This window comes from Drosophila willistoni, assembly GCF_018902025.1.
Source record: "Drosophila willistoni isolate 14030-0811.24 chromosome 2R unlocalized genomic scaffold, UCI_dwil_1.1 Seg167, whole genome shotgun sequence".
NCBI classification, from domain to species: Eukaryota; Metazoa; Arthropoda; class Insecta; order Diptera; family Drosophilidae; genus Drosophila; species Drosophila willistoni.
The window spans coordinates 18,577,822-18,679,784 of NW_025814050.1; the positions used below are offsets into that span (position 1 = coordinate 18,577,822).

At 34.8% G+C, this 101,963-nt stretch overlaps 2 protein-coding genes and 1 long non-coding RNA gene across 7 annotated transcripts; 2 read left to right on the forward strand and 1 right to left on the reverse strand.

Annotated features, from left to right (window-relative positions):
* The first annotated feature begins 23,628 nt into the window (after nt 1-23,628).
* Nucleotides 23,629-101,248, forward strand: LOC6642361 (beta-1,4-glucuronyltransferase 1). Of its 4 annotated transcripts, none has more exons than XM_047010532.1 (8): nt 23,629-23,766; nt 37,025-37,089; nt 64,674-64,697; nt 97,264-97,519; nt 97,579-98,477; nt 99,282-99,478; nt 99,546-99,658; nt 99,721-101,248. In XM_047010532.1, exons 4-8 carry the CDS (start codon nt 97,271-97,273, stop codon nt 99,916-99,918), a joined length of 1,656 nt encoding a protein of 551 aa, XP_046866488.1. In that variant the 5' UTR covers nt 23,629-23,766; nt 37,025-37,089; nt 64,674-64,697; nt 97,264-97,270; the 3' UTR covers nt 99,919-101,248. The 4 variants fall into 4 exon arrangements, with proteins under 4 accessions (XP_046866488.1, XP_002065384.1, XP_046866489.1 ...); XM_002065348.4 differs by lacking the exon at nt 23,629-23,766 and adding an exon at nt 24,468-24,547; XM_047010533.1 differs by lacking the exons at nt 23,629-23,766; nt 64,674-64,697 and adding an exon at nt 24,468-24,547.
* Nucleotides 53,423-54,233, reverse strand: LOC111518589. 2 transcript variants are annotated; one of them, XR_002724006.2, is made up of 2 exons: nt 54,179-54,233; nt 53,423-53,658 (listed from the first exon to the last, which is right to left on the reverse strand). It is a non-coding gene; the product is annotated as an uncharacterized LOC111518589 (long non-coding RNA). The 2 variants fall into 2 exon arrangements; XR_006954115.1 differs by having other exon boundaries at nt 54,079-54,196.
* LOC6642360 (mastermind-like protein 2) lies at nt 70,729-71,743 on the forward strand. Its single transcript, XM_002065347.4, has one exon. It carries the CDS (start codon nt 70,871-70,873, stop codon nt 71,636-71,638), a length of 768 nt encoding a protein of 255 aa, XP_002065383.1. The 5' UTR covers nt 70,729-70,870; the 3' UTR covers nt 71,639-71,743.
* Nucleotides 101,249-101,963: the final 715 nt, after the last annotated feature.

Sequence of the window (101,963 nt, forward strand, 5' to 3'; positions counted from 1 at the left end):
TGACAGCCGATTAATATAATTAACGCATTTTCACTTAATCCCAGTTATAAATGGGTAATGAAAGTGAGGAATAGCTAACAAAACGCTGTCGGTGTTGATGATGCCGTTTCTGCATCATGAGCAAGCGGCATTGCTGCTGATGTTGCTGCTGCTGCTGATGTTGATGGTAATTCTGGTGGTGGCAGTGCTGCTGCTGCTGATGTTGCTGCTACTGCTGCTGGTGCTGCTGCTGCTACTGGCAGTGCTGCTGCTGCTGCTGCTGGTGCTGGCAGTGCTGATGTTGCTGCTGGCAGTGCTGATGTTGCTGCTGATGTTGCTGCTGCTGCTGCTGGCAGTGCTGATGTTGCTGCTACTGCTGCTGATGTTGCTCCTACTGCTGCTGGTGCTGCTGCTGCTACTGCTGCTGGTCCTGCTGCTGCTACTGGCAGTGCTGATGTTGCTGCTACTGCTGCTGGTGCTGCTGATGTTGATGGTAGTGCTGCTGCTGCTGCTGGTGGCAGGGCTCTTGCCGCCAATGCCCACTGACCCTCATACATCTTCTGCTGGGCCTCCAGTTGCGAGTTAATGATGTCAGCCTAATGTTTTTGGGTAAATGAAAACAAAAGTAAAAAATTAGTAACATTTTTTAAATTGAACTAAAAACAAAAAAAAAATCCAAAAATATATCAAATATTTATCTACTTTAATCTAGCTTAATTTTATTTAAACGTTTAATATTTTAAATTTTTAAATAATAAAACAAAAAAAATCCCAAAAATGTAATCCGAGAAAATTATTGAAGAAGAAAGTACTCAAATATTGTGTAAAGAATGAATAGAAATATATCAAAGAAGCTAATTTCCGAAGTTTATATACCCTTGCTGTCCTTTTTAATAATAATTTTACATGTTAAAAATTTGTTTTCTGCAACTCAATTCATCAATATACAAACAATTCCCTAAGCAAAGCACGGCACGCATACACATACAGTTGTATGTATGTAGTAGTAAGCAGAATGCAGCGCTGCCGGCAGCGCTCCAAACACGCACAAAAATGGGTTGGCAACAACGGCCAACACGCACATATACACGCACATAAATGGGTTGGCAACAACGGCCAACACGCACACACACGCACAAAAATGGCACGTGTTCGCCGTACCATCTTTTTTATTTGCAAATATTAATAATAATAGAAATAATTAGTATTTCTATTATTATTAATTATTATAATCAATATATAATTAATAATTATTCATATTAATTACAATTTTATTTGGATCCATTTTGATTTTGATTTTATTTATTTTTCAAATTAGTAAAGCACGAAGGGTCGACCGATTCTGTTGCCTGCACAAATAGAAAGAGATTTTCCATTTTTAAAACTTCAGTTTGTTAAGCGTTGCTCTACAGTTTATGAAGCATTGCTTTACAGGAAGAAATTATATAATAGCATTTATAGACTTTGAGAAATTTTACTGATTTTCAAAATAGCAAACACGCCAAAAATTTCACGTCTTGGCCGAAGTGCAATTTTTATTTTGAATTAAAAAAAAAAGTTCATAAAATAATTCAAAATATTTTTTAATTACTAATAATAATTAAATAATTGAACTTACCATATTATTTTGGAGAGAGTACGTTGAGTTGTACGTTTGGAAGAGCGTGAAAACGAATCAGGATGTTAAAGTGAAAGGATGTATACGGACAATCGGACAAAAAAAAAGGAAAGGGAGTGAAATGGGTTGGCTTTTGACTATTTAAAAACAGGGTGACTTTTAAATATAATAAAAGCCATCTGTTTAAGCCCCTGTCTCCTTTGTTTAATAGTTAGTGCTTTGGGTCTTATTACATTTAAGTATTGTTCGCCCGCGAATCGGACAAACTGACCAATAATTTCTAACATATTACTATTACAATCTTTTATTGACAAGTCCTGATTGATTCCGTTTTCTTCATACAATTTTCAAGTAGCTTCTTTATGTTGTCCACTCTCAATTGATACCTTTTTTGACTTTCCACTGGCAACCTATCCTTCACGAACATCCCATCTACTGCAGCCATGTAGTAGGATTGCATGCAGAGTGTCGTCGATGTGATGGTGAGTTCTTATGCACACGTTTGCAAAGTGTGCATAGTCCCAAACAATGGGGACATCGCCCTTGTAGTCATCGCGAAACTTCATATTTACGCTGCATCCATCGCAAACGTAAGCTATCAAATTTCCAAACATTTTCGCGTCCCTGAGGTAACGCTCCAAATGCCCAGTAATTGTGTCGATCGCTGCGCTGTTGTAGGTGTCGTCCTCCCACAGCATCTTGACGTATGCGGTTTTCCTCTTCCTCCCATCTATGGATTGGAGCATCACAAAGAGGACAGACGTCCTCAATGCCGCCCCATCCGACTTAGCCCGTTTTGATGACGAGGGTTTGTCGTCATTGCCACCATCATTGCAATCCTATAGAATTGTAATAAATAATACATAAAATATGGGAACTTCTTTTACGTCAGGTCAAAATTGTAAGGCTAATGACAAAATTCATTTAACAAAAATAAGCAATCAGAGATACTCCCACAAAATTTATTCTCAAAGGATAACATCTCAAGAATAGTGTATTAAAATGTTACGAAGTTGTGGGCAATAAGTAAGTGTGACAAAGATTTATCTCAGTTATTTGTTTCGTTTGAAAATATTTAGTTGGATTTTTTTCTAATTTTGCATTAAGCCTTTTTCCATTTTAATGGGTTGAAATATATTTATAGATTTGAAAAGTTTAATAATAAATATATTTCATTTCAATATTTTTATCGGTTTATTTGATATTGAGATGTAGTGTCCCAATTACTTAATTCGCGCACCTTTTTAGATTGTGGGTTGCAATCACACGATCATTCAAAATATGCAGGACGAATCCGAAAATCACAGTACCTACTTTTTCACTAAATTCCCCAAGTAACACTGTCTTTTTATTTAAATTATTACTTTTACAAAAACAAATAACTCGGTTTTTTGGGAGAAAATCGGGTTTTCGACTTTCAACAACCACATATTTTTCGATATTGCCTATATCTCACTAAATTTTCAATATTTTTGAATGAATTTCACACATATTGTTTTAATGTTGTTTATCACACGCGCAAACAAAAACTGAACTGAGATTAGTTGCATCGACAATAGAAATTTTTAAAATAAAACCCTCACCCCCACCAACCTTAACACATTACATTTCACAAACATTATATAATGTCTACAATTTTTTTATAATAATAAATTTTGTTCATTTACTTACATATGGGAAGAACAGTTCATCGATGCATACCACAAAAGGAATGTCTTTGAAATGCTTCAAATTTTTGAAAAGCACCATCGCATTGGCCTGCCTGGTGGTACCCGTAATTTCGTCAATGTACTTGACAGCCTCCTTAAGATCGGCGATGGGGACCCTCCGCAAGTTGGCGATCTCGTTACAATCCACGTTGTACATTAATTTAACCGACATGTTCACCGAAATAAAGTTTAAATTAATTTTCTCCAAAAATTTGTTTGACAAACTCTGTGTTAATTCGCAAACGCACTTTGAGTAAGCGAACGAAAGTAAAAGTTGAAAGGAAGCAACAAGTGTTTGCCGAAAAGAGAAACCAACAAATAAGTAGATTTCGATCGTCGAAGCTTGCATACCCTTAAATTGTCTTTTTGATCGAAATTAAAAAATGGTTTGGTATAAAAATATAGACATCATCGTATGTTTATATAGCAGCTGATGAATTCTTCTTTAATCGTTAGTTACAAATGGATACAGAGTGAAAACATGAATTATTAAAATGATGAATAACTTACAAAAGACATGGGTCGAATATTCCTTCTCATTTGTACAGGGTATAAGAATAAGAAAGGCTAAAGCAAAGTGAACGAATTGTAAGAAACAGAAAGTATCATAGTCCCAAATAATGGGGACTTTGCACTTGTATTCCCTCCTGAATTTCATGTTTACGCTGCATCCATCGCAAACGTAAGCAATTAGATTGTCCGAAGTGCCATTCTTTCTGAGGAATTCCTCCAACTTCCCTGTAATGCCATCGATCGTTGCGCTGTCGTATCTATCATCGTCCCACAACATCTTGACGTAGGCCGTTTGCCTTTTCTTCCCATCAATCGATTGGAGCATGACAAAAAAGACACACGTCCTCAATGCCGCCCCATCCGATCTAGCCCGCTTCGATGACGATGGTTCATCGTCATTACCACCACCAATGCAATCCTTTTTTATTAACTTTAACAAACTAAAAAAAAAAATTAATAATAATTTTTTCGATTTCCTCACATATGGGCATTTCCAGAAAAAGGTCCACCACGACGAAAAAATTAAAAGTTGTTAAACAAATGATTTTTATACCATACACCCATAGGGTGAAATGGTATATTAAAGTCGCCAAAATGTATGTAACAGGCAGAAGGAAGCATCTCCGACCCCACAAAGTATATATATTGTTGATCAGGATCAACAACCGAGTCGATCTAGCCATGTCCGTCCGTCCGTCCGTCCGTCTGTCCGTATGAACACCTAGATCTCGGAGACTGTAAGAGCTAGAGCCACCAAATTTGGTATGTAGACTCGTGTAGTATGTACAGTGATCAAGTTTATTTCAAATTTTTGGCACGCCCCTTTCCGCCCCCGCAATTTAAAAAAAGCGTTTATCTCAAAAACTATTCCAGCTAGAGACACCATATTTGGTATGTATATTCGCTTAGTAAATGCACACATTTTGTTTATATAAAGATTTTGCCACGCCCTTTTCCGCCCTCGTATTTTGAAAAACTTGATTATCTGCCGTATTTTTTTACCTTCGGCACACTTAAATTTAATACTAATATCTAGCAAAATACCAAATTTGATCAAAATCGGACAAAAAACAGTCGAGTTATGCATATAAACGTTTTTCCATAAGGCCGGAGTTGGCCGTTGGCTGGTGGGGGCGCTAGGGTGCTCGTATGAATGAGTGAGCGAGATACTAAGATATGCTTGTAAAAAGCATGTGAAAATGCATTGCACTGGTGTATGGTATACCTAAGTCGGCGAGACGACTTACTTACTTCATTTCTTTTAAAATGCTTAAGAAATATTTGAATTGAAAGAATTTAATAAGTTTTCAGCATATTTTTGATGTTGTTGTAAAATATTGGCACAGAAAGTTACAAACATGATTTTTTCCATTTTGGGCTACTTTTGGTGCAGGTTTTGCTTTTTGTTTTTATTTATTATACATTCGTTTTATGGTTGCAATCTTCTTACGAGATTTTAAAAACAACAACAAACTATTGCAAAAATAGAAATATAGATGAGGCAAGCATCGATGAACGGTAAATTTTGGACTTTCTTTCACCTGCTATTCCATTGTCACGTTCGCGAGCAAAAAAAATGTATTTTTCGTCAGTACTGCATTTCTAATCGAAGGAAGTTGATGAAAATTAATGTGCAAAAAAAGTTATTCGTACTTAAGTCAAAGAAAAAAAAAAAGTGTTTTCGCTTGTGAAATTTTTTTTATTTAATTTAAAAGTTTGTCACGTTCGCCATTGTAAGTTTGACTTATTAGAAAAATATTATTGTTTTTCGTTCATATAAGCTTAATCTTATGTAGATGAGTAATCTTTGCATCTTCGCATGGCAAGGGAGCCGTCGATGGGGTTGGAGCTGTACTAAGGAGAAAAGTGTGGCAAATAACGAAAACAAAAAATGTCATACTTCATAATGCATTTGATTTTTATGAATGCGCGAAAAATAATGTTTTCGGGATTCGCATTTTGTATGTTGAAGCAGGTGAAATTATAATAACATCAAACATAAAAGAAAAATGGAAACAATCGGCAAATATTCCAGGGATCAGAAAAATTCAATTCAAACAGCATATTCCAAAAAAAATATATATTTCCTAATATTCTCATTTAAAACCAGTTTCCTTATTATTATTATTGATATATTTTAAGTTTTGAAGTTATATTTTTGGCTTTTCTAAATAAAATTTTATGAAAAATTTTTTTCACCACTTCAATGGAATTTTGTCACGTTCGCCATGTCACGTTACAAATTTTTGAAAAAAATTGTAAAAAAACAAAAATGTAAGTAACGTATTAAAATTATTTCTAAAATGGCAAACTGCAATATTTAGTTACCGTTTAAAATAATTTTCAATCAAATAACTTGCCAAAATTCGCAGACTTTCGCATTTATCAAGACAAAGTCAAACAAGACTTCCATTTTTTGTCACGTTCGCGATGCATTGTTTTCTGTTTATAACTCGAAAACGGCAAGGCTTTAAGGGTTATCTTTTACTATTCGCGTTCTTTAGAATTTCTTTAGAAATTGTGTTAATAATATGTTATAAACACGTGAAAAAAGTTTTTTAAAAATGACAACTTTTGGCTTTTTTTTAACATGTAAAGGGGTACAAATGTCGCGTTCGCGATCCTGGAAATACCCATATGGGAAGAAAAGTTCATTAATGCACACCAAAAAGAAAACGCTTTTGAAATTTTTCAAATTTCTGAACAAAATCATCGCAATGCCCCCATAGGCCAAAAATAAAAAAAAAAAAGGTTAAAATTATTGCTTAAAATGTGGCAACGCTGTTTTATAATAGATAAACTTTTTAAATCAGCTGTTTTTATACCCTTGCAAAAAGGGTATATTAATTTTGGTCAAAAGTGTGCAACGCATAGAAGGAAGCGTTTCCGACCATATAAAGTATATATATTCTTGATCAGCACGACGAGACGAGTTCAAATAGCCATGTCCGTCCGTCCGTCCGTCCGTCCGTCCGTCTGGATCAACGCAAACTCCTCCTAGACCGTAAGAGCTACAGAGCTGAAATTTTGCATGTAGGCTTGTATATACTGCAGGCGTTGTATATCTCGGATTCAGCCGGATCGGATCACTATATCATATAGCTCCCATACAAATGGCAAAGTCACGAATAGTGACTTTTCTTAATAACTTCGTTATTTTCTGAGCTATGATCATGAAATTTAATATTGTTGAGTTAATTACACATATAAACGACTGTGCCAAATTTGATCAAGATCGGGTGACTATATCATATAGCTCCCATAGGAACGATCTTTCGAAAACAGTGACTTTTGTCAATAACTTCACTACTTTTGACGCGATTGCTTTCAAATTAAACATTTTGTAAACACCTATTTATTAAGTAAAAATGATAAAGATTAGTTTGTATTGGTCGGATTCAATCTTTGGGTATTGCGCAGATGCAACTTGCTCGTTGCATCGCCGGAAGAGAAGAGAAGCCGTCTCTCAACCTATCGAGGACTTATCGCCAACAATCGATACTTATTACTAACAATCGATACTTATTTCTAACAATCGATACTTATTACTAACAATCGATACTTATTACTAACAATCGATATATGCATGAGTATTTAACAGACTTTAAATAATTGGAATCTTACAACTCGGCCGTCCTGACGAGGAATCGACCTCGATTCCAATTGGTAACAACGGAGGGGGTAAATAAGAATCTTAAGTGGCTGGTGTCGCCTTTGTTTGGCTATCAGAAGTGCAATCTTGATCAGGGGCAACCCATAGCTTTAATTTGGAGGCTTCTAGGACACCATCATATGGTAGTTGGGTGATTTGGGAGCCCTCTACATCCCGGATAACATATCGGTCGTTCGGAAGTTTTTTATGAACCACATACGGACCACGATACCGCCTGATAAGCTTTTTGTTCGTGCCTGCCGAAGTATCCACATTCTTAATAACTACGAAATCCCCCTCCTCAAAACTAACGGCAGGGAGGTGATGCTTCGAATAATATTCCGAATTATATTCTTGGGACTTAACAATGTTACGGAAGGCTAATCTCCGGACGTCTACCTCTGAGGCATCGACCTCCTCCGTTCTCTCACCCAACCGTTCGGTTAGTTCATCTACTACCACACCTCGTTGTTCAACACCGAATAGAAGTACGGAAGCGGCAAATTTGGTTGTGGAGTGGACGGAGTTATTCAATGCAAACTCTATGTTCGGCAGTTGTTGGACCCAATCTGCGTGGTCCACAGGTTCCGTCAGTTTCCCCAACATGGGGCCCAACACACGGTTAACCCGCTCGACTTGGCCGTTGGCCCGGGGTGAGGCAGTGGCATTCAGCACATGAATTATATTATTGGCCTTCAGAAATTCTTCAAACTCGGAGGAAGTAAAGCAGGTACCTCGATCACTGATGATTCGGCGGGGTCTACTGTAATTTGCGAAATACTGAGATTCTAATGTCTGGCATACTTCACGTGAATTAGTCGTGGCGGCAGGGTACAGCTTCACAAATTTGGTGAAAGCGTCAATGACAACCAGAAGATACTTTTTCTTAGAACGTATGGACGGAAGGGGGCCCAAATGGTCAATATGGACGGTATCAAACGGAAGGGGCACTTTCGGAATACTATGTAGCGTGACACGGTGGTCCGAAGCGGACGCGGAGTAGTAGATACACTTGAGGCAATTTTTAATGTAATTGTTAACGTAAGACTTCATACACGGGAACCAGTAATGCTTCTTGATCTGTGCACAACATTTCTCCGTGGCCATATGGCCAAGCTTCTCGTGCACTACTCGTATGACATGATTTACCATTTCGGAAGGGACATAAAGTTGGGGTATACTCGTCGAGGACAGGCGGTACACTACTCCATCTCGCAGTTCGAAATTCGCTATCTCATATTTCTCTAACTCGTCTCGGAGTTTGACAATCTCAGGGTCCCGGTTCTGGGTTAACTGCAGTTGGAAGTCAAGGTTTATATCGTCAACGTATGCGGCAGTTTCTATTCTACTTAGAGCATCAGCATGGGGCATACCCAACCCCGAGCGGTGTACAATCGTGTAGTTCTAGTTTTCCAACAGCAGGGCCCAGCGAGCAATCTTGGCGGAATGTCCACCATTTCTCAGTGTCAGCGCAACGGAATTACAATCGGTCACGATTTTGAACGGGATGAACTTAAGGTACGTCTCAAAACGTTTTAAGGAATACACTATAGCTAACGTCTCTAGCTCATAACTGTGTAGTTTCGATTCAGCGGCGGAGGCCATCTTAGAGAAGTAGGACACTGGGTGTAATTTACCGTCTGTTTGTTTCTGGAGGAGCACTGCTCCGAAACCAATTGAACTAGCATCGCAGTGTAACTCTGTTTCAGACTTCGGGTTGTAAATAGATAACACGGGGGATTCGATCAATTTCAACTTCAGTGTTCGGAAGGCTTCAAGGCATTCATCGGAGAAGACATAAGGGGTATCTTTTCTTAACAATCGGGACAGCGGACACGCAATCTTAGCGAAACCTGATACAAATCGGCGGAAGTATGAGAATAGGCCTAGGCAACGCTCTAATTCCTTGCTATCCCTTGGAATGGGCAAATCCCGTATCGCCTGAATATGAGCTGGTTTAGGCGTGATACCGGCGGAATTGGCTAAGTAGCCCAAGTACTCTAGTTCCCTATACGCAAAACGGCATTTCGTCAGCTTCAGGCATAGCCCGTTCACTCTTAACACATACAATATTTCCTTCAGAATCTCAAGGTGGGTTTCAAAGTCATGCGACGCGACTAGAATGTCGTCCATATATATCACCAGTTGACCTCGGTTTATAAATTCCTTAAGGACAAAATAAACGAATCTAGCGAACACGGAAGGGCCATTACAAAGTCCGAAGGGCATGCGTACATATTCAAACTGGCCATCAGGGGTTACAAAGGCAGTATATTTGATTGAGTCTGGGTGCATTTTCACATGGTGGAAACCGTTCTTCAAGTCCAAGATAGTGAAGAATGATTTGCCACCCAGATGTTCAATGCAATCATCTAACAGAGGAATCGGAAAATGATCTCGAACTGTAATTTTGTTCAACGGTCGGTAATCTACACACTTTCTTAGGGTGTTGTCCTTTTTGCGTACAGGGACAATCGCGGCAGCGTAAGGGGAACTACTGTGGCGAATAATGCCAGCTTTCAAGAGATCGTCACAAATCTCACGCACCTCGATGCGTTCGTGGTGCGACAGACGGCGGGGGCGGCAGAAAATCGGAGTTTGGCTAGTCAATTCTATTTTCATCTCATAGTTCATGGGCTTAATTAAATCTGGATCAACTTGAACATACGAAGTGGAAATAATAGACTTAAGGGCTGCGGTTTGCTCTTCCCGTAACGCGGGCTCTATATCAAAGTCTAATTCACTGACAGCAGGGAGCTCAATGGAATTTATCGCCATAAGTGCATCGTTCAATGTTTCCGAAGGTACAGCAGAAGTTTTCGGAAGGGGAGAATCAGACAACAATTCGGCAGGCACAATCTCATTCCTATCACACTCTATATCAAAGTCTAATTCACTGACAGCAGGGAGCTCAATGGAATTTATCGCCATAAGTGCATCGTTCAATGTTTCCGAAGGTACAGCAGAAGTTTTCGGAAGGGGAGAATCAGACAACAATTCGGCAGGCACAATTTCATTCCTATCACACGGCAGTATCACTCTCTTTTCCATAAATATGTCAAAGGACTTCAGAACAGCAGTAAGTTTTGGATTTATACATTCAGTCGGTTTATTCATGAGTATCAACGATTCTTTTTCATATTCTCGTTCCTTCAGTTTACAGAGTCTAATATTAATTTTATACAGAAGATCTCTACCTATAATCATCGGCAGTTCGGTTGCTTGGTTCGTCAGGACTTCAAACGTATGTATTGTCTGTGTGTTGCGGAGGCGAACACTACACTGGACTTGGCCTAAGGACAGAAGTTGGCTATTTCCTAAACCACGGCAGTTCAATGTACGGGGGCTAAGACGGCAGTTGGAGGGGACTTCAGATTGACGGATAAAACTCTTTGGACTGCCCGAATCCAGGAGGGAAAACATATCTATAAATTTCCTATCCTGCACTTCATCACAAACAAAAGCAACACTCACCAGTTGTAAATGGTCTAGTCGATCTCCCGCTTCATCAGCGGCGGCGGCAGTGATATTGGTGGCATTCCCAATTCGAGACGGGCAGTTTTTGTAGCTGTGGCCCACTATGCCACACTTGAAACATGAATTCGGAGGTCTCATTGGTTTCGGGCATTGACTCTTGTAATGCCCCCATCCTGAGCAGTTGAAGCATCTGGTCTCACTCGTGACGGTGCCTGACGATTTGTTTCCAGGCGCCACGGCAGTTGTTGTTGGCTGCGCCTTCACACTATTGCTTTGTCTGGAGGCAGCGGCCAGCATACGGAGGCGCTCGTAGCGTTCCAGTAGGGGCTTCAGTTCAGCCATTGTCCGAGCTGAGTACAGCATGCCGACTCGAGTAGAGTTGTCCCGCAGTCCATCAATGATCAGGTCGACCAGCTCGTTCTCCGGAATCGGAGCATTCATGGCAATCTCCTGCATCTCGATTGCGAATCTTAAACATCCCTCGCCTGCCTTGATGCGCCGGCCACGCAGAGCGTGGTACACTTCCTCGATGCTACACGAGCGTCCAAATTCTCGCAAGAGGATTGCCTTCAATTCTTCGTAGCTGTGCACCGATACCGTGCGCAGCAGCACCGCCGCCGTACCTTCCAGCATACGACGGCATGCGACCAACCGTAGGCGGTCGTTCAACTGCAGAATTTCAAATGCGTCTTCCAGATCGTTCAGCCATTTCTTCACATCGTATGCGGTATCCGCTGAAAATCGAGCCACCATGCTCTCAATAACACTCACGTCACAGACTTGCTGCCTCGGTGCTTGGGATTCGTCAATCCCCTGCTGCAGTTTGCGGATTTGATGCTGTAGCTGTAGCAACTCATGTTGTTTCTGTAGCGTCACCAGTTGCTCATCCAGGCTGGGGAAGGCGGAAGTGGCCGGTGTGATGGCGGCCGCGGCAGTCGATACGGAGGGCACTAAAGCGGGCATCTCTTCCCATGGGTCCGCGTCGGGACCAGTGGCGGGGGCGGCGAGAGAGGCCGCAGCCCGCATGGCAGACATATAGTCGGCGGGTACAGCAGTGGCAGCGGGTGCAACGGCGGCAGCGGTGGTGGCAGCGGGTACAGAAGTGGCAGCGGGTACAGCAGTGGCAGCGGGTGCAGCGGCGGTGGGTACAGCAGTGGCAGCGGGTGCAGCGGCGGTGGTTACAGCAGTGGCAGCGGGTGCAGCGGCGGTGGGTACAGCAGTGGCAGCGGCGGCAGGTACCGTAATGGATGCGACAGCAGCGGCGGCGGGTACAGCGGTGGCAGCGGCGGTGGGTACAGCAGTGGCAGCGGGTGCAGCAGTGGCAGCGGCGGCAGGTACCGTAATGGATGCGACAGCAGCGGCGGCGGGTACAGCGGTGGCAGCGGCGGTGGGTCCAGCAGTGGCAGCGGGTGCAGCAGAGGCAGCGGGTACAGCAGTGGCAGCGGCGGCGGGTACAGCAGTGGCAGCGGTGATGGGTACAGCAGTGGCAGCGGGTACAGCAGTGGCAGCGGCGGCAGGTACCGTAATGGATGCGACGGCAGCGGCGGCGGGTACAGCAGTGGCAGTGGCGGCGGGTCCAGCAGTGGCAGCGGGTACAGCAGTGGCAGCGGGTGCAGAGGCGGCAGTCTGCAGAGGTGGCCTGTAAGCGGCGGACACCGCAGCGGAGGGTACAGCAGGGGCGGGTGCGGCGGCAGCGGTTACAGCAGGGGCGAATATAGCCGCAGCGGGGCCGGCAGGGGCGAGTATGGCAGCAGTTGGCCCAGCAGGGGTAAGCATGTCAGCAGTTGGCCCAGCATGGGCGAGTATGGCAGCAGTTGGCCCGGCAGGGGCGAATATGTCAGCAGTTGGCCCAGCGGGGGCGAATATGTCAGCAGTTGGCACAGCAGGAGCGAGTATGGCAGCAGTTGGCCCAGCAGGGGCAAGCATGTCAGCAGTTGGCCCAACATGGGCGAGTATGGCAGCAGTTGGCCCAGCGGCGGCGGGCCCGGCAGGGACGAATGTGGCATCAGTTAGCCCAGCAGGTGCTCGTATGGCGGCAGTTGGCCCAGCGTCGGCGGGCCCGGCAGGGGCGAGCATGTCAGCAGTTGGCCCAGCATGGTCGAGTATGGCAGCAGTTGGCCCACCAGCGGCGGGCCCGGCAGGGGCGAATGTGGCATCAGTTAGCCCGGCAGGGGCTCGTATGGCGGCAGTTGGCCCAGCAGCGGCGGGCCCGGCAGAGGCGAGTATATCAGCAGTTGGCCCAGCAGCGGCGGGCCCGGCAGAGGCGAGTATATCAGCAGTTGGCCCAGCAGCGGCGGGCCCGGCAGGGGCGAGTGTGGCGGCAGTTGGCCCGGCAGGGGCGAATGTGGCATCAGTTAGCCCAGCAGGGGCTCGTATGGCGGCAGTTGGCCCAGCGTCGGCGGGCCCGGCAGGGGCGAGCATATCAGCAGTTCGCCCAGCAGCGGCGGGCCCGGCAGAGGCGAGTATATCAGCAGTTGGCCCAGCAGCGGCGGGCCCGGCAGGGGCGAGTATATCAGCAGTTGGCCCAGCAGCGGCGGGCCCGGCAGGGGCGAGTGTGGCGGCAGTTGGCCCGGCAGGGGCGAATGTGGCATCAGTTAGCCCAGCAGGGGCTCGTATGTCGGCAGTTGGCCCAGCAGCGGCGGGCCCGGCAGGGGCGAGTATATCAGCAGTTGGCCCAGCAGCGGCGGGCCCGGCAGGGGCGCGTGTGTCAGCAGTCGGCACAGCGGTTCTCGGTACTGCAGCGGTAGTCACCGCAGTGGGTGCACTAACAGCGGTGGGCGTGGAGGCGGCCGTCCTAGATTTGGAACGTGTGGCGTGCCGTGTCCCGAAATATGTATCCTTTCGGGTGGTCATCCCACTTCTGAGTTGTAAACACCTATTTATTAAGTAAAAATGATAAAGATTAGTTTGTATTGGTCGGATTCAATCTTTGGGTTTTGCGCAGATGCAACTTGCTCGTTGCATCGCCGGAAGAGAAGAGAAGCCGTCTCTCAACCTATCGAGGACTTATCGCCAACAATCGATACTTATTACTAACAATCGATACTTATTTCTAACAATCGATACTTATTACTAACAATCGATACTTATTACTAACAATCGATATATGCATGAGTATTTAACAGACTTTAAATAATTGGAATCTTACAATTTGTTAGTTTAATATATCTGTTAATGACTGTGCCGAATTTGATAAAGATCGGGTTACTATATCATATAGCTCCCATAGGAACGATCGGTGGAAAACAGTGACTTTGATCAATATCTTCGTTATTTCCTATGCTAAGATTGTAGGCCGCTCTTTCGGATACATTAGCCCTTTTAGCTTAAACGCTTTTCCACTTTGATGGCTATAGGTAAGGAATAAGTTACCAAAAAAGTTGCAAGGGTATACAAACTTTGACGCGGTCGAAGTTAGCCCCGGCCCTCTGGTTTTTTTCTTGTTTTGTCGCTGTCTTCTTCGCTGAGTCGAGAAATAAGGACATTAAGAAATTTCGTCTAAATCATAGGAGAAAAATTTCTCGGGTGATAATTAAGATCTGTTCAATCGATTACTTCTCTCTTCGGATCCATTCATAACGGGACAACGAAAGTTACCCCCTAAAAATAAGTCTGTTTTTAATAAAAATGTTTTTCATCTTTTAGAATAATATATTAAATAATAGGATCAGACGAAACCTGACCTGAAACTATTGCTGTAACGTACCTTGACTTAATGAAAATTCTGACATATTACAAGAGGCTTGACTTTCGGCGCCGCCACAAAGATTTTAAGGGCCACGGCTATTGCACCATATGTGCAAAAATTTAAAAAAAAAATAATTATTTTTTATTTTTAAAGTGTATTACTTTAGTAGGGGGCTGAATATGAATGATTTTTTTTTTGGGGGTTTTTGTTTATTAAATTTTGGAAAAAGTTTTAGATTTTTAACACCACTAGAAGTATTTTTGTGCAATGGCCCGCTTGGTGGTACTACCAATTTCCTTGAATTTCATTTCTGCTAAAAAGTAAAAAAAGGTTTGTTATAAAAATACAGCTTATCGTATGTTTATATGACAGCCGATTAATATAATTAACGCATTTTCACTTAATCCCAGTTATAAATGGGTAATGAAAGTGAGGAATAGCTAACAAAATATATGGTCGAATATTCCTTTTTTCAGGGTATAACTTTTTGAAGTAGCAAAAAAAGCCTCCTAGGAAAAGTAACTTTAACGACAAGAGGTCTTTACAGTGTAAAATTGGAGAAGGCTTCAACTGAATTTGTTCAAAATATATTTGATTGTGGTTTTTTGTGCAAAACAGATTTTGGAAGCTCCCTTAAATTGTTTTAACCTATTCAACAAAATTTAAAACATTACAATAAATATTCCACAATTAATTTTTATACCATACACCCATAGGGTGAAATGGTATATTAAAGTCGCCAAAATGTATGTAACAGGCAGAAGGAAGCATCTCCGACCCCACAAAGTATATATATTCTTGATCAGGTTCAAAAACCGAGTCGATCTAGCCATGTCCGTCTGTCCGTCCGTCCGTCCGTCCGTCCGTATGAACACCTAGATCTCGGAGACTATAAGAGCTAGAGCCACTAAATTTGGTATGCAGTCTCGTGTAGTATGTACGCTTATCGAGTTTGTTTCAAATTTTTGCCACGCCCCCTTCCGCCCCCGGAATTTACATAAAACTGTTTTTCTTAAAAACTATGAAAGCTACCGACATTAAATTTGGTATGTAAGCTAGCTTAATAGACGCGCAGATATTGACTATTTAAAAATTTTGCCACGCCCATTTCCGCCCCCGAAAATTAAACAAAACTGATTTTCTCGAAAACTAACAAAGCTAAACTCACCAAATTTAGTATGTATATTGGCTTAGTATGCGCGCAGAATACATATATTTTAATATGTTGCCACGCCCACTTCCGCCTCCATAATTTAGAAAAAACCGATTGGCTCTTGCAATTTTTTGACCATCGCGAACAAATTTGGCAGACTAATAAATCTTATCTATTTCTATTAAACTACCAAATTGATTGAAATCGGACTAGAAACATGCAAAATATACGTATGAACGTATTTTGCTACGCGATCCATAAGGGCAGAATTGGCCGTTGGCTAGTGGCGGCGCTAGAGTGCTCGTGTGTTTGTAGAGCGAGCGAGATAGCATATGGTATGAGGCATGTTAAAACAATTTAATAGACATACATTTGGTTTTCGAAATTTTAAATATTTGTTTCACCTGGTGTATGGTATACCCAAGTCGGCGAGACGACTTACTTACTTCATTAACTTATAATACAATTGAAACTAAGCTGTATATATTTGGAATGAAATAAAAATGTGATTTTTTACAATAATATAAAATCCTAGGCACAGAAATTAATACCAATGAAGTAGGTAAGTCGGCTCGCCGACTTGGGTATACCATACACCAGGTGAAACAAATATTTAAAATTTCGAAAACCAAATGTATGTCTGTTTAAGAATAAACATCGTGTCCATCTGAAGCGGCTTCACCAAATCAGATGCACGAAAGAAAATATAATACAACTGTACTTTGGCACAAACAACTAACCTAGCATATGACTAGAATTACAATCAGCCACACGCGTTGTGGGAAAAACACTTGTAATTGTAAACTAACCCAAAACGATCACGACGGCAGGATGTCAAGTGGCCGACACCGTGCCCAAAATAATAATAATTTTTCAACCCCCGAATGCGTGGGTGTGAGTTGTACCAGAATAAGATCTCCTTAAGAACAATTGTTACCTCCTAGAGCCTAAGATTTCCTATATAAACTCCGTACTTTAGTAAATAAAATCAGTTCATATTTTGAATTCAACGAATGAAGATTGGGTTATTTTCCTTCTCCCGGAATCCCTATTCATTTTGGTCCTTCGAGCCGGATGGATCATGTTTGGTCCTTCGATAAAAAAGAACTCTGTAGTTTTCCCCCACCAGTGGTAAGAGACTCAGAGGTTCAATCAGCTCCTTAAAGTCTGAATTCTTATGATAAGATCAGCTAAAGGTAGCAAAATAAATAACTCTTGTTTTCCCCCACCAGTGGTAAGAGACAGAGTATAAAATTAAAGCAAAATATTATTGCTTAATAAATAAAAAATGCGTGCGTCTGAATTTAAAGGCAGTTTGGCTAGTGGAGCAACTGTAGTATCTTCAGCGGCGGGAGAGTTTTTTAACCGATCTTAAAGGCAGTTTGGCTAGTGGAGCAACTGTAGTAATTTCGGCAGTGTGTATGTACACTAATATCGTTGCAAACGCTGTATGTAGTTGCAAGTAGGCAACAAAGATCAGCAGCAGAGCAATGAAACAGTTGCAATTAGCCAACAAAGGACAGCACAAGAGCAATGAAATATTTGCAAAGAGGCAACACGTTAGCAGAAGAGCAACAACATAGTTTCAGAGACGAAAAGGATGGTGCCAGGTTGACGCAGGAGCAGATCGGAGAGGCGAGCGGAGTTCGAACGAGTTTAAGGAGAAGCGAGCGGAGGCAAAGCATGGTTTTCTAACAATTTAAAGGTCGCTTAAATAAAAAACTAATTACATACTACACAGATAAATTCCAAAACGCTCCATTTGGCTGCCCTTCGCAGAATGTTTAAGAATAAACATCGTGTCCATCTGAAGCGGCTTCACCAAATCAGATGCACGAAAGAAAATATAATACAACTGTACTTTGGCACAAACAACTAACCTAGCATATGACTAGAATTACAATCAGCCACACGCGTTGTGGGAAAAACACTTGTAATTGTAAACTAACCCAAAACGATCACGACGGCAGGATGTCAAGTGGCCGACACCGTGCCCAAAATAATAATAATTTTTCAACCCCCGAATGCGTGGGTGTGAGTTGTACCAGAATAAGATCTCCTTAAGAACAATTGTTACCTCCTAGAGCCTAAGATTTCCTATATAAACTCCGTACTTTAGTAAATAAAATCAGTTCATATTTTGAATTCAACGAATGAAGATTGGGTTATTTTCCTTCTCCCGGAATCCCTATTCAATGTCTATTAAATTGTTTTAACATGCCTCATACCATATGCTATCTCGCTCGCTCTACAAACACACGAGCACTCTAGCGCCGCCACTAGCCAACGGCCAATTCTGCCCTTATGGATCGCGTAGCAAAATACGTTCATACGTATATTTTGCATGTTTCTAGTCCGATTTCAATCAATTTGGTAGTTTAATAGAAATAGATAAGATTTATTAGTCTGCCAAATTTGTTCGCGATGGTCAAAAAATTGCAAGAGCCAATCGGTTTTTTCTAAATTATGAAAGCGTAAGTGGGCGTGGGAACAAATTAAAATATATGTATTCTGCGCGCATACTAAGCCAATATACATACTAAATTTGGTGAGTTTAGCTTTGTTAGTTTTCGAGAAAATCAGTTTTGTTTAATTTTCGGGGGCGGAAATGGGCGTGGCAAAATTTTTAAATAGTCAATATCTGCGCGTCTATTAAGCTAGCTTACATACCAAATTTAATGTCGGTAGCTTACATAGTTTTTAAGAAAATCAGTTTTTTGGAAATTCCGGGGGCGAAAGGGGGCGTGGCAAAAATTTGAAACAAACTCGATAACTGTACATACTACACGAGACTCATACCAAATTTGGTGGCTCTAGCTCTTACAGTCTCCGAGATCTAGGTGTTCATACGGACAGACGGACGGACGGACATGGCTAGATCGACTCTGATGAAGAATATATATACTTTGTACTTAGGGTCGGAGAAGCTTCCTTCTGCCTGTTACATACATTTTGGCGACTTTAATATACCATTTCACCCTATGGGTGTATGGTATAAAAAGAAAAATATTTTTGACAAGTAGTAGCAGTAGTATATAAACTTCGGCATAGCCCAAGTAAGCTTCTTTGATTTCCGTATACAGTGAAACCTCGATATAACGAATCTGAGGGGGATCGCAAAATTATTCGTTATATCTATTGATTCGCTATAGGTACTGAAATGTAAAACCTTAGTCCTTTCAAGGGACTTAACAAAAAATTCGTTATATTGGGTTTTTCGTTATATCGAGGTTTCACTGTATATGTATGTAACTATATGATATAGTGGTCCGATGTTAAAGATTTTCATACCTGATGTGCCCCAGGCAATAACATGCACAGTCCGATAGCTATTAAAATGGCTGAGTAAAATGCATTCGCACCGACGCACATGGATAAATCGACTCAGCTTCTCATGCTGATCAGGAATATATATATATGTATTCTGTGCATTACAAACATCTGACCAATTTTATAATAAGGGGTATAGAAAAGAAAGTTATAAAAGAATTTACCTCACGAATATGTTTTGATTTCTTGCTTTTCTCTTTCTGGAATCTTTTTTGCCATCGCTAAAAACTGGCTAAAAGAACAGTAAAAGTTTTCGGTCGGATAGAGTCCATCTCTTTCAATATCGCTGTACCCGGCGTATGCATCCCCATTGGATGTGTATACGCACACATATACAGTTTATGTAGCGAGCGTCTATATGTGTGTATGTTCTTTTCGTTTCGAGCAATCATATAGTTGGCTCATTATGAAATAACTTGCAATAAGAATAAGTGAGTGCGAGTGAGACGGTGATGTGATTGTTCTTGTCAGCAAGCAAACGTGCATCGATGTACACTTCGGAAAGCTTCGGATTTCGACGAGACCACTTAATGTTATGTTATGTTATGAGGCAGAGCCGATTTACAATGACAAACATCGTTGGTAAAAATGCAAACCGCACGCGCCCGCAATACGACTTAAAACACTGATCAGGATGGTACACATTGGGGAGAAAAATTCTCTTTAAATTTAAAAACATCTAGTCGGCCGTTTGCTTTGCGCGCGTTTTAGAACTTAAAGCGATTCCGATCCTTTTCAATGTTATGTTTTTTTTACATGATGAAATCGGATTTTTCGCACGTTTTGCACGAGGAAAATCATTGTTGGTCTATAAAAATTAAATTGGCTTCTCGCAATGGCGCCAGGATAGCTGTAAAGTCCGGACGGCCCGAAAGTGGCAACATACGTCGCATTGGGCATTGAGTAAGGACCCAGCAGATGAAGCACCACACATCTAAAACGATGGTCAAACCGGGTTTTTGTTTTTTCTCCACCAACAAGTACTCTTTGAAGAGCTCCTGACTGATGGTGATGGTGACAATATGGCGAATATTGTTGATGTTGCAAACGTTGTCACCGCCTCTGGTGTTGTTTTTGTTTTGCCATCACGGGAGTTGTAGTCACGTATCACTCTCTCGGCCCACTCAAACTGCCCAAATCAAATGAAAAGTTAGAAAATTTTTCCTCATTTTCTCACCATCTTATTCAACTTATTTTGTGTCATTTTTAAATTTTAAATGTGAAAATTCGGGAAATTTATGAAGAAGGGAACTCGTGCGTGCGATTAATTCAACATTTTTTTCAATTATTTATATTATTAATAATATTTATATATAATAAATATATAATAATTATTCATATGACTTTTTATGAGGCGAAGGCGAATCGAAAGTCTTAGGACTGCAAAGCGAAGGGAGAGTGTGTCCGACCTTGTTGGCTGTAGGATTGGAAAGAGCGTGAAAAACGAATCAGGATGTTAAAGTGAAAATGAAACATTTTTGTTTTCGGACAAAAGGAAAACAAAGGGGGAGAAATGGTTTGGCTGAAAACAGGGTGACTTTTAAATATAATAAAAGCCAACTGTGTAAGCCCCTGTCTCCTTTGTTTAACAGTTAGTGTTTTGTTCCTTATTACATTTAAATATTGTACGCCCGCGAATCGGACAAACTGACCAATTATTTCTAACATATTACTATTACATTCCTTAATTGACAAGTCCTGATTGATTCCGTTTTCTTCATACAATTTTCAAGTAGCTTCTTTATGTTGTCCACTCTCAATTGATACCTTTTTTGACTTTCCACTGGCAACCTATCCTTCACGAACATCCCATCTACTGCAGCCATGTAGTAGGATTGCATGCAGAGTGTCGTCGATGTGATGGTGAGTTCTTATGCACACGTTTGCAAAGTGTGCATAGTCCCAAACAATGGGGACATCGCCCTTGTAGTCATCGCGAAACTTCATATTTACGCTGCATCCATCGCAAACGTAAGCTATCAAATTTCCAAACATTTTCGCGTCCCTGAGGTAACGCTCCAAATGCCCAGTAATTGTGTCGATCGCTGCGCTGTTGTAGGTGTCGTCCTCCCACAGCATCTTGACGTATGCGCTTTTCCTCTTCTTCCCATCAATGGATTGAAGCATCACAAAGAGGACAGACGTCCTCAATGCCGCCCCATCCGACTTAGCCCGTTTTGATGACGATGGTTCATCGTCATTACCACCACCAATGCAATCCTATAAAATCGTACGAAATACTAGATAAAATATGCGAACTGTGTAATCCCGTAAGCAATTAGATTGTCCGAAGTGCCATCCTTTCTGAGGAATTCCTCCAACTTCCCTGTAATCCCATCGATCGTTGCGCTGTCGTATCTATCATCGTCCCACAACATCTTGACGTAGGCTGTTTGCCTTTTCTTCCCATCAATCGATTGGAGCATGACAAAAAAGACACACGTAGATGGTAATTCTGCATCTACTGCTGCTGCTGCTGCTGCTGCTGCTAGTGGTATTGCTTCTACTGCTGCTGCTGCTGCTGCTGGTGGTAGTGCTCTTGCCGCCAATGCCCACTGACCCCCATACATCTTCAGCTGGGCCTCCAGTTGCAAATTTATGATGTCAGCCTAATTTTTTTGGGTAAATGAAAACAAAAGTAAAAAATTAGTAACATTTTTTAAATTGTTTTTAGTTAAATAATTAGTATTTCTATTATTATTAATTATTATAATCAATATATAATTAATAATTATTCATATTACTTACAATTTTATTTGGATCCATTTTGATTTTGATTTTATTTATTTTTCAAATTAGTAAAGCACGAAGGGTCGACCGATTCTGTTGCCTGCACAAATAGAAAGAGATTTTCCATTTTTAAAACTTCAGTTTGTTAAGCGTTGCTCTACAGTTTATGAAGCATTGCTTTACAGGAAGAAATTATATAATAGCATTTATAGACTTTGAGAAATTTTACTGATTTTCAAAATAGCAAACACGCCAAAAATTTCACGTCTTGGCCGAAGTGCAATTTTTATTTTGAATTAAAAAAAAAAGTTCATAAAATAATTCAAAATATTTTTTAATTACTAATAATAATTAAATAATTGAACTTACCATATTATTTTGGAGAGAGTGCGTTGAGTTGTACGATTGGAAGAGCATGAAAACGAGTCAGGATGTTAAAGTGAAAATGATATTTTTGTTTACGGACAAACGGACAAAAAAAAAAGAAAGGGAGAGAAATGAAAATTCTGACATATTACAAGAAGATTTACTTTCGGCGCCGCCACAAAGATTTTCGGGGCCACGGCCATTGCACCATATGTGCAAAAATTTAAGAAAAAAAATTATTTTTTATTTTTAAAGTGCATAACTTTGTGTATAACTAAATATGAATGATTTTTTTTTTTTTTGAGTTTTTCTTTATTAAATTTTGGAAAAAGTTTCAGATTTTTAACACCACTAGAAGTATTTTTGTGGAATGGCCCGCTTGGTGGTACTACCAATTTTCTTGAATTTCATGTCTGCTAAAAAGTGAAAAAATGTTTGTTATAAAAATACAGCTTATCGTATGTTTATATGACAATTCAATTTCAAACAAATTCAAAAATATTTAATTTCACGACAATAGCTCAGAAAATAAGGGAGTTATTAAGAAAAGTCTCTGTTCGTGACTTTGACGTTTGTATGGGAGCTAGATGATGTAGTGGTCCGATCCGGCTGAATCCGAGATATACAACCCTTGCAGTATATACAAGCCTACATGCAAAATTAGCTCTGTAGCTTTAACGGTCTAGGAGGAGTTTGCGTTGATCCAGACGGACGGACAGTCGGACGGATGAACGGACATGGCTATTTGAACTCGTCTCGTCGTGCTGATCAAGAATATATATACTTTATATGGTCGGAGATGCTTCCTTCTATGCGTTGCACACTTTTGACCAAAATTAATATACCCTTTTTGCAAGGGTATAATTAAGTTATTAACACGATGTTCCTGTTAAATTCAATTTGTCAGTTGATGTATATTCAGTATTTTGTATGTTCCGGTATCCTATCCTAAGGTGTTATAATCGCAATACTTAGTAGACTCCCTCTTATTAAATTTTTCTTTATTAATAAATTAGGTTAAATTTTTTGGATGGTCTATTTAGTTCCTATAAAATGACAACAAATGTAATACTTATTCATAAGAGATAGAAAATATCTCAGTCCTTAAATTGTAAAACTTAAAGCTAATTTATAAATCCATTAATAAAGTGGAGTATTCAAAAACCGGATCCGGAATTCCCGCCGAAGTCGCCCCTAATTTGAAAATACAGGTTAGACAGATTTCAGTATTGCAAAACACACCAGCCCACGCAAGATAAAATAGGGGGAGCCAGACTATATAGTGGGGAGCTGGCATAAAATACAGGTTTGATGTTCGTTGTTGCAGCAAAATAGTGGTTCGCTGCGAATTGTTTTTGTTTTTCGTCTTGTTGTTGTTTCCCAATAAGAATGTTTTTTTTTTGTTGGAGTGTTGTTTTTAATTTCGACGTGAGCGGACGTGTCGTCGCGTATTTTCAATTTTGAATAAGAAGAAGCAAAGTTAAACAAATTGTAATATTGCTAATGAAACAAAAATTGCATTAGTAAACAGAAATCGATTGCGTACAAAAGGTGTGTCTCTGTTTGTGTGTATTAACAAAAACGAAACAATCAATTCAATAAAGAAATAGTTTAACAAATTCTGCAAAGCGACAGCACAAAATAACAACAAAACAAGTGTAAAAGCGTGGACATGTGCATGTGCTTGTAAATTGTGTCGGTGTCGGTGTATGTGTGTGTGTGTGTGCTTGTGTTTATTTGTTTGTTTGCATTTTCGTTTCTTTTTTTGTTTTTGCATTCCGTCTGTGTGTGTGTGTGTGCGTTTGTATGCGTGTGTCTTTAATCCCATTCAATTAGCCAAAAAATTCCAATTAGACATTGTTGTTATTGCCGCATGGCCAAAAAATCAGCTGGCTTGCCTTCCATCTCGCTCTCACTCCTTTCCGGCCCTTACTTTGTTGCTTCTACTTGGTTTTTTTTTGTAAGGTTTTCTGTTGCTGTTTTTGCTGTTTTTTTACGAAGTCAAACCAAAAATAGAAAAAAACCCGTTTCTAATACATTTCTTCTCCATCTTCATTTCATCAACATATTCTTCTCCCCTTTCTCATCATCTTTCTACTTCTTTCTCATTTATAGAAAACGCAAAGCAAAAAAAAAAAAAATTTATATCAAATAACATAAAATCAAAGTAAATTTAAACCACAAATACAAATCAAATTAAACAACAACAACAACAAACAAACGAAAGCAAATATCAAAGAAAGAAAAAAAAGAGAAAAAATACAAATTTGTAACCCCCCCCAAACGGCCTTTTTGGTCTTTCAACGAAAATTGTTGCATCGTGTTTTGTGATGTAAGTTTTTATTAAAATTTTACAATTTATACAACAAACATATCTATACCTATATTTATTGATATACTTTTATTGGGAGGGTATATTGTTGTGATTATTAAGTAGAGAAAATCGGGGTTACAATAGCACTATGGAATGTGTTTTTTTTTTTTTTTTTTTATTTCAAAAACCTGGTATAACTATTATTTTTTTGTTGTATTAGACCATGTGGTTTGGTAGAAAAGTTAATTAAACATGATTGTTTTATATATTGGACAAGAATTTCTTGAAGAATTGGTTACAAAACGTCTTTTGGTTGCTTTATTATTATTTATTTTTTTTTAACACCTGTATTAAAGTTAGTGTAAAAGCTTACAATTGTATATTGTACATGCTATATACAATGTACATACATATTTTAGTATATGTACAAAAATTTTCTTTAAACTTGTATTTCGTCAACATTCTTTGAATATTATGAAACCTTTAATGACAATAATTAACCTTTAATCTATAATTAAAAAAAAACAAAATTATTTAATTTTATAAAAAATTGTTTTTACACTATAATAATTGTTAAATATTTGTTTGTTTTCTATAAGAATTTTTTTCATAATGTTTTATAGTGTCTGTCACAAATTTTTTTGAAATTGATACCTTTTTTAAATTTATCTCCTGATTCTCTTTTAGTTCCCCAAATTTTTAGTTTTTTTTATAAAATATTTAATTTTTTAATTTCAGAAAGATTTAAAAATCGAAACATTTCAGATTTGAAAATATAAAATTATATTATTTATATTTTGCTTGTCATGATCAAAAAATGTCAACATTTTCCATTGTACTTAATCTACCATGAGTCCGATTGATATCATTTTACCAATTGAACCAAATTCCAAAGAATTCCAAATCGAATTCTTCATCAGAGACATCGATTCGCCTATCTCGTGACGTTTCCAAAATCTATAAAGATAAACAAACTGATTAACAAACATAACTTGATTTGTTGTAGATAATGTTTAAAGTATTCAGCATATTTTCACGTTGCAAACAGATCAGATTATTCAACTTTTGCGATATTGTTTATAGAATGAAATCTTATTACTGCTTATTTCTTAAAAAATTTTTAATGATTGTTATTTATGATTATCAGAAGTATAAAATTTCCCTAAGGCCCTCGTCTCATATTGAATTTGCTGATATTGATATTAAAATCTTTTTAATATGAAAATTTTTCGTTACTATGTAATAGATGTAATTAAATATTAGTCGGCGCGTTTGCTACAAAATTTACTTTACTTTTGAAGCGAAAATCTCGTTCTTTTTTTTAAAACTTGATACTTATTTCTACTTTTCAAGTTACCTAATTGGGATTAATATACATTGCAGTTAGAGCAATGTAAAATCTTCAAAATTAGTAAACTCAAAAAAATTATCTTGGTGTCTTGAATTCTTTCTTATAGTGTGGCAAGAAAAATTGATAAATATCTTTTGATATTAAGGAAATCTGCAAAAATTTTAACGTTCATATCAGACAATGATAAAAAGGGCAAATCCATCAAACACTTCCCACCTCAAGTTATTTAAATCAATTTAAGATTCTTGATTCAAAATAATAGTATTCCATTCGACAAGGTCAATTCGGAAAGAGTGTACACAGTGCGACTAGGCCCAAGTGAGATGAATTCTCTCGTTTTATATATTTTTTTTGTTCAATTTATTCATTATTGTTACTCTTAATGTTGGTTTCTTTCACTATTTCCGCTTCGTGAATAGCTCTTTATCGCTTAATTTTTTTCCTTTCTTTCGCCTTTTTTTCCCCCTCAACGAATAACATTTTTATTTTGTATTATGATAAGTGTTTGGATTTCGATTTCAATTTGAGTTGGGACCGCCGCTTTACACTCTTGTTAAAAAAATAAAATAATAATAATTGTAATAATTGAAGCAGGATAACAATAGGTCAAATTATGTAAAAAAAAAATTTACAATTAATCCAGTGAAATGCGAAATAAAAATAACAGATGAATAAAATTAATTTTGGTAAATAGTGAGAAATATTGTTGAATGATTTTGTGTTTAATTTGGCGAATTGAAAAGTGATTGTTATCGAATTTAAATATTTTAAATGCTTGAAAAAACTTGAATTTGCAGTAAACTTTAGGGAAACAAGAAGTTTAGAAAGAAAATAATCATCAAATGTCTTTATGCTGGAAATTCTGTATTTAGATTATTCATTCTCTTTGGTGGTAAGAAAGGAATATCCATAAATATATCTATTATCCATCTATAGTTTTACCTAGTGATCGGCTCAGAGTCGTTCTTTCTTTCATCAATAGCAATCTTGTCTTTTGTTTCGCTTTGCTTGCACTAACTAGAATAAACTATCAAACATTTTTATACCCTTGCAAAAAGGGTATATTAATTTTGGTCAGAAGTGTGCAACGCATAGAAGGAAGCATCTCCGACCATATAAAGTATATATATTCTTGATCAGCATGACGAGACGAGTTCATATAGCCATGTCCGTCCGTCCGTCCGTCCGTCTGTCCGTCCGTCTGGATCAACGCAAACTCCTCCTAGACCGTTAGAGCTACAGAGTTGAAATTTTGCATGTAGGCTTGTATATACTGCAGGCGTTGTATATCTCGGATTCAGCCGGATCGGATCACTATATCATATAGCTCCCATACAAATGACAAAGTCACGAACAGTGACTTTGCTTAATAACTTCGTTATTTTCTGAGCTATTCTCGTGAAATTTAATATTGGTGAGTTAATTACACATATAAACGACTATGCCAAATTTGATCAAGATGGGGTGACTATATCATATAGCTCCCATAGGAACGACCGGTCGAAAACAGTGACTTTTGTCAATAACTTCGTTACTTTTAACGCCATTGCTCTCAAATTAAATATTTGTTAGTTTAATATATCTGTTAATGACTGTGCCATACTTTATAAAGATCGGGTAACTATATCATATAGCTCCCATAGGAACGATCGGTGGAAAACAGTGACTTTGATCAATATCGTCGTTATTTGCTATGCTAAGATTGTAGGCCGTTCTTTCGGAAACAGCTTTTTTAGATAAAACGTTTTTCCATTTTGATGGCTACAGGTAAGGAAAGAGGTACCAAAAAAGTTGCAAGGGTATACAAACTTTGACGCGGTCGAAGTTAGCCCCGGCCCTCTGGTTTTTTTTACATTTATAACATGACACTTTTAAAGACAAGACGAGTTGCAAATTGCCACAACAGTTAGCTCTAATAAAAGTTGCAATATCAGCTCAACATAATTGTAGTTATTACTTATATTGGTTATTCACAGTAATTGAATATAGCAAGCGTTGCTCCCAATTATAGCAAGCGCCATATAGTATATAGATAGATAAAAAGTGGGGTATGTTTGAGTCTTTGAAGACAATTTGCTCTCATCGTTTTTTAACTAAAACTGGTTGGGAATTACAACTTACTAAAGTGAGCAGCTTGTTTTCCAATATTTTTTCTATCTAAGCTTTATAGCTTATGTCTGAATACAAAGTCCATTAAGTCGTTTTTAAATTCTTAATTTATCATTTTTAAGGTATTAATTATAGTTGAAGAACTTGAACCAATTAAATAAAAATTGATTTCAGCGACTCTTACATGAAATTTAATAAATAGTATAATAAAAGTTTCATTCTACTAATAATTTCAACGCTTGGTTTTACTTCAAACCTTTAAAAAAGATCTAAATTGAGTTAAATTTTAAAAAAGTTTTGTTTCTTTTTTCCAAGGTAACTTTTAGTCGAATCCCTGATCAATTTTTTCATTTTTCTAGAGTGCGTAGTAGTTGATAATCGATATTCGTTTATGAGCGTCACATAACGCCAACGATAACTGAAGAGTTGATAACCAAAGTAAAAGTGAAAATTGGATCAACGTTGCGTTTCTTGACCTCGGACAAATATCCAACAGAAATCCCTAACAAGTGAGTTATCAGTAAATTCCCCATTAAATGATTAAACCATTTATTATGTGGCATGGCTAAGTCGACCATTTGATAATGGGTATTAAAAATATCAGTTGTTTCATTTTTAATTAGAATATAAGACATTCCCATCATCTTATGACTCAATTAAGAGCAAAGAGTATATCAAAGATCAACAGGTTTCGCCATTAGTTATGCAATTTTTCTAAAATTAATAAAAAGATCAACAAAAAAAATTAAATGATCTTTGTGTTATTTTTTCTCGCCAAGGTCATTTAAATTATGCTAAATCATTTGTGATTTGCTTATATTCTTCTTTTCTGTTTTATCAATTGCCTAACTAATTCCCACATTAGTCTTTTTTTTTGTCAAGCAAAAACATTTGTTAACACATCAAAAATGTGTTTTAAATAATTTTTTAATAAGCTCATTAATACGTCTCGCAAATGCCACATAAATCTTCTACATAAATATTGTCAAACCACAAAACATCATATATATGTATATAGATATGTTTCTATATAGACAAGTTGGTACTTTCATTCGGGGTCTACCTAAATATTAATTTATGCCATGCGTCACTTAAAAATAGACGCTGACATGCGGTGGGCGGAGAGAATAAGAAAAATTAAGTGAAGAAATTCCATTGGGAATTTGTTGATGATGATGATGGCATAATAACCCATCATTCATATCATTTAAGTGAGAATGTGTATATAATAGATACCTTTCCCTGTCTGCTATCTAAACAGCCAATTTAAGTGTGCTGCTTGATTAAGCGGCCAATGAGTCAAATTTTTTAGCGTTCTAAAATGTTAGAAATAATAAAATTATAAAATTAATCGAATTAAGCGGAATTGTTCAAGCAAAAAAATTGACAACACGACTGAATTTCACATAATTTGTTTGTTATACTATTCCAATTCGTCAATTATTTAATTAAACACTTTTTGATATTTTAAAAAATGGAAAGTTGGTAAAGGGATTCCATTGGATATCTATGTATCTATCAAATTTATTGTACATTTAAAAATGTTTTCGGTGCTACTTAACATTATTTTTATTCAGATTATTTTTAAATTATACCATTAGAGTACTTGAAAAGTTTAAATACTTTATAATTTATGAGTCCTTAAAAATATTTTCCACCCACCTATGGAAATTCATATAAGTAGCTACCAAATAATTAGCACTAGAGAAGAAATTTTAAGAAGCCATGGCATTGGAAGCTTCTGAAGGATAATTAATCTTAATAAGAATCTTATTTTTTGCTTACAATTAGAAAGACTGAGAGATCAGAATAATATATGGATTCCATAACTTTCTTTTTATTTGCGATCTATCCTAAATAGACAAGAAGCTAATATTGTCTAATGTAATCATGAAATGGTGGTGGAATCACCAGTTCGGTTCTGATCTAAATGGCAGGTCAAGTGGGTGACTTCTTTTCTTTTTTTAAGTCGTTTGAGTGCCAGTGCATTATCATCGGTTTTTATCCTGGAGAAGTACCGAATGCCATACCTCCCGATCTCGCATTTAATTGGCGGGATGTTATGGTTTCTGTGGAAGCTTGTTCTAGAATCGCTGTAGGTTTTCACAACAAAAGATCAGAAAAAATAATCGTTTCTATAATAAAAATGCATAAACAATATTAGACAAATTGACAAAAATGTTATCCCCTGGAAATAGAGTAATCTCTCTAACATATTCTGTAAATACAGTGTAACACCTTTTTCAATCTGTTTGAATTTTGAGTTGTAAACAATTAAATTTAATCAGCATGTGCAACAGTTGATGTATAATTAGTATAAAAAAACGCTTAAATGTTAATTCCCAAGTTAAATACAAGTAATTGAAAAATATAATTATAGCAACACGGTTTATTTTAAGAATCAGCAAAATTAAATTATTCATTCGAATATACATCATATTGAGATGACAATGTCAAATATTTGTCTAGCACGTGAGTAAACCCAAACAAAAACAGATGGGATAGACAGACAGACAGGCGGTCGGGAGTCAGTTGTATGTCGTTTTGAGATAAGAGCAACAGCGACCACAGAAGCCAACAATGAAACTCATACGAAAAACGTCATGAATGGAGCGAAATGAAATGGATGGCAACGCAGTGCGTGAAAAGATTATGAGGGGAGGCTGCGGCGATAAGCCTGACATAATTCTTAGTTTTAGCAAGATAAATTTAAACAACGCCTAAGAGCGGAAGTACACATTGTGACCATGTTGCTGTTGATTCCATAACTGTATAGCGAGTCTATGGGATTCCAATCTTTTGTGGTGGCCTTGCTCCTGTGAGAGAAAGAGAGAGAGAGAGAAAGAAGTGTGTAAGCATTCGATAAGACTTGATGGAGAGAAACTTGAATTCAAAATTCTTACTCATGCCATAATTGGCAAATTAATTATTTATACGGAAAAATGACTTTTGAGTAGGCAATAGCAATTAATTAATATTATACAGTCAAGTTATTTTCTATGTACATATCTCTCTCTCACCTCACGCCCCTTGACCCATTTTGGTATTTCATAAAAAAAAAGTTGCCTGGTTACTTTTGAAGTTGAAACTGACATAACATATTTACATCGCATTTACATTCATCTACACATAATTTGTTTGTATAAATGCAAACGCAGCAACTACCAACAACAACAACAACTGGTAGCGTCATGGCAACAACAACAACAACAAAAGATAAAGAACATTTATCATAAAACAAACGCGTGACGTAGAGCAACTTGCCAGTTAAAGTTTCTGGGGTTGTTCGGGTTCAGGTCAAAGAGGGGGTCAAACGAAACAAGGAGCAAGTTTTGCTTTTGCAGCATTAATTTGAATTATGTCTCTTGTCTCTATATAAGTTAGTAGTTGTAAAAAATTAATTGTAAACCAAGTGGAAAGTATCTAAATCGAATGCATTATCAAATCCATAAACAAATACTTTATATTATAGAATTTAGATAAGCCACAAAAAAAAAAAAATAAGTTAACGCTTAATTTGAGCAATGTTTTAGTCAATAGATAAGAGGTAGTTTATAATTAAAAAAAAAAACTAGGTGAAACAATTAAAATAAACAACACTTTGTCGGTTCCCGAAAGTTGACTTTGCTAGTAGATAAAAAGAAATCGATAAGTAAATCTCATAAGCCCCGAAGAAATAATGAGTTTGACAAAAAATATGTTCTGTGATTCTGTTTTTCCCTTAAACATTGAAACGTTCTAATTTATTCACCTAATTTACTTTTCCACTTCGGATATACAACTTTTCCGAAGCTTTTCACAATGACTTTCAAAAAAAAGGAAGAAAGAAAAATAATAATAATGAGAAACCAAACCTTCCGTTCGATTAATGACCCCAACTCACGTTCATCGATCAAAAGTTAAGCGATGCGAATGACAGTACCCAACCTCAAACAGCAAAATCGAAAAAAATAAGAAGAATTTTCTGTTAACCCAATGATAAACTCCCACCCAAAAGTCACATTTAACCTTGACACAATTAATTAAAAACAAAACTTTTGGCAGGGGCAAACAAAATATTTTATAAATTGGCGTTAACAATGCACTTTACACTTGAATTAATCAAGGGATGCCAATGCCAATTTTTTAGGACCCTTTTTTTTTGTTGTTTTTTTTGGAAAATATGTAAATGAAGTTCAAGATGTTGGCTACCCCCGCCTAGGGCTCCTTCTGTCGTATTAGTTTACCGTTTTTGGTTTTCCCTTCTTTTCCTTTATTTTGTGGTTAACCACAAATAAGCATTTTGTGCATTTTGTTTTCGTTTCGTTTCGTTTGCTTCTACACGTTTTCTAACCCAAACTCAGCCATTTGTAAAAAGTTTAACTTGGTCAAAAAGTGCCTTAGATTGTGGGAGGGTGGTGAAAAAATACAGGAGCGGTTCCAGTATGCCAGCTTGATTGTTAATAGAACGCAAATATTTCAAAATCATTGTAAATTGTTTAAATTTTAAATTAAATACAAATTGTTAGAAATATTTTAGCTATAGATGTTGGAAACATGTTTTAAAATCTAAACCCTTACTCAATTATATCTGTTTAATAAAGTTAAAATATTTAGAATTTGAGCAAAGGTAAATAAAGAATTCATATGTTACTCTTTTAGTAAACTTAAAAAAATGTTTTTAAATGCGTACATTCAAAATTGTTTTTAATGCTAGATAATAATACTCGAGTATTATTATACAAGTTATAAGATAAATTTTATAGGATCGTCTAGCATCAAACAAATTTTCAAATGTTTTTACAAATTGAATCAATTTTCTATTCGATTTTACAACAATTTGTTTTTAATGTCAAGAAATCTTGGGTCAACAATTTTCCGGTAATATTTATTTCAATTAATCACTAAAAAATTTCAATTTATTCTTTTAAGCTCACTAGCCCTTAACATTTATCCTGTGATTGAACAAACCGCTCCTGTTTATGGGTTTAGTCCTGCTTGGTCAGCCATCAATATCTTTTTTGTTTGGTTTTCGTTTTTTGGTTCCCTGTTTTAATTCGCATTTTTTGTTTTTCTGCTTTGTGTTTGCCTTTTCCATAAAAATATTCACACTTTGCTGACTTTTTATAGCTTATCCTAGACATTGACTTTTGCTGACGTTTCAATGCGTGACGGATGGGGCGGGGCGGTGAGGCGCAAATCCTTTTAATTTATTAAATTTTGCTTTAATGCACTTGACTTTTTCAATGTAGAGGATTCTAGAATATTTATGTATGGCTGCACATAAATTTTCCAACGTTATTAGCTGTACATTTGATTATGGGGCATATAGCGAGAGGGGGAGGTGTTACCTCCGGCTGTGGAGGAGGAGACGTCATGACAACAGAAAATGTTGCCGTTGCTTTTCCTTTTCATTTTTTGTTCTTGTTTTTACCTTTTCTAACAATTAGGCACGCAAATGCGAATGCCAAGGGACAGGTGCGTCGTCGTCGTCGTCGTCGTTGTTGACGTTGGCGGAGTCTTTCTCTCTTGTGTGTGCTGACACCTTTTGCCTTAATCGGGTGAGTGAAGGGGGCGTGGCCAGAGGGCATGTCATACATATATGTGCCCTGTCATCGCTGACACATGTGTGTGTGTGTGTGTGTGTGTGCCTGGGTGTGGGTGTGTAACAGAGGGTTTATGCTTAACGGTTGATTGAATTGAAATGGCCAAAATTTTATATACACATATATCAGCTGAACCCTAAGGTGAGGCTTACCAAAGGTCTCTGTCTCTCTCTCTGTTTGGATTTTGGCAATTGCTATTTTGAATAAAAATTTCATTGTTTAACAATTTAAATACAAAAATTAAATAATATAAGCAATTTGGATTTACAACCGTACACGTAATTCTCTGGCAAATGGAATTTGTTTTCTGTTTTTTTAAAAATGTGCAAACAGAAAAGATAACACTTTGTTGTTTGTTAGCGGAAATTTCCTAAATTTTACCCCAGTTATAAAACCTTTAGGGTATAAGTGGGGTATATCTATGTTGTAAAGAAGTTTACTAAGCCCTGAAGAAAATATTATCCACTCGACTAGATCGAATTTACATATTATTTTTAGACAACTACTGCCGGAAATAGAATTTTATAAATCTGTATATTTAATATATTTAATATTTTTAATATGCATAAACTCTTCTTTCAGTTATGCTAAATTTTGTACATTTATTCTATAAATTATTCTCTGAACTTAAGAACTAAAAAACAAACTAATCCAAAAAAGCTCCCATGAGATTCAAAAGAAGCTTCCCGATTTAAAGCCAATTAATTTAATTTAATCTTATTAAGTCTACACCTGGGGTAAATCTCGTGTCACAAAAAATTCTAGGGAATTTAGATTTGACTTTAAGCCATCATCAACATTTTTTATTAACGTCTCTGCCAATAAATGATAACATGCCAAAAAAAAGGTGTAATATATTATTTTGTTGTGAGAATTGCTTTAAGTAGTTTAGTATTTACCTATTCAGAATAGCTTAAATATCAAGAAAAGATATAAATAGAAATAACAATAAATATATTGCGCTATTATTTATCAAATATTTTAACAAGATCGCCTTGATCATTGTATTTAAGTTGTTAGATAATTTGTCTAACTTAGAACATTTCTTAACACTGGAAAACTTAAGTTTAAAATTATCTTCAAATTGATGTTATATAAGTTTTACAAAACGCTTAGGAGCCAAAAATAAATCTATTACATAAATCACTGACTATAATTACATTTAAAATAGTTAACTTTTGTATTAACACAAATTCTTAACATTCATGTAAGGCCAAATTAAAAATGTTTAAGCAGTCAATAAGAATTTTTTAATGAACTTGACAACTCACATTACCACATACTTTGAAACATTCCTTGGCAAAATTTATTGCAAAACTAAAAATACATTTACGAAGTGAATTTCAGTTGGCTTCAAATATTTTAGAACTTTGCAAAATATTACTTAAAAAACTATTTAAATGAAATTTAAAATTGAAATATAATTAGTTTAAAAATCACTTAAAGTCATTAAGATGACTAATTGTTCTTTCATTTCCCCCAAAAACCATTTAATTTATCTGTCGATATAGCAAAAATCAGTAGCCAATGATTCCGTTGAACTTGAATGACTGAACTCTCTGCATCGGTTCAATAACCCAACCAACAAAAAGACACAAAACAAAAAAGTGAAATATTCCCCAAGCGGTGACTAATTTCTGAGAGATATTTAAAACCAGATTCATTGACAGAAGCATCCACGTTCTCTCTTTTTTCATTATCCGACAGCCCTCTGGGGGCTTTAAATTTTTATTGTTATTGCGCCGACGACGACGTCAATGAGAAATAATAATACAAAACTACTGTATAAATTAAAACATATAGCGACTATATTACTAAGATAAATTTACCCTATTGCCTCATTAGAATCGTCGTAATATATGCAAAGCTACAAGTTTCTTGATTCTAGTCAATGAGAACTTAAAAAAAACATTTCAAAATGAGAGCTAAGAGGTGTAATTTATATTTCATTTCTCTTTAGTTTAGTTTTATTTGATATGAATTGAAAATTTACCTCTTGACGAGAAAATTACTCAAGTTAATTTATTCACACTCAATTAGCCTTTATGTAGATCAAGAACTCTAATCTTGTTTAGTTTAGAGAAGCCTGGATATATAATAGGTTATAGACCAGTTCTAAATCGTTCTTGTGGCAACTATTTTTGAATACATTTTTAAGCAGATATTTAAAGTTGTTTTTTATCCATGGGTTTCACAATTCATCTTAAAAATGGTTTGTTAGTCAATAAAAACCTTTTTTTACATTCACGATGCGAATAACTCTTTAAAAAGAGGGACTTAATAGTCAATATCAATAGTTTCTTACAATTACAAAGCAATTATTTTCAGTATTCTAAATATTTGAACGTATATTTTCAAAGATATGGCGCCAATTAACATATGAACGTCTTGTGAAGAACTTGGCTTTTCATACTACTTGTTCCCTGACTTAAGAGCTATCAATACATTAAGCACATCACGCAACAATAAATTTGATGTAATAGTTTGCATTAAGACCAACATTCTGACAGGTAAACGGATGAGGCTACAAGAATTCAGGTCGTCATGTTGATCACGTGTATGTAGATAAAGTTGGATAAAGTTCTGGTGGAAATTAATAAAAGTCCATAAAAGAAACTTTCCTCAATTACCTTGGTTTAAGATACTTTCAACTGAGTAGAGATGAATTAAAATTAGTTTGTAATTTTCAGTCTTATCCTTCCGTTTCTTTTTTTCTATTATTCTTTAATTTCAAACATTCATCAAAAGTTTTTACCACACACGCATGCAAAAAAAAGCAAAAATCCACAAAAAGAGGGCAATACGAGAAAAAACAGAAGAATAAAACTTTAATTTGAAACGTGCTGGTTGCCTTGTTCACACGACAACTTCCCATCTCTTTCTCTCTTCCCTCTCTCTTTCTCTTTTTTGCATGGTAGAGCACCATCCGACTCCCACACAACTAACCATGAACAAATTGACTTCCGTTTTTGGCCCTCTAGATTGCATTTGTTTCTCTGCAATTTGTTTTCCGGCCTCGATTCTTTTCTTGTTTTTGCTAATTATGTTTATGGCCAAAAATCGTTCGATAAAGTTTTCCCCTTACAATGTCACGTAAGACTGTTGAAAAGTAATTATGATAATGGACCAAGACTTAAGACTTCTTTTGTTCTAATTATCTATGGATTTTGGCTTGAGATTCTGTCTTGGATTAATTAAAGAATAGTATAGTCTAATGTATTGATTTGTTGATATTGATCAACAGACTCAAACTTAACTCAAATCAAAAATGTATTCTATGAAAAGCTTTTGGGTTTTTTCAATTCAATTATATGTAATTATATTTTAAGGTTAAATGCATTATTTAAATTGCAATAAATATTTTTTTGTTTGTTTATGCATATATTTTCAAGAGCCTATTAATGCACTATATAAACTAAAGTCAAATATTTCTTCTCTTATTGATTACAGACAATAAAATTGCAAATACCAAAATTATTTGGGCTTCGGATACTTAACTACCCATCAATATAAAGGTAAGTACTGCATGCAATTGCAATTGTCTTATAGATAAGATATGACTCGCTATGCTATCGATGTCATTAATCAATTATCGGTTGCAAAATCGAAAGTGCCAATCAATTAATATCTTAATTACCCACAAGTTGTCATTTATTGCCCACTTTTGGGGCGCTTAAAGTGTTGAAATTACATCCAAAAGGCATATACACAATTAATCTTTGCAGCACTTTGGCAAACGCCTCATGGGTTTTCTTTTATTTTTTGTTTCGTTCCTCTTGTTGTAATTAATATGCAAATGAAGAAAACAAAAACCCAGACAATGCTTCTGAGTTGCCTGTCGTCTGCCTTTTCTTTGCCTGTCTGACTGACGACGTCAAAAACATTTCCTTAAATCATTGGGTTAAGTGCGTTAAAGTTGCCTACTTGATATGCAAAAGGGGGGATCAGCCAGTCGCTCGCCTCGCAAAAGGAGTCCCTACAGACAGTTGTTTGTTTTGTTAAAAGTATTAAACTCAAATGAACTTTTCAGTCGAGTCCAAAGTCCAGGCTGAAAAGTTTTCTATAGTATCTTGAGAAGGAGGCATATCATTAGACCGGATGATCCACTATAGCCACAATTGAATTGTTTTTAATTGTAAGCGAATGTTTCAATAAATAAGTATCTTAGTTTATATGTATTACCCGAAGTCAGAACAGACAAGTTAAAGTATGAAAATGTTTATCCATATTTATTGTTTGAATGTTTTTAAAATGTTTCTTACTAAATAATTTGCCAGTTTTGCAAAGGTTTTTTCCAACTAAAATATTTCTTTATAAGTACAAGATTTATTTCTATAAGAAATCAATTAATCAAGCTGTTTTCTTTGGAACTTATGCTGTTTGTTTCTTTGCCTGGGGGAAACACGTTCAACGCCAGCAATCTGTTTCTCTTAAAATAAAACATCTGGGAAAAGTAGCGACTCACTGATCAACTTTTGCTGACAGCACGCAATTGTTTCAAAAACCCTGATGAGATAATTATTAGCTGTATAGCTAATTTATGACTAAAAGCTAATTTGAACAATTTTATTTTAAGCTAATTAAGTCACCAAGATCCTTAGGCCAAGAAAAAGATCAGGTGCAACTGGAAAAATTGTTACCATTAGTTAAAAAACTGTTTGCTTAAGGTTGACTTGTGGCTACCGCGTTCAAACAGCAGGGTGCTAATGATTCAAAGAGTAGTAACACTTTGAGCCATATAAAACAGAAGGTTAAGAGTTTGTGTCTTGGTCATAATATTTTAAATTTATTTTTGTGTTAGGTACAGTGTGTAAAGGTTGTGTTAAGTCTTTCGTGGTCACTAGGGTATTTCTTGTAAAAATTTAATTAAAAATCGTTTTCCATTTTATTTCTAACCAAAAGCACGTGCCTGTTACTATGAGCAGCCATTTGTGTATGGTCGAAACTATATATGTAATGTATATATATTATATATAGTTTGGCAATCTTCCAAGTGGCAAATGCCATCGATGCAGTCTCCGTTTAGACCAGCAGTTGCCCGAGCAACTGATGAGCTGCTTCTGAGAGGAGCCACTCAAACTTGACATGAGCCAGCTAGCTGGCCTCTCATATGAGTGTGAGTGACTCAAGGCCGAGTCAGCCACAGAGCCTGCCAGCTTAACAGCCACTAGAGCACACACAAAGTCGCACACAACGAAAAAGAGACACAATTGCCATCCTTTTCCTTGGCTAAGTTTGAGGTTAAGGCTGAGTATCCTTTTAAATGAATTAGTGCAAAATACATTATAATTTTCAGCTGCATGCGCGTTTTTGTTGATTACTTAAAAGCTTTTCAAAAGACCGAACGACGAGAGCTGGGACTAAAAGTGGCTTTGTGGCCTTACCAAATCGATAGATAGTTGAGCATAGAATAAAATAGAATGTGCTTTTTATTGCATTGTCAGTGTGTCTATTCCAGATAAGGAGAGAACATTGCCTCCAAGTCTATTTCGTTTTGTTAACTCTAATTGAATGGCAGGCTGCAAATATGAGTTTGTGTAGTGAAAAGCCTTTGGCAATTTGAAAATTAATTGAGTGGGCAGAATGTTCTAGTTAGCTTAAAGCAAAATCAATTACTTATATTAGTATTGAAATCTTAAGAACTAAACAAAACATGCAGAAATATTTATATCAATAGTATTAGTAAAAAATTTAAGAACATTTAAAGTATAAAGACAAAAATTCTTTTCTCTTTCTTACATTTATTTTTTGGCAACTTTAAACTTTTTCCCTTTTTTTCTACCATATCAAAACATTGATTTCTGCAGCACAGAACAATATTATAGCAATCGATTGAAGCCAATTTCAGCCTTCAAGGCCCAAACCATTTCTCTTTGTGACTGTTTATCTAGTAGGAATGGAAAAACCGAAACTCAATTTATAAAAGGCCAGCAGAAAAAAGTTTTCGCCCTCATACACTCCCCAAAAAAAAAAAAAAATGAACAAAATTTAATGAATGCATTTTTGGGCTAAGTAGATAAGCTTTGAGGTCTTATTCTTGCTTGGTCCTTCTTTGTCCTTTTGCTGTCGGTGTGTTGTGTGTCCTCCTTTTGAATTGCGTTTTTAGAAGTATGCCAACATATTTAAGTTACTAAAAGCGCTCATAAGTACCGACAAATTGCCGTTCATACACAAAAAGAAAACTGTGGAAACTACCTACATTTTTCCATTCACTTGTCTGAGACTAGAAGAAAGAGAGGAAGGGGAGGGGAAAAAAAACTCATTAAAACTTTCGACCAAAAATCCTGCTCACATGTCCAGGAAAACCGCCTTAGCATATGCTACAAAATAGACAGACAATATGACAGAGCATTTAAAATTTTCAGACTAAAAACTGGAAACGGGAGAAAACAAAGTGAAAAGTCGGCTAAAAGTGAAAAGACAGTGAGTGAAGAAAAGCAGAAAACTCTCTGCCTCATGTTTTCCGTCATTTTTCTCCGTTCTTTTTCGGGGGACGTGGTGGGTGCGTATACGTAATGAAAATAAATGTGCATGTGTAATTTATGCGCGCCTTTTGTTTTCCAGCGCGACAAAAATCGTTAAGAAAACTACTGCAGAAAAATGAAAAAGTTTTATTCTTTAGCTGCAGTGCCAAAAAAAAAACTACTTTCTTGTTATTATATATACCCTAACAAGAGGAGTGCTGCGACAGAAAACTTTTTCATTTTTTTAAATCTTGTCCCTTATGTTGTCTGTTCGAAAAGGGTATAGAAGATTCGCCTTAAAAGGTAACCCTGCCTTGGGGTAGTTATTTTAATTTATGCCCCTAAACGAAACAAGGAGAGTAAGCAAAGTTTAGAAATAAAGAGATTCATTCTCGGTGAAAAGGGCCACACAACAAACATATAAATTTCTGCAGGTGCTTTGAGAGGAAAAAAGAAACTGCAAACTACAAGTATTAGCCCTGGCCAAGTTCTTGACCAAAAAAAAAAAAAGAGCTTAGACAAACACTACGTTTAGCTCTGCTATAAAATGAATTTTTTCATTTATAAATGAAATCTACACAGGAGATGTGGGAAATTGCAGGAATTTCCTATATTAATTTTCAAAGTCCTTCCTGTCTTTTACTTTCTTTTTTTTTGCTCTGTGCTTTCTTTTGGCCTTTTCCAATCAGTTGCAATTTCACCTTTCATCCTGTGGGCTCTACTTCACTCTTTTTTCCAATCATTACAATTGCAGGCCATCGAAGAAGCAAAAACTAAAAAAAAATAAAAACTCAAAAAAAAATCCGTTCAATTACTAAAAACGTTGCCAGGCAAAAGCAAACAAGAACAAGAAGAGAGAAAAGAAAACACATAAAAAAAAAACCAAAATATTCAACTACAATGATAACAAAGGATGAAACATCCAAACCAGAGATGAGGGCACAGACTCGGCATTGTCTGTGGGTACAGCCTGGTTAGAATGATGATTTGACCAAAATAAAAGAGAAACACATAGGGGCAAAGTGAAGCCGAGGAAGAGAAGTCTGCACCGCAGGCGAAAAGTGCTGGGAAATTGAGAAAATGATTAAGAGCGAAAACGGATGGGACACATAACTAAAGTTGAAAAGTCACCTAAAGGTGCTTTGTCTTCTCTTGGTAATATTTCAAGGTGTTTTCTTTGGCTTGAAATCCTAAGATGAAAAGTGTTTTGTACAAAAAATTAAAAATAATTTAGGAGAAACTGGAAAATTATTGGTATGTTTATTCGGAAATACTTTAAAAGCTATTTAAAAAAACTTAGTAATACTTATTTTTTATGCTTTACTTTAAAATGAACAAAACGCACTTTTGTTCTTTGTCTTGTATAATTACTTTTTGTATGAAAAGGTAGATACTGTCTCTTTAACTGCCACAAAAATTCACATGATCAAATATATAACTGAACGAGTAAGTGCACTCATGATGACACATAAAGTGCATCCAAAGATTATTATATGAATCACTTTTATTAGTGATATAATACTGCCTTCTTAACATGCCATGAAAATTGACATGATATAATTCACTATCAAATATGAAGTTTAAACTTTATTTTATCGATATAATGATATATGGATATGTAACTGAACGATAAAGTGCACTTTTAATTACAGAAATAGTGCATCAAATGATTATTTTGTACATGCCACATGATCCTAATGACTAACAAATAAGAACTTTGAATTTCCGTTTATGGATGTAATGATATACATACATATAACTCAACAGCAAAGTGCACTCGTGATGAAAGGAAAAGTACATGAAAGTATTATAACAAAACCACATTAGGTCACAATAATTACACATTTCTAATATGTAAGAGGGCAAGTACTATATTATAGTAAATTAAAATTCTAAATAAATTTCATGTGAATTACTCACTTATCAAATCGTTTTTGTCGGCACTTTATATTAACAATAACAATTTAAATAAACAAGATAAGATATTGCTTAAAAGGCTAAGAACTTGCGGACGTAAAACTCATACTGATTTCGCAATTCTCCATTAAAATAACGTTTAGTTTATCCGCATGCATATTACGTATAATATAACAAAATATTTTTAGCTTATTTTCCATTTAAAACATACTCTAGAAATAAGAATATTATTTAAGTTAGAAGAGTTAAAATATCTCTTGTCTCCTTCCCTCAACGAATAAAGGTGCCCGTGGGGAAGGTAAGTGCGGATTGTAAAATCGGTAGCTGGGAAAATGTTCCAGCTGTTAGCTGGTAACTGGTACTACCGGCAAATTATTTGAGTTTGAGTCTAACCAAACGGTAAATCAAAATGCCACCAATGGTGGCACCACAGCCAGAGCCTTCTCTCTTGCCATTAAAAACCCACTCGACACGCATCCGTGAGCAGTTAACAAGGCAGGACAGCAGCTGGATGCCCTACAAAGTACACAAACACACAGAATCACACGTCCATACACACACACACACACACACATAGACAGGCACATAATATCATTAAAAACAAATTGAGCACATTAATAAATATGAATTATGATGGTTAATAAAAAATTATGGTCCGAGCAACGAAAGAATGAGAATGAAACCAGAAAACCCCCAAAAATAGCAGAGTGTAACATTCAGCAGTTGACACCTTCCAATGCCACATGGCAAATGCCACGCCCACCAAAACCAAACCCAACCCAGTTCAGCCCATTCCAGCCCAGACAACAAATGGAATCAGGTACTGAACCAAAAAAAACAGAAAAAAAACGTTTTTCTGTTGGTGTTGCATAACTTCTGGCGCTTCAAAATGCGAACAGACATCATAAATCAATTTATTGTACAAAGAGAAAGAGAAAGACAGATGAAACGAAAGAGAGAGAAAGCAAAGGAGTGGGCATTAGAGTAGAAGCCGGTCTCTATCTATAGGATATACCAAATACACACCACTGTTGACAGTGGTTAAAAATAAAAATGGAAATTTAGCTCCGTCCAAATTTATGCGAATATTTATGCAGGTGTAAACAAGATGCTCGGCTAGATAAATGTAGGAGTTACAAGGCAAAATTGTATGGACTAACCACAAACACACACACACATCCACAGGCACACACACACACAGTTAGAGGCCACAGCGGAAAGTCATGAAATTTTGATGACCAAAAAAAATATTCGATTTCTCTAGGACTTTAGCTTTAAACAGAGTCTTTAATGAGAAAAAGTTAACATCAAAACCTTAAGGAAATCAAATTTATTTATTAAAATTAGTTATTATTTTCCCCTTTTCTTTCTGTGATAAAATATAATTTTGTTTTTAGTACTTTATTAACTTTAATACAACTCATTTACATGGCTATTAATTTTTATACCATACACCCATAGGGTGAAATGGTATATTAAAGTCGCCAAAATGTATGTAACAGGCAGAAGGAAGCATCTCCGACCCCACAAAGTATATATATTCTTGATCAGGATCAACAACCGAGTCGATCTAGCCATGTCCGTCTGTCCGTCCGTCCGTCCGTCTGTCCGTATGAACACCTAGATCTCGGAGACTGTAAGAGCTAGAGCCACCAAATTTGGTATGTAGACTCGTGTAGTATGTAGAGTGATCAAGTTTATTTCAAATTTTTGCCACGCCCCTTTCCGCCCCCGCAATTTAAAAAAAGCGTTTATCTCAAAAACTATTCCAGCTAGAGACACCATATTTGGTATGTATATTCGCTTAGTAAATGCACACATTTTGTATGTATAAAAATTTTGCCACGCCCTTTTCCGCCCCTATAATTTGAAAATCTTGATTATCTCCCGTTTTTTTTACCTTATGCAATCAAATTTGGCACACTTAAATTTAATACTAATATCTAGCAAAATACCAAATTTGATCAAAATCGGACAAAAAACAGTCGAGTTATGCATATAAACGTTTTTCCATAAGGCCGGAGTTGGCCGTTGGCTGGTGGGGGCGCTAGGGTGCTCGTATGATTGAGTAAGCGAGATGCTAAGATATGCTTGTAAAAAGCATGTGAAATTGCATTTGTTTAATAAAGTTGAAATATTTGCTTTACTGGTGTATGGTATACCTAAGTCGGCGAGACGACTTACTTACTTCATTTAGACAATATTTTATTTTTGTCATAATGTTTATAATGTTGTAATTTATGTTTAAAGAGCTTATGTCTGGATTAAAAATTTCCACATTTAGCTAAGTAGATGTATAACTATAATTGCTTCCGGTATAAAATTATATTGTCGATGTGTATAAAATGAAAACAATTTTACTCAATTAGTTGAGAGGATTTGAGTTATAAATCGTTTGATTTCAACACGATCAAACGAAAATGAAGGCTAAATATTTTTCCAGTTGGGAAACCAACTAATCCAATCAAAGCATCAATTGAAGTTTTCCCAGCCTCCAGTTGTTTTCATGTCTATTATGTTTCATTTGAGACAAAGTAACAACTGAAGAGCGGCTTCTACTTGTGCTTCTTCAAATGAAGCCGCAGACATTGGCTTTCTTTTGGCACGCAAGGTCTATGTACATATAGTATACCCACTCAGCTACCGTCTCACCTCTATTGAAAGGAGAAGCTTGTTTAGCACTTAATTAGTTACATTTCACGTCACGTTAAACACATTAAATCTTATCAAAAGATTGAAACTGAATAGCAGAAGCAGCAACAACAACAGCAGCAGCAGACACCAAAAGAAATTGAAAAGAAGAAAGTAACAAAGAAACAAGCGATGAAAGTAGTAAAAAAGTCGAAATCGGATGTGAGTTATGTCACACGCAATGAGAAGGCAAACTGAGATAAATAGAGGACCACAATGGTGATGATGATGATGATGAAGAAAACTCAAAGTCAAACTCAAACTGAAATTGAAATTACAAAAGTGTCAAAAATGACAGAGCAGTAAAGAATAACACACACACACACAGAAACGAAAGGGTCGTACTTACTTACCTTTTGAAAGTGACGAAGTTTTTATGCCCTGACCCTTAGCCGTCTTGCAAGTAAGTCAAACGATTTAATAATAGCTCCATTTTTATTTTGTTAGTATCAGAAAAAGTTTGATTACCATAACTTAGAGACAAAAAGTCTCTTAAATGTTTTACTATGACATAATTTAATATGCCTCTTTGAAAAAGGGTATAAAATAAAGAGGATAAAGAACACTCAATGAGTTTTTTTTGCTTTAACTCTCAGATTTTTGCGCCCTCTCACATTGATGGCGTTACAAATGCTTATTGATGACTCTGATTGCCTGAGAAAAGAAAACTTTTACCCGGCTGTAATTCATGGCTGTCAATTTTCAAAAACGAACCAAACGAACGTAGTAAGCGAAAAAATGACAAGCTGACGTTATCACTGAGCGCTATCGAGCGCAAATGAGATGGATTAAAGGACTACAATACAACAACAATAAAGCACGAAATTTATATATATATATGTGGGCGTGGCGAACAATCGCTTCGTGATTGACAAATCGACGGCTAGAAAATAGAAAAAAAAAGAAACTTTTATTATTTTCAACAGGGCACCTAACAAAAATATATATCCTCCTTTCGCATCACCATCAACATCACGACGATGGTGATGATGATGGTGTGGGTGAGCTAAGTAGTTAAGCCTGGTGGTCAGGATTTACAACGTAAAATAATAAAAACAAAATGTCCTTCATTCCACAAAGATTGGCATTAAACTTGATGAGCTGTAACGTGACTGCAAATGGTCGACGCTTCAATTAGGAATGTGAATGTGCGGGATGTTTTCCGGTTTGCTATTCATTTTGTATACAGCAAGGAAACGCAATATATCTATTTTATATAGAACATTTTGACTTCAGCAAAATATTGCCAAACAGTGTTGAGCAAAGTGTGATCTTAAAATATAAATGATAATGAGAAAATTCTTTATGAAAATAAGGCATTAAAACAACATTTTTTATAAAAGTCTATATGTAGATTAAAAAACATCCATAACGAAATTTAATAGTCAGATTTCAACATAACTAGGCTTTGCTTCTTTCAGTCCAAAAGAAGTGGCTTAAAAACGTTCTAACATTGACGAGGGAAAATTTTAAATTAAGGGTCATAATTCTAAATAGAACAAAATTTTAGTACTCTAAAGTGATAAGATATTTTTCATCATTGAAAAATTCACAGACTAATATTAAGACAATTAAATGGACACGAGTCTGCTTAAATAAAAGATGGGCACAATAAGATTGTTGAACACTTTATTTTCTATAGGCTGGCATACAAATTTTGAACAAAAACAAGCTGTAATATATGTACAATGAATCAGACTTTAAATTACAATAAATTTGTTAAACATTTGTTGATAATATAAACATATTTTGAAAACGAAAACTAGAACAATGATTGGAGGGAAATGGAAGTTAGATGAAGGCATCACTGGTTCCATATATAAACTTCTACATAATTTATTTGTTCTAGTCTTCATAAAATCGTATTATTATTCTAAATGAACACATTTTTGACAACTTTACAACCTTTTTGCATAGATTTCATATTCAAAGACCTTTTATAAAACCATCTTTGGAAGTTTCGCTTATTTTTTGAGAAATATATTAAAAGATTTTTTTGGAGTTCTATTAGAATTATTTATAACCAAATATGAGTGTCTAGTCTGATTTAGTCTTTTCTCTAATTTGTAGTCTTTATATGTATAATTTATCTTTTAAAATTCTTAGCTGATGAAGAAGGCACATTCCATGCACTTAATATTCATCTATGTTTATTCTCATTATTTGTTTAGTTCCCGACCTTAAGTAAAATAATTAAATATTCAAAACATCTTGACAATATGAAAATGTTTTATGCCTTTCGGCTATGCTTGGCGTGAAATTTATGCAAAAATCTATTTAGCCAGTTTTGTCTTTTCTTATTCTAATGAAATTTACATTAAACCAAACAGTTTCAAATTTCATGAAATTAAATAGTAGATATTTTATTTTTGTCGGCGACAAACAAATATGCAAATTATACCTACTTAACATGGTCTTCCCCTGCTCCTTACTCCCTGAATACAAACACATATCTTCTATCAATTTATGCATATGTAGATGCCACTTCATGGGGGCATTTACTTTGAAAAATAAAAAACACATCTTGACATCTACTCAATATGTGTGTGTGTGTGTGTGTGTTTTTGTGTGTGTGGAGCTTAATATGTCAAACAAATGGTTGTCTGTCTTTCGGTCTCTCTATTATAGCTTGGAGGCTTGAGAGCTAACTGTAAGTGCTGTCAATCTTTTCGCATTTTTATTTGACTGATTGACGCCTCCGGCTTGGACTCGTACCACGGTGCGTGTGTGCAATTTATTTTGCCATTGAAAAATTTGCATATTATAAAATGTACAATTTTCGTCTTTTTTTGACTGTTTTAATTGTTATTTGACGTCAGCGTTTTGTATAAGTGATAGGTATTTGATTTTTCAAATATATAGTGCAAAATTATTTATGCAATAAATCGTTATTGGCTTTTTAATTTAACCTTTTGACTTTCATATTCATATAATGTATCATGCTGCTGCCGAATGATTTTTTATATCATCTCTTGATCAATTCAGTTTTTAAGTCGCACATGTCAACAAAAGTGGGGTATAAAAATCAGCCCATGGCTTTTAAATCTTTTTCTTTACAATTTCTGGTGATATATGTTAATCTATATAGCTGATGGCTAGACATCTAAATAACGATTTAGATTAGATTATCAAACAGTATTAGCATAAAGCAAAGAAGCTGATTTATTCGTCAGTAGCAAATGGAATAGAAAAAATTTCAAATTGTGTTTAGAAAGTAGAAACTAAAAGAACAATAGAATCTAAAATAGATTTTTGTATCCAAAATACCACAAGAAATTAAATTTGCTAACTTTTTTTTTGGGAAATAATCCTAAACTTCAAGGAAGTAATATATTTTCCTTTATGGTCCCGGAAAGGTACATTTCTTAGGCATATTTTGATTTCGTCATCCCTAGGATATACTCGAGAAAACATTTACTTCGGTGATCCTAAGAAACAATGTCCTTGGGAACAAACAACTGCTTGTCCCTAGTATTACTCGAAATAAATCCTTTGGGAACAAATTTAGTGGGTTGTACCCAAGCGTATCCTAAGCGATCATTTTATTACCGCTTCCCTAGGGAATGATCGGAGCCATTCAATGGTAAATTCCTCTACTAACAACTTTGTTCTTATCGCTTAATGGAAAACTCATTTCAATTTAATTGTCGAAAATATATATTTTGATATTTATGCAAAGGCTTTTAGCTTGTTTTCAAGTCAAAAAGGCGTGTCAATTGTTTGGTTCTCCATACATCGCATTGTCACATGCAAAGAGGAATTAAATGTTCAATCCCTTCCTACTCTTCAATCTAACCGGCATGTTGGTTTGTTGTTGCACATTGTCTGAGAATTGTAGACAGTCTGCTTTTTGTTCTACCCACATATGAAAATAAGTAGGTATTATACCTACATATATATCAACTTTGTCAAAATGTTTCTAAGGTAAAGAGGAAAATAAAACAAAAAACTTTTTTTCTATCGATATATATTTTTTTAGGTCTTTGTCTGTTAAGTTGTAAAGCCTTTATTTTGATATTTGTGTATCAGACATAATCCCATTTAAAGAACTGTATAGAACTAATCTTTTGTGTTTGTGTTATAAAATGAAACAAAGGAAATGTTGGAGTCTTTGGAACTAATGTTCCTAAATACAAAAATAAATCACAAAGCAATAAGTGGTTAAATGAAGAAGTGAGACTAAATTTAGTTGTTGTTTTTTCAGGCCATAAGTTTATATACATATTATGCATAACAAATTTTAAAACCGTTTTGAAAGTATAAAATTAATTTCAAAATGCATAAAGTGGAAATAAATTAAACTACAATTACACTTTATATTTTAATGGTAATGTTCTTAGCATGCCAGACTAAAAAATTCGATGATTGTTGTTTGTTTAACTATTTTAACCTATTTTTATTAACCAATACATATAGTAAAATGTGATGGAACATTTTTCAAGTCTAAAATATTTCCTCCATAGAGCAAGCGTTGGTTAGAGTGTTTGTGTTAGGGTTTTACTTATTGTTATATTTTTTATTTTTCTGCATTTTTTTTTCGTGTTTGTTTAAACTTTTGTGGTTTTACTGAACAAAATGTTGTATGTCGAAGGCGTATTAATATAATTATTTTTATTTTTCATTCTCCAATTGATAGTTATTTACCTTCATTTGCTGGCGCTTGTTAGCATACGTTCAATGCTAATTGTTTGATAAATACACCAGACACTCGAAAAGCAATTGTTGTTTGCTTTGATTTTGATAAGTCATGCGTGTGTGTTTGTGTGAGTGTGTGTTTGGGCCTTGATTATTATTTTATTTTTGGGCAATACCCAGCAGACGGGCGGTCGGGCATTTATTCATATCAGCGTAGTGTGATTCATGTTAAAATTCTATACGTTATCATAAGCCTTTTGAGAAATTTAAGTGCAAAAAACGTTAGTTTATTTATTTTAAAAGGGCTTTGTATTTGTTCTTCACTCAGAGATGATAATTGAAAAAAATTCTAAGTACATATGTGCTAAGTTTTTCTATTCTATTTAATGGCCTGGTTTTCTTTATTTTTCTAAAGTCATAAATCAAACGTTAGCACCTGTGCATATATCACTTTCCCCCGTGTTCTCAATGTGAGATAAATTTTTTTTTCCTCTCTTTGCAATTGGCTGCATTTCGAAAATTGCTCTAAGCTCTATGATTAATGCGTGTGTGTGTGTGTGTCTGTCTGTGTGTGTGTAGAGTGAGATGTAATCACTTTTGTATCGCTTTTCAACTATATTCATTTGGCAAATGCTTCCTCAAGTGTGAAATATTGATGAGTGAGTGCAACAATGTAATTGCAATTCTGAAATTTAACGATTTGAAACAATTTCGCTTCAATGAAGGTTATAATAGAGTGACTCCAGAAATATTAATATTAAGCTGTAATTTTGTAAGCCAAGAAATGATTTTAAAACCATTTTTGAATTTAATATGAAGTTTTTGAGGTTATTAGAACCTTTTCAGTATCAATCAGTTAAGTTAATAAAAGGTATATCAGATAATGCTCACAAATTCCATAAGGAAAACATTAATCTGATCCGTTTTACTAAAAATATCTCCAGTCAAGTATTAGTTGAAATGTTATTTAAAAGCTATTTTTAATTAGATCTATTACAAAATCAATTCGAATACAGTTATTTTTAAAATATATTTCTATGTCAACAAATTGACAAATGAAATTTTAAATAGTCATGCTTCTTTCACTATTAAAAATCTTCCACAAGATAATCTCTTATTTGTATAATCTTGAACTCAGATAGATCTGCTTCGGTATTTATCATCAAGTGGTATACCTTAACAGGCACTTCTTATGAATATATAAATTGAATGTTTGATTACAATAATATCTCATTGTGAACGTCAGCGACTACGCATATTACAATACAAACTGTCTACCTTGTACCAGTTGCCTTATCACTTTATCAGAGACACTTGAAGCCGAAAAAAATTTTGGAGTATATGCTGTCAACCAGTATGAGTACACAATGTTTTTTGATAACATTTATAATCACAGAGAGCAACTGGTTTTCTAGTTTTCCACTTACTTGATTACAATGCGATATTTCTGGCAATTGTAGAACAATCTAATTAAGGGAACATTTATGTTTACACGTCTATGTACGATCAAAAATTTGCTACTTTTGTTGTTTTTTGATAAGATCTAGACGTGCCCGATTAAGGCAGCGTCGTAGAATTTTGTATGGGGAATTCCTATCGGAAGTCTCCAAGAGTACTTGCTTTTCCCTTCACAACATATAAACAAGTTGACTTGTAATTAAAAATAAAAATTGCTGGCACACGCTGAATGAGCCACTTAATGAGTCGCTTAAATTGTCCTCAACAAGCAACCAACCAAGTTTCCCCCGCATTTAAAAGTCATTCTGGTCAGTGGGTGTTCCGCTTTATATACTTGTAAATGCACTTTCCGCATTTTCTGCACAATTTATTTGCAAATCTACACAATAATGAATGTCATATGCTCTTTCTCTTGGGCCTTGAGTCCGAAAAAAATAATTATTTTTATTTCTTAACTACAAATAATGTCGAATCTTGTAACTTTGGACTCAGCTTATATATTTTTAATTTTTTCGTAACTAGTTTTCATGTAAGTAGGCAATTAAAATAAACAGCCAGATGTAAATAAGGAATTAAAAATTATTGGCAAAAGTCATGAAGTTATATATAATGAAAATTAGCAAAACCCCCTCAAAAAAAAAAAACGACTAATCATAAAAGAAAACGGCTTAAAGATCTCCAAAAATCTGTAAGTTAATTAAAAACGTTGTCACGGTTAGTTGATTCCTAAATGTTTTGTTTTTCTCTTTCATTTATGGACTCGTAAATTATTGAATGACCAATAAAAGTTTAAATAATAAAAAAATATAACTCCTCATGGCATCATTTGGATTTCTTGAATCGTAAAAATACCGCTAGAATGTCAGTTTTTCACATAAATGCCTTGACCTCTTTTTTATGAGAATTTCTTAATAATTTCAACTCTGTTATGAATTTATATTATTTTTCATAAAAGCAAAAGCCAAATTTTGAAATATTTCTGTAAGAAGATTGTCTCTTTCAAATTAGAAATAAAAGATCGACAACTATCTTAACATATCTTATTGAAATTCGACAAAGATAATGTATACATTAATTTGCCTAGATTCATTTATAGTTCTAAACAAAGTTCTTAATAGTTTAAATTAACCTAGTTTGCGGCAATTACATAATCTTCTGAGAGTCTTTCTTCAAATTAATTAAGTGAACTTTTAGATGAATTCAAATGAAATTCCAGCCCACGTAATCATAATTCATAAACTATTTGAACTGTATTCCAACTCTTCTGTCGTAAGGAAAATGCTGATGACATTTTAAGAGAGTGAAAGGAAATTTAAAGTCAGACAAGTCGGTCAGCATCAAGTGCTTGGTTCAGCAATTTTTCTTTCAACTGAAACTTATTAATTTTGCAGCTCTCAACTTTTTCTGTCTCCCTCTCACTGATGGAAAATTCAATTAATTTCAAATGCAATTTTAAGTGCACTTCTGTAAAGCCTTTCACTTAGTAGGCACTTCCGCTTTGCTGGGCTTGACTCTCATCCGTTTTTTGGTTTTTAAGGTTCCTTTTTGAAATCCACATACATATATATTTATATAGATATTTTTTGTTTTTTCGACTACATACAACACAAGGCAAACTCCCACTTTTCCCTCAATTCGAATTGAAAAAGCTGATTAATTATGCAAATTTTAATTAGCTCTCAAACCAGAAACGCTTGTGGTTAAAACTCTGTCCAATCTCACTTGGACAATTCAATTTCCTTTTGGCGCTGAAAGTTTATGCAAATATGCATATTCAAAGTAGCACTGGAATTATCTACTCCACAAGTACATCTATATATATATATATATGTGTATATAGTATGACTTGCTGCCATCAGGAGTACATTCAATTAGTCGGGCATACGCAATGAGTGTCCATCAGCCATGTCCCTTGGGCCCCATTGCAGGACTGAAGTACGCCATGCCCTGCCTTTAGTTATATCAACTTGGTGTGGCTTGGCGATTTATTTGTGCTTTTAATTAAAATTACAATATTTGCATTTGGCCCAAAACGATGGACAAATTGCTCTGTGCAGAGTAAAAGTTTGTTTTTGTCTGATTTACGTTTCGTCCATTGGGGTCTCATCGAATGCAAATTGTTTAGACATTTGTTTAGACAGGTCATCAGACATTTACATTACGATTACAGGGCATACACATAAGTTTACTTTTACTTTACCAAGGGGTACATGGAGAGTACGTACATACGTTTTTTTTTGTTGTTTTAAGAGTTTTTCGTTTCAAATTCAATGCAATTATCAATCAACCAATTATGAATTAAAATATCGTTAGTGGACAAAGGCTGCCTAGGGGAGAAAAGTTGAATTAATATCTTTTGTTATAGAAGGAGAATGTTTAAACAAAAAAAAAAGTTTAACAAGTTGCAAAGTTTCTCTTTGCCTACAATTTTAGTTTATTAACTATTAACCACTTCTTACTAACTCTATATATATTTCTCTTAATTCCAGGTAAGCAGACTGTTCAGTAACAAATTCAAATTCTCAATCAGAGAATTTCTAAGTAAGTTCGTAAACATTCTATCCCTATATACTATCTGCTTTCGGCAGTGTACGACTTCGTTGACCCAATCGATATTCAAGACAAAACCTCAAAATGGATGATGCTGTGTGTTCAGGACTCACGCAACGAAAGGAACACACAATTTTGCTGCACTTTTTGGGTGCCTTTAGGAATTTTAATTAAGCTGCCGTTCTTTGTGGCATAAATTTAAGGAAACAAAAAAAAAAACGAAAATTCCATAGACTTTATTCAGCTTTTCTTTCGTTGTCCCTCTCGCCTCAGCTTTGGCCTCTTTACTAGTGAATTTGAAACTGTGCTCCCAAGCTAGTTAAGTTCTAGGGCCGCAAATCGTTTACTTTTTATTGCCAACTGTTTGAGCTGCCAAAAAAAAAAAAGGAAACACAAGAAATATACAGTAGCAAAACCACAAAATCGAGCAAACGACAAAAATCCATCGAGGCACAAGGTAAACAGTTTGCACTGCGGTCTGCCCTGGCCTAGCTTAGGCCTGGCCCAGCCCGAGTTGAGCTCTACTTTTTGGGTTGGTTGGGTATTTTAAAGATATTGTGCATATATGGCTACAATGCATGCAAAAATCTAGGACTACACCAAGCCGTGCCAGGCGGCTGGCTGGCAAAACACAATTGAGAGCAACTTTGCCTGCAGTTGTTGCCTTTTGCTGCTTGCCTTTGCTTTGGTTCATTCGTTTGTTCCTTTTCTCCTTTTGCCTTCGTCCTTTGCCAAAACTAATAAATTTTGCATTGTGCATGGCGTTTACCTGTACCTCTTGGATATTACCTTCTGGGGTATGCCACGTGGTTACAGTATTGCCGTATTTTTCCTTGTTGCTTGCCGCGTTATTTTATGCCAAATATTTCATGTTTTATTGGCAGCTTACCGTTACAGTAGAGTCCTTTTCCTGTTATATCTCCTCTTTGTATGTCCTTTAAAGTGTTGAGCAAAAGTAATAGGAACTTTAAGAACTTTCCTCTCTTTTTTTACGATGCAATTTCACAGTGGCTACAGTTCATGTTAGGAATGAACCTTTTTATAATATTGACAAGAACCGCTAAAAACTCAACTTAAGTGTGAAGCACCGAACGGAAGACGGCTATTGGTATGAAAGTGATAAAAGTGCACACTTTTTTTTGTTGTTTTGTTTGCTCTTAAGTTACTTTTATCGGTGCTTTTCCATTGAAAAGAAGGTTTTCGAGAGCATGACACGAACGGACGTAGTACTTCTCAATAAAGTAGGCTTGGGCAATGGAATGAAATAGTTTACTCAACAATCTATTACATGAAATAAAGACTGGAGTTCGTAGACATAAAGTAAACAAAGTGTTGGTTGTACAACAATTTATTTCTAAGAATAAAGTCCCATATAATAAATGACGTAAATATAATAATTGTACCTTATAATTTTCTTATTAATTATTGCACTCAAGCCTTTTTTTTTTGTTGCTGTATTTTTTGCGTCGGTTTATTGTTTAATACGGCAAAAAGTTATTCCTGTATGTACTTTATACTCGTAACTTTGTTAGTGGGAAATATTGTCGTACAACGACATTATAAAGAGATTTTTAGGTTTATCGTATAACTATTTTTTTAGTAGGTTCAGCATTTTAAAAGTTTCTTTCATAGGTTTGTCCAATGACGTATTGACATTGTTTAGATAACAATCTGTCTTAAGCTATATTTTGTGTCTCTGTTTATGGCAGATCTTATAATATGATTTAAAAGTAATATAAACTAAACACATTACACAAAAAGTGCTCTAAAAATAGGTCCTCTGAAATAGATTTTTACACAATTTGCCTGAAAAGTCTCTGTAAAAGGAAAAAACTCTGTAAAATAAACGAAAACACTGGAAAATGCAGATCTTAAACTGAATTAGTAATAGATATGAAGAGTTTATTCTAGATTTCCAAAGTTAGTTCAATATATAAACAGTTAATTAACTATAATCTTCATTGACTTTACTGGCAGCAAGAATTAATGTTAATTTAATAACAATTGCAATGACATTTTCAAGTGTTGAACATGGCAAACTTTCTTTAAAATGTTCACATATGTATGTGTGTACATATGTTTTGTATCATGCGAGAGTTTTGTATCATTTCACTTTGTTTTTAAACCCCACAAAATAACTCGAAGCAAGGAAAAAGGAAAACACAACTAGAATAGTTTATATGCTTCGCTAAACATATGAAGCAATATAAATTCATGCTCGAAAGGATAGCCGAAATACGATGAAATATTCAAAACGGAAAAGCAGCAAAAGTTTTGCTGAAATATTTTTTAGCATTATATACAGAAAATTGCATATGCAAAATGTTCTGTTGGAATTACTTAATGCGCTTTAAAGGGAGAGAGATAGATGAAGACTTGAACAACATGATGAGAATCGTCATTATTGGCTTTGTCATCATCATCATCTTCTTCATCCAATCTCCCTTTTCGCTTATGACAGCTGCTGATGTTAGTGTTATTCTTGTTGGGCAACAACTTTTGTGTGAACATTTTGTTATGTTATGTTATGTCGTTGCTTTTTTGTTGTTGTTTCCACAAAAACATCGGAAACTAACAAAGTTTTGTTATGTCATAAAAACAGCAACAACAAAGAAGAAGAAGGTTGCGATAGCTAAATGCATCATGTCGAATATCTTATGCCCTTTTTGGGCTAACTTGTTACATTTTAATATTAAAATAATAATAATTTCTGCTCGTTCTTAAAACATAACAAAAATTAAGAAGACTTTGCCCATCCAGGATTTGTATGTATTACATCTTTTCCTTCCCCATTTGAAAGGGTAATAAAGAAAACTATGTGTAAATATTAGACAATGGAGATTGTCGTCCAATGCATTGATGCCTTGTCTAAGAGTCCCTCAAACCATAAGGAGGAGCGACAAGGAGTAGGTAAGCAACTGAGTGCGAGGGAAATAAATTCATGTGTAATCATGTGTAAATCCTTAAAGTTTATTTTCTCCAATTTCCTTTAACGTGTCCCTTTTTCTTTCCTCCTTTTTTTTTGTCGTGTCCCTCGTAAACTACAAGGAAATAAATAAACCTATATCAGGTGAAAGAAAAGAAAACATACAAAAAAAAGGTGTTGAGGTAAATGCTTCTAAGGGGTTTTGATTAGAAAATATGAACTGAGATGGAACGAGATTGGGTGGGTAATAGTCTAGAAAAGGTAGGCCATTTATACATATTTATATATATTTTATGGGTATCTGTGTGTAATATGATTTGGGTATAGGCTTTGCCCAATGTCACTGAATGAAATTGATGGATGTAAAAGTAATGAGCTAAATTTCATAGAGGAGAGACCCTTTGAAGAGGACAACTCTGATTAGAAATCAAAAAATGATTGTGAAACTTGGTGAGTTAAATATTTATTTATATCTAAATAAAGCAAAAGATTTTGACATTTAACATGTGAGAAACTTGGTGGGTAAAATATTTATTCATCTAATGGATTCAATAGATTTTCACATTTTAAATGTGAGAAGTTAAATATTTATTCATCTTAAAGATTCAAGAGATTTTAACATTTTAAGAATTAAATCTATTAATTTTTTAGAATTTTTTTTAAAGTTTTTCTTATAATAAAGTTCATGATATAAGTTTTTTGGATCGTCTGTTAATTAAAGCGCAATGCAATTAAAGTCCCATAAATTTGAAGTCTAATTTCGTGTACAGACATGACATCTACACTTTGTTTGCTTCTGGCTAGCTTCTCCTATGTGACAACTTGAAATATTCATGTAATTTCTTGTTGAATATTTGTACAAAACACAGAAACGGAATGAAGGCAAAACTAAACTAAATAAAATGAAATGAAATGCCTCTGGACAGAAAGACAAATACGCAACCTCAATATCCCCCCTCCCAAAAAAAACTGTCAAAACACATTGTCCACACACACAACACATGGATGTGTGTGCGTCAGATAGTTTTTCTCTCTTTCTCCTTCTTTCATGTTTGTCCTTTAATTTATCTTATATGTGGTGACCCCGTTGACTATTTGGTTTTTGGATTTATGCCTGTCATTTTCTGTTTTCCTAGGCCCAAAAATTTATGCAATTATCATTTTTAGTTTAATTACCCAGACCATAAATTATAACTTTTCTCTCTCACTCTTTCTCCGCCTTCTTTTTGTCTCTTTGTCCCTAGTTGGGCCTGTCATGTGGGTCGTAAATTGAAATTATAATTAAATTGACTTTTAATTAAAATAATTTCAATGGCTTTTTAAGTTTACAAACAAAAAAGCTTTAAAAAACATTAAAATTGTATGAAAGAGAAAGAGAGTAAGGCTGGCTTTGGCTAAAAGAGAAAGCAATTATTTATAAACAATAGTTCTAAATCATTTAAACAGTCAATAAGTAAACCAACAATATTCATGAGGGTAGAAAAATTTCGAACCCAACATAAACCATATTGGTCCCTTTTTTCTCTAGTCCTTGTTCTTGTATCAATTAATTGAATTTATATGCCAAAAATTAATTAACATTTTATTATTTCAATTTGATAATCCGAAAATTAATTTAAATTACAATTTCGAGGCTTCTAACATAATTGCAAGCAGTCAAATGACTACAAAATGACTATTTAATTGTACTCATTTAAAAGAGTTTATCTTTAAGCATAAAGTTAACATCTGGTAGCATCATTAGCCATTTCTAAATACAACAATAAAAAGAAATCTTAAGCCTTCGAATTTGTGCTTTTTTTTACGCGCTTCCGGCTTTCTTTTCACACATCATGCTTCAGGAAACATGGCAAATTACTTTCAGATGCACGCACACACATGGCGTATGATTAACGTTAAATTTCACAAAAGGGGAAAACAGACGCCCACTCGACAAAACAAAAAAAAAAAAAAGAAATACGGACCAACCCAACCCCAACTTACTGACATCTGCCTGCCCTTCTATAATATTCAAGGTTGTGTCTATGCTGGAAAAGGGAGGCACTTGATAACGCTTCATTGACGCCATTTAAATGCCAATAAATGTTTATTAATAATTATGCAATTTTATGCTATATAAACACATACGCGCTTACACACTGATACACACGTAGAGGAACATGTGAATATACCTGTATGTGTGTGTGTGTGTGCAATGTAATGTACTTAATGCAATTGAAATTATTTTGTTTCCATAAAAGATGCAATTGCTAATGCAATATGCCTGATTGAACCATTTGCATAAAATCATCTCATCAATGATGTGTGATAGAATTATGCGAAACTATTAAATTTTTAGGCAAACTAAAATATAAATTTTAGCTGGTAAAGGATCAATCAATCCACTAAATATAAAACATGAGGAAAAGATAGCCAATTTATCAATAATTTCAATGAATTCCCGATTTGTTTTTGCTTTTTAAATTTGATAAATTTGAAAAACATATATTTTAAAACAAAATTATTGTTGACCCAGTTAGCTCAGTTTTTATGGCAAGGAAAATAATAAGAAGCGGAAATTATAATTATAATAAAAACAACTTTTTAAACTTGGCAAGAAAATGGTAAATAACATTAAGTAATAATTTATGATAAATTTTCTTCTGAAGTATTTAATCTCTAAACTCTGTTTTAATTTCTAATTAAAAGTAATATTATAGTATTTTACAAATAGGGAAGCCAAAAGCCTCGGCAGCTAGTTTTGTATTGGTCAAAAATTTAAATAGTCTGCTTTCCTCTAAATAATAATAAAAATATATAAATTGATTTTGCCAATGAGAAAACTCATTCAAGTCTAATTAATTTGCCAAAGAAGATAAATATTTGATTTATCAAAATGCCACATATTAGTTACTTATTACAAATGCAATGTGAACCTATTATTTTGCCTAGTTTCCCATACACAGATGAAATGTTTAAATTATTAATGCTAATAAGGAGTAGAACATAAAATATGACAGATGGCAGAAGTCCTTCTTCCTGTTTGCTACAAGACAATTCTCTCCTGTTCAAGGGAGGTAACAAATGATTAGATACACATATGAAATCTTTAGCTATATATAAATTTCTAACATTTAAAACTACATGTACACCTACTTACGTATGACAAATCGACTTTATTAGTCAGGAAACTTTTTTGATCCCTTCAAAAGTTTTGGCATGGAAAATTTTTCGAAAGTTCTACGCATTTATGTTGCACATGATTCTGTTCTCACACTTGCTTAGTTGCCTTATAGTGGTTACCTTTTCAACCTTTTTCTACCTATATAACTGCCAAGGCAACTCTAAACCCTTGTTGGCACAAATTGTAGCATACTTTTTTGAGAACATGACAAATTTTTTTGCACACACCCATACATCTAGCTACCCACACACACACACACAGGCACACACAGGCAAAGGCGGCAAAGAGTTTTGGTTAACATGACACAACGCCCACCGAGAATAAACTTTCAATGAGCACTTCCTGTGTTCACTCACACCCACACACATACACACACACGCAAGCAAAGAGGAAGAGACAGACAGAAACGAGGAGCTCGTGCACTTCCTTGGCCAAACAGGCAAATTCTGTATATCGTTGCTTCCGTTTCCCCCTGTGTTAGGCATTGAGCAATTTTTGTGGAAAAATTTAGACGAAGAGAAACAAAGAAGAAAACCTCTTTTCACAAATGCCGTGGCCATTAATTTAGTTTAGGCCTAATTAAATTGTAAATAAAATACACCCACATATATATACATACATATATATTTTCTTGCATCTTTTGATTGTACGTGTGTGTGTGTGTATGTGCTTGTGTGTATACACGGAACTCATTTATAAACAGCCACGCCCCTATCTTGGTTAAGTCCTTGAGGCTGCTGTTTGCTGGTTTTTTCGTTTGGCTTCAAATTCCATGCCAGACTTTTGCCCTCTCTCCCCCCTGCAGGAAAAAACAACAAAAAAGTTCCTTTACAAACTTTTTACTTTGCTTTACTTGGCGCTTTTTCGGTTTGTTTTTTTTTTTCTCTCCTTGCCCATCCACTCCGTGCCATTCTTTAGTACGTGTTTTGGCGGTACATGAGTTTTAAATATTTAATGAGCTCTTCTCCTCTGTGTGCTCCGGAACTGCATTGGAATTCGGTTTGAAGGCTGTTGCATTTTTTTTTTTTGCTGCTTTCGTCCTTTTTGCTTTTTGAGTATTAAAAGCAGTTGGCATTTTGGCAGTTGTCTTTTCCCATATGTAGAGGGAGGCGAAAGTAAAAGAGAAAACGAAGCAGAGTTATGTATGTGCATTGCATATATGAGAGAAAGTTTTTGGCATTTTTTTTCAAAAGTGTTTTGCTGTATTCGAGTGCATTCCATGTGGAATACAAATAAAATGCAGTTCTAAAAAGTTTACGATTTTCATACCCTATAGTAATAAGTTGTAAGTGCATCTTAGACAGTGGAAAATTATTGTTTCCCGACAGGTAATTACAGATTTGAATATTATATATAAAAAGTGATTGATATCAAAGATATAAAAAGAAAAGAAAGATAGGACCTTTTGCTTAAACATCTTCAGAGTTATTAAATTGAATGATAAGTCATGAGGTTCATTTCTATCAAACTTTAATAATATGTGTAACATTTTTCTAGAAACAAAACCATCTTGCTAAAGGGTATCACTAAGTCGTTGACTTCTTTTGAAAAAAACCATAAGTATATGTCATCAGTTGTGGGAGCTTTGAAAAATATATGAAAATATTTTACTTTGGCTTTAGTAATGTGATTGATGATGTGCGGTGATGGTAAATGCACAAAAAGTTAAATTAAAGTTGGTTTCAGTTTTATGTTTGATGTTGAAAATTTGTCAAAAAGTTTCTATTTCAAAACTGAACCCATTTAAAAATGGTTAGATAAAATTTATGCTGAATTGGAATTGTACGAATCACCAACTAATACTTTAAAGTATGTGCTTTAAAGCAATTGCATTTCCTAATCCTCCCTTTTTGCTCTTTTCGTCTTTTTATACACTTGCAAAAAGGGTATATTAATTTTGGTCAGAAGTGTGCAACTCATAGAAGGAAGCATTTCCGACTATATAAAGTATATATATTCTTGATCAGCATGACGAGACGAGTTCATATAGCCATGTCCGTCCGTCCGTCCGTCCGTCCGTCCGTCCGTCTGTCCGTCTGTCCGTCCGTCTGGATCAACGCAAACTCCTCCTAGACCGTAAGAGCTACAGAGCTGAAATTTTGCATGTAGGCTTGTATATACTGCAGGCGTTGTATATCTCGGATTCAGCCGGATCGGATCACTATATCATATAGCTCCCATACAAACCGCAAAGTCACGAACAGTGACTTTTCTCAATAACTTCGTTATTTTCTGAGCTGTTGTCATGAAATTTAATATTGGTGAGTTAATTACACATATAAACGACTGTGCCAAATTTGATCAAGATCGGGTGACTATATCATATAGCTCCCATAGGAACGATCTTTCGAAAACAGTGACTTTTGTCAATAACTTCGTCACTTTTGACGCGATTGCTTTCAAATTAAACATTTGTTAGTTTAATATATCTGTTAATGACTGTGCCGAATTTGATAAAGATCGGGTTACTATATCATATAGCTCCCATAGGAACGATCGGTGGAAAACAGTGACTTTGATCAATATCTTAGTTTATTCCTATGCTAAGATTGTTTTCGCAAACATTAGCCTTTTTAGCTTGAACGTTTTTTCACTTTGATGGCTATAGGTAAGAAAAGAGTTACCATAAAAGTTGCGAGGGTATTCAAACTTTGACGCGGTCGAAGTTAGCCCCGGCCCTCTGGTTTCTATGTCAATTTAATTTTCACTTTCTTTAATAATTCCATTTTACTTTGCGCTTCACTACGTGTACAACAGAAGCTAAAAATCTGAGATATCCACAGTGACAACTTCAATATGCAAGTACTTACTATTTTAGTATTTTAGCAGCATTTGCGCTATTCAAAAATTAATGCAGCTGCATAGAGAGAGAGAAGAGCAAAGCAAAGTAAAGAAAAAGTAAAGCGACGAATGCAAGATGAGTGGCTCCTTCTGATGGTGATGCTGGGGCTGATGCTACTGCAGCTACTGCATAAACGATGCCCACAGGACACACTCACACGCCGACTACGGCTTTTGCTGGCTTTGTTACCTACTCACACTCACACACACACACACAGAGAACAGCAAAAAGGGAGCCAACGCAGAAGAAGGATAAAAAATGTAAGAGTTTCTCTATAAGAGCAAAGTAAGAATTTCTACTCATGTTGGTTGGATGGTTGGTCTAAAGCAAACAGAAATATTCTAGAATTTTCTTCTTTAAATATGTGAAATGTTGAAACTTATCTTTAACAATAATCCTATTTATTTCCCGTCAACATCTTATAACCCACTGCTGTCCAACTAAATTCTAAAAGGAAAAGACCATTTTCTTTTGGCCTGTCAATATAAATAAAGCGCATACTAAACACATCCGCATTCAGCCCCTAAAAACTACGTGATATGCGCGTTGTATCGATTTTGTGTGTACCCTATAATATTGTTAGATTTTGGCGAAAACTAATATTATTTTGATTTTGCAGAAAAATTATTCCCATTCTGATTTTCAGTACTTAATTGAATCAGAAGACTTATCCTGTTTTTGATTTTTAACTAGTTCAGTTGGAATGAGAATTATGAACAGTCTTTGATATCTATTTCATATCGATCATACTGGTCTTTGTTTTTCGTAAATATTGGACATTAATTATATATGAAATCAGCTGATATAGTAGACAAATACTAAAAAACCTTAACCCACACTGGAAAGTGCATTCACTAATTCGGACATTATAAACGATTTCTTCTGCATTTTTGAAATGATAGATTGTAAATTTCTGTTTTGAAAATCTGAGAGTCATCACTTCAAGACGTTCTCTATTTTGTCTTTCCCGTTTGTCCTGGTAGCATTTCTTTTGAGCGGAAATAACAATTCGTAGTTTCAGTAAGACATCTTAGTCTGAATGTCTTATGATCATTTTATTTCACTAATCCTCCTTCTGCATATAAATTATGTTTAGATGGACTAACGGATGCTGTAAGTATATCTTATTTTTAGCATACCATCTTAAGTCTAGGGTATAGAATATATTTAAGGCAAAAACTACACCAAAATGCAGCAGAGGTGGTGGGGGCGGCAAAAAGGGGCAAAGAAAATCGAAATAAAAATGTCAACGGTTGTGCAGGTTTTTTTTTTCGCTAGTAGCAGCGACTTGACGACAGATGGGGGCGCATTATTTTTGCTGGTTCTCGCTTGTTTTGTTGTTGCTGTTCGATGCGGAAGTTTTTAAATTGTGCAGCAATTTCATTCATTCATGAGAGTATGAGTATTTTTGCTCGACTTTGGTCCTACTGAAATCCCCTACATCTCTGTGTCTCTCTTACTCATTCTTGTTCTCTCCATCAATGGCTTAGTCAAGGCTCAGGCAGTTGGCGTTTGCCACTTGACTTTTCAAGTGGGTTTGGCTGGGCGAATGATGTAGAGAAGGTGGTGGGGGCATGGCAGGGCGGGGTGGGGCAGGGCAAAGCAGGCCATGTGCCTGGCAAAGCAAACAAAGTCATTTGTTTGGTGGGCTACTGCTGTTGCGTACTATATATGTATGTATGTGTGTGTATGTGTGTTTGAAATGGATGAATGGAAGGGGATCCGGAATCTGGAATCTACTGGGGCCTGAGGGTGTTGGGTCAAGAGCAATAACGCTGAATAATAAGATTTTGCTGGGAGTGTGACACAAGGTTGAACTGGGTGTGGGGGTTCTAATAGATGGATTCTGGAAAGGGCATGTGGGTGTGGCAGTTATTGTGTACTTAAGAGCAGAAAGCAAAATGCTGTTGGGGAAATCCCCTACTTAATGTCACTAACTTAAGGTAAAGAGTGAAAATTTTACTTATGTAGTGATGTGAGTCCAACAGTTCTTTAGTGAAATGAATCGTTACGCTAAACGTATGTACGTCCTTATTACTTGGCAAATGGAAAAGTTGCAATAGTCCTGATCCATTTGTATAAAAAGTGCTTAAACAAATTGCAAAGCTAAACTAAACACATAAAAACTGAATAAACAAATATAAAAGCCAAGAAAGTTTTCAATAGTTTGGATTGTCCTTCATCATTACTTTATCAACAGCATTTTTTTTTTCTTCATCAAGTTTTTCTAGGAACACCTTTCCTCGATTTTCCTTGACTTTCATACCTTTTAATATACAAACTAGTTAAGTTTAAGCCTCAAACGGCTTTAGCAAAGTTAGTAAAGTTCTTATTTTCCAATAAAAATTCCAATTATTAAAAATATATTTAGCAAATTCATTTCGTTCAATAATTTTCTGAGTTCTCATTTATTTTTGGATAATAACCTATTTATTTCCATCTGTTATTTTCAGAAACAAGCCGTTTAATTGAAACAGGTGAGTTGGCAATTGCTTTGCATTTGAGTTTGCATCTCAAGCATTTAATTGATTTAAATGGGCCGTTTAAGTAGTCAACCTGACCGAGTTTTAATTAGTCATAGCAATATTTGATTGCGGCCAGGCAGACACAAGTGGGAAAAGACTGTGGGGAAAGAACTTCAAAGGCTCAAGTGTGTGCGTGTGTGTGGGTTTTGCCCCATATGTTTGTATGTGTAATAATAGCACAAAATGTAGAAATGACTCATTCAGCTGGGAACTTTGCCACTGACAATGCCGCGCCGCTTTGATTTATGATTGGAGACACAGAAGAAGACAGACAGACAGACAGGCAGGCAGAAGAGGACTTATTCTGTCAGTGCGTGAGCAAAAAATAAAGAAATAAGAAGAACTTTGGGCGCCGACAGTTTGACAGGCAAGAATAAAAATATAAAAGACAGGAGCAAACAAGCAAGTTTTATAGTTTCGGTTATAATTTTAGACGGTTGAATGTCCTCCACGTTAATCATCATTAATTTTTTCCATTTCATTTTTGCCATCTTGTATTGTCATTTTCATTAACCTTAATTAGCATTTGGCGTTGACATTCATTCACTCACTCACTCCGTAGTCAGTCAGTCAGTTAGTCAGTCAGTCAGTAGATGCAACTTACCCCCTCTAAACTTTATAGCCGTGCTTTTTCCACTTGCTGGCCATTATCGTTCGCAATGTTCGTTCATTCGTTCGTTCGGTTCATTCGTTCATATAAATGAGAGTGACATTTTGTGGCACACGTTTTCTTCTCATTTTGTTCTTTTTTTGCCCCTCCGTTTTGGTGCAACTGCAACTGCTGCAACTGTTATGCGGATTGGAGATTGAGTCTAAAGTCTCTTTGCTGGCCATGGCAGTTATTACCATTCCTTTATGTGCCCCTGTTTCCCATCTCTCTCTTTTCTCATCACATTTACTCTATTGCTCGTCTTCTTCCATTCTCCATTCCCCGTTTCCCCCTTTTCCAATTCGAAGCGGTTCACTTGTCACTGCCATTGCCAGAGTTTTATGTTGCAAATGAGTTTCTGTTCTGAAAAACCAATGTGCGACAGATGTTACCCAACAGATAAGAGAGTAGGGGAATAAATACCGATTTACGGCAAACGCGAAATGCTCTAGAAATGCAGAAATCAATTAAGAAAATTCATTAAAAAAGTAACCGCATAATGGCATTTAAATTTAAGAAATTTACATAAATTGAAAATCATCCTTAATCGACTTTTCTTTAAGGAAAATTGTCTATCGATAACTGGTTTCATTTCTTGCTAAGAACTTGTTCAGCTTCTTTTTAAATTCATTGACATATTCTTTTAAAGTTTCCAAAAGCCATAGTTTTAAGATTATTAAAGAGTATTGAAAATTTAAAGATCTAGCCCATCAAAAAAGATGTCAATACAAAATGGCAGTAGCCCATTAATTATACTTTGTGGATTCTCATGTCGCTTCGTCTATTTTTCTAGTTTGCTTTTGCTCTATTTACTTGTCAATGACAGTGACTTCGAAAAGTATCTATGTCGACCTCTCTCTCCCTCTCTCTCTCTTTCTCTATGTTTGTTTATTTATGGTAAGTAAGTATTACTTCAACTGTGTGCCCACATATGAAACGAATGACTAGTTGTCTGTTGTGTTTAAACTAGTTTTGAGCTTTACTTTACTTTACTTGCAATTGTAATTGCATTGCATTGCATTCGATTCACTTGACTTTGATCTCAATAAGTGTTAATTGCTTGGTTTCGATTTTCTAGAGCATCATCAACACGAATGGATCACAAGAGTCTTTGACCAGTTCAAATCAAAACTGGGACTATAGGCAAAACTTTTCGATTGTCACTGGGCTTGGCTGCTGGGAGAGGGGAATGGCTGTCAGCTAAACAAAACTTTCACGTAGCTCATTTGTCAATGCAAAAAAAAAAAGAATACTTACATTTTGTTGTTTTGTTCTTATGTTGTTGGATTTTCATCTTTGTCTGTCACGTTTCAGGTTTGTTTTGTCTTATTTGCCTTCTTGCTTTTTGCTGTGCTGTGCTGTGTTCTGTGTGTTGCGCTTGTTGTTGTTGGCTGTGTCTCCTCCGCTGTTTAAGGTTTTTATTTGCCTGCCAGCAGCTTGAGGCCTGTCAATAAAGTTCTTGACACCTTTACTTCATTTGCTCAGATTTCTCTTTGGCATGACTTTAAGATTTGCCATGCTTCGTTTTTTATACTTTGGCTTTTAGCACATGCCATGGAAATTCCTTATACATATATCCAACACATCTCTTTTTGTATTCTTGCACCCTTTTTTTTTTTGTTTTTGTTTTGGTTGTTGATTTTGCCTGATAAAGCATTGTAATTATTGCAATTAAAAATGTTTTGCCATGTTGTCAGCAGATTTTGTATACAAATTTCGTCTTTTGTTCAAATTTGAAGTAAATTTCAATCGATTTTTGAATTTTGGCAGCTGTGCAAAAGTATCTTCTACACATTTATTTCCCAATTTGAGGACTTATTGTTAGTTATAGTGGAAATAGTTGATATATTATAAAAAGTATAATAAATTTTTAACAAAATATTTTTTCTAATGTTTATTTTACTTTTTATATTTTGATTGTTATGAAAATCTGCGTTCAATTAAATTTTAATTTAATTTGCAAACCTATTTAAATAACAACATTTTTGGAGGGCATAGAAATTGATCGAAAACATTTAAATTGGGGGAAAAAAATCTATATAAATAACATCAGACTGAAGGAAACTCCAATCGAATACGAAACATTCATACGTTTTTTTTTAAACTCCTACAAAATATCTACAAAAAAAGGTGTAATCCCTTTAGCAATAATATTTTCAATTAAAAATTTAACTATTTAATATTGCATCATAAAAATCAGTGGATAAAAATTAAATGAATTTCGCCATTGTGTTTTCATTTAATTTAAAATTTATTTATTTTGGGCTTAACACACACACACACAAAATTTACCCTCACTTCCTGCCATTACCATTTCGGTTTACTTAAACGACTTCAGTTTAGTCAGAAAAACATGGCTTCCGCACTGAAAACAAAAAAAAAGTTTTGTTCATTTCAAATGGAATCCCTGCAAAGTACACGCAAAAACAAGAAATAAGAAAAACCAAGTCAAAAATTATTTAATATGCATAATTGTTATATAAGTGGTACACACACACACATACACACACACACCCACTTACATAAGTATTTAAGTATGTATTTACTGATAAAAGAAAATGACAAAAACAACAAGCCCAAATGAAAATAAAAATCATTGCCGTCAATTTGTTGCAACTAATTGCAAATGTCTAGGCAAACAAAAGGCAATAGCAGTAGCGACCTTTACAAATATTTCGTATTGTTTTTGTTTTCTCTGCCTTTTGTTTTTCAATACTCTATACAAACAAAAAGGTATATACAAAAATATATTTGAATGAGCAAACTTTATTAATAGTTTAATGTTAATCCTTGTTTTCATAGTAAAGCCTCGATCAGATTTCTTGACTAAAATTAATAAGTCTTCTGACGCTTGTCTTACGCCTTAAAAAAGGATATGCAATAGACCTCTAATTCAGGAATTTATTGTTATATTCAAAACGAGGTCAAAATTTGTCTCTTGCAGGATAATAAACGAATTGCAAAAGTGTATAAAAACTTCGTCATATTAGGCTAAATAATCTCAGGTCGGTAGTTTTGTTTCTTTATTTCTTTGTTTTTTTGCTGTACAGAAATTTAATTGTGCAAACAAAAGTTGCCCAGTTGGTCGGCTCTTCTTACTCTTTGCTTATATTTTTTTTGTTTTTTTTTTTTGGTTTGTTGTGTTGTGAACGCTTAATTGCTTTTGACTTTTTGTTACTTGTTGGTCGATTTCCTTGTCTTGACTCCCGGTCTGTCTGAACTTTTGAACTTTCAAGGTAACACACACAAAGGCAACAGTAGCAGCTGCAGCAGCGGCAACGCCAACAACAACAGCCACAAAAAGGTAAAGCGAGCACCTTTCTGGCTATTTAATTTCCAAGAAAACTCTGCTTATATGGTATCTTGGTATATTTTTGTTTTTATCTTTTTAATAATATCTTAAACAATAATTCCAAAACAAGAAAAGTTAGAAAGAAAAAAGCACATCACGAATTTAATTACCACGCACGTCGTGAGTAGGCAACGCCTAAAATGAAGCGATAAAAGCTGCCAGCGACGATGATGGAGATATAGAGATGATGGCAACTACAGATAGAGAAGGAGGAGGAGGAGGAGGAGGGTAGGGTATTACTTTTTATGGTCATGGCCAAATCCAATTGTAAGAGAAAATCTCCTACACCCAAGCACCTACTAAATACTTGCCGCTTCTGGTGCCACTGCTGCTGCTCGTTGGTAATTATGCAAAAAAAGGAAAAAGGAAAGACAATCAAAAAAAAAACACCCAAGAGAGAAGACAAAAAAAGGCAGGAGAAGGAGATGAAAAGAAAATTAAAATTGCGGAGGTGTTGACCAAATTGCCGCCTACTTGACAGTTGATGGACAAAGATTAAGGTAGATAGCGTGAATATGTTAAACAAAAAAATTCACATACCATAAAACAAAAAAAAAAAAAGAGTGGTGGGAATTTCTGTTTTAATTCATGTGGAAATTTTTTTTCCAGTTCAAAGTTTTTACCTTAATTATAACCATATTCAGTAGCAAGCACTTTGTTGGTAAATAAAACAGTATATACAGATTTCTTCAACAAGTTCACACAACTTTAATCAATAAGTGAAACAGAATTCTCACAAACATAAAGTTTGAAGATGTTTGCATATTTGCAATGATATTAATCTCAGATATATATATTCTGTTCAATTTTCATGATATTCTATATAAAGATAAAACCAATACAGGGTGCTCTTTCAAAGAGTGCTAGGACTTTATCCTCTTAAATAGAAATATTAAGATAATACATAGAGGTACAAGTTAGAGACAAATTCGACTTTTACCAATCTTATTGATAAAGAAGTTTATTGATGGAGATTCTTCTTATTAGAGACGAATATGAGGGCTAGGATTATTTAATTGCCCGAAAAGTTCAGATTTTCTCGCACTTTACTACTATTAACCCTTATTTGTTGCTTGGATTTATTTAAAGGGTTGGAAAGCTGTATTATGGCTCAGAATATTCTGAGTAAACTGTCCTAAAAAAAAAACAATTAGCTGTGTTTGTTTAAAAATTTGCTTTAAAAATTAGATTTAATATATATACTGACAGATTCAAAGCAAATTGCCGCAAGATTTATCTGTTTTCCAGTGATAAAACTAACTACTCAAACCAATAATGAAGACAAAAATGTATCTAGTGTGTGTGTGTAGCAAATTGGTTTTAATTTTAGTGCAATTTTATTGTTCAGAGATCTGTATCGAATTGCAGTATAGACGATGTATAGACACATTTAAGTTAGTTTTTCTGGCAAAAGGTATGAGACGATACTGGCCACATTGCTGGCTCACAATGAATGCCATGGCCTGTCCACTGGATGGGTCACTGTTGGAGGCTGTCATTAATGGCGCCGCTTGTTTGGCCCACAAACAAAACGAAAACTATGTACAGCTATAGAAACGAGTTTTACGTTTTGTGCCTCTTTTTGTTTTTCTTTTTTTTTTTTTTTTTTTGCTTTTTTGTTCTTGGTTCTGGATGCTTTTGGCCAACAGTGGTTTGCTGTTGTTGTCTACGCCTTTCGGGCGGTGGCTCCAAAATTGTACGAACGGCGGCAGTCAAGTCGAATACTTGGAAATACACCGAAAGAGGGGTCTACCGCAAAGGCAATTTATAAGTTGGCCAAGCAAGCCAACAAGAAAAAGAAGAAGCAAAAAAAAAGTAGCCATCGCTTTACTGCAATTAGCAAAAGGCGACGCCTGGCCTAGCCTATCGTGGCCTGACTTCCACAATGGATAAAGTTTTGTCTAGTTGAATGATTGTTTTGCCCACCTGAACAACAACAAGTCTTCTGTATTCACAACATCAAATTTAAATAATCTGTCACATTATTAAACTAAATCTGAACTAAACAAGACCTAAAAAACAAAAAAATAAAAAAAAACACACACACAAAATTTCTTGCAAGTCAAAAAATTCTCAGTTTTACAGTGACCTCTTTCTAACTTCTTGCCTTTTTCGTGTGCCACAATGCCGACCATAAATGTGCGCTTAGCCTTGCCAACGAAACGTATGTTGGGCCAGATATCCTTATGTGGTGCCTTTCTATCACTTTCGACGGTTTTGTATATGAACTGGAGGCTACAGGATCGTGTACGTAATTCGGATTACTATAAATTGGCCATACAAACATTAAGGCAACATAAGGGAGCTGTAGGATTGCTGGGTGAACCCATCAAAGAATCGGGTTTTAGTCTATCCAACATGAGGAATACATGCGATGCGCATAGGGCACAATTTCAGGTGACAGTACATGGTACCAAGGACAAGGGTACTGTTTTTTTTTGGGCCTCGAATAATCGTCAAGGCGGTTGGCTAATTGATCGCTTAGAATTGGAGACTAAACAATATCCTCATACTCGTTTTCTGCTCAAGAAACCTCAACCTATGCTAGAGGAGCAGGCAAAAGCGGTAGTCATTGAAGTGCCAGAGCCCAAACCCATTTCCCTACCCATCACCAAGCCAGCAGCGGGCCAAGCTATGCAGATGCCGAAACAGTCAATGGAAAGTGTACCACAGCAACGGGAACATCAGCCGGAACAACAACCACAACAACAACAACATCCTGAATCCCCTCTAGAGCATAATTACCAAGAGCAAGAACACCAAGAACACGAAGGTTATGAGACTCCAAATTATCAGCAACCCAATACGACTTACGCTCAACCATTGCATCAACAACAGGGTCAAGAACCATTGCCATACATTCAGACCGCCGAAGGTGGTAGCATGAAATGACAATGCATTGACACCTCTCAGTCTCACCTGGCCGAGAATTTTTACACCAACAATTTTGTCATATTGCAAGACACAAAGGGTCAATAAAAATATAGTTCAGATTTACTTTATAAATTCTTTTTTGGATAAAACGGATTGTTTCTTATATAATCATAAAGTCTCTTCTAATAGTTAATTCTTTAAAGAGTCTTTCAGTTTGTGCGCTTTAAGCAGTTGCGAATTATAAGTAAATTAAGCAGACGAGTATAATTTCTGTTTACTTAAGCGTGGGAATCAACTACATCAACTTTTTTCTAGAATCTTCTGCTTAATTACTGAATATTTGAAGATTTTAGCTTCCGAATAGATTTTCCAGATTAATTTGGATTTTTTGTTGGCTTTTAATGATTAAAATAAAAACTTTACTGCAAAGTCAAGACTTTTTTCAATCGTAGCACAAACTAACTGGTCCATAGCATAAAAGAATTGAAAATAGAATCATATTATGGCAAATGGTCATATTTATTTCAATAATAATCTCCCATTTTATTTTATACAACTTCATTAGTTCTCTTAACAAACAAACAGACACACAACATCTTCATGTTGAAGAACTAAGTGATGGGCAACTATTTCGCAATAATTTTAGTTTTCTATTTCTGCATCATAAATAAGTTTAGATAAAATTTATATATTTTTGCACGCACAGAAAATAAACAAGAGAATTTTAAGAACATTCTAAAAGTGGAAGGCAAGGAACGTGAGGAGACATTATAATTTAGTTGAGAATTTGTGCATAAGTGTGTATGTGTGTGCGTGAGTGTGTGTGTGTGTGTGTTGCCTGCTATTGTTTGTTCATTTTGATTTCATAGTTATTCTATATAAAATTTCATTTGATTTTGTGCCATTTTCCTTGCTATTTTTAGTGAGATTTGAATATGTGATTTTTTGTTGTTTTTGTTTTTTATAAACTATATAACATCACGTTGTTGTGGTATATGAGATTTGTACAGCAATAAAATAACTGCACGTCATCATTGGGTTTTGGGACCATGAAAATATCTAGAGCAAAACAGACATACAGACAGCCAGAGAGACAGACAGACAGACAGAGCCGACAGGTCCAAACAGACAGCCATTCGGTTGTGCCCCTTTGATATGCAGGCATGCGGCAAAAACAAAAGTATGTATGTATGTATATACATATGTAAGTAAATGCATACCAAGTTATTGAGAGGAAAAACAAAAATGACAGCAAAATTGAATTTCTGTTCTAAAAAACATGCGAAAGACAAGCATATGGTGAAAAGATGTTGCAACCAAAGGCGACAAGACAAGAACAGCTTGAGAAAATATGCATTAAATAAATTCTGTGGCAAGTTATCTCAAAGAGTTTGGAGTATCAAAATGTCTCTGACATGCGAATAGAACGTTAGTTTCTGTCTTCCTAAAGGCGAATAAGCATTCAGTTGGGTATAAATAATGCAGCAATTGGTTTCAATTTCTAAGCCAACAATTCCAAACACATAAGGAAACGTTGTGTATTGACACACAAAGCCACTTAAGGTTTTCATTCTCAGTAGAAGACTGGTAGACTAGCTGTATACTCTAAGCACTAGGAAAGTTTATATCTTTCGTTTATATCTTTAAACTGCCAATCGCATATCCTTTTTGAATATCTTCTTTTAAATTTCTACATAAAAATTATAAATACATCCCAGAACAAAAAAAAATATTACAAAATATTGGAACCAATTAAGTAATTATTCGATATATTTTATGGATATTTCAAACGTATGATAAAGGTATTTGAAATTGTAGTTTCATGACTGTTTTTTTTTGTTAGTTTAATTTCAATAACACGTCATTAAAATTTTTTTTTCAATCAATCATTTTTAAGCCGTTTTATCAGCAACAAACTTATTTTATACTCTAACAACGGTTTGTTTGAAATTTGTTAGTTGTTTGTAATGCACAGGAAGAAGCACAAAAATTAATTAAGTAGACTTTTTTTATGCAGCAAAAATTATTCAGTAAACTAGCATAAAATTTCCATCAATATCAAGTTTCTCTCACAGCGAGCTTAAAATAGATGGAAAACTTTATTGAGTAAAGGAAACTTCAGGAAAGACGCTTGTATGAGTGAGTAGATCGATATATATGTAATTAGGTATTTTCCGCCTTCTCAATCATATTGCATTACTTATTATTCCACTTGATAAATTTTTGGTATGAATGTTTAGAACTGAGGGAATTCGATACTTAAAGACAGAGCTTAATGAGGAATGCCCATTAAAGGGAACATGATTATTTTTATAAATAGTCACAGCAAAAATATGCGCGATGGTAATCGATAGTCTCGCAACGCCTGTCATGCTTGGAATAATGCAACTAGCATACCATGAAGAGAAGCAGAAGCTCGTGGCCTGGGACTGGGCCTAGTCCTGGCTCTACTCTCCTCTTTAGTGTAATCTATCAAAGAATCTGTAAGTTGAATATCTCTTTAGACCATGTCCAGGGTCCAAGTGATGTTGTTACATTTTTGGCCTAAGTGGCCTCTTGCGTGTGTCTGTCTACTTTATTTTAATGCTCGTAAAAATCAAAAAAGAGTCTACTATATAACTCCACTAAAGACGACCGACCGACCGACCTCAAATCTCCTCTATCCACCATTAGCTGTGACAATTTTCTGTGTTCTATAATCTGTGTGGTTCCTGGTTGTTGCTGTTCTCCCTCTTCCTTTCTTTCTCTCTCTGTTCCCTTCTTCGTCGCTCAGTCTCAGTTTTATTTTCTGTCACTTTAAGCCCATTTTGGTGCGCTTATCTTGGCCTTCACAGCTGCTGGCGTATGTCTATGTTGCTTCCTCCTCTACCGGCACCACTTCACTTTACCTTATTCTCATTTTCATCATTAAGTGCTGTGCCATGTGTTTTAACATGATTTTGATGTACTTGGCAGGGTCTCCAATAAATCAAATTGCTGATACTATAAAGTTGAAACTCTCTCTCTCTCTCTCTCTCTCTCTGTCTCTCTCTTTCGGTTTCTCTCTAGCCGTTTTAGCATTTCTATGGAATCATAATTTGGCCTGATGCAGGTGTTCCATTCTTGGCCAAAGTTTATGTTCTCTGGTTTTTTTTAATGGTCATTTATTGAAAGCATTGATTACAGTTGCGGTATAAACATAAACGATTCTCATACGGCTATAACTGATCAGTTGTATTTTTAGAAATCACTGGTTTATGCTATTATCATATGTAATTTAGTCGTTAATAGATGAATTTAAATCAATAAAGTGAAATTATTAAACGAGACATGCAGAGAAAATGCTGAGGAAGTCATTGAAATTCGATCATAAATTGAAAAACAGGAAGCCAATTTTTATTTTCATTAGAAAAGTTTAAGTCATATTATTTACAAGATAATAAAATAAAATTCAAGTTCATTTATTTAATGTATGTAATGAAAATTTAAGTAGTTACAAAGACGATCTTTTGACCAGACCTTAAACTGTTACAGAGCCAACATAAAAGTAATTCCAAGTCCACTTACTTTTATTACTTACATTTTGTAATAATTATATCATCTTCTGGCCATGATCTTACGCACTTTGATCTAACTAATTCTTAGAGCTTACAGCACAGTTTTAGCTAGAAACTAAATGACTAATGCGAAAACGATAATGATATTTAAGTTTTTTTTGTTTTTTTGTCAATGATGAATTAATCATAAGACAACGGGCTTAATTTTTTTCTTTTTTTGTAGATTTGTGACGCATAGTAAGAAAAAAGAAAAACAATTTATCAAAATCCTCTATATTGACAATTAAAGTCTAGCATAACCATCAAGATTATATACATAATTATGTGTGTATTAAACATACATATAAACATGTAGACGTTATGTATGTACGTATATACATATATTTTTAGCGCCAAGGCTTTTTAATTAGTTTTATGATACAAAACGAGTAAATGAAGCGAAGCTAACATAAATTAACAGAGGTCAGAACCCAAGCCTCTGGGCCCTGGGCAACAACGAACTTCATCCAACACAGAGAAAAGCATCGGATAACTGGTTGTTCTCTGTTGGCGTTGCAATTGATTGGGTGACTTGGTCCGAAAGATGATTTACTCATCGCTAAAAAACTTACATACCATCATAATCTGTGAAGTATTAGTAAGTTATGGCGTCATGCTGTAAAAATTAATGTTTAAGTAAAAATTACTCACTAATTTGCATAAAATTCTTATTGAAGTTTGCTTATCACTTGCAAGGCTATCAGCATGAAGCGCTTCCTCAATACTAAAATGTGCCGAAAACATTCATTAGGCGAAGAAAAAACAACAACAACCACAATATAAACACAGCCTTCAAGGCTCACTAACTAAATTAACCATTTGCCTAAAACGTTATAAGCCATAAATTATTATGTATGAATGAACACTAAAAAAAAAAACAAAAGAGAAAAAAATCAGCTTAAGCAAAAGGGGCCAAGCCAAGTCAGTCAGTCAGTCAGTCATTTGCTCGGTCAGTCATTATTTTCAATAAAAGGCAAAAAATAAATATGGCCAATTGAAGTGGGTAACATTAGCAGCCGGCGGCAACAAAAATAAAATAAAAATTAATACCAAACGCAATGCGCATGCGCAACACGCAATGCCAAAAGAGAAGCACCCAAGTCCAAGTCCCAGCTGGGGCTGGAGCTTGAGCTGTAGCTTCGTTGTAGTCGAACACCAAAGCCAAGGTTGTTGTTTTTTTTTTTTCTGCTGCCAGACTTCAAGTACATACACCGTCTACTTTTTAGCTGAATTATGTTAGCGCCATAAATAGTTGGTCGCCAAGTGCGCAGAGGAGGAGGAGGGAAGAGCAACCGCAACAACAACTACAAAATTACCCACCAAGGAAGGGAGCTGGCAACCAACTTATGTTTAATTGCAAGTTGTAAAAATTGTTGTTGGGAGGGGCTAATCAAAAATAAGTAAGAAAACAAAACAAAAAAAAAACGGATGAGAAATAACTTACAGGGAACTCAGAGCGAAGGCCAAATGAAATGTTGGACCAAAACCACTGGGAATAACCAGAGACCAAAAGCAGGAGGAGGTTCTTGTGCAGAAATCCCTATGAAGCTAACCAAAAATGGCGACAATTTCAATTAAAATTAAATTTATTTCTATGTTGACCGAGGGTTTGTTTAGAAGTTCATGACAATGGAATTCGTTAGGGTATTAAACCATTTTCTGATTGAATTGCTATAACTGGATGTTAACTCAATGAATCATTCTTGGATATAAGTACTTCACCTCTTTTCAACTTTAAAGGGTACATCGAAGTATCCTGATCATCTGTATTTCATAGTAGTTAAACCATCTTTTATAAATATTAAGTGATCTTCACTTTTGCATTACTTCTTTTTGATTTTTTTGTTGTAAATAGGTTTAAGGCATAGAATGCTTTGAAATTAATAGACTGCTACTCTCATTAGATTTTCAAGACATTTTAAAACTATTAAAACCAAATGGAAACTTAAGAAATATAAAGGTTTTTTATTTATTTTTTTGACAGATTTATTATCTTAAAAAAACTTCTTTCTTTCATTTGTAATTTTAAGTCAAATATGAATTTAAAAGATTCCTGATAACAGATGAAAAATTAATCATTTCTTAAATTTTTTATGTTTGGCAAATTTTGCCAAATTATTGATGAATTTAGATACTAAATAATAGAAATACTGGAAATAGTTAAAGACACTTTCTACTATTAATAACTTACAAAAACAAAATGGATTTTTAAGAATTTTAAAATCGCACTTGTCAAACTGAGTTAATTCTTTAGAAATACCTTTTAATATTTCTTTAAAGAATCCCAATTAGTTCTCTATAACATAGTTAGTCTATTTATAAAGCTGATAGATGCTTTTTATAAGAGCACAATAAAATTTAAAGTACTTTACCACAGAAAGGAGAGATATAGGTACATAAATATATTTATGATCAGCATTATGAATCATTTAACTATAAAATGAAGCTCGGTCTCTATTTTCTTCCCATTATCGCACTAAATTAAGTAGAGACATATATTACTATGAAAAACCGCAAACTTACATATTATTTGTTTAACTATTTAATCAATTAATTGATTTGTGAGTGTCTGCCAAATAAAGAAATCCAATTAAAGCAATTCCATAAGAATTTAAGACTTGTCTGCTAATTAAAGTCATTGAATACAGGGTAATTGAAAGTCGTTTCTGTGATTGTATTTTTCTAAACCAACTCCAGCAGCAGCACATTGTGTTAGGTTCTTATCAACTGATGCCGAGTCAGAGTGCTTCCAGTGCTGCTGCTATCCGCCACCAGTCAGTCAGTCTCACTTTTCACTGGGGAAATAGGCAAACACAATGGCCAACTGATAAAAGACGAGGGAAAACGACTAGCAACAAAACATCAAATGGATGCACTCGTCTGTAAAATGAAAGTGGCCGAGACAAACAAAAAAAAAAATACTGAAATAATAAGAACATAAAAAACGAAAAGAAACGACTGGAAAGAAAAATGAAAAGAAAAGCAAATATAGGAACATAGAAGTTCCAAGTTGAGAAGGGAGAGAGTGCGAGAGGAAATGGCGCAACAATGCAATGCAAAGTTGCAGTCGAATGCATCTCCATTTGGTTCTGTGGGTTTTATCACCGAATGTCAGGCAATCTAGTAAAGCTGCCAGCCGTCAGGCCAGAGAGAGAGAATACCGCATCAAATGCTTTTAAGAATTGGAGAAAAAATATTTTCTATTCACTATCACGTTTCCTGTTACAAGCAGCGAACTGCCTCTTCAATGTATGTACAAATGTACAAGTTAATTGTTTTGCCTTTTTTTCTCCATTGTACAAAAAGAGAGAGAGAGACGACGGAGTCTCGTGGCCGCCGCCAGTCAAGGTAAGAAGTCTGATGAAAGAGTCTGCAGTGAAAGATGCAACACACGGATTAGATGACAGATTAGTCAAATGCGCATGAAATGAGCGGCAGTCTAGCGTATTTTTATTATTATTTTTGAAGGCCTGCCTCCACTTCGAACGCTTCCTACTAGAATAGAGGTGGCTAGTTGTGGTAGCCAACTCCAGGCAGGCGTTTTGGCCATAATGTCTTCATTTCATAAGCAGGCGTTGCAATTACCCCCGCTAGTGGGTAAAATCTTTGGTTCAGGTCTTGTGAAAATTACTTGTATTAATAGACGTAGATAATTGTAGGCTACATGCAGGTGATTAGCTAATGTTTAGGTTAAGGTTAACGGTCTTCCAACACCACCAGGCCATTATAATGTTAGACAATGGTGCTGTTATCTCTCATTAATAAAGTGATTTAGAGCAATTCTCTAAAGAGTCATTAAAGTTATGTTTATACATTTTAGTACATATTTATTTATATTTTATGCATTCATGTACTCCAAATGTTTGCACATATTTTATGTACTTACCCAACAGAATTGTTTGCATATAATTTAAATTTGTTTGCTATTCGAATTTTTTTTTTGCGGTGAATAATAATATTTAAACAATTTCAACTACAAGTTGCGAGTAAATATAATTTGCAGATTTGTTGTTCAACAAAAGCATTTTATTAATTCGAAATTGATTATAAAATAATAGTTATTTAGATATCAAGTGCGCTTCATTTAGGCATTTTATTTTGTTGTTTAATTAAGCTAGATTTGACAAACTTATACTCACATGGACGAATAGAAGTGAATTCCAACTAATTATCTTAAACTTACTCATTTCCTCCTCTCCGCTGCTCCTCTTAATCTAGTTTGCCCTTATCCATATACATATAGGCGGTTTGAAATACTAAAATAAACAAGTAGTCTAATAAGTAATTAAAGTAGATTTCTTCAGAATGTGAACAAGATTTAATATCCTGTCTTCAGAAAGTTCGAGAGTAATCTACTAAGCATAGATAAACTCTCGTGCTTGTTGTAATTTTCAACTTATTTTAGCGTAAAAGATATGATATGACCCTGGAAATTCTGAAGTACTTTTGGAACAACTTCTGATAATAGAACTTGATGGTTCACGAAATACTTATACAAATAGTCCGACAAACCTTTCTGTGTTTTAATAACAATCTTTGAAATAATCTTCTTCAAAAGAATATTCTTTATTAAGTTAAACTTCAAAAAGCGTCCTTATATAAAAACAGATTGATTATCCTGTTTCAAAAGTAATCCTATTCTTTTAAAGTATCTAGATCTTAAATATAAATCCATGTATAGGTTGTGGGGAGGTAATCGGACTTGAGTATTGTAGCAGTTCAAAAGGTAATACATAGTTTTTTGAGGAGATATTTTCCCTAATTTTTTTCAAAAAAAAGTAGTCGATGATCCGCCTTTTACTAATTCTCATTAGGTTCAGTATTATATTATTCGTTTTATCACCAATACAATTCTCTAAATGACTTTAACTTCCTGTGAGAATAAAACACACCTAAAAAAATAATCACATCATTCTTACTAAACATTGTCACAATTACATTCATTATTGCTCTTATCTATACATAAAATATTGAACTGTTTAGGTAACAGCTCCAGACTTAGTCCACAAAAATTGTATGGCAATGTAATGCCTCACGTTAATCAGATCTTAAAACCATTAAGAAGTTTTATATATATTTCATGTTATCTAGTTGACTTTTGGAACTCCCACAGACACACACACACACACACACACACACACACACAGACACATTTATATGGATCAATAGAACTAAATACCCAAAAATAAATACAACAAAGCACTTGTGTTCAAGTATTCCACTCGCATGTGTAAAAATATTTGTATAACATTTTGTGCACATTGTTCATTCTGTTGTTTCTTTACGGTTGTTCGGTTTGTCGGTTTGCCGGTTACCACAAAAAAAAAGACAGAACATTTTTCCTTTCCTCTTTTCTTTTTTTTTGTTTTTTTGTGGTGGCTGTGTTTGGGAATCCCAGTTGCGATGCTTTTGTATTTTTGTATGTCTGGCGTTAATCCTATCAGCAAAGGATTTATCAACGTTTTTGGCAAAGGACAAATATAGATAGATAGTAAAGGGAAGCCGTATGTTTACGATTTATATAAATATTTGTTGGATTGCGTATAATATTGCTTTATGTTCATTTAAGGTTAATGAAATGTAAACGAATTGCATTAAACGATAAAAATGGTTTTTATGTTTTTACGTGAGAGAAGGCAATAAATGTACGTATATGTATGTATTTATATGTATATAGTGGCTCCAAATTAACTTTAAAAACTTATGCTCTAAAACTAAATTGAAATTTCAAATTTCATTGGATGGCCGCAAACAACATTTAACAACAAATTGTCTCTCTCAGAAAAGTGGCGGCCTACCACACCCACCAAAAACTACACATTTCACCATCCATCCCTCCAATTTTAGAGAGAAAGCGAGACCAACAAGTGATATTAAATGTAGCTATTAAATGGTACACAGGAGCAAGGCAACCAGCGTAACGATGGCGGGGCAGAAACTCTGTGCATTCAGTTGAATTGAGTAAAGGAAGGAGGCGGACGGACGATGTGCCGGACGGAAATATATGGCAAAATTGAAGGCAGCGAAATTTTGCGCGCATTCTGCACGTGTTTTTGCCATTTGCCATTTGGCTTACCTTCTGCATAAATAAATAAATGTATTTCTCTCTCCTTTCTCCTTTGTGTGTGACTGAGTGTTTGTGTGTGTGTTTGTTGAGTGACTTTTGGCGTTTGCTTTTCGTTGCCTACTTTAAGGCGTCTTGGTTGCCATCACCATCAACATCATCATCTTTTCTCTTCTGCCTGTCTGACTTTACTTGTTTTTCCTTTTCCTTTGCCACTTTTACTGTGTCTTGTCATCAACATTGTGTTGTGTAAACGCACTTACTTTATTTCTCATATTATATTCACGTTGCGTGCACACCGAACACAAATTGTTTTCAACTTAAAGCTCAAGAAAGTTATCCTCAAAATGGCAAAAAGGAAAATTGGAACGTTTGCAAATTATTTTGCAAATCGTTTCTTAAATACTAAGAAAAGTAAGCAAAGTTTAAAAAGTCCAACAAAGTCTCTGTCCTTTCAGTTTATAGATGCCGAAAAATATTTCCTAGTTAAATTATTTGAATTAACTTTTATCTGCCAAGTAAAAGTTTTGCTTAAAACTTTGCTAAGATTACTTTCGTTCTTGTAATTAATAGAAAATGATTAATTTGTCCGCTTATTTAAGTTTCCTGTTCTTAATTGATACGCCATCGATATCTTTCAATTGTGTAATCAATAAAATTGGAAATAATATGGGTCAATACTACTGTTCTGGCTGAAAAGAAGAGGGGGCTAGCAACGGAAATGACCAATATAACTACGAAAGGATATTAGCCAAATTGAATACAAAGTTTTTACGAGAATCCTTTAATATCTAATTACTGAACCAACATATAGCTATTATTTTGCGTTTTGATTTCCGCTAATTACATTGTAATAGGAAAACTGCACTACCGTATTTACTAGTAACCAGTTTAATTTGCACGATTCTTGTAATTCTTATCATAGAAATCTATTTTTCTTCTTTCTAGGTATGTGGGTTGTATGTCCTTGGATGCATCTGCTAATTGGTTACTCTCATTAAGTGCTAATCATGTAAGTCAAAAGATACGAGAGACAAGAAATTTCATTATGTCACTTGCAAATGTCTTTCAAGTATCTGCAATTGTATGTCCCGTCCTCCACACACCTCACTTCACAATCGGCAAACAAAAAAGCCTTACAGAATTACGTCACTTGATGTGGGGGCGGCAACGAACTGGTGTCCAATCAATTAATGGCCAAATCACATAATGCATGTAAACGATAATGAAAATGACATTAGCTGGGGCCACAACGTCAAACGCCAGAGACTGTAGATGCAGATACATTCCATAGAGAGAACACAAAAATAAAAAAAGAAGAAAAAACGAACCGAACGGAACGTAATTAATGAAATTACGACGACAGACACAACAAGCTTCGATATGTGAGGGTGTGTGTGTGGATGTTTGTGTCGCATTTCGCGTTATATTTTTCAGATAGTATTTTTGCGTGTGCCCTTTTCTGTGCCCCGGCATCAGATAATCGATTCAAAACGCACACCTGCCCTCAACGCGCCTTCTACCAATGTGTGGGTGTGTGTGTGTTTGACACTGTGTGCATGTATTTCTCTCTGTGTATGTGTGTGTGGGGCGTGATGTTCCGCCTAGTTTTCCGTTTTTGTCATGTTGTCGCTCATTATGCGCATTAATGTCGCCGCATTTGCATTTGACGTGGCACAATGAGTATTAGCTTGGTTATGGGTATTCCCCCACGTTGGGCGCCAAAAACCGAAAACCCCAAAAACGCATTACAATTGTTTATTCCATGCCATTTAATAGATAGCCTGCGATGACATAACACAAGATTCTTAATTTTTGATAGAGTTTATTGATTGTTTCACTGGGACCTTTAGCTTTAATAGAAGTTTCAAATGGATTTTCATGCAAAACTTTTGGCCCAGCAAAAACCTAAGTCCCAAAAATGTTTTGTTTAATGGCCAAAGTGCTAATAAAAATGTTGTAGTCTGTAATCTTTAGCAGTTTATGGCTTTTGTTTTGGTCAACTTCCAACTTTTATACATATTTTTACTATCAGATTATGGGGTTTAATAAGATTTACTCTTGATTGGGTGCCAAAAATCTAAGGTAAGGGACGTTTTAAGAAGACTTTGTAATTAAAAGGAATATATTTTTAGCATACAAAGTTTTAAAGTAGGTTTATTATATCTTTCTATTTATCGTCCAGACTATATTTGGCTTTGTTATGATTCGTGTTATGCCACTTTCTATTTTTGATCGGTTTTTGACTGCAACCAAACGCCATTAAACTTAAATTATAGTTTTATCTATGCTTTGTCATCTGTTTTCCTTTCATTACTCTATTCCCTTTTTCGTTTTTTTTTCTTACTTGGATCCTGCGCCAAATTTATTGGTGTTTTTTTGGTGTGTTATGTTTGCTGGTCTCCATTACTTTATTTTCGGGGAGGTCGTTTTTTCTTCTGCTTTGATCGCGTGTTGCAAACGCCCATAAATAGGCAGCAAAAACGAAAGGCAAATGTTGAAAAAGAACACACAAAAAACAAAAAACCAAAAACAAAAAAAAAAGAGTGGAAATTGGAATTGGGACTTACAGCAGGTTCACCCCCATTGAATATGGCGTGTTTGTTTGCCTTTCGCTTTTTGTCGCATTTGTCGCTGGCTGGCAGCCGCTTCATTAGTGCCAATGCACCGTCGTGTCCGCATATTGAGAGAAAGAGCCAGCAAAGACAGCGACAGAGACAGCGACAGAGGGACGGACGACGACGACGACGACGACGATGACGGACAAAGAGAATGAGACAAGTTGGCAAAGTTGGCAGTCACCTAATGCCGCAGAGCTACCTAAATGTGTTACGCGTCTATGAGGTCAAAACCAATCGATTTTTTTCTCCATCTCTCTCTCCCTCTCTGCTGCTCTCTGTTGCTGTTTCTGTTTCTTTATTCTTATTGAAGAACTCACGTGCTGCCCACTAAAGAAATTCATGAATCCATTCAAGAGAAATTCCCCACGTCATACATGTCGAATGAGTAATATAAATGTGCGTCGTTGTGCCGGCCTGATAAGCAAATTCTTATGATTTGATTTGTCTTGTTTTTTGTCGTTTCTTTTGACATGTGGTTTTTATGTCAAGGGTGATATAGTTCAAGTTTAAATTGTTAAATATATTAAAGCTTTAGCCAAAAAACAAAAAAAATGTACTTCTGAGTAATTCAATGTCGCTCGTCCTAATGTCGTATGCTAGTCACGTCTATAATTCCACAAAAATGGATTTGTTATGAAGTGATATAAAAATCACAATAACACAACGAAAAAAAATACTTTCAATTTTGTGTTTTGATAATTTCAATGTTATACACATGACATAATTTCCTGGAATGTAAATGAAGGAATGATAAAACCGCGAATTTTAATATTATTATATTTACTCTGATTGAGAAAAAAGTTGAATAAATAGCAAAGTTTTAAGTTTTTTACATTTTCATACATTTCCTACACATTTTAGATTCATTAAACGTACTTTCCTCTTTATATATTGTATATTATTTTTATTCTTTACAAATTTTCACATAAATTTATTTTGAGAAAGAATTTTTTGTGCATTTCTGATGTTGCACTTACAAATTGAAGAAGTAGGTTAACAATTAACTCATACAAATTCGTTTTTATTACTCGTGACTCGTTTCACAGATTTTCTCTTTGATTTCTTAAGCAAGCATGCACTCTCATTAATAAATTATAATTTTAAATAGTAATTTCTCCGACTTTTTATACACGAGTTTTTAAAATCGTTGGCCACATAAGTTTCTTTCTTATTTTCTGCATTTCCATTGCCACACAAGTTAATACCAATCTTTAATATAATATTTATAAGAAATTATTTAATAATTCGCAAATGAAAAGCAACAGAAAATATTTAATTCTGATCGTGATCAAGAGCATATAATTTAAAAAGGCCTGTCAACTTTTATCAAACTTTACCTTCAAATATTATTATGTTATTGGTTTTTTGTATTCAATATAAACTCGTAAATTTATTTCTCTAGATGCAAAAACGAACATATTTTTTGTAGTTGTCATATTTCAAAAAAAGAAAACATTTTGTTTATGACAAAAAAAATTTCTTTTTTTTACGATTCTTAGCTATAGGAGGTTTATCTTAAAATTGTAGACATTGATTTGACTGTCTTATTCGTATTATTATGAAATCAATAACATATAAACACAAGTATTTAGTTATTTACTAAAACTTTGTTGAATGCTTGGATAACTTTAAGTGTTCCAACAATTTTTTTATGTGGAGACCAACAAATTGGAATTTTACACATATTTTTGTTAGAAATTGCCGAAGTATTTTAAGCCACAGATAAACGTGATTTATGCCCTTTTTGAACCCCAGTAAGATGATTTTATGAGGATAACTTCTTAATTGGAAAACTCATTTAATCTATTTTTAATGCCAACTCATTTTTATTTAACAAAAAATGACTAAAGTAACTCATTATGGGACCTTTTATTAATTTTCTTTTTCAAAATACAAATAACTCATTTGGCAACGACGAAAATTATGATTAGCCCCAAAGGGATCAAAACTTAATTCTGGGGGGTTTAGTTCACTGGCATCTTTTTTTTAAAAAACAACTCACGCAATTTTATTTCGGCAAACATTTTCTCGTTGGAGGGGTTTTTTATTCTTCTTGTGTTTTTGTGGCTACCCCCAGGAATAAAAACAAAAAACTTTTAATTTCACAATTGTTGGTTTTTTTCGAGTTTTGCATATTTTAATTTATGCAAAGAAATTTTTTTAAAGCTAACTTGCGTGTCGAGAACTTTTGCAGGCCTAAACAAACAGCAAATTGTGTTAATAAGCGAAGCTTAAAGTCAAAAACACAAAAAAAAAAAAACGAATGAACAAAAACGTATAAAAGAAACCACACAAAAATCTATATATACTATATAGTTATGTATATAGATGGGAAATTGTAGTAGCTTGATTTGATATTTCCGTGACCGTGTGTCATTATAATCATAATTTCATGCGCTTTCATTTATATATTTGTATGGGGCTCCTATTACATATACATTCATTGGCCATGACAAATAATTATCATCATCAAAAATAACAATAGTTAAGATACAAGTGTATAGATAATATAGGCATATAACCGACAGGAGCAAATCAATAATATTTATGCAATAACTAAAAGTTTCTTTTACTTTATCCTGTCTGACACAATTTCCACCGTCTGATCTTTGTATTAATTATTTAAATATTTTGAACAATTCAATTCTATTTCCGTGCACGTGATAGTTAACTTAATGGTCGGCGTTTCCCTATTCTCTCCAACCCATCTAATTGAGGCTTCTCCTTTAAATAGCATTCACCCTTGCCCTTTCGTCCTCATAAACACAGTTAGACAGACAGTCAGTCGGTCAGTCAGTTAGTCAGTCATTCGTTTGATTTATTTACAAAGAATGTTTACCCTTAGATAGACTGTAAGTAGTTTTCCAAGTGTGTGTCAGTCAGTGTATGTTGCTTTTCGTTGCAGCCATTAATTAAAGGCAATTTTATTGTAACTGTCATTAAAGTTGTGGTTTATTTTAGTTATAGCCATTGGATTCTAACTTGAATGCTTGGTTCCTTAGAATGGGCAAGCTAAGTGCCAGAAAACCACAAAACATGCCAAGATTATAGCAGATACCAAATTTAACTTTGTCTATAAAGTATTTTCCATATTCTAGCATTTTCTCAATTACAATTATTAGGTTTAATCAAATTATAGCCTTTGCTTCCTTTAATATGTTTTTCTATTCAAATTAAGTTTTTTATATAGAAAGTAAAATAAATTTAGGTTAAAACCTACGCAAATGGCCATATTCATAGTGGGTATTTTACTCATCAAGATAGTTAACTTTTGATATACATACATATTAACCATATTTGGCGTTAGATTGTTTTTGGATTTCTTTACATAAATAATCTATAGTAATTCTTAAAAAGATTCTGTATAACATATTCACATATTCTTCTTTTATAATGAAAGGAAGCATGCAGCACTAAAGTTATATTTTTCCACTTAAAATATAATGCTAATATTAACTTATAATGAAAAGAAGCGCTAATTTTATTTTTTTTCACATAAATTTTAATGCTTATATTGACTTATTGGCATCTGCCAATTTGTGAACTTGCTGAAATTACTCAACAGGTTTTTTTTTTGTTTGTTTATCATAAAACTTGTTGCATAATTTCCTTTGTTGTCTTTCTTTTCAAAATTGAGTTTTCTAAGCCAAAGTTCAAAGATGCAGAAATAACCACAAAAAGCGACAATGGTGTTTGCCTCAAACTTAAATGTGATAAAATCTATTTTTATCTGACAATTCGTTCCTGACTCTCTGTGATTAGCATTTTTATAACCATGCCATATCATTTGATTGATGTACCTAATCAAAATTCTTGGCAAAAAACGATTTAAAAGCATTTTGCAGTATTTCGCAGTATCCTAAGTTAATAGTTCTTTAATTTAAGTACTTAATTGGCATGGCTAATTTAAAGTTTTTGTAGCCAAGTGCCGTTTGAATTGACTTTGCAACACTAACTACGGTTTCTTTTTATAGCTTACTAGTCTGCAAAGTTATCTTAAGATCTTGAAAGCTAATGTACTAATGGACAGTGTATTCAATCGAAATTAGTATGAATCAATGAATAATTTTGTCATCCATTAATGTTGATGCATATGTACATATATTAAGAAGTGTGAGCCTTCTTTCTCGGGCTTTTATTTGAAATATTCTAGGTAGTGTATAAATAATGGACTTAAATGAAAAACAGGTGGACTATAACCACCTCCCAGATTTCCTAGTACCCATCAGTTCCTAAACTTAGACCCTATTGACTAGAGAAGAGGTAAAACATATAATGACGGATCTAAACTTTAAAAAAAAATTGTTAAACTTTAACACTAACAATAACTCCCAAACATTCTACCGCGTATTATTAAGTTGACCTTCTTTTTTTATGGGGCATAAATCATATTAAGTTACCTACACTACAAAACACATACACACACACACAAACACACACACCTATTATCTTGAAACTGGACATGGCTCATGCCGTTATACAGTTATAACTCATTTTTACTGTCATTTCCAATATAAGTTCAATATTTTTATGGTTGCTGTTAGTTTTTCTTCTGTTTGTTCACTCCTTAGCGGAACAATAACATATAAACAAACGTAAAGAGTAAACAAAGTTTGACAGGCATTGGGGCATTCATCATTCCTTGACCTGACTGACTCGATGTCCCTCGACTCGTACCTATCCCATCTAAACTTACCAAAATGTGTGTCTGTGTCTAATGTGGAAGTAACCTATAGAAGAACAAAACAACAACCAAAAAAAAAAGCTGAAAGTCCAAGTCGGGCAGAGTCAGCCCATTAGAGTCTCCCTCTCATGCTTAAGGAAAAAGTCGCCTCATTAAATGCACAGAGACATAAAAGTCGCCCTTAGTTATCTGTTGGTTTTCTGGTTACTGCTTCTGCTTTTGATATTTATTAATGTGCAATTATCGTTAATTATGTGTTTATCCATTTCTCCATTGATTGACTAAATTGGTGTTAGATATTACACATTTTCTGCCTCTGCATGTAATGTAATGTGTCCACTATTTATAACCCATCTAATTTTGGCTACATACAAAATTGTTTTCCAATACGTTCCTTACTCAATTTTATATTCAGGCACTGCCTTCATTTCATCTCTTTGAAAATTTGCATATATTTCAAGATCTTTGTTTAACTTTTGGTCCTTTGCATTAAGCTCTCCACCCAGCTAAATCATAGACTGTCCAATCACTTCATCCAAACCAACCTCATCCCTTGTGTTGTTGCTTGAAAAATATGCCAAAAATAATAATAAGGCATTCCTCAATGCCTTCAATGCTTCCTTCTTTCGTACAAAGTATTAAAAAAAGAGGCCCACTTAGGTCTGTATCGAAAACAATCTGTACACATGATTTTAGTTTTTGCAAAAGGTTTCTCTCGAAAACTAATTTTGAAATAGAAATTTCTGCTTTCAATTTTATTAATTCTATGAGAAATTACAGAAAAAGTCTATTAGCTTATATGATTTTCCTTTTGTTAGATATATATGATCTAAATTGAAATCAAAGCTTTAAAGTGTTGAAATTTTTTGGAAATCAAACTAATCTTAAGTATTGGAAAATTAGTATCTATACGAATATTTTTTCTTAAAGTCTTCTTCCCACCAAACTCTGTTTTTACAATTTGTGAATAAGTGCAATAAGTAATCCCATTATTAATTTGTTACATTTTCTTTATGAATCGTTGAGACTAATTGAAAAATAAATAACTCCATTAAAAATATTATTCCTAAATAAGCTGTTTAAAAAATATGTTGAAACTGTTGATTTTATATATGTTTGTTTAACAGAAAATTTATAATTAATATGGACATTTGAGACAAATTATTTGGAAATAGATAAACAGTCACTTGTTTAGTGTTCAATTGATACTAACAACTTACAGTAAACTAAAAGTGTGCAGTTTCTTTTCATTACACTCCTTATGTACACAAAATAGTTAGAAAACATCAGGCCATCGCAATCTAATTAGACATAATAAGGCAAACAGCAGTAAATACAACAGACGAGGAGAAAACGATAAAGATAGAGAACGTAGGGAGAAAGGGGGAACAAGGCAAGTCAAACATTTTTTTTGACCAAAAGGTCTTTTTCATGTATCTCACTCTGTTGCCACTGTTGCTAACTGACCAAAGTAAAAACGTACCCAAACGACGATGACGACGACGTCGACGATCGACGGGCAGAGTTTTTCCGGCCTCTTCTGCTTTTTTTCTTCCTCCTCCTCCTCCTTTAGTTGTTGGTAGTGTACTGTGCTATTAAAATATATTACAGCAGCAATTTCACTCGACTTTATTTTTGCGCTTTAGTTAGTAGTAGAAGTTGTCAGGGGGAGAAGGACACCAAGGAGAAGAAGGAGGAGGAGGAGGCTAGAAGCAACTTTTGCCTTTGGTTTTTTTCTGTCTCTCCCTCTCTTTTGGTTGGTGTATATAACTTAATTTTTATGGTCATGCAAGTCAATTGCAGTTTGGCATTTCTTCGATGATTTTTTCTCGTCGTCGTCGTCGTCGTCGGCGTCGCCATCGTCTCCCTCATCAAATGTTTCGTCTTGTGTTGTGGCTGTTATGGGCTGTGATCGTTTTTTTTTTCTTTTTTGTGTGAAGTCAGGAGAAGAAAAGTCGTAACATGAGACGCAGCAAATTGTTTGCACAAATGGCAAATGACTTTGAGTCGCACCCGGTTGAGTCTACACACACACACATGAAAGGGGAACTAGGGAACTATGTATTTATTGCTGCGGCACTGGAGGGGTCTAATAAGGAAGTAACAGTGCTAAGAAAAGAAATTTCCTACACTACAATTAAAATTCTTGCAAATATCTACATAAATACATAAAATTTCTTTGAAAAATAATGCCGAAAAAAAGAAAGAATAAAACGAATCGTTGAATGTGTGAAAATATATTTTTGAATACCCATAAACTTTTATATCCGCCTATCAAATTTCTTAGAAATTCTTCAACTTTTAAGCTAAACAAACGATAAATCAACTTTGAAGTGCAATTTATATATTTTTTTTATATCAGCAAATTGTTGTGCTTTATACACATAATAGCAAATAATATATTATATGTATACACATATTCTTGATCTTTCTTTGGTTCTTCTATTGGTATGTTTGGACCAAAGTGAATTCCTTTTAGAACTAGGAGCCACAGTGATCAAATTTAGTAGATAGTCTTCAATATTTTATAGATATTACATATATCAAATTCATATTTAACTAGATTATTATATCATATAGATCAAATAGGAACAATCGTTTACAAATGAAGTTTGATATAATTTTAAAAATTTCGTTTGTCATAAAGTTGATGATTGAATGTAAAAATCAGTCCAATTTATCATATGGTAAGTATATAGTTCCCAAAGCAATGATCGGCATAGAAACAATTTTTGATAAAGAATACTTTTTTGAAAGGATTTTCCGAAGTAATGAAGGTCATGTAAAGCTCGGCATGACTCAAGTTAGACTAGCTCTTCGGTTTAGTATCTTATTCTGAAATATGGTAGATACAAGTTCTCAAAAGATAATCTCAATATAAAACAAACAAATTTTCTAAAACTAGCATTAAATTTTTGACAGACTTTCTTATATATATTCAATTGTTGAGCGATAAAACTATATATATTGAAAATATTTATCATCTTATCACTAATTGTGTTATCACCAAATTGTTATGCTTTTCGGATTCCCGTTCTGGCATTCAAATATTATGTTAGGGCATTCTGAGGTTCCAAATATTTTACAAATTTTCTAGGTAAAGTAGCTAATAATAAGATTTAAGGCATTATTTTACTTTCTAGTTTCTAACTAAGTAGAATCAAAGTTTCATTAATCATTAGAGTTCTCCTTGCTGGTTTTGTATTTACATGTACTTCAATATACATACATAATTTTTAAACTTAGATGTACATATGTATGTATATAAATATGTAAATAAAATAATTTTTATAATTTAAACTTTCTTATCAAAAATCTCAGCAAATGTATCTTGATTCATGTGTATTCATGTGTAATTGTAATCAAGGTCAGTTTGGCTTACAAATTTTAAGCTCCAAAATTCATATCTTTTTCTCCATCCACGGCAATTATTACTCGCAACTGCTACCCACACTCGAATTCAATTTCCACTTTTGTATCTCAATAACCGACAATTTCAGTAAGAACAATCCATGCCAAAACGTGTGTCGCTCTTCACAAAACGAATGAAACGAAGTAAACATCAAGCTGGCAAATTGAAAACTCATAAAAATTCTCACGTTTTGCTCCAAATTTTCTTTTCTGGCTTGTCAGTTTGTCTATCTTTCTGTCCGTCCGTCCGTCAGTCTGTCCGTCTGGCGGTGTTTTGCATAATCACACCAGTTCACTGAGTGGGTAGTTGGTAGAGGTAGAAAGAGAGATACGCTATACAAACGGATTGGACGAGGCTTCTGAGCGAAAATCAAAATCAAAAACCAAAAACCAACCAAACGGGCAGCCATTGAACTCTATACACACGATTATGATGCCAAATGTAAGAATGAAAGAGGGGAAAAAAAGAAAGAAAAAAAAAAGACTTAAGACTTGTTGCTAAGCGACCATCAGAGGGCAAAAGGAGAGCGCGCGCGCAACTTTTTTTTGTTTTTTTTGAATGATTTTTATCAAATTGCCCGGCGGCCAGACCGCAGAATTTTTGCTCTCAGTTGGTTGTTTGGTTTCCTGTGTGCCTCTGTATGAGTGTGTGTGTGCGTATGTGTGTGTTGTGCGTGTGCGGATTATTTATACATATACATATATAGGTTTTTTTATCGTAGAGTAAGTGGGGGACTTGTTGGATAGGCCCGACGGCTATGCAAATTCATCATACGTTGCCCCAGAAACACATAAAAACCGGTGGCACTTTGCAGTCCTCTCAAGGAGTTGGACGACGTTGTCAGTTATTGTTGTTGTTGTTGTTATTTCTTTTTATTGTTAGGTGCAATGAACTTGAAACAACTCGCGAATATCTCACCTACCTCACAAATCCATCATCAACCTCATCAAAGCAAAGCAAAATAACAACAACAACAAGATAAAAGGTTGAAGGTTTGCTGTCTTTTTTTTTTTGTATTTTATTTTGAAAAAGCGCGTGTAGCCCCCCTAGGGAGATACATATATGTATGTCCATTAATGAATGAACCTGCCGCAGGTTTAAAGGTTCAAAAACAAAATTTGTATTCCAAAGAAATCTCTAACTGGGCACCTCACAAATATTTTCATATCCATTATAGGCAACATATACATATTTCGTTCTTGTCTTTTAAGGGCTTGGCTTGGCCTACCTTCTTTTAATTGTTTTCGTCTCGAAAGTGTTTTTGCCAAAAGTGAACGAAATTTCAATGTTCTTTTCTATTTTTATTTTGGCTTTGTCACTTTTGTTTATTTAACGGCTATTTCGTGTTCGGCAAATTAGATTTTTGAAGCAAATACTTGAATAATTATATTTCTGACATGCTTTGTGCGCCAACAATTTTCACTCAGAAAAAGATTAATGCTTCGAGTCATCATTGTCTATTATAGAAAGTTTGACAAGTGTTCTTCAAAGTGTTCTATTTCTCTTTCAAAATTAATATTTTTCCATGATATTATAATCCCCCTGTAAATGAATATTGACCCCTAAATACACAATACTTGCTGGAACGTTTAGGATTTCGCAAAAGTAAGAGGTTTTCTAATTAAAAGAGGAATAAATTGATACTTAATTCCCATATATAAATTTCTGATATTTTAATCTCAAATAAATAGTCGAAATACTTTTTTAAATCTGATTACCCAACTCGAGTTTATAATCAAAAGAATTTTAACAAAATTTATAGTTATATTTGCTATTTCTAAAAGTTATGCACGGTCGAAAAAAATCACTAAATTTGACTAATGACCGAGCAGCTTTGTGGGAGTTACGCCAGCATATTAAATAACCTCATAGGTCTGATTGAACAAAAAATGTATTCCAGATCAAGGTTTCATTTGCATTTTCCAATAGGCTCTATTCTTTACTCCCTATGTAGAGTCAGTATATCTTTTAACTTAAGATCTATACCTCTTAACCAACTATTTAATTCACATTTTAGTATTTAACCCTATAAATTTTTGCAAGCACTAATAAGTACTTTAGAGCGCACCTCGGGACTAAGTTCCATTTATACTTTTTCCTTTATTTTTGAGTATAAATTTTGAACTAATTAAATTTATAAAAATTAATATATAAACACACAAACTAAATCAAATAGAGACAAAGATGGGTTTCAATTATTTTTAATTGCTAAATATACTTCGCCTTCAGGAACTCCCTAATGCAGACCTTCATTTCCATGTGCTAGAATAGCTTAAAAAAATAAACACCCCAAATTAAAATATAGAATTGACCACAAAATGGCAACAAACCCATTTATAAAGAAATATAATTTGGGGAACTTCTATTAAACCAACTTTCTTAGGATCTTTATGAATTTAAATATATCCCAAAACCTTACGCTCTAATAATGTTACCAAAAAAATTAAATTAAAATTAAACTCTTATTAGTACAAAAATAATTACTTATAAACTTCCAATATTGAAATAGCAACGCAATAATAAAACATAGCTGAGACAACTAGTAGATCACAATATTTGACATATTGATACTTATCTAGTGATAAAAACTAAGCTTTTAATTGAGCGTTATAGCCCATGTAAATTGTAAACTGGTTAGCTGATTAAAAATGTTGTCTTTATTTCTTATTAGCCCTCTAAGTTCATAAATAGTTCTTGAGTAACTGCTACACAATTGCAATGAATCATTTGGAAGTCTCTTCTTCAATATGTTAATCATATCTGCTCAATTAATTAAATTAAATATAACATTAATTATTGAAAATTTTATTTTTAAATTTTCTGGAATCGATTTTGATAAGATTCAACGAAGAGTTCCACGTATCAAACGAGTCTTAGATCACCCACTTGATGTCTCCTGTCTGTTTAATTTTTGCTTTTGTTTTCGATAGGGTGAAGTCATTCACTGCTAATCTACAATCTTGCCACCAAAGATTTGACGCTGCGTTTTTAGCCATTTGATAACAGCAGAAACTTAATTTGGCGCATTTCTCTGTACTTTGGGTTTATGATCTATTATCTCAAAGTCAACGGCATTTTCCCTTTAGAGTCCATTGCACTTCCATTGTTCCTACACAATTCAAATTGTAAGATTTGGAAACACATTTGAGAGATAATATTTTAAAATTGAATTCACCCAATAACTCCGCTGCAAAAGTCTATTATTGCTTATTAAAATGAACAAAGAGAGAACAATAATATAATAAGTGCAGTGACTGTCAAACTGTGTGTACGTAATACGCGCAAGTCAACTTCCTTTGCGACACATTTTTGTTATAATATCTGCGATAGCAAGTACAAACATTTTCACAACGCAGACAATTTTCTTAGATCTTCTTGTTATTGTTTTTTTTTTATTCCGTGTCAGAAATTGATAAGTTGTACAAATAAACGTTGTACGTAAAGCAGAGTTAAGTAAGAGCACGTAAAAGTGACTCTGCCTCGGAAATTGGCAACAGTTTACTCTCGAGTGTTGAGTGTGCAGCGTGTCATCGTTAGATAAATGGAAACGAGCAAAAGGCAAGAAAATATGATAAAAGAAAAACTCTAAATAAAAAAAAAAAAAAACAAAACAGTTTAAAAATGAAAAATTAAAATTTATGCATTAGTATTTTCTGTTTTTTTTTAATGCATTCTTTGAAATTTAAATATTATTAAGAAAGTTTTTAACAAGTGTTTAATTTCTTTTAGTTAAAATGTTTACAAAATATTGCAAAAATTTAATTCAAATGTTTTTTGAACAAATTTTGCCTGAATTTATCAGAATTTGTTAACAAAATTTTTAAGTTTTTTGGCTTAAATATTGCATTTTACATTTCGGTTTTGAAAATCGCAAAACCTTATCTCATATTTCAATTGTTTTATACTTTTAATAAATTTACAATTCCTTTGACGGCAAAAGAGAAACAAATAAAAGAAATACAAAGTTTTGGCATTCTTAAATTAAGTAACAAATATTTTGATAAACCATCTATGTATGTACATAAATATCTAAGTTGTGCCCAAATGTCAAGTGATCGAAGCAAATATTTTAAAACGCCAAGAACAGAAAACTCTTTAGAAAATATGCATAGTAAATGAAGTGTAAATTATTTTAGTAGATTCATAATTATTACACAATTTTGTGGATTTGACAGTGACTTTTTATTTAGTAATTTATGCGACACATACTCTAGAAAAGTAACTACTTACTGTGTCACGTCACATTGTAATCTGATCAGGGATCCCAAATTAGCCTAGAAATGAATAAGAGGAAAAAGGAAATTTTTGTGAACTTGTATTGTTGTTACAGAGTAATTCAAAAACTCTTACTGATTCGATTTGCAAAACCTTGGGCTCTTGGACCCTCTTTTGAAATCTTGTCTAAATCTGCTATGATGTCACAGAGAAATAGAATATAAATATCAGTAAATGGAGAAGACGCAACCTTTGTCTCCACAAATAAGTTTCGTTTTCCAAATATTTATGTTTTGTTTTTTTTTAAAGATTTTTCACCTCTTTATTGGGTCTTTTCTTTATTTCTACTAAAATATTTTTCAATAAAGTTGGCTATTCGATCGATGGTCTTATCATAAAACTTTTATGGCTTCTATATTTTAAAAAGGTCAGATCCGAAGAATTGTCAAACTTGAACCCAATTATACTATACAAGAGCTTAAGTATCCTTAATAATAGATAAAAAGCACAGACTGACATACGGACATGTCTTTAAAAACTCGTCTTTTTATGCTGATAACGAATATATACATATGTATATATGAACTATATACATATATAGTTCATGAGGTCGGAAAGGTCTTCTTCTCTGCATTAGAAACATTTGACTAAAATTAAATATCCTCTACAAATACCTATAAATAATATTTATAATATATAGTGTAAGAAACGGATCATTTGCATCTTCAGCATTTAGATACCTATAACTGTGTTTAGAATTGGTGTGGTTAAATTTCTTTAGCCAAAAAGTACTTGGGTTCTTTATTTGTCAAACCTTGGCTCTTAAAGATTATACTTCCTTCATAACAAGAGTTAAGTAAACATCCGAATAAACCAAATTAGAAAATGTTTACCCAGTTAATAAAAGAGATAAAAAAAAAAAACAAGTGAGGTAGCTGAAACGCCATTTATAGTTCATATTGCTCTCAAACTGTACAGTTTGAGAGTTGTTGTTTCATAAGCGCCACTTCATAAGTGGCGCCATCTGTTGGATTTGTTTCAATTTGCTAACAGTTTGTTTGTCTCTTTGCAGCTTCACCATGCGGTTTGAGCCGTTGGGCCAAAAGATGTTCACCCGTCGGAATTGGCTGCTGCGATGCAGCATCCTCATCAATATCGCAGTGATCCTTTACATAGGCAGCCAACTAATGATTGGCGGCGGCAATAATTTCAGCAATGGCGCTGGATTCGTACTCCAGGACCAACAACAGCCCATTGTGGCGGCATATCAAGTGGCCTCCGCATCGGCGGCGTCGTCCTCCTCACAGCCCACGCCCAAGAATTTGAATGTAAGAATGAGATCGAATAAAATGAAATGAATATAAATTTAATTTCAAATTTATTCCAGCCCGTTGAAATCTTTGAATCGGAGGACAAATTGTCGGCACAGGCAGCTGCAGGTAATGGCAATGTCGAAGCTTCAGGAGCAGTTGCTGCTGCCAATTCGGATGCAGGAGCTCCACTGGCGGAACCTGTGCCGCCGCCCTTGGCCAATGACAGCGGCGGCAATGAACCCGGCCAAGTTGTTGGCAACATTGGTTCATCCGGTGTGGCAGTCAACGAGTTGAACAACACACAAGCCGATTCCGGCAATTACATTGTCACTGGCGATGAGAAGGAACTGGAGGAACGTGTCAAATCTCTACTCAATTGCTACGATCATGACTACAATCAGGAGACACTGCAGCGCGGTGACTTCTGGGTACTCCAGAACTATGTTAGAGCCGATCACGGCGAGGTCAAATGCCACGAGACCATCACCTATACCACCCATGCGGATTACACATTCCTCGACAATCTAATTCCCCTGCTGGAGCGCTGGAATGCTCCAGTTAGCATAGCCATGCATGCTCCGGGCACAGATTTCCAACCCACCTTGGATTCCATACGATATCTGAGAGAATGTCTGCCCGGCAGTCATCTGGTGCGAGCCTTCACCACCTTCCACATTTATTTCGGCACCAAGCACATACCCAAAGCGGTGCCCAAACCTCAGGATGTCTTCAAAACCATGTACAATTGCTCCCTACCCGCACCGTATTTCAATATCAGTTCGGGTCACTTGTACAAGGCGCAGAAGAAACTGCTCTACCCGGTCAATGTGGGTCGCAATATTGCTCGCGATGCGGCCTTAACCCATTTTGTACTGGCCTCCGATATTGAACTCTATCCAAATCCGGGTTTGGTTAAGAAATTTCTCGAAATGATTGCCCGCAATGAAGCCTATTTGCGTCGCAAGGCGCCCAGGTGAGTTTTCCCTTTTAGTTATAAATAAAATTAATCAACCAAAAGAGATAATTCTATGGCTAACCAAGTAAAGCATTTTATAGAAGTTTAAGAAGTTTACAACTAATTAGCTAAATAATGTACTAACATTTCCATGGATCCAGTTTGTTGGCCAAGTGAAACTCCCTTTTCTTCTTATTTGGCATAAGCTGTAGTTTAAAAGTGAATTATTGCATTAAGATTCAAGTATCACAATTCTTTAACATATAAGTATGTACATAGATGATTCACTTTAAGTTGCAATTTTTGTAACCAACCTAATATTGGAAAACTTGTTAAAAATCTTCCTAACTAGGATAAAACTAACTATGCAATAGTAACTCATTTGAAATAATGATCGATTTATCAAAGAATCAACGAATGCATTGTCTGATAGTTATTTTGATATAATAGAAGATATTAATAAGCATTTTTAACTGAAAACGTTCTTCGAAGCTGGAAAATCCATGCAATCTATATAAATTTGTCAGAAATTTAGGCTATGCAAATGTCATTATACTTAATCAAGTTAATCAATAGAAGAGTTGACTAGTGCCAAAAAAAAATTGAAGACTGGCGAGTTTTCTGATTTTGTTCTTATCCAGTTTCTTGAGTCCTTTGATATAAATTTTTCTACAATAACAAACTCTTTATTTGAAAAAGACTTTATTTAGCCATAACAACAGGTATTTTCTGTATAAATCTAACATAAGAACATTCTAGTTAATAAGTAAATGCGTCAACTCTTTAAAATTTTATAAATTGTTGTTTTATTATTACTTTTAGAGTATTTCCACTGTCAATTTTCGAGGTAGAGGAAAGTTCACCAGTGCCGCATGATAAAACCGAATTGCAGGAACTTTTGCGTACTGGCAAGGCAATACCCTTCCATAAGCGAGTCTGTGCCAGTTGTCATGGAGTGCCAAAGTCCAAAGAATGGATGGCAGCCAATGAAACGGACGATCTCAGTGTGTTTCATATAGGTAAGAGCAAGCATCTAGTAAATATCTTTTACAACTAAATTGATTAAAATGTTTCTCTTTGATATAGGCAAACGAACTGGTTACTATGTCCATTGGGAACCCATCTATATAGGCACACATGCTGATCCGCATTATGATGAGCGGCTCAGTTGGGAGGGCAAGAGTGACAAGATGCCACAGGTAAGTTACATTAATTTGTTTAATTTTTGAAATTATATTAATTTACGATTCATTTCTTAAAGGGCTATGCACTCTGTGTACTGGACTATGAATTCCATATACTGGATAATGCATTTTTGGTGCATAAACCTGGCATCAAAGTGCTGAAAAAGGACAATCGACGTGCCATGTTGGCAACAAAAACGAATCAATTGATTAAGAAAATTATCTATCCGGAATTAAAGATAATGTACGGCATGCGTAAGGGTTGTGCGATATAGTAACTAATTCTGAAATCAAGCTGAGCTCAAACAAGAAATCCATTGACATTGAGCGAGGAAAGAGATGCGAAAAGACTACAACAACAACAAACAGAAGAAATAACTACATTATTAATATTTGCAATGCTTTAGATGGATAGAAACGATCAATCAATAGTTGAATTGATTGATCAAAATATCTTTTACTCTATGGCATTGAATTGGATATTCGACGCACTGCAAGTGTGTAAAATGTTTTACAAGTTAGCTAGATACCCTACCTACTATACATACATATATATATATCGATTAATTAGCCCTTAGGATTTAGCCGATTATGTAGTTAGAGTATTTCGGGCCATTTTCCATTTTCTCGGGGCGGGAACATTTTTTGTAGACGCAAAGCCTTTCTTGGAGCACGGCTTAAGTACGTTAAACGTAGTTAGTTTGTTCAGTTTGTTTTTTCCACTTGAGTTATGAGGTTTGACTTAAATGAGCGAAAATGGTAGACCACTAATTAGCAATTTACATAGACCACAAAAAAATATTTCGAAAAGCAATAACTAAAATATCAATATGCCAATTAAACGTCATATCTAAAACGTTTTTAAAAACGTTTAGAAATATGTTTTCGAATTCTTGACAATTCTAGTTTAAACTAATTTCATTCAAGTTCATTTCGTTTCATTTCCAAAACTTGTTTCCCTTATGTTCTTTGAGTTCCTTTTCGCGTTGTTTAAGTTATATTGTATATTGAATTTTAATTTAAACTCATAACTTGGCAGTCATTAGAGGATATTAACTATGTTTAATTTTAAGGCATTAACTTATAAGTTTAGTTTTTCTTATTATTATTATTAGATAGCTGAATTTTTGCATAAAAGTTTTCATTCTCAGAAACACATTCATATTCAAGAAAACAAGAACAACAACAACAAAAAAAAGTTGAGCTTCTCTACTTACAACTATTGTAATTGTATCCTTGTTAAATACTCAAAAAAACAAAAAAAAAAAGAAAGATAAAACCATAGAAAACAGAACCATTGTCTAACCATTTAATATTCCTGATAATTATAGTTAGTCTCTTTACCGATTTCTGTTTGGGGCAACGACCAAAATGTAGCTTAGAGCATCGAATCGGCCATAGAACTACTTGAAAGTTGAAGATTTCAAAAAATTAGTATAGACTAAATCAATTGCAAAATGAAATTAACAAATTAGTGTGTTAAATGAAACAAATACTATAGAAAAACCAGGAGATTTGAAAAGTTTGCTATGCATTAAACCCCAAATGAAAATCGTATCCTCAGAAAAAATATGTAAAACAAGTAAAAATGAAAAACAACGTGATATTTGTACTAGTAAAAAGGCAAACAAAAAAGAAAAAAAAAAAACAAAAACGAAAAAAAACGAAGAATGAAATGAAAATAATGAAGAAGACATGTACGAGCATTAATTTTAAGAGAGATCAGTAAAGAAATGAAAATTTGTGAAACGACAAGACGAAAGAACTACTTAAAATTAGTTTTGTATATGTTTTTTATTTGTACTTTTTAGTATGGAACAATTTAAGTCAACCTTGTGCACATATAAATGTTAAAAACATAAATCTAATTAATTAAACAAGATGAGTAAGACGATAACGAATATGGGTTTTCGTTCAGTGTAGGCCTTATCGAATTAATTAATTAATAAATTACAATTAGACAAACAGTTGAAACAGCTGTGTATTAGTAGAGACAAACAGAACGAAAGAAGAGGAAACAAAAACAAAAAAAAGAAGTTTAATTGAAATTGACTTAGAATTAAACAAATACACTTAAAATTAGTAGTTTATGCTGTTAAATGAAAAGAAAATCACACACAATTTTTGAAAGTGACTTGGGAACAACATATGTACACACACACACCAACACACAAGACACACACACACACACACACTCAATTCTATTGATGTTCTGTATTTGTAATTGGAAATTGTATATTGTTAGATACCTAAGGAATTCCTAATTTCAACGCATTTTTCTCCTAGTTTGATGCGCTCAACAAACATATAATGAATATCA

Bases quoted from the DNA above. Each gene is read 5' to 3' on its own strand.
- LOC6642360 (XM_002065347.4), top strand. From the start codon at position 70,871: ATGCCGACCATAAATGTGCGCTTAGCCTTGCCAACGAAACGTATGTTG.
- LOC6642361 (XM_023175867.2), top strand. The intron at 98,478-99,281 runs GTGAGTTTTCCC...TATTACTTTTAG, and splicing joins TTGCGTCGCAAGGCGCCCAG to AGTATTTCCACTGTCAATTT. The intron at 99,479-99,545 runs GTAAGAGCAAGC...TCTTTGATATAG, and splicing joins TCTCAGTGTGTTTCATATAG to GCAAACGAACTGGTTACTAT.